This window comes from Rattus norvegicus, chromosome 13 (assembly GCF_021556685.1).
Source record: "Rattus norvegicus strain SHRSP/BbbUtx chromosome 13, alternate assembly SHRSP_T2T, whole genome shotgun sequence".
NCBI classification, from domain to species: Eukaryota; Metazoa; Chordata; class Mammalia; order Rodentia; family Muridae; genus Rattus; species Rattus norvegicus.
Window position 1 is genome coordinate 86686690 of NC_141546.1, and position 143721 is coordinate 86830410.

General features: G+C 43.8%; 3 protein-coding genes, 2 long non-coding RNA genes and 1 pseudogene across 15 annotated transcripts in view; 3 read left to right on the plus strand and 3 right to left on the minus strand.

The window, feature by feature from the left end:
* Ly9 (lymphocyte antigen 9) overlaps nt 1–6238 on the minus strand; it is a 22499-nt gene extending 16261 nt beyond the window's left edge. For 5 of the 6 annotated variants that reach the window (XR_015635131.1, XR_015635130.1, XR_015635132.1 and 2 more), the window contains exons 1-3: nt 5997–6238; nt 3913–4245; nt 292–567 (exon numbers count right to left, since the gene is read on the minus strand). Coding sequence is in view for 3 of the 6 variants with exons in the window: in XM_087580282.1 (XP_087436408.1) it covers nt 292–567; nt 3913–4245; nt 5997–6120 (733 nt within the window). In the remaining 3 variants the exon portion in view is untranslated. The remainder of the gene's footprint in view (nt 1–291; nt 568–3912; nt 4246–5996) is intronic. The other variant, NM_001191673.2, reaches the window with a different exon arrangement.
* Nucleotides 6239–17725: 11487 nt separating this feature from the next.
* Nucleotides 17726–25371, plus strand: LOC148001813 (T-lymphocyte surface antigen Ly-9-like; annotated as a pseudogene).
* A 135-nt stretch (nt 25372–25506) lies between these two features.
* On the plus strand, nt 25507–34389 carry LOC102549964 (uncharacterized). Of its 2 annotated transcripts, none has more exons than XR_015636151.1 (3): nt 25507–25672; nt 32249–32431; nt 34128–34389. It is a non-coding gene; the product is annotated as an uncharacterized LOC102549964 (long non-coding RNA). The 2 variants fall into 2 exon arrangements; XR_015636152.1 differs by having other exon boundaries at nt 25536–25672; nt 32216–32431.
* Nucleotides 34390–41018: 6629 nt separating this feature from the next.
* On the minus strand, nt 41019–59306 carry Slamf7 (SLAM family member 7). Of its 2 annotated transcripts, NM_001412827.1 has the most exons (7): nt 59197–59306; nt 51386–51700; nt 49438–49710; nt 49107–49229; nt 47748–47848; nt 46874–46936; nt 41019–45591 (listed from the first exon to the last, which is right to left on the minus strand). In NM_001412827.1, the coding sequence occupies exons 1-7, from the start codon at nt 59249–59251 to the stop codon at nt 45520–45522; spliced, it is 1002 nt and encodes a 333-aa protein (NP_001399756.1). In that variant the 5' UTR covers nt 59252–59306; the 3' UTR covers nt 41019–45519. The 2 variants fall into 2 exon arrangements, with proteins under 2 accessions (NP_001399756.1, XP_087437464.1); XM_087581338.1 differs by lacking the exon at nt 47748–47848 and having other exon boundaries at nt 43043–45591.
* Nucleotides 59307–75772: 16466 nt separating this feature from the next.
* LOC103692286 (uncharacterized) lies at nt 75773–90839 on the minus strand. Of its 2 annotated transcripts, none has more exons than XR_015636154.1 (3): nt 90095–90839; nt 88345–88444; nt 75773–76442 (listed from the first exon to the last, which is right to left on the minus strand). It is a non-coding gene; the product is annotated as an uncharacterized LOC103692286 (long non-coding RNA). The 2 variants fall into 2 exon arrangements; XR_015636153.1 differs by having other exon boundaries at nt 88207–88444.
* Cd48 (Cd48 molecule) lies at nt 90242–114515 on the plus strand. 3 transcript variants are annotated; one of them, XR_015635079.1, is made up of 5 exons: nt 90974–91074; nt 105302–105604; nt 108375–108641; nt 111927–112089; nt 113770–114515. XR_015635079.1 is itself a non-coding variant. In XM_087579979.1 (4 exons), the coding sequence occupies exons 2-4, from the start codon at nt 105550–105552 to the stop codon at nt 113847–113849; spliced, it is 402 nt and encodes a 133-aa protein (XP_087436105.1). In that variant the 5' UTR covers nt 90242–90415; nt 105302–105549; the 3' UTR covers nt 113850–114515. The 3 variants fall into 3 exon arrangements, 2 of the variants coding, with proteins under 2 accessions (XP_087436105.1, NP_620803.1); XM_087579979.1 differs by lacking the exons at nt 90974–91074; nt 111927–112089 and adding an exon at nt 90242–90415; NM_139103.1 differs by lacking the exon at nt 111927–112089 and having other exon boundaries at nt 90968–91074; nt 113770–114514.
* Nucleotides 114516–143721: the final 29206 nt, after the last annotated feature.

Genomic DNA, 143721 nt, shown 5'->3' on the forward strand with positions numbered 1-143721 from the left:
TGGTTGTTTTCATTCCTCTTTTGGCCTGTCTAGTCGTCCCCATTTTTGAGGTGATCCTGGAAGACACTACCACTCAAGTTAAGCTCAATTCGGATCTTTGCCTCAGGACTTTCTTTTCCTCCTTGGGGTGCCACAGTGCCCAGGGTTTTGAAGTCTGGCCAGTCTCTCTTAGGCCCCTGAGAAGCTTGTTCTCTTTCTTTTCTCTGCCATCTATGTCCCACCGAAACCTCAACTTTAAACCCCATGGGATGTTTCTAGAGTCCCCAAGAAGATCCGAGTGGAGCCACTTGCCTGTACAGAACTGCCGGACGCGGACAGGTTGGGAGCTGTTTTGGCTGACTGGATTGCGAGCTGTGCAGGTATACGGTAGGTCCGGGTCACAGGCACTTGGGGAAACCCTGAGGATGTGACTTTCATGGGATGTCTTATTATGGGTGTCCTTTTGGATCCAGCTGTACTGGACACCATCCTTTGACCCATTTACAGTGCAGATTAGGGTGACAGTGCAGGAATCATTCTCAGATGAGGTCATAGATTTCACGGTGACTTGAGGCTCCTGTAGCTGCTCTGAGGGGGATAACAATATTGAGAAGTCTCTCAGTTTTCTTCCTAATCAGGAGAAGGCCGCCTGAAGAAGGAGGCAATGGTAGAGAAGCTAGGCATGGAGGAAGGCCAGCATTCCCTGTTCTAAGGAAGTTGTGTCTCAAGCTTGAGCGAGCCCTCTCCACTGTGTTTCTAAGACATTCTTCATAGGTCTTATTACCACAATGGCTCAAAGTTAATCATTACTATGCCAAACACCTACTTCTTTTCCCTCATTAATTTTCTGGAGTCAGTTACTACTAAGTGTTTTCTTTTTTTTCTTTTTTTTCAGAGCTGGGGACTGAACCCAGGGCCTTGCGCTTGCTAGGCAAGCGCTCTACCACTGAGCTAAATCCCCAACCCCTACTAAGTGTTTTCTATTAGAGTAATATTTTCACTGATTACCTGAGAATTTTGTAGTGTTTATTTTGGTCATATTCACCCTAAGTGGCACAATAATGCTTACACTAAGAGTTTCATACTGATTCTTCTAGATATACATATGTGATAGCATACTATTCCTACTGCCTAGAACTTTTTAAACACCAGTAATACATATGAAGAATTGCTACATGTTAATAATCTAAGTTTAATAGCTGCAAAAAAATTTCCTCAATATATACAGGACACCCTACAAATCAACAGAGATGTCAGAAAGGTGACATTATGAAATGACTAATATTTCTCAAAACTTCATATATTCAACCCCAATCTCCAACTTCTCAGAGTGTGACTTTGGAGTCAGGTTTGTGTTTGGAGATAGGGGTGACTGTGTTAGCGTAGGCCCAAATTCTATCTATTATTTTTATAAGAAGAAGAGAAATGGGAAACCAACTATGTAGACTCCCATCTGAGGACCTAGAGAGAAGATGGCCATTTTCAATCCAAAGACTTCAGAAGAAACTAAACCTACAGGTATCTTGACCAGACTGTAAAGTTGTAAGAAACACAGTTCTATTGTTTAATATACTCAGCCAATAATATATTTCTAAAAATCTATGTGTATGGGTGTTTTGCCTGCACACATTTCTGTGTGCTACATGCATACAGTGTACATAGAGGCCAGAAGAGGCTATCAGATCTCTTTGGAACTGGGGTTACTGACACCTGTTAATGGCCATGTGGTTGCTGGGAGTTGAACCTGGATCCTCTGGATATGCAGACAGTGCTCTTAACCACTGATCCATCTTTCCAACCCCATCAACTAATAATTTTTTGTTATGGCAACCTTCACAAACCAATAGAGCTTTCGATACCAAAAGTGAGGTGTTGGAACAAATGTCTAAAAATCTGGAAGGTGTCTTTGGAAATAAGTAGTGAATACACGTTGGAAAAAGTTGTTGATACAGAGTTTCACTGTGTAGCCCTGGCTGTCCTGGAACTCACAGAAACCTACCTGCCTCACAAGTGCTGGCATTAAAGGTCTAAGTCACCATCGCCCAGACTGAGGTTGGAAGAATTTTGAGTCACATGTTAGTAAAAGTCCCATATTGCCATCAAGATGCTTTTGGTAGAAATATGATGTTAAAGGCAGTTTCTGAAGACTCAGAAAGAAAATAGGGCACTGTAGGAAATCTAATATATATATTATGTATATTCATATACATATGTATATATATATTCTATAGAAATAAAGCTGACAGCCTTTTGGAATCCTATTATATATGAATATTCATATATAAATAGTGATAGAAATGAAAACATTTAAGGCCTTTTGGGTAATGTTTCAGAAATTAGGGACATACCATTAGAAAGTGAAGAGAAGTGAATGCTTCTCTTCAAGCATTCAAGTGGGATAGAACTTGGCTGAATTGTATTCTACTGTTCTGTAGAAAGTAGAATGTTTAAGAAACAAAGTGTAGGGTTGGGGATTTAGCTCAGTGGTAGAGCGCTTGCCTAGGAAGCGCAAGGCCCTGGGTTCGGTCCCCAGCTCCGAAAAAAAGAACTAAAAAAAAAAAAAGTTAAAAAAAAAAGAAACAGGGGCTGGAGAGATGGCTCAGTGGTTAAGAGAACTGACTGCTCTTCCAGAGGTCCTGAGTTCAAATCCCAGCAACCATATGGTGGCTCACAACCATCTGTAATGGGACCCGATGCCCTCTTCTGGTGTGTCTGAAGACCGCTACAGTGTACTCATACACAAAATAAATAAATAAATCTTTAGAGCTTCCTAAAAAAAAAAAAAAAGAAACAAAGTGTATTTCTAAGCAAAATATTAAAGGTAAGGTGCTGGAGGGATTCGTGCTAAGAGCACTTTCTGCTCTTGCAGAAGACCACAGTTTGATTCCCAGTACTCAACACTGGGTGGTTCACATTCACCTGTGACTCAAGCTCCAGGGGATTTGACACCTTCCTCTGTCCTCTATGGGCACCCATATGCACATGCACATTCACACACACACACACACACACACACACACACACACACATCTACTCATACATAAATATTTATATTGCAAAACATAAGCAAGCACATATTCCCTCCCTTGTTTCCCTTACCTCCCTCCTCCCTCTTTGATCCTCCTGTCTCAGTCTACTCCCGCTGCTCCATCCATTTGTAACTAGGGAGAACATGTGTATGGACAAGGTTTGCTGAGGAGCGAGTGCGTGTGATTTATGGACTCTATTGATTAAATTCTACAAGCTTAAACTGAAGGGACAAAAATAGGGTAGAATGGAAGTGGTCAGCCTTTTGGGTGTCTATAAGTGAAATGAGCTTCAGGGCTGTAAGTACATGCTATCAATCGAGAAGGAGAAGACATAATGTCAGGGCTGTCCCTGTCACCGTGAGTCCAGATTAGACAAGTATGTGGTAGGATTGGATGTTTTCTTTTGGGGGGTTTGGAGACAGAGTGATGCCTAAAGTCAAGGGATAGAGTGGAAGGTGTTGCTGCCACTATTATGGGCCCAGAAGATACAGTACCGAGCCTTAAAATATATACAAATAGTCACTCTGGGTTTTAGGTTTGCCTGGCATCTGTGACTCCTTTATACTTTTTCTCTTTCAGAACGGCAATGTCAACCTTATGCCCAAACCCACCACTGTGTTCTGGAAGCCGATACCTTTCCTTGTTTCATAGGTTCACAACTGGAGGATGGCTTTAAAATGAATTATACCTCAAGTCTCGTTCATGCCTGAGTTAGATAGTACTTTAGAATTGAAGTTGACGTTAGAGTGGGTTAAGACTTTGGGTGCTAATGGAATAGGGTAAATATATTTTTCATGTGAGGAAGACATGGGTTTGGGAAGACCAGTGACAAAGTTATTAGGGATCGGTAGGAGTTTGGTGGTGGTGTAGGGGTGGAAAACGCCCCAAGCTCCCTGGAACTCACCATAGATGTGCAGTATGAACTCGTTCCTCACGGTGTGGTCAACATTCTTTTGGATTATTTGAGCCTGGTAGGATCCTGAATCACTCTTGGTTAGGTTACTCATGCACAAGGAGTAGCCATCTTGGCTGATGTTGAGTCGGCCACTGTATTCTTTGAGCAGAATCGTTATACCAGATCTGCTGGTGATGGCTAAAACAAGAGTCTTTGAGAGGTAAGTCCAGGTGATGAGCTCAATTTCTGCATTTATTGAGATATTTAGGGGGAAAGTCACAGAACCCCCTAGGATCCCTGATATCACTCTTGGGGGTGTTTCCTTCCCAGAGGCTCCTAGCCCTGTGGAAACAGAAGAGGGACTTGAAAGAACAGTTGAAGTCCTCAAACCACCTTTCATTCATTCACCCCATAAACCTGTATTTATCACAAATTCCATATGCTGAGAAATGAATGATACTACACGTTCTCCTTCTAAGCCCATTGGCTAGCAATGCCATTCATTCATTCATTCATTCATTCATTCATTCATTCATGCATGCATGCATGCATGCATTCACCAAACTCCCTTCCATGAAAGCAGCTATAGTAATCTGTAGAACATTCCTTCTAAATTTCTGTTCTAATCGGGAAATGATTCGGGCTATGACTGGGTGAATTTCTGAAGTTTTCTGAGAGTCGGCTTATTGATCTGTAAGACCGATAAACTCATCATAGTTTCGTCATGTTCATGGGATAGTCTGATAAAACTTCTACGAAAGTAGGTTGTTGCAAACTGTGAAGAACTAGAAAAGCAAAGCAAATGACATCATCTCTTTAAAGATACGTGGATAGGAAGGTGCGTGCAGGGGCAGAGAGATGGCTGGGTGAGTGATGGGATAGATAAAGTCACTCCTTGGTAGAACCTCAGCATGGGGAGAAGCTGTCGCTAAGAGTCTAGAGAAGTGACAATTCTTTCCGAGAGACTGTCCCATGTTACTGCACGAAGCACGACTCTCACTGTTTTCAAGTCTGAACATGTCTTGGTCAGCCTACCTTCCACCTCATCATCTAGGGGATCTCACACTGTTTTTGGCTTAGCTGCATCAGGCTTGGGGTTAGGAAGAGATGGTACCATTAGCTCACTCCTGTTTTTTTGTCTTTTGTCTTTTTTTTTTTTTTTTTTTTTGGTGTTAAGCAAGATCCATATCTCTGATAATCATTGTTATTAAAGCTCTTAAGAGCTCAGCTGTTTGGTCAACACAACTCATTTTCCTGTGAAGACTGTGGTATCTGCTGGATAACCCCAGCCTGGATCCCCCGTTCCAGGGCTCCTGAAGCTTTGTAGAGCACACTGGGAGTTCAGATTAAATCAGACAAGATCTGAAGCCTAGCTACTCCAAGAATTCTGGGTGGAAAAATTATGAAAGAAAAATAAGACATAGAAGTGAAGCTGTAGCCTAAAGGGAAAAGAGGAGGAGGAGGAGGAGGAGGAGGAGGAGGAGGAGGAGGAGGAGGAGGAGGAGGAGGAGGAGGAGGAGGACGACGACGACGACGACGACGACGACGAGGATTTGTTACATTGTTTATGGCCACCTGAGCATATGAAGCTCAGGGGATGTGAGATTTAAGACAGGAAGTAGAAAATCTTTCAAGGTGGCTTGTCATCAGAAGGATTTGCTTTGTCCGATCCCTCTGTGAATTTATATACATTACACAGGAAACAAACTGGAGACCGTATTTCTTAGCAGGAAAATGCAAGTGTGAAGGGAAAATGGTTTGATTCCAGAGTTATTTGAGATTAGGGCTAGACTATCACTTTCTCATGGTGAATTAATGTGCATGTTCTCTCTCTCTCTCTCTCTCTCTCTCTCTCTCTCATGTGTGCGCGCGCGTGTGCCCGCGCGCGCGCGCGCGCACACACACACACACACACACACACACACACACTACATATATACTCACATGTATACAGTTCTCAAAATAGAGTTGCAGAGTATTTACCACAAAGAAGGTAATTTCCTGATTTTACCACAAGAATCTATCTTCCGTGAAAAAGACCAAACTCAGAGAACATCAAGTAGCAAGTGGTTATGGCTATAAGAGGAACTTACCCATGAGTAGGAAGAGGAGAGGGATCCAAAGAATGGGAGAAAATATCTGCTGCTGACTCTTTCTTGTTTTTTCAGAGAATGCATCTAGAGCCCGTTCACACCAATATCTTTTTAGATCCGCCATGACGGTGTACTTTCAGCTCTCAGATTAAAGGTAGATGCACTAACCACAGCTTCCTGAAGCTTGTGAGTGCACACGCATGCGTGGTGTGTGGCCTGCGTGTACACACACACGTGTGTGTGTCCCGGAAGGAACTGTTTATATAGAGCACTACAGACCCCTGCATTTCTGCTCAGACTGAGGTAGAGGTCCCAAGCACATCTAGATCCTACAAGGAAATTGTAAATGAGTGCTAAGGTTCACTTGTTTTAGCATCAGAGAGAGTCTCTAAACATGAATTCTAAAGATGTCCGCTAAGTATCCTCACCTTCAGACATTCATGTCCTTTCTATTCTCCTCTTCTTGGATTAAGAATGGGCTTAGTGGCTTCTTATAGTGGACACATGTGACAGAGTTAGTGATGTCACTTCTAAATACAGGACTAGAGAAAGGCTGGGGCTCCCATCTCTTTCTTTCCCATTTCCAATTCCTTCCCTCTCTTCTCATATCTATCTATCTATCTATCTATCTATCTATCTATCTATCTATCTATCTATGTATTATCTTCTATCTATCTTATGATATATATCTTATGATATATATACACCTACATGATATATATATCATGATATATATATATAGATATCTATCATGTAGGTTCTGCATATGAAAGAAATTATGAACTTCATATCTTTCTGAACCTGGATTATTTTCCTCAATGTAATGATCACCAGAACATTTTCCTGAACATTTCATTTTCTTTATAACTGAACAAAATGGTGGCTTGTTTGCATACTTCATTTTTCTTCTTTTGATGGACAGCCTGGCTGAGTCCCTAAGTTGGTTATTATAAATAGTGCCTCAAGAAATGTGGCTGACGGGGTTGGGGATTTAGCGCAGTGGTAGAGCACTTGCCTAGGAAGCGCAAGGCCCTGGGTTCGGTCCCCAGCTCCGGGGAAAAAAAAAAAAAAAAAAAAGAAATGTGGCTACGCATATGTAGCAGAGGATGGCCTTGTCAGGCATCAGTGGGAGGGGAGGCCCTTAGTCTTGTCAAGGCGGGAAATGTCAGGGCTGGGAGGTAGGAGGGAGTGGGTGGATGGGTGGGGGAGCACCCTCATAGAAGCAGGGGGAGAGAGCGGGTTTCTGGAGTGGATACTGGGAAAGGGGACAACATTTGAAATGTAAATAAAAAATGTCCAATAAAAACAATAGAAGAGAAGGGGGGTGGCTGAATCCGTATCTCTATAGGATGGGTGTGGGATTTTGATTTATGTTGCAGAAAAGAATTTCAGGACAAGCAAAGTTAGTTTATGGGGAAAAGAAAGTACACTCAAAGAGAGAAGGAGTCCAGGGTAGCCACTCAGAGGGATGCACGGCAGCGCCTTGGCAGTAACTGTGCACAGCTGATGTTGTGGCTTCTGAAGTCGCATTGTCTGAAGCATACAGGCTATGTGAGGGTTCGAAGATCAAGTAAAAATTTTCTGGTATGCATGTTTTATCTAAAATGTTTTTGTTTTGTGGATGAGATTATAAGGTGGTGTGCTGGTTCATTGTATTGGTTTCCAGGTAAGAAAGGAATATTGAAAAGTTAAGAACATAGACCATAAGAATTAAGGGAATTCCTTCTCTGTGTGGGTAGCACAGAGGTCAAGGTTGTATTTTGACTGTAAGAATCTTGATTGTGGTATTTTCTCAGAAAGGGGAACATAAATCCTCTGTAGGTCATCTTTTTTTTTTTCAGTTTTTTTTTTTTTTATTAACTTGAGTATTTCTTATTTACATTTCGAATGTTATTCCCTTTCCCGGTTTCCGGGCAAACATCCCCCTAATCCCTCCCCTCCCCTTCTTTATGGGTGTTCCCCTCACCACCCTCCCCCCATTGCCGCCCTCCCCCCAACAATCACGTTCACTGGGGGTTCAGTCTTAGCAGGACCAAGGGCTTTCACTTACACTGATGCTCTTACTAGGATATTCATTGCTACCTATGGGGTCAGAGTCCAGGGTCAGTCCATGTATAGTCTTTAGGTAGTGGCTTAGTCCCTGGAAGCTCTGGTTGCTTGGCATTGTTGTTCATAAGGGGTCTCGAGCCCCTTCAAGCTCTTCCAGTTCTTTCTCTGATTCCTTCAACGGGGGTCCTGTTCTCAGTTCAGTGGTTTGCTGCTGGCATTCGCCTATGTATTTGCTGTATTCTGGCTGTGTCTCTCAGGAGCGATCTACATACGGCTCCTGTCGGTCTGCACTTCTTTGCTTCATCCATCTTGTCTAATTGGGTGGCTGTATATGTATGGGCCACATGTGGGGCAGGCTCTGAATGGGTGTTCCTTCTGTGTCTGGTTTTTTTTTTTTTTTTTTTTTTTTTGAGGATTGGCATTCTCATTTATTTTGAATAATCTGTAGTTGTGATAAATCTCTATGAAAAAAAGTACTTGGATTTGATACAAAATACATGTTTCTCTTTGAAAATGCATAGTTTATCATTTTATACATTCATTTATTATTAAAGACTTTGTAAGGAAGTACTTACCCCTGAAACGATGGAAAGATTGTACCTCAAAAGACCTCTGTGTACTGGAGAGTGCTGCTGCCAAACCTTCAGTCATCGCCCACCCCTGCCTGCACCCACCCTAACGCCAGTGTCGCCCAGAGGATGCTTCCTGGCCTCAGTTCGGCTTTTGTTGTTTTTATCACACACACTATAAGCAGAGCTACAGACAGCATTTCCACGAACAACCTCACTTTAAATATCTGGTAACTTTCTTTTTCATACTTTAAGATTTGGTGTTGAAAATTTCAAAGGATGGCTTACCTTTAAGGGCAGAATATGCTGATTCCCACTGCTAAGGGCAGCTGAGAATCATCAGCCAATAGTCCCCTCCCAGCCCCCTCGTTTTCGAGCAATGGCCACAGGTCACCTGGCATTTGTTTTTGATGATAGTCTTGAACCCTTTGGGACCTAGCATGTACTTTCTTCCCCTGAGTGCTTCCACGTATATAGGACTATATGATATGATATATTTGGAAACTATACTAGGGTATACTAGTTAATTCATAAGAGTGTTTACTCGACCGACCACAGTCTTATTGTTACAAAAATAGGAATTTTAGGTGTACTGTAGGAAAACACGGAGCAAGGGCAATGTTTACACCACCCTGACTGTTTTTACACCCGGGGTATTTGTTTGGAAGTCATGGAGATAGTATGTTTTGGGAGCACCATGTGCTTTCTGAAGCATCTAGATTTCATCTGAAGCTTTCTCCCCGTGATCAGTTTCCCCTGTTGAGACACCAGAAGTTGAAGCCATGCTGTCATACAGGGGTTGATCACGCCTTCTGTGTCTGTTTTAATCTTTGCCTCTCTATTCCCTGCCAAGGATATTCTTGTTCCCCCTTTTAAAGAAGGAGTGAAGCATTCACATTTTGATCATCCGTCTTGAGTTTCATGTGTTCTATGTATCTAGGGTAATTCAAGCATTTGGGCTAATAGCCACTTATCAATGAGTGCATACCATGTATGTCTTTCTGTGATTGGGTTACCTCACTCAGGATGATATTTTCCAGTTCCAACCATTTGCCTATGAATTTCATAAAGTCATTGTTTTTGATAGCTGAGTAATATTCCATTGTGTAGATGTACCACATTTTCTGTATCCATTCCTCTGTTGAAGGGCATCTGGGTTCTTTCCAGCTTCTGGCTATTATAAATAAGGCTGCTATGAACATAGTGGAGCACATGTCTTTTTTATATGTTGGGGCACCTTGTGGGTATATGCCCAAGAGAGGTATAGCTGGATCCTCAGGTAGTTCAATGTCCAATTTTCTGAGGAACCTCCAGACTGATTTCCAGAATGGTTGTACCAGTCTGCAATCCCACCAACAATGGAGGAGTGTTCCTCTTTCTCCACATCCTCGCCAGCATCTGCTGTCACCTGAGTTTTTGATCTTAGCCATTCTCACTGGTGTGAGGTGAAATCTCAGGGTTGTTTTGATTTGCATTTCCCTTATGACTAAAGATGTTGAACATTTCTTTAGGTGTTTCTCAGCCATTCGGCATTCCTCAGCTGTGAATTCTTTGTTTAGTTCTGAACCCCATTTTTTAATAGGGTTATTTGACTCCCTGTGGTCTAACTTCTTGAGTTCTTTGTATATTTTGGATATAAGGCCTCTATCTGTTGTAGGATTGGTAAAGATCTTTTCCCAATCTGTTGGTTGCCGTTTTGTCCTAGCCACAGTGTCCTTTGCCTTCTCTGTAGGTCATCTTACAAGTGGTTTAATGAGCTGTGTTTAGATTTTTGACTCTTAGCTTATGTGAGATTGCTCACGCCTGGTGAAGTCATCGTTTCTTGACTTTTCCATGTCTTTCTAGCATGCCTCAGGAATTTGTATCCAATCAAAGGACAGAGATCTCTTAAGTCATTGGATCAATGTCCAATGGAGAAGTCAGCCTAGTGAGCCCACACCAGTACATTTGGCTTGATCCTGTTTTAACTTTCTTCCACCAGTACTCCACACCAGCCATTCCTGTTCCTATAGATGTTCCTTGAATCAGTGAGAAGCCTCCAGGAAGTTCTTTTGGGGACTAGTGTTCCTTCTCATGGCTCACCCTGGGTACCTTCCTTTGGTTAGGTACAAGACAGGCATGAGCAGGGAAGCTGGGAGAAAGGCTTCCTAAAACACAGTTCAAACCTTAATCTTGTTTGTACAACTTGTCAAGCTGTAAACACTTGGCCCTAACTCTCACGATAAAGTCTCAATTTATGAAATAACAAGACGCCTTAACTCTGTGGCAGCAGAGCGTCTTAACTGATGGACAGCAGTGGGATCAACCAAGACACCTTGAGAAGCCTCAAAGAGGAGTTAGATTATGTGGTACTCAAGAAAGCCACAGCTGTGTCTTAATATCCTGCTGGTCCTTTGTGGTTGAACTTTCTTAGACTGAAGATAGATTGTTCCTGATACATCAAAAGCTAAGACTCCAGGACATTTCCCCACACAAGTGCACAGAGAAACTTCCTTCCGCTGCTGTACACTGTGATTTGAGATGCTCCCTCCTACCCACCACATACTTTGGATTTTTTGTGAAGGATATAGAAAGAAATACCCACAAAATGAGTTTTGATCCACCGTAGTTTGAAAAGAGTAAAGGGTCATATTAATCCACAAATTCATCGCCATTCCCCTCATAAATCCTCATAAGAAACTTCCTTAGGATTCACAAAACAGAAACCAACATATGGTTACCACCCTCATTGAGACAGCTCACTCCAACTTCTCTTTGGAACACTTTGTCATATAAACTTCTCCAGCAGTGTCTGTGACTCTGGACTGAATTCTTTCTTCACGAAGATGGGAAGAACCCCATCTCACCCACAACATCTTTCAGAAAATGCCGAGGCTTGTTCTGGCTATAGATGGAGCAACCTAGGCGGGGTCTGTTCTGAGGAGAATCAGCTGTATGGCAATTGGAGCTATTATTGTTTCCTCAGATGATGCACTGCAAACGCCTTCAGACAAAGGTAGAAAGGTGGAGATCCATGGATGTGTAGAGGTTCCTGGACCACTGCAGTTGGTGAAGCTGCTTCCACTGTGAGTGGTTGGGGGAGGTGTGTGTGCCGCTGGAGTGCAGCGAATCCACTTTTCCAGATAACAATGGTATTTTGATGCTTGAGGATACTCACTTTCCACTGGTAAAAATGAGTCATCAGAATTTAGGGGCTTGATATCCCCAGCTCGATCTGTTTATTCTCACATTTCCCCATCCCCTATGAGATCCCATTTTCCTCAACTCTAGCCTGCTATTATGATACATTTATTTTTATTGGCTTATTTTGTTTATTTATTTTTTATTTTACGTATGTCGGTGTTCTGTCTGCATGTGTGTATGTATGTATGTGGTGGTATCACATCTCCTGGAATTGGAACTACAGACAGTTGTGAGCTGCCATGTGGAAATTGGGATTTGAACCTGGGTCCTTTGGAAGAGCAGCTAGTGCTCTTTTTTTTTTTTTTTTTTTTGGAGCTTGGGACCGAACCCAGGGCCTTAGCGCTCTACCGCTGAGCTAAATTCCCAACCCCGCAGTCAGTGCTCTTAACCACTGAACCAACTTTCCAGCCCAGAGACAGTCCCTGCCCCTGTTCCCCTAACTGGGTTTCTCTTTGTAGCTTTGTCTGTCCTGGAACTCACTGTGTAGACCAGGCTGGCCTCAGACTCTCTAGCCTGCAATTAAAGTGGCATCCATTATGTCTCAGATTGAATTTGCCCTGTAGTTTAGTCAATTGCTGGAAAAAGTTCTGGGCTGAATTTTCAGCAATTTTATCCTTGTGTGTGCCGAGAGGAGGGAGCTAGTGCCATCCTTCGAGGCCCAGGTGGAGGCTCTTCCATTACTATTTTCTTTTATTGAAAATAGATTTTTTTCATACAATATATTCTGATTATAGTTTCTCCACCCTCTACTTCTTCCATTTCCTCCCCACCCTCCTATCCAGGACTGCACCTCCTGTTTCTCAGTTAAAAACAAATAGAAATCTAAAGAATAATAATATAAGACGATGACAAAACAAAATAAAAAACAAACCAAAACCAAACCAGAATAGCACAAAACAAACAAACAGCAGAAAAGGAACCAAAGAAAAAGCCCAAGAAACACATTTAGACACAGGGACACATATTTAGGTACACACGATAATTCTATAAAAACACAGAACGGGAAAGCATAATGCATGAAAGATGTATGAAAGATCTAGAAGGTTAAAAAAAAAAGCCCTACACAAACATTATGAGGCAAAGACCCTCCAAAGACATTGTTGAGCTCATTTTCTAGTGGCCATTGCTGGGCATGGGGCCTACTCTAAAGAGTGGTTTGTTTCCCCAGTGATACTCCCTTAGAGAAAACTAGGTTCAACTGCAAGTGGTTATCAACTGGAGCTAGCTGGTGGATTAGGATGGGGGTTGTGTCTACTTCTCTCAGCTCTAGGACCCCATCTGGTGCAGCCCCTGTACTCTCTACAGTCTCTCTGAGTTCATAGGTGCTTCAGTCCTGCTGTGTTTAGAGGCCCTTGTTTCCTTGGTGTCCTCTGTCCCCTCTGGTTCTTACATTCTTTTTGCCTCCTCTCCTGCAGAATCCTGAGGAGAGGGAATGGGTGAAGACATCCCACTTATGTCTGAGTGTTCTCTGCTGTCTTGCTCTCTACCCATTGTCTGGCTGTGGGTCTCTGTATTGGTTCTCATCTTCTGCAGGAGGAAGCTTCTCTGATGAAGGCCGAATAAAGCTCTGATGTATAACCACAACGGAACACCGTTAGGGGTCATTTTATCGCTATGTTCCTTTAGCAGAATAGTCGTATTTGGTTTCCCTGTAGGAGCCTGGCTAATTTGGTCTCAGGTTTTTGGCCATCTAAACAGTGTTGGGTATGGGTTCCAGCTTATGAGATGGGCCTTGGTTGGTGACTCCCAAAAGCTGTGTGCCACCACGGCACCTGTGTATCTTTTGGGCAGATCACAAGTGTTCATCCAAGGGTTTGTAGCTGGATTGATGTTTACCTTTCTGCTTTGGTAGCGCACAGAGTCAGTCCCCTCCAGTTCCATTAGTCCATAGGGGCGAAGGCTCTAGGTAGGCACTGGCTCTACTTCTTCATGCTCAGTGAACTGTGTAGGTGTTGTCTTCCTCTAGTGTCTTACTGTTCGTTTGTAGAGAGCAACCCATAGCCTTAGCAGCACCTCAGTTGTTTGGAGTTTCTCATGGGACTCCTTTAGCGATCAACTAGGTTAGAGGTGACCCATTCCAGGTACTGGAAGCTTCATTTGCTGATGGGAGGTGACTCTCCCATTATTTGGCAATTTCATTTAGATCAGGCTCATATATGTTTATATTTTAACAAGCCCTCAAATGTCCTTTAGTTTTATCTGTCCCTCCACATATTCCCTCCCTGGTTCCCCTTGCCTCCCTCCCTCACCTCCCTCCTCCCTCTTTGATCCTCTGGTCTCAGTCTACTCCTGCCCCTCCATCCATCTGTAACTATCGATTCTATATCCCTTCCTTAAGGTGAGCCATCCGTCCTCCCCTTACTCTGTTTCTAACCCCTGTGGGTATACGGATTGTAGCTTGTTTAATCAATGACTTGACAGCTAACGTCCCCAAAGAAATGAATGCATACTGTCTTTGACCTCCTGGATCTGGGTTACCTTACTTGGAATGATTTAGTTTTTTCTAGTTCTACCTATTTACCAGCAATTCCATGATGTCTTTTTTTCTTTTTTCTTTTTTCTTTTTCTTTTTTAGTGGCTAGGTAATAGTCCATCGTGTAAATGCACCATGTCACGTTTCCTTTCTTTGTTCACTCACTGACATCCATTTAAGTCATTTGCAACTTCTGGCTATTATGGATAGAGCAGCGGTGAACACGGCGGGCGGGCTAAGTGTCTCTGTAGTAGGATGAAGTATCCTTTAGGTATATGCCTAAGAATAGTATAGCTAGATATTGACGTAGATCAATTCTCGGTTTCCTGAGGAGCCACCAGCCTGATTTCCTTAGTGGCTGTACACGACTGCACTCCCACCAGCAATGGAGGAGTGCTCTCCCTACTTCACATCCTCACGAGCATGGGCTGTCATTTGTTTTAGTGGTCTGGGCCATTCTGGCAGCTGTAAGGTGAAATCTCAAAGTCGTTTTGCATTGCATTTCCCCGATGGCTGAGGATTTTGAATACTTCATGTGCTCCTCCACCACTGTGCTTCCTCTTTTGAGGATTCTTTGTTTAGATTTGTACCCAATTTTAAAATTTGAGTATTTAGGGTTTTAATGTCTAGTTTCTTGAGTTCTTTATATATTTTAGATATCAGCCCTCTATTGGGTATACAGTTGGTTAAAATCTTTTCCCATTCTGTTGGTTGCTATTTTGAATGACAGTGTCCTTTGCCTTACAGAAGCTTTTCGGTTTCAGGAGCTCCCACTTGTTGTTCTTAGTGCCCGTGCTATTAGTGTTCTGTTTGGAAAAGCTCTTCCCGTGACGATGAATTCAAGACTATCCCCTCTTTCTCTTCTATCAGATCTAGAGTTTCTGCTCTTATGTTGAAGTGTTTGATCCATTTGGAGTTGCATTTTTTGGTTGTTTTTTTTTGTTTTTTGTTTTTTTGTTTTTTTTTTTTTGGTAGGGAATAAATATGGACATATTTGAATCCTTCTATACAAATATGTAAATATCCAGTTTGTCCAGCACCATTTGTTGAAGATGCTGTTTTTTTTTCCAGTGTGTGGAAAATTTTTAAAATTTAAGTGTCCATAAGTATATGGACTTATTTCTGGGTATTAAATTATTTCCCATTGATCAAAATGTCTTTTTGTGCCAGGGCCTTGCTGTGCTTATTACCATAGCTCTGTAGTACAAATCGAAGGTCAGGGACAGTGAGACCTCCAACGGTTCTACCCTTAGATTATTTATGGGAACCTCTGGCTGCGAATTTGAGTTTCAAAACTCTTTCCTTTCTTTCACCACATTGTATTGTGATATTAGGAGATATTAGGATATTAATTTGGATTCGTGTGACTTAAATTTACCCAAAGAATTGAGGATGAGTCAAAGCCTTCTGTGAATTTTAGAACCTCCAGCCTGGGACTGAGAAACAAGTAACTAGAATTTGGGGTAGTGTGGTTTAGAAGGTAATTGGAATAGATCTTTAGATTTCCTAGTTTGCAGAAATTTGTAACAAAGGCAAATTTGTTATCTTTAATAAATACACAAATAGATTAGAATGAGCCATTGGAGATGGGGGAATTGTTTTTACAGGTGCATGTGTGGGTGTGTGCACACTTGTGATGTTCAGAGTTCAATGTGTGCTACCAACCCTGTTTATTTCTCCTTGAGGCAAGGTCTCCATGAGGCCTAGCTGGCCTCTTAACTCTTGGTCCTGCCTCTCTTGTTTCCCAAGTTTTGACACCATAGACTTGTCAGCAAGATCTGGAAAATGCTTGTCTTGATTTTGTGTTTGTTCATACTGTGTAATAAAAAGCAATTGGTTGATATATTCCTAAAAAAATAGTTTGCATGCACATATGAGGAAGAGGTTATAGAAATGAGCTTATGCAATTCTATAATTATCCATACAAGTATCATGTTGATAGATCCCAACATAATGTAGAATCCATGACACGTCTAGAAGATGTTCTGGCAGGTATAAGAAAGGTAGCCTTGGGGGTTGGGGATTTAGCTCAGTGGTAGAGCGCTTGCCTAGCAAGTGCAAGGTCCTGGGTTCAGTCCCCAGCTCCGAAAAAAAGAAAAGAAAAGAAAAGAAAGAAAGAAAGAAAGAAAGAAAGAAAGAAAGAAAGAAAGAAAGGTAGCCTTATGTGCACCTGGAGGCTAAGCCAGTAAGCAGGAATCCACCATCATTTCTGATGCCGCGCCTGCCTCCTGCTGCCCACCCTGCTAGAGTTCCTGCCGAGGCTTCCTTCACAATGAACCATAAAGTGAAACAAACCATTTCTTCTTAACGCTGTGCTTGGTCATGGAGTTTGTTACAGCATAGAAAGCAAACTAAGACACCAGTAGAACCGCTGAGTCTAAGGGCCTGATAACCATAGAAGTTAATGTATTGATCCTACTCCGAATCTAAAGGCCTGTGAATCAGGAGGGGCGGTGGTGATAACGGCGGCGGCGGCGTTTTAAGTCCCCTCCTTCACAGCTAACGGCCTCCAAACCAGGAGTACCCAAGTCTGAGGGGTAGAACATGGATGCCTTGGTATCAGTCTAGCATGAGGTGTCTGGGGAATTTTTTCTAGGTTTTCAAGTTGGTGATGTTTTGATATAGGCAATGAGAGGATATTAGGAAAAGACAGATATCTGGGGTAGGGAAATCCAGTAGGCAAAACTATACTAATCAGTAGAATTGAACTTGAAAGGGTGAGAAATTATAAGATGACTGCTTTTGAGGGTTTGGTTTCAGTTTTTTAAGACTTCCTTTGTTGGGGTTGGGGATTTAGCTCAGTGGTAGAGCGCTTGCCTAGCAAGTGCAAGGCCCTGGTTTCGGTCCCCAGCTCCGGAAAAAAGAAAAAAAAAAGAAAGAAAAAAAGAAAAGGGGGAAAAAAAGAAAAAAAAAGACTTCCTTTGTTAATGCAATTAATTTGAATCTTTTTGCCTCAGTCCCAGGCAGACTCTTCAGACAAGGGCAAACAAAACAAAACAAAACAACAACAAAACAAAACAAAACAAAACAACAAAAAACCAAAACAAAACCCAGCTGCATTCTTCACCAGAATATCACAAGAAAGGTCTCTAGGCAGAATACTAAAACTCTTATCCTTTTATTTTTCCGGAGCTGGGGACCAAACCCAGGGCCTTGCGCTTGCTAGGCAAGCGCTCTACCACTGAGCTAAATCCCCAACCCAATTCTTATCCTTTGAAATCTCTTTAAAACCCGGCTTCAGCAGCAGGGTGCTTGGAATTTTGACTAGGCCTTTGAAGAGCTGTTTTGCCCAGGAAACTCTGGGATGCCGCAGGACCAGAGCCCCTACAAATGCTTTCTGGCTTTAGTCCATCATCTGTCAGTGGGAGTGACTCGGAGGCAGCAAGTAACTAAGACATCTTTCAAGAGCTGTTTCTTTCTGCGTCTCTGTTGGAGAGTGCACTCTGCTGGCAAGGATGGGAATCACACCCTTACAGGAATCACCATCTAGCTGTGTGGTCGGTAAACCATCTACATTCTTTGGATCTCTGTTTCTTCACCTCATAAATAGAGCTCAGAAGCCCCTGGTTTGCTCTCAGACGTGCTGAGATCTTCTGCTTACTCAGGATACCCTGAAACATATTCCCAGGCTCAGGGTCTTCCAGAGAGGACCCAGAATCCCTGGTGGTAACTGGGATCCTAGGGACTCTCCCCCTGCAGCCGCTGTCTGGACAGCACCTCCTGGACATTCCCTTAAGAACCAAGGACTTTTGCCTCTATCATCACGGTAGAAACTGGAGAGCAAGACACTTTTTACCAGACAAAACCTTCATCCTGAGGTCAGGTGAGTATTGTGGGTCCTGACTTCTCTCTGCAGATTAGCAGCCCAAGCCTGAAGGATGCATGGTCTTACAGAGACCACATTAACCTTAGGGACTCTCTTATCACTCACACCCGGAAGTGTCACCTGCAAGTCTTGGTTGAGTGTCTGGGAAGGCAGGTGGGGGACTGTCAGTCTGTGGTTATTGTCACAGTGTTTAGTCACATTTACAATGTTTTCTTCTTCTACTTGCAAGATCAGCACATGCTTGGTGTAAAAGATTTATAAAGAAGAGTGGCTGAAAGACATGAAGGCCCAGAATCTGCTTTGAACCAACCTTAGCAGAACCCCTATGTAGGCTGCAGTCACCAGATGATTTCAGGACCTGAGAACTGGGATTTGCCACACTCTGTTCCTGTGGTTCTGTGCTTCCTCACTGCTAAAACAGAAGCAATACCTTTCTCTGAGGATAAACAGGCTAAGCCAGTGAAGGGAACCTCTTACTTTCCTCAAAGAAAAATTAACCTTTAGCAGAGGAGTTACCAAGGAAACTGTAGGTGTGATATAAAGTACGAACCACCTTGGATAGTCTAGAACCTGACTCGCCAGGCTGGTAAGAAGGTCATCAACCACCTTTGGGATCAATTAGTTCATGACTTATATAGAACAGAAGGGAGCCAAAGATTCGGGACCACAAGGGCCTTGCTCCCCACACCAACAAAGGTGGTACTGAAATAAACAGGCTCAGGTGATGGATCTGAAAATGGAGAAACATGTGCCAGTGGGGATTCTGGTCTAGGCTGTAGCCGGGGTGAAGGGTAAGATGTAGGAGCTTGGGATGGAGTGATCAGGGGTCAGGGATGGGCTATGCTCTGTGGGGCTCAGGAGCCTCAAGCCAGGAGGAACTGTCTGGGACAGCATCCAAGGGAGGGAGAGGCAAGGGAAATGGACACTAAGTGGTGTCTCATTGTCCTCCCTGTCTGACCTCTCCCAGCCTGGGCCTTGGCGGCGGCCATGACTCATACTGTCTGTGGCTCCAGCTTTTCCTGAGGGTGATGGGAAACTTCCCAAGAGGCCGTGGCAGAACTCTTCTGGAGTAGGTGGGTTATAGATGAGGGAAAACCAATATTGGCAGCCTTCTTATTTCCTTTGGGTTGTATGACAGGAAATGCTCCCTAGATAGAGGCACTGATGAGGTAACTTCCGGGAGTTTATGACAGTGGAAAGTAATTTGTTTGGGAAGTTGGCTTAGGCTAATAACTGTTGGGTCCCTGAAAAGCTAGGGTTGAGGCTGCCAGAACCTGGATAGGTTTGTTCATCTAGCGTAAGGTCGCAGCTGAAGAGGAGGCCTCTTGCCATGCTGATGGGTGTCCCAGCAGGATGAGCTCAAGTATAATGACATTAGTAGACAAAGCTTGCTGTGCAGTCAGGGTCTGTCTTCCTCAACGGTCCACACTCTGGGATACCCTGCATCTTCCTCAAAGCCCTGCACTGCACTTGGGGATGCCTTGCTTTTCTGGGTTGCTGACAGGCCACCTACACCAGTGAAGACAGCGAGAAGGGGGATGGTAGAAGTAGACTGAGAAAGTGTTTTCCAGAACTCACCTTACAGAAGATCCCCCTGGGAAGAAGCAGTGGAGTCTCCCAGCAGTAGAAGTCCAGCCAGGGTACACTTTGACCGGCTGCTCCTGCCGGGGACTAAGCCACAGGGTAGGCAGCAGGGCAACCTTCTGTAGGCTCTGGCTTTGTCCAGCCTAGTTTGTTCATTTTTGTAGCTGCCCTTGCTGCCTTTCAAAACGTTCCTGGTTCTAATAAATAATGAAAAACTGGAAACTGGAAGAAGAGGGTGGGGTGCTTGGGGAAAGAAGAGAGGGCACATAGGTTGAAGGGAGGGAAAGGATGGGGAGAAAACTAAAAAACCTGTCACTCACTATACAGAAGCCCAGGGTATGCCACAGAGCCCTCTGCTGGCAGGAAGGCATATAACAACATAGTTCCATGTTTTTATTATATATTCTGGGTAGGGGTTAAGAACCCAGGAATATCTGGGTTGTTTCCAGCTTCTGGAAATTATAATAAAGCTGCTATGAACATAGTGGAGCATGTGTCCTTGTTATATGTTGGAGCATCTTTTGGGTGTATGCCCAGGAGTGGTATAGTTGGGTCTTCAGGTAGAACTATTTCCAGTTTTCTGAGGAACCACCAGACTGATTCCCAGAGAGATTGTACCATCATGAAATCCCACTAACAATGGAGGAGTGTCCCTCTTTCTCCACATCCTCGCCAACATCTGCTGTCACCTGTGTTTTTGATCTTAGCCATTCTGACTGATGTGAGGTGGAATCTCAGGGTTGTTTTGATTTGCATTTCCCTGATGACTAAGGATGTTGAACATTTCTTTTTTTTTTAATTTAGAGAATACTTTATTAGTTTTTGTAATCAAACCCACGTATATAAGACCTTACATATTTAATACAGTGTGTTACCCCTGTACAAATGGAAAAAACTTAAGTTCAACATTTCTAGACCAATATGGCTGTTAATTTCTGTACAGTGCCAACTCAACACAGTAAATGGGGATACTTTTTTCGAAAGTTGACAGCACAGGTAAAGTTTCAAAAAATTCAAATTATATATCTGTATATATATATTTATATTTATATAAAAAGACCAATAATAGCAGTGTGTTATGCATCAACAGCAGCAACGGCTTTTCCAGGTTCTGCAGTCGTCTGAACAAAACTGTAGAGACATCCAGCACACTCCATTAAAAAAAAAAAGTAAAAAAACAAAACCCGAGAAAACAGCACAGTTCTGTTACTCTTGTGGTACCTGGCACCATTTTTTTTTAAAATTAGCTTCTCAATCGTCATCTGGAAAGAAAACATTCTGAGCAACATCATTAAAAACAGCTCTGATAAAGCACGGTCACTACTACGTATCATAAAGCAGGTACAAGCTATTTTACATCCACAGAGGTATGATACAGTACTGTCCTACATCTATAATACTAGAGGATACAATTTAAAAGGCATTATTTGAGACTTGATTCTACTTTTCCAGCAGAGGGCCCAAAGGATGGTGTGACACAGCTTTGTAAAGAAACATACTCTAGACAGGATTTCCTTTCACTAGTGGCACACTTCTAAGGATTCATTCTCTCCATGAATGTCAGCTAAAACCGTTATTAAAAAAATGAAATATCCCTAGAACAAAACTGTATAACCACCGGATTCACATGAAGATGACCTAGTGGAGACAAGCTGGACCTCACCTTACCAACAAGCTATCAAATCTGTTATGTTTAAACAGTGAGACCTCCAAGGAAGGAGATGCCAAGTAGTGCTTCAAAGCTTCGGACCACAATCAAACACAGCATCCTTTTCAACAGAAGCAGAAGCTCATCTGAATATGCTCATGGATGCTGACATCAACATTTAATCATCTCCTCACTCATCCAGGAAGAGGGGGAGATCAGTTACTACTGTACTTTATTGTGTTCAGGATGTTGAACATTTCTTTAAGTGCTTCTCAGCCATTTGAGACTCCTTGGTTGAGAATTCTTTGTTTAGCTCTGTACACCATTTTTAATAGGGTTATTTGGCTCTCTGGAGTCTACCTTCTTGAGTTCTTTGTATATTTTGGACATTAACCCTCTATTGGATGTAGGACTGGTAAAGATCTTTTCCCAATCTGTTGCTATTTTGTCCTAATGACAGTGTCCTTTGCCTTACAGAAGTTTTGCAGTTTTATGAGGTCCCATTGTCAATTCTTGATGTTAGAGCATAAACCATTGGTGTTCTGTTCAGGAAGGTTTTCCCTGTGCCAAAGTATTTGATGCTCTTTCCCACTTTCTCTTCTATTAGATTTAGTGTATCTGGTTTTATGTGGAGGTCCTTGATTCACTTGGACTTGAGCTTTGTACAAAGAGATAAGAATGGATCAATTTTCATTCTTCTACATGCTGACCACCAGTTGAACCAGCACCATTGGTTGAAAATGCTGTCTTTTTCCCATGGATGGTTTTGGCTTCTTTGTCAAAGATCAAGTGACCATAGTGTGTGGGTTCATTTCTGGGTCTTCAATTCTATTCCATTGATCTACCTGCCTGTCCTTGTACCAATACCATGGTGGTTTTTATCATGATTACTCTGTAGTATAGCTTGAAGTCAGGGATGGTGATTCCCCCGGAAGTTCTTTTATTGTTGAAAAAATTTTTTGCTATCCTGGGTTTTTGTTATTTGAAATGAATTCAAGAATTGCTGTTTCTATTTCTGTGAAGAATTGAGTTGGAATTTTGATGGGGATTGCATTGAATCTGTAGATTGCCAGATATCTCTCAACAGAAAAATGGATCTAGAAAATGTGGTACATTTACACAATGGAGTACTACTCAGCTATTAAAAACAATGACTTCATGAAATTCACAGACAAATATTCACAGAAAATATCATCCTGAGTGACATCCTGAGTGACCCAGACACAAAAGAAAAGACCTGGTATGAATTCACTGATAAGTGGATATTAATTAGCACAAACGCTCAGAATATCCATGATACAACCCACAAACCATATGGAGCTCAAAAAGAGGGATGACCAAAGTGTGGATGCTTCAATTCTACATAGAAGGGGGAACAAAATAATCACAGGAGACAGAGGGAGGACCTGTGAGGGAGAGGAGGGGGAGGGGAAAAGGTGGGGCAGGATCAGGTATTGGAAGGGATAGGAGAGAAGAACAGAAGGTCAGGAAATTGCACAGAGATGTGTAGCAGTAGGGGATGAGGAACTGGGGGCAGTCACTAGAAAGTCCTAGATGCAAGGGACGAGAGAGGTTCCCAGGACCCAGCAAGAGGGATGACTTTAGCCAAAATATGCAACAAAGGGGAGGTAAAACCTGTAGAGACCACCTCTAGTTGAGGGATGGGGCCACCCATACATCTCAAAAATTTAAATCCAGAAATGTTCCTGCCCAAAGGAAAGACAGGGACAAAAAATGGAGCAGAGACTGAAGGAAGGGCCATCCAGGGACCACACCACCTAGAGACCCATCCCATCTGCAGACACCAAACCCTGCCACTATTGCTGCTGCCAAAAAACACTTGCTGACAGGAGCCTGGTATGGCTGTTCACTGAGAGGCTCTACCAGCCCCTAACCAATACAGATTCAGATACTGACAGCCAAACATTGGACTGAGCCCTGGGACTACAATGGAAGAGCTAGGGGAAGGACTGAAGGAGCTGAAGGGGATTGAAACTCCACAGGAACAACAATATCAACTAAAGGACACCCCCACCCCCACCCCAGAGCTCCCAGAGACTAAACCACCAGCCACAGAGTACACAGGAAGTTATCCATGGCTCCAGCTGCATATGTAGCAGATGGCCTTATCTGTATCGGTGGGAGGGGAGGCCCCTTGGTCCTGTGGAGGCTTGATATCACAGCATAGGGGGATGCTAGAGCAGTGAGGTGGGAATGGGTGAATAGGTGGAGGAGCACCCTCACAGAGGCAACGAGGAGGGGGGAGAGATGGGATGGGATGGGGGGTTGTGGAGGGGTAACTGGGAAGGGGGATATTATTTGAAATGTAAATGGATAAAATGATTATTAAAAAATAATAAAAACAAACATCCTCCCACAGAACAAATAGAAACAAAACAAACAAACAAAACAAACAAACAAACAGAGCCCAGGAATAGGAACAGATCCATGACATTTGAGGCTGGGATTCACCATTTAGACAGATGGGACTTTGGGCAAGTTCCTGGAGCGGTCTGAGCCTCAGAAATGGAAATGCGGAATACAAATGAGACACTACGTGTTACATTCTTGTAAAGGATCGAATGGGCCAAGGTCCAGAAAAGATGTGGGCAAACCCCTACCCGCACCCTAACCCCCATCTTCCTTGTGTATGCTCAGGGTGATGCAGGCTGGGCTGACACTTCTTGTGCGGGTTTTTCCAGTATGTGGCGACCTAAAAGCATTTCCTAGTCCCTGCCTTGTTCCCGTTTGCACACAAAGAGAAGTTGGCCCAGCCTCATGTGACCCTGAGATAAGGGACTTTGCATTCCTTATCCCTGACCTGTGACGGGAAGCAGAGGAGGCAGCTGGACGCTGCTGAGTGCCAGGACTGTATTGTCCCTCAGAGGGTCTGTTCTCAGTCTCTGGGAGTCCCCAGGACGGCGCTGCAGTTTTGCCTGTACTGTCAAGAATCTAGTCAGTAACAGCTTCACCCCCGTTATTGTGCCAAACTCCTGCACAGGCGTCCTGGCTGCCCAGACATCTGAGCGTGCTTCTTTCACAGCAGCTTTGGAATGGACAGAGAAGTTAGAGAAGGACTCCGGCCCCGCCCCTGCCCCACATCCCACCCCCAAGGAAGCCTGAGACAGAGGGTTAACACCTTTGCAAGAGCAAGGTGCTGTTGGAACAGATGGGTCTGATCATAGGTAGGCAGGAAGAGCAGGGCCTGAGGCTGCCCCATGGGAGTAGGAGAAATGGATGCAAAAACACTGCTTTTCTCCCTCTGGCTGCAGGGTCAAGAGCAAGCCAGTGATTCACACCCTGGGGGAATTGGCCTGTCTATGCTCCAGAGTAGGAGGTGGGAAGTGCAACTTGGAGCTCCAAAGAGCTGGTTATTGTTCTGCAGCTAGGAGGGTGTTGGGGGGGAACGGGAGGGGGAGATGGGAGGGGGACGGGACGGGACGGGACGACAACGACGGGACCGGACCTTGTGACATCCCTAAGCACTACAGGGGCTGATTAGACATTACCCACCATGGTGACTATTCTCTTCAGATCAACGCTTTAGGGAGTCAGGAAAAGGGCCTGGAAAACTCACTGCAGCCCCTGAAGAGCATCAGCTAGTTTATGGTGAGGAGAGTGGAGAGACACACATTTGGTCCTTTGCTTTACTTGGCACTGCTTGGCCAATCTGAAACTTCTCTGTACAGAGAGGCTAGAGAAGCCCAGTGTCACTGCCAACTCGCAGACCATGAGGGACGGGACCTTCATGCTTGCTCCTGGTCAGCTCTTTGAAACAGGCTGGAGAGGATGTTCAGTACCACTGGGACCTCCATGGCCAGGGGGCAGTTGTCTCCTGTGGGGGAACCACTCTCAAAGTTTCACGGACATCTGGTGACAGTGAGCACTGCACTGCTGAGAATCCTGTCAGCCAGAGCTCCAGCTGTGTTTCCATCAGCCTCTCCCGCTTAGGTAATGTCTTCTTACTGTGTTTCTCTTATTTCTGGGCATCCTTGGTCCATCTATCCCTGGCCTGCCTTCCTCTTGGATCCAAAAGCAGCTGAAGTAAAGTGGGGACATTGGGGACAAGGGTTTGTAGCAAGGAGTATTTCCAAGGTAGCAAGAGATGCAGTCTCTAGAGCTACCATCCCTGGGCCCCAGCCCTGCCCTTCTATTAGCCTCAGATTGGCCAAGCCTCCAGACTAAGCTGGGCTCCTGCTGGTTCCTGGGACTCTGTGAGAGAGGGCCCTTCCCCATGCTCACTCCGTCTTGCAGAACTCCCCGACACCCAGCTTCTGACAGGAACCTGATGTGGAAAGTTCTGGTAGCGCCATGTGATGCAGACTCATATGGTGTTTTGCTGAGGTAAGAGTTGTGGGAGGCAACACTTTGTTGATTCCATGTCTTGGCTGCGAAGGACAGACTACTCTTGCTTTTCCTTTCGATTTGGCATGGTCGGAAACACCAGGAAACCGTCTACAGTCCCCACCTCTACCTGCTTCTGCTTACTTTCTCTCTATTACTATTTCAGGCCACCATTGTGGCCTCTCAACTACTCTCATTTGTCTGTGTCCAGCTTGAATTGTCAGAGGTGCACTTTTTTTCTTTTTTTTTAATTGGATTTTTTTTATTTACATTTCAAATGTTCTTCCCTTTCCCAGTTTCCCATCCATAACCCCCAACCCCTCTCTCTCCCCTTTCTTCTATAAGGTTGTTCCTCCACTCCAACCATCCCTCTTTCCCGCCCTGACTTTCCCCTACACTGAGGGGTCCAGCCTTGGCGAGACCAAGGGCTTCTCCTCCCATTGGTGCCCAACCAGGCCATCCTCTGCTACTTATGCAGCTGGAGCCATGGGTCAGTCGATGTGTAGTCTTTGGGTAGTGGTTTAGACCCTGGGAGCTCTGGTTGGTTGGTATTGTTGTTTTTACGGGGTTGCAAGCCCCTTCAGCTCCTTCAAACCTTTCTCTAACTCCTCCAATGGGGACCCTATTCTCAGTTCACTGGTTTGCTGGTAGCATTCACCTCTGTATTTGTTGTGCTCTGGCTAAGCCTCTCAGGAGACAGCTATATCAGGCTCCTGTCAGCATGCACTTCTTGATTTCATCAATATTGTCTAGGTTTAGTGGCTATATATATATAGGCCAGATCCCCATGTGGGGCAGGCTCTGAGTGGCCATTCCTTCAGTCTCTGCTCCAAACTTTGTCTCCATATCTCCTCCTATAAATATTTTTATTCCCTCTCTTAAGTAGGACTGAAGCATCTGCACTTTGGTTGTCCTTATTCTCGAGCTTCATGCGGTCTGTGGATTGTATCTTGGGTAATTCGAGCTTTTGGGCTCATATCCACTTATCAAAGAGTGCATACCATGTGTGTTCTTTTATGATTAGGTTACCTCACTCAGGATGATATTTTCTAGTTTTCTTGCTAAGCACTCACTTGCTGACATACCTTACACTGTTCTACTGTCTGTCTGGCTAAAAACCTAAGGCCTATTACATATACCTTAACCACTTGGATAAGCTTCTTATCCCCTAAATGAGTCCATTTGTGTATTTGGCAAAGTGAGTCTTTTGTTTGTCCTTTGGGGAGTATAGCTTTCCCCTCAAGTGTACCATTTTCCTTCCTCTTCTAAGCAATTTGGGCCTTTTCTTCTGTTGTACATTCTAAGTGAGGCCATCCCTTAGTCGGATCCCAGTTCCCAGTGGCTGTCTCTCGCAGGCCTGCAACCCCTACACTCTAGGGACAGGCTTCTGCATAGCCATTTCTCAAGCCACTTGATCTGCTTTGTTATTGCCCCGTGCCACTGAATCTCTTCCCTCCTGATGTCCTGGGCAATGAACAATACTCACAGTTGCTGGCTTCATCAGGGAACCCAAGAAATGGCAAAGGCATCTGTGTTGATGAGCTGGGGGTAGAGGTTCAGCCATCCCAGATGACATTTGTGTCATCCACCACGGCAGCACCCACTCATCTCTGACCTTCATGAAGAGAACTGTTCCCGTCTGTGGACAAGGTAGTCTCGGCAGGGGTCATTCGGTCAGTCGGAGAGGTCTTCCCTCCACCCATGGGCTTCTGCCAGTACCTGGTGGCTACAGGTCAGGATTGGGCAGCAAGGTGACCAGATTGCCCCCAACCGGTGGAGAATCTAGTTCATGTCAGCTGACCAGTGGTCCCATCCTCTGGGTCTTTCCATTCAAAAACAAAGCATTTTTGACTTTGGGGAACCTAGCTCAGGCAGAAGAAAGCACCTTTCAAAACTAAAATGGTGTACCAAATTCTGGAAGGTGGTGAAGAACTCAGAGTGCGGGGGTTAGGCACAGTAGTACAGAAGTCAGCCACTCTACCACAGTTTATCTTTCCAAAGTCCTAGACTGGGTGATAATTGTTAGTGCCCAACTGGCAGGAGCGGTATGTTCCAGGCACAAAGGCAATAGGACCACCCCAAGCTGGAGGAGCTGGGAGATGTATGGCTCAATTCTTTCTCATGCCTCCCCCAACATCAGGTACTGGTGCACTGAGACAGGGTCAGCCTGGGTCTTAAGCTCCACATACACAGCCTGCAGATATGCACACACATGGCCTCACCCAGCCATTTCAACCCACACAAGCCATTTTGGAGAGCAAATCTCTCCTGAGCAAGTAATAGGGGCAGTCAGGGATGACAATGAACAAGTGGGATACCCAGCCCACGCTCAGGTCTACAATTCTTAGGGTAGTTCATGAATTTTTTTTTTCCTGGAGACTGGCCTATCAGCTTGGAGGACTGAGTGTTGGGCCCCAGTATTCACCAAGACTTTGGTGGGTTTCCCTTCTACTTTCAGAGTTGCTCTGGGTTTGGAGAGGGGGTCCGAACCCCGTTCTGTCTTCCCCCAGGGCTAGCACCTTTGCGGTTTTTGGGAGCGCTTTTCCCAAGACCTGGGATTTCCTGCCCCCCTTGCAATAGGCACAATGGTCCTTTTTGATGGGTTCTGTCTCTCTTCTTTGTCTTCCCTAACTACTGTAGCAAATTCCTTTCCTGTCACCTTTCTTCTTGTATCTCCCTTTCATCTTCCTTTTTCTTTCTCTGTCCCTTCTCCTCCTCTGTCCCCCTGTTACGGTAGCCTTGCTCATCAGCTTGTACTAAATCTCTCAATGACTTATCCTGTAGTCCCTCTGGCCTCTGAAGCTTTTTCCTGCTATCTCCACTACCCTGGTCTATAAAAGCCATAGTCACAGTAGCTTTGTGCTTCTTGCTGCTGGGATCATAGTGTGTATATCGGCAGAATGCCTCCATGAGCCACTCTAGAAAGGCTGAGGGTGACTCGTCTGGTCCCTGCTTAACCTCACATACCTTGGTCAAATTGGTGGGTCATCCTGCAACCCCCTTGAGACCTACCAATGGAGTCTGGTGCTAGACCGTCAATGCTCCTTACCTCCTGCCGTATTAGTAGTCCCAGTCAGGTCTAATCAGGGAAAATCCGCTGTCGATGACAGTCTGGTCAATTGGTGGTGCCCCCATGTCTGAGGGGACGTTCTTTCCTGATTGTCATCCTCATCTGGGTCCCCATGGCCCGTCCCAGCTCTGACGGTTCCTCCCTACGCTTCCCCCTTGCTGGGGTCTGAGAAGGGGTCGTGGGAACTGGGGCCATGGTAAGGGGGTGGAAGATCCATCAGCAGTAGATCCACAGTGGAACACTCCTGAAGGATGTTCTTTACATCATTGGTCTCTATAGGGTTCTTCTTCATGGCCAGGACCTGCAAGAGTCTTGGAGACAAAAGCTTGTATACAAGAAGCGGGGGTGGAGTTCTCCACTTCGTCCTTCAAAGTTCTGGTTTGAATATTTGCTACTACCACCAAGATCTGCACCTGTGACAGCTCTCTGGGTCCAGGCCCTAGGCTTGAGGGTGGGGCCCGATGCCGCAAAGGGGGTGGGGAGCCCCGGGGGGAGGGGGTGGCCCGAAGCCACTGTGCCGATCCCCAGGGGTTCCTGCACCCAAGGCTGCTCCCATCCCGTTCCGACTGCCAGCAACGGCCAGGTATGGGCCAGACACTCCAGGGCCATCCATTTTCAGGGCTAGTTGTTCTCCACTAGATCCTTTCTAGTGGTTAACTAAGATGCTTAACAGGGTAGATTCAGTCTATCCCATGTCCAAAAACAGCGTCAGTCACAGTCCAAGTCCAAGAACACAGAGAAAGACAATCCACACACAGTTTCACCCCTGCCACAGGTGCAGAACAGGACTGAAGTCCAAAAACAAAGAGAAAGACAATCAACACACAAGAGAAGCTTACTCTTCTCACAGGGAACAGAATCCAAGTTCAGGTGACCCCACCAGTTTACGCTGGAATCGAGTCCAACAGGCCAAACCAGACCAGAGGCTCTCTAAGCTTTACAGACACTTTCCAGCAAACCAAAAGCAAACCAGACAGCACAGACATCTGTCCGAGTCCACACACACAAACAGCAAGACCAGTGCGCCCCTCCCACGAGCGCTACAGAATTCAGGTTACCTGCCAACTTACGCTGGAATGGAGTCCACAGCCAACAAGTTCCAAAAACGAAACAGAAACCAAACACACACACACACACACACACACACACACACACACACACACACACACACACACACACACACGCGCGCGCGCGCGCGCGCGCGCGCGCACACGCATGCACAAACCAACCACCCGGCGATCTGCACAGAAGAAAAACAGATTCAGATGGCCGGGGGGGTGGGAGCCCCCTGTGCCCAGATGGAGACGAACCCTATCAGATTCCTTCTCCCAGCGGGAGACTAGAGCGTCCTCTGAGTACCCCCATTGCTGTAGCATTCCGGCACATCTGCTCGCTGCTTTGGCAACCTCAGATCAAACCGAAACTACAGATCGTGGCCGCTAGAACAAAAGAAAAAACGCACACAAGACATACAGGCAGACAGAGATGACAGATGGATCCCACGTTACCTTGCTCGAGCAGTCCTCCAATCCACGGTGTCTGGGTCCTGAAGAGGGCTTCCGGGCCAACGTACCAGATGTAAGAGTCCGTCGGAAGACCCCCATTCAATAAGGCCACAGAGACTGGAATCGCTGCAATCGGCAAGAGGTTTATTGTTCCAACATACGTTGGGGTTCCCCAGCACGCAGGCAAGAGGAGACCCTGAGGTCACAAAGCACACACTTTTTGTAAACATTTTGGCCGAGAATTCCGCTTTTGGCTATTATAAATAAGACTGCTATGAACACAGTGGAGCATGTGTCCTTGTTATATGTTGGAGCATCTTTTGGGTATATGCCCAGGAGTGGTATAGCTGGGTCCATAGATAGTGCAATGTCCAATTTTCTGAGGAATCACCAGACTGATTTCCACAGTGGTTGTACCAGTTTTGCAATCCTACCAACAATGGAGGAGTGTTCAGAGGTGTACTTTTAAATGAAGATATGCATGTGCCAATTTCATGCTTAATACCCTCTGACGATGCAGGGAAAAGAGAGAAGCGGATCAAATGCTGTAAAACTTCAGGTAGAAGAGGCTATGGGTTTTGAGACCTATTAGCAGTGCGACCATGGTCAATAGCAATGTGGTATTGGGGTGTGCCTTGGTTGGCTAGCATGTGTGAGACCACATAGAAAATATATTTCAGAACAACAGAATAATCCACAGATGTCTGGCTATGAAAATTAAAGCAATCAGGGCAAGGGATGCATTAATTTGAATTAATCATGTACTACTGATTACACATGCACACTGAAGCACTACATTTTAACCCTTAAATGTATACAGTTATGTGTCAATCAAAATAAGGCTAAAAATAAAAGGAAGCAGAAAATAAAAGAAACTAAAAAATACGATCGAGGCTGGGATAACATTTATGCCAGCTAGCTCAGTGGTAGACGGCCAGGTTGCCAAGGCGTGGAATTTCTTCACTGGAGATAAAATTTAAAAACTAGAAACCCCTTGTGGAATCTGCCTCACTACCTGCGATGTAACTATTTTAGCATCTTTTGTCCATTTTAGCAAAAGGGCACACTAAGAATATCCTAGTCTTCTATATGTTTTAGTGCCGATACTGTGCAGAAGTGGTGTGGATGAGTTCCTGTTCCTCCAGGAACTCAGTTACAAGCATTACAACCTGCTCCTAACAAGCTTCTTGGTCATTTTGGCTTTCAGTGCGAGCCAGTAAATGGCCTTAGTGTTAGGGTTTTGAATCTCGGCCCATGCCCGGACAGAACACACCCAGACAACATGGTTCCACATGGAGAGGTTTAATGAGAGAAGAGTAGAAGAGCAGAAAGGCAGCGGGCCACGGGCATGTGGAGGGTGGAGGGTGGGGGGTGGGGGGAAGAACAGAGAAGAACAAAGAGTAAGAGGGGGTAAGAGGGGAGTAAGAGGAAGTAAGAGGAGGAGGAGGGGGCAAGCAGCCCCTTACATAGTCAGGCACAGCTGACTGTTGCTAGGCGACTGTGGAGCGGAGCATACCTGGCTGCTGCCAGGTAGCTGTGGGGGTGGAGCTTAGACAGAATACAAACATTCAGGAGGATGTTGTGTTGTTCCGGTTATGGCAGTGATTGTGCTGTGTTGCGGGCTCAAGTGTGTTGGGCTTTCTTGTGAACAAAGCCTGTCTCCCTTTCTCTGCAGCTCCAATACATAATATATGATACCTACGCTAACAAATGTTAGCCCGACAAGGGAGTGTTGATGGAATGCCTGTGCTGGGTATTATGGGATGTGAGGAGACATGGTAATTGACTTCAGGCATTCACATTCTTTTTTCCTCTCTGTGGAGCCTTCATATTCCCGTTCCTGAGTATCTACGGTTTCCAGATTTCTCTTTCTAAGAGGACCTGCCACTCACTCATACCTCTGGCTTTTCTGTCTTCAATATCTTTCCCTCTTTCTCCATCTTCTCATTTTTTCCCTATTCCTTTTAGCCTAATTCCCAATCTATGGCACTGTTCATCCAGGCTCCTTCCTACTCTGCACCATGAGGCGGAAGGGATTCTTTTCCTTTTCATCCTGGGAATTTTGGAGATTGAATTGATCTGAGCGTGTCTTTAGAGGACCAGAAGAATACAAACTGGCACCCTGGAGACTCAGAAGTGAAGGATTCTGCAAGAGGAGCCCTGTGGCTGCTACCCTCTCCTGGCGTGAGTGACAGAGGGACATTGACTCTGATTGGGGCATAGAACCCATTTCATTTGCAAACTGAGCTCAAAATTCCCAAGAAATGTTTACAGTACTTATGTTGAAAAATAATCTGCTTATTTTTTTAAAGTGCTCAGAGGAGGAATCTTACTCATTTAAGGAAAGTGAAATAGTTTGAAACATAAAAATTAATAAATCATTAAGTATAATACATCTACGTCATTAATTTGTGTTACTGCATAAATGATTGAATTCAAATGGCCCAGATTCACTTTAAATGCTATTTTTGGGGGGCGGAGCTTTAATTATCACATTTAAATAGATATTTGCTTTTATTCACAATAATTGTACTCGTAGGTGGTTGTCTTTATGTAGGTGAGAGTTGGCACAGGATGGGCGCAGGGCCTGTGATTGGACAGTGAGAAAATGGGGCGGGGACAAAGTTTTTGTAAGGTGAGAGAGAAGAAAAAATAGAGAAGAACCAAGATGGCGGCAGAGAAGGACCACCAAGGTCCGCGCAGCCTTAAATGACCACAGGTAGCTATGAATATTTCTTATGGGATGGATTTTTATAGGTCAAATTTTCTATCGTTCTCAATTGGTTGAGAGTTTATTGCGTGGACATTTTGTGGAATGTAGAACTACTGAGATAAATTATTGAGATATATCTGATTGTTAAATTACGAGCATCTGGAGTTTTGATTTTAACGGGTTGCTGGGAGTTGATAGCATAACCATTAGGGGGCGGATGTTGGGAATGTAAACGGAGCAGCGACAGAGAGCTAGGAGAGGGTCTCTGCTTCTGGGATCTCTAGAGTCCTGATTTTACCACGTTGCTGGGACCAGAGAATTCCCAGCTGGCAGAGAGACAGCCAGGAGAGGGTGGCTAGCGATAGGGGTGGAGAGACCTCCAGGGCCACAGAGTAGTTGGGGGTAGCACGACGTGGTGCCACACCTGAACCGCTACCACTGAAATGGATATACTCCCCGCTAATGCCATATGGCTCGACGATGCTGGCTAGTGAGGATTTGTGTTTTTTTTTGTTTTTGTTTTTGTTTTTGTTTTTAATAATTACTGCAACAGTAGTTTTTAAAAAATTAGTTAGGAGACCATTTAGATTGAAATGGCTGAATGGTTTTTACCTAAGCAAACAGAGTCTAACTCCTAAGATTTTAACTAATAAAAAAAAATCACCTACTAATAAAAACGCTCTACCTAGGGACCCTCCGTTTGACCAATCAGCTGTTTTGTCTAGCTTCTATTGGCAGTATATAAATATTTTCCCCCCTTTATCTTCTGGGAAGCCTGTGATCACTGAGGACTGGCATTGCCCAATTCATAAATCACTATTGATTCAAATACATGCTTTAAGATGTCAACTGGTCAAGGTTTATCTTTTACAGTTGCCAGCTTATGTCTGTCTAAGCCCCAATTCACAATTGGACTAGACACTGGTTGTTATGACTACTGTCTGTCTCCTTTATTAGCTCCAAGAAGACAAGAACTGCTACTTTGTTGCTTTCTGTTGGTTTGTTTTATACAAATGTCAAACCTTCCGAGATGTCCCTGTCAATAGTGCGAGACTGAGTGACTGGGTGGATCACAGTTGAGATCTATGCTTCCTAAAGTTTGAAGACCTCTGGAGTTTTATGAAGATCTAAGACCTAACTATTGTATGTTTTCTCTGCTTTTGATAGGAAAGAATGGAACTGAACCTGTTTCCTAAAGTTTCCTTGAATACTTGAGTAACTGGCTACAATAAAAAGGTGGTCATTTGTGCTTTGTTCTCCCAGCCCACTGCTCAAGGCGGTTCTAGAACTGGAGCCATGTGAGAACAATTGAACCCAAAGCAAATCCAGCCGCAGAGAAACTTCTCTCATTTCCTCTCTCTCTGCTCATTGCTTCTTTCCTACTTCACTTGCAATAAAGACTAGCTCTACCACCGCACAGGAAACTTTCAATCAGCAGTCAGTGGTTTATTCTGAGATGTAAAGGGACAACCAGAGCAGTGGGTATTTGAGGACAGGCTCCAATGTGAATGAGAATCCCCAAACTAACTGAATTGTGACAGCAAGAAAGATCTAGGAAAACAAGAGAAGGAGTTATGGTTTCAATATGTAAGCCTCCCTCATGCCCACTGGCCCATGGTTTGAACACTGTTTCCTTAGCTCAGAGGCTGTGGAACCTTTACGAGGTGGGCATAGCTGTTGAAAGCCAAACTCAATGGACTGGCCTTACAGCTTATAGCTTGGCTCCTGGTTCTAACTCCATCCAATCTGCTTCTGGTCAGTCATGCTATGAAAAGCTCTCCTCCATCACGTGATGTTATCATCAGAGCCCAAGCTCTCCTCTACTTCCCCTGTAGTAGACTGAAGTTTCTGAAATCATGGAGATCAGTAGATCTTTCTCTCTAAGTTGTTTCTGTCAGTCATTTTGGTCACAGTGTAGCATTTCTCTGTTTAGTTTTCTCTGACACATTTATGTCAGATGATAGGCATCTCCTTCAGGTTAGAAAAAGTTTCTTCTGTGATTTTGTTGAAAGCATTGGATTTTTAATTGATAGGTGATGATCATACATGTGGGATAATTGTGGAAGGAGCTTGAGTTAGATGTAAAGATACGGTGGCGCCAACTGAGATCCTGCATTGAGCATCTCTGAGTTAAAACCAAAGGTCTCCAACAGTTTGATTTGTTGAGTGGAACATGAACTAAATGACATTTTCTGAGTTGACAAGCCAGCTCTGTGGTGGCAGTTGAAAGGGGCAGCATTACGGTCTTGCTGGAAGATACAATTTAGATATGAATGTGCTTTTCCTAGACACAATAATCCCACACAAGCCTTTGGACCTACAGAATGCCTCTTTCACTGTTATGGCTGCCCACACAGTGCTACCAGTGAGTATTACTTTACTGCGCAATGGGACCAAGCCCTCTCACTTATGTCCCATGCCATCCTGAAGCAGGTGACTTGACTGAACAGTGGGATAGTTTTGAGGACTTGACCATACACAATCTATTTCTGCTAGTGTGATGCTCTAAATATGCTTGGCCGAGGCACTATTGGGAGGCCACTATTGGTGTGACCTTGTTGGAGGAAGTGTGTCACTGTGTAGGTGGGCTTTGGCTCAGCAAAACCTAAATATTTTAGCTGGTATAGCAAGGCGTACATGTAAACTCAGCTATCCAGCAAGAGGGCCACTGAGTCCAAGAGTTCAAGACCAGCCTGAGAAACACAAGACCCTACCTCATGAGAAGAGGAGGAGAATGAAGAGGAGGAAAGGATTGTTTTGACAGTGAGTTGAGAGCTGTTCCTAGTGCTTAAGCTCTGCCCAGTATGGAGAAGTACAGAGAAGCCAGTCTCCTTTCGACTGCTTCAGATCAAACTGTAGAACTCTTGACTCCTCCAGCATCATGTCCGCCTGCACCCTGCCATGCTTTCTCCCGTGATGATAATGGACTGAACCTCTGAAACCGTAAGCTAAACCCAGTTAAATGATGTCTCTTATAAATGTTGCCTTGGTTGTGGTGTTTCTTCACAGCAATAAAACCCAAACTAAGACAGCTAGTATACCCAAAATAATTATTGCTCATAGCTTGGTAAGAGGACCTCTAAGAAAGATGTTGGAAAGTGTGTATACTAGAGCGAGAGAGGCCCACATAGACACTACCCTTCAAATAACATACAGAAGTAATGACGGCTAAGAATGAGAGACATACAATGCTGTAGTCACTGACAACAAGGTTCTCTCCTAGGGCAAGGGAGTAGTCAGAGGACTTCCCATCCAATAAAGATTGATCTGGCCCACCACAACATCTACCCCATCTGTGAACTGCTGGAGCAGGTGAAGGGGCCGGTACTGCATCAGTCTGATGAGGGATCTGTCTTTCGTAGATGGAGCATGGCTGCTATATTGTCACATGGTGAAAAGGGACAAACTGGCACCCTCAACCCCTTTGAGAAGAGCACACACTTCACTCATGAGAACACGTATGACCTATTTACTTCTCAAAGACCTCCCCTAACACCATCATGTTGGAAGCTGGGATTTGAACATGTGAGTTTTAAGAGACACAGACTATAGCAAATAATTTTCGAGGCTAAGGAGAGGCCCTCCAGAACGTTGTATATGATCTGAACCCATATGAAATGTAGATTACTGTCTCTCCATAGCTAAGATTCAGGGTGGAAATGGAGTGACTCAACTCATCCCTCAACTCACTGTCAAAACAATCCTTTCCTCCTCTTCATTCTCCTCCTCTTCTCATGAGGTAGGGTCTTGTTGTGTTTCTCAGGCTGGTCTTGAACTCTTGGACTCAGTGGCCCTCTTGCTGGATAGCTGAGTTTACATGTACGCCTTGCTATACCAGCTAAAATATTTAGGTTTTGCTGAGCCAAAGAACTTCTCTGTAGTTTTGATGTGGTTTGCTTTTCATAGACTCATGTTCTAGAGGCTTGTTTGATAGTGTAAGTGAATTACCAAGTGGTAGAGCCTGTAATGAGGGGGCCGTCGTGGAAAGTGAGTCAGCCATTGTGGGCACTACTCTTGGAAGACATTCATCTTTACCTTTGTGGATGACACAGAGCTCCCAAGACTACACTGGTTACTTTCAGGGTGAGCCGTTAGAAAGCAAGGTTGGTTTTCTCATGTTACTCGAGTTTCCTCCCTAGTCCCGCCTCCTGCATACATGCATGGGGTCCTTGTGCTCACAGATAAGCACTAGAGAATCCAGAACGTTATACACACAGGCTTTTCTCTTCGACAGAAGGGATTCACGCCTGTGTCCCCCACACAAGGCTTGAGTGGATATTGTTTATAGCCTGACACTCTCTTTGCAATTTTGTAGGGCCAGGCTTCACCCAAATCCCTCAGTGTCCTCAACCTTGTTTCTCAGTCGATAGAACCTATTCTTGGGGAAGAAGTCATAGGTATTTAAAGGAGTGTCAGTGTAGTCGTGCCTTAAGCTTTATTGTGATAATTATCATGAGGAAACTTAAAAAACAAAACTTTTTATTGGTTCTTTGTGAATTTCACATCAGGCACCCCAATCTCACTCACCTCCCTGTTCTTCTGTATCTACTCTCTGCCCTTGCAGCCTTCCCACCAAAGAAAACAATAAATATAAATAAATAAATAAATAAATAAATAAATAAATAAATAAATAAATGTCAAAAACCACATTTCTCAGTGGAAGCTGTGGTATGTCATGGTATGTCACACAGTACACCCTTTTGTCCAAACAACTTTATTTGCAAATGTTCATTCCAACAAGTCACTCACTGGTCTGGTTCGGGGACTTTGGTTTCTGCTACGCTGTCAATACTGGATCCTCACTGGGACTCTTGGATAGCCTGTTGTTGCCCTGTGTCTTGGAGATCCTGTAACTTTGGTTTGCTGGCCCGACCCCTTCTGCTCCAGTTCACAGATAGGGTAGATGTTGTGGCAGGCCAGATCGATCTTTATTGAATAGGAGAACCTCTGACTACTCCCTTGCCCTGGGAGAGCTCCCTTCGTAGGTGACTACAGCACCGTGTGCCTCTCATTCTTAGGCGTTATGACTGCAGCATGTCATTTGCAGGGTAGTGTCTACATTGGCCTCTCTCACTCTAGGATAAGCTCCCTGAAGGCACGGACCTCTGTTCTGTGCTCTGTGTTTTGAACAGTGCCTGGCATTAGCTGTACTCAGTCGTCCTGTTGGACAGAGGAAAAGTACATGTGTGTGACTGCATGAGCAAGTGCCTTCCTGCAATGGTGCATACAATGTCGCTCCCCCTCCTTTCTCTTAACTAGGCTTTTACCTTTGAGAATCCACTGCTCACATTTCACAAGTCCTACACCACATAGGCTGGAGGGCTGTATGTGGTGGGCCTGTGAGGTGGTGTGACTTTTCGCACTGACAGGTTGGTGGTTTCCTTTGCCTACAGGTTGAGCTCAAGAGGAAGGAACCTCTTTTTTTGCAGCTAATATTGTGAAGTATTGAGTTCATAGATTCCAGGCCCCATTTAATTAAAGGGGGTGGTGGTGGTGGAGATGAGAGGGTGGATGATAATCCTAATTATTTGCCACAGGAGTTAGTTCCCAGAAAAGAGGAGATGGGAAGTGTTGGAGGTGAAGCCCAGGCCCTCTGTGTCTGCCCATTAGCTACCACAGATTCAAGCCACAGGCTCTGACAGAAATTAATCTTTTCCTGTGATCACTGTGGGAGGGTCTTCCTCTATTCTCCCATGGGGGGGCCACTTTCCATCTTCCGAAACCACACTTTTAGTAGGTGGGTTTCAGATTTCCCCTTCACTTCACACCAGCTCTTTTGTTCTCACCAAAAATCTATTTAAAACGTCTTCCATTCTGCTCTACCATGAGCAATTTCTTAAATTGAAAAGGTTTTGGAAAATGGACACACACAGGAAAAACAAACTGGTAACAAGGCAAAATTCCACTCACCCTAGTCTTAATAGTTTTGATATATTTTCTTTCATTTTTTTTATACACATAGATTTATTTTAAATATACTTCATATTAACCGAAGGGCTGAAAGGAGAAGTGGCTTCTCTCCTACCTCCTCTCCTACCTCCTCTCCTACCTCCTCTCCTTCCTCCTCTCTTCCTCTTCTTCTTCCTCCTCTCCTTCCTTCCTATTTATTTATTTACTTACTTAGGAACAGAGCCTCATTTACCTCAGGCTCACCTTGAGCTTGTTAACGCAGTTTTCTGAGTTTCTGACCATCTTGCCAACGCCTCTGGAGTGCAGCCATTACAACCACACACCAAGACACTCAGTTCATACTGTGCTTGGACTGGAAGCCAAGGTTGCACGCGAGACGTGTCTTTCAGTGACTCATAGAGCACACTCAGTTACCTTTCCCACTTGTGATGCCATAGCATTTCTAGCTTTATAAAAAAATGCGTGACCTGTTTTTTTGTTTTTGAGATAAGGTCTCATATAGTCTAGATGGACCTCAAATGCATAGTCCTTCTGTTTCAGTCTCCTGGGTGCTAAGATTATAAGCAAGTTCCTCCACAAATTAAATATTTTAATTTTCACAAAAGTAAATGCATAATAACAATAAATGTTGATGATGGTGGTGGTGATGATGATGGTGGTGGTCGTGGTGGTAGTGGTGATACTGACAGGGTCTTCCTACATAGCCTATGCTGGCCTCAAATTTGTGGTTAGCCTTTCAAATGCTGGGATTATAGGCATAGATTCCTCCACACCTGACTATAGAACCTGCAGTTTTAAAAGCTAACTTGATTACATTATTTTATGTATATAGATGTTCTATCGGCATTATATCTATGTACATGCCTGGTGCCATGGAAACCAGAGGAAGTTACCAGATGCCCTGGGACTGGAGTTACAGATGGTTGGGAGCCACCTAAGTCCTTTGGAAAAACCCATCAGTACTTTTAAGAGCTGAGCCGCCTCTCTGGCACTCTGCCTTGCGTTCTTAAAGCCTGTGCCCACGTAACCCTCATTTTTCACCTTACTCTTAGGCAGTTTCCAGAATGTGTCTATTGCAAGTAGCAAAGTAATGCATATTTTCTGTAGGCGAATTCCGCAATGCCTTTAAAACGATCAAAATAGGGGACACTGAAATAAAAATACAGAATTATTACCTGGATGAATTTGAAGCCTAGGCTTCTTCCGGCCACGTTGTAAATAGTTCTCTCCAGGTGCCTCCCTCTCACCTTTGAGAGATGTTTCAGGGAAGCCTCCCTTAATACGTACTGATTTTATTTAAATAATATTTTATTTCTTCATAAAATGAAAGTAATAAACACAGTACTTAATATACAGCATTTAGTAGCATTTTATCTGTGCCTTGGACAGGTGCCTATGCAGCTCTGGGCAGAGCCTAGCTTAGCCCTCTGTGGCTGTGACAGAGTTGCCACATATTGAGGGATACATCCTATTTTTACCTTTCATTTCTCCTCCAGTCAGCTCAAAACACCGTCTTGGTTTCTTCTCTTTTTAACATGGATTTGTCTACTTGATTTCATATCCCTCAACCCTGGAACCGTAGTTCCCTTTCAGCATTCTCATGAAGACATCTAAGTCCTTGTTCTGGGAGCACATTGTACTGGCTGGTTTTGTGTGTCAACTTGACACACGCTGGAGTTATCACAGAGAAAGGAGCCTTCCTTGAGGAAATGCCTCCATGAGATCCAGCTGTAAGGCATTTTCTCAACTAGTGGTCAAGGGGGGGGCAGCCCATTGTGGGTGGTGCCATCCCTGGGCTGGTGGTCCTGGGTTCTATAAGAGAGCAAGCTGAGCAAGCCATGGACAGTAAGCCAGTAAGTAACATCCCTCCAGGGCCTCTGCATCAGCTCCTGCTTCCTGACCTGCTTGAGTTCTAGTCTTGACTTCCTGTGGTGATGAACAGCAATGTTGAAATGTAAGCTGAATAAACCCTTTCCTCCCCAACCTGCTTCTTGGTCATGATGTTTAGTGCAGGAATAGAAACCTTGACTAAGATACACATCGAATGCATACACACACACACACACACACACACACACACACACACACACACACCCTATTCAACATGCTCCCATGTCTCTTCCATGACACTAAAAGAAGAAAATAAGCTTTATGGGAGAGGGTATATGTCTGTTTTACCTAGAAGACTAACTTAGCAGAAGTTCTCAATAAAGACTCATTGGAAAAACAACAACATCAACAACAACAACAACAAAACCAACTGTAAAAGTCTTCAAGCCATCAAACCCCAGACTCTATCTCTGATGCTAGGTCTTAGACTAGATCCAAAGTTTGTATGCAGGCTATTTCTCTAGTGATAAGGTGGACTCCTCTATAGGTCCAGGGCTTACACGCTTCCCTTGGAGCATGCAGGTATAAACGAAGTCGAGATGAGTGGTCCCTGTCTTTCATCATATGCTTGAAATGACCTCAGATTACCAGCCAAACATAGGTGTTTAATTGGATTTTCTGTCCTTGCCCATTTTGACCACTGGTACTTACATACCCTTCTGGGACTCCACAGTCAATATTTCTGTGGCACCCTATAAAGTGGCTTATGCGATATCAAGCAAGAGTGAAGGTGTTGGAATAATTCGTGCAAATGCAACACAGTACCTGGCTCATAGCTGGTGGTTCCATTAATAAATTAATACCTTTATTTTGGGGGGTCAAACCTGCTTGTGCTGGACCCATTTGTACACCCCAGCAAGCAGTCTCCCGGTAGTCCTGATCTCAAGATCTGCACTAGAATAGGACCTAAGATTCTGTCCTGAGGCCTTGATTAATATATACTTATGTGTTGAGGCATCTCCCAGTCTTTTCCTCTGGGCTAACTGACAGAGTCAGTCACATTGGCAGAAAGAAACACAGATTCTGGGTTTGACAATGAACCTCAAAGTCCAAAGACCCTAAGAATAGCTTATTCTGGAAGGAAATGGTATTAGTTACCGCTGTGTCAAAATCCTGGCAGAAGCAACTTACAGGGGAAGGGGCTGATTTTGATTTTGTGTTCTAGAGGTTATAACCCATTGCCACCAGAGGCGTGGCGGCTTCAGGGGCATGGTCTGTGTTGGAAGGAGTTTGCAATATCTGCTTCTCCACAGCATGGTGGACAGGACTCGGCATGAGCTGGAAGCAGAAGGTTTGCCCATCGTCTCCAGGCAGGCTTTATCTTCTCTAGGTTCTACAGAGGCCTTGAATAACACCAGCTGGTCAAACACAACAGCCTGTGCGTGGAGCGTCTTTTAAGACTCAACCCACAATGTTCACATCTTGGCGCAATAGATTTATAGCCATCACACAAAGCAAAATGCAGTCCATCTGACTTCAAGGGTCCCGAGCGATAACAGTTCGATAGCCAATGTCTTTTATTGAGACGAAAGGCAAAGTCTTAGCTGTGAGCTCCTACAAAATAGAAAACTCACATACTTTCAATGTACAATGGCAGAGGAAACATTCACAGTCCAAAAGGGAGGGAGGGGGCGTGGCAAAGAAAGAGCCAAAGACAGGTCAGAACCTGGCAGAGAGACGTAAGCCTTGAAGCTCCGTATCTGGCATCCTGCTATGTGGTATCATCATGTAAGCTCCAAAGGATTTGGACCCTGCATCCTAAACCACACACGGCCTCTTTCTTGGGTGTTTTCAGTGGCTGAAGTTTTTCTTAGTAAATGCTTCATGTTCCTGGCAGTTCCAGCTCCCTGGAGTCTAAGCTGCAAGTTAGGCTTTGCCTTCATGGTTTCATGCACGCTCACAGGGCAGGTCCACTCAGAAAGCCCAACCTCGATACACATCACCTGGTTTTCCTCTCCTGGAACCACAGTGGCTCCCCACATTTTACATTCTGAACGTGTGGAAAGCCTGGATGTCGCTGAGTTCTGCTGCCTCTCCAGGAGAGAGCCATACCGGCTTGAATCATTGGGTCAGGGCTCCAGAAACTTCTGAGAACTGTGAGAATCCAGAGAAACACTTCCCCAGTCTTATGTGACGATCCAGGATGCTCCTGTGTTCAGGCGTTCTGTTTAAATGAAAGCTTTTTGAATAGTTTTCAGTTTATACCGTGAAGTTTTTCATAGACAGGGTCTTGCTCTCCATGCCCCCTTTCTATTGCCCTAGGGCACAGTCTGGGGTTACTCTTTTTTTTTCAATGTTCAGTTTCCTTTAATGATCCCCATCTCCCTTGAAGGGTAGGTGCAGGCAGCTAGGCGACTGGCAAGACACGTTCACTTGAAGATCTTGCCTTGATTGACGGTTTTGCCCACGTGCTGGAAGGCCCCCTCCCAGGAAAAGTACTCTCGAACGAGGGTCTGGGTCTCCTCACTACCAGGATCCAGTTTCCGCCATGTATATGACTCATAGTCCACCTGCCAATCTGGACTCAGCGGAAAGGCAAGATCTTGGCCTCGGAAGACCCAAACCCCAGAAATGGAGCTGCTGTTGTTGGTTCCAAACAGGATAACACTAGCAAAGGCATTCTTTCTTAGTTTGTCCAATCGCTGAAACATTCCAGTGATGAGGTTACAACTCATGAAGGTCTGGGTGAGCTCTTCAGGGAAGCGGTACTCAGCATACCACAGGGACCAGCCATCCTTATCAAAGTGCTCCCAAAAATATGGCAGCGCCACAGAGAGGGTGTCCTCATTGGTGTACTTTCGCTTAAACTCATCCAACACAAAGGTACTCTTGGGCAGGTGAGCGAAAGGGTCCTTGGCCTTGGGCTCAGCAGCCAATGCTTGCTCACAACCATCCATCTCTTCCTCAGGAGCTGGGGCAGCTGCCTTTTTTTTCCGCTTTCCGCTCAGTCTGGGGCTTCTGCTTCTCTTTTCGTGAGCCCTTTTCTTTCTTCGGGGTATCCTTTTTTGGCTGGCTCTCTGCGAACTTCTTAGCATCAAACCGAGCCATCTTTTCACACAGCTTCACCTCCCCCAAGATGGCCCTGAACTGGGGCTGGTTAATGCAGGTAAGGAACCTGGTATTGGGGAAGGCCTGGCGAAAAGAAGGCTCTAAGACCTGTTTATAGAGCCACAATAGGGTACAGACAACCGTGATGTCAGCCAGTGTCACTCTCTCACCAACCAGAAAAGTCCGTGTCTTCAGATGAGTGTCCAGCAGCCCCATGATCCGCTTCACCTCCTCTTTGGCATTTTCAGTGGCCTGCTTGTTGTGGTGCATAATGCCTAAGGTGGGGAGCACCCAGGTGCTGGCTGGAGGGACGATGTCACTGTCAGCAAAGCTCACCCACTGCACCACCTGCGCTGCTGCCTCTGGCATACTTCCCCGCAGCTCCTCATTGCTTACGTAATAGGCGATGGCATTGCTCTCAAATACGCAGAATCCGTCATCGCCCTCAAAGGCTGGAACCTTGTCCACAGGAAATTTTCTGAGAAATTCGGGGGTGTGGTTGGTTTGGCCGAAGTGGAAGTGGGGTGGTGCGGAGAGCACGCGGACCTAGCCCCGCTGTACTGAGCAGCGATGAGGGCCTTGAAGGCCCTCCAGTTTTCAGGGTATGTGGACAGGGTCCCAGCTGCCATGGTGATTCCACAGAGAGAGGGGGTGGGGCTGTCGGCGCTGTGGCAAAGTAAGCCGCAAGGGAGCTGGGGTTACTCTTTAAAGGAACTCATCTCTTTAACCATTACAGTCTAAACTGAAAAACTCATTTGAAAGCCTTTCATGTTCCCTATCAAACTGCATGCTTTCCCCATCTTCCTGTTCCCTTTATTTTGAGTTCTGTTGAGGTTTGGTCTGCTGCTATATATTGTAATACTTATTAATGGTCCCCAAGGTCTGGTTGCCCTCAGTGACTAGAGAATTCTCACCTATACAAAGCATGTATCCTTGCTCCTTAATTCAAAACTATTGTTTGAATAAAGATGCCGGCAGCCTATAGCTGGGCAGAAGAGAGGTAGGCGAGGTTTTTGTTCCCAGGCTTGGGATCTGAGGCGGAAGGATCATGAGGAGGGAAGAAAGAGAAGGTGGAGAGAGAAGATGCCATTGGGTAGGCTAATTATGAAAATGTGGCCATGAGGGCTGGCCAATTGGAGTAAGAGCTGCCCAGATGAAACATAGAAAATTATACCTCCGGGTTATTGATAGAGAAGTAGACATAATAACATAGAGGGTAGATATCTGCCCAGTCATGGTACTTAAAGGCTTATTATAAATATAAAAGGTTGTATGGGAACTGAATGATTGAGATTAAATATTTACACACAACAGAGTTACTATAAATGTGAATAAAAACGGTGAGTATGACTGTGCCACAGCCTAGATGCTGTGCTGTCTTGAAATTTTCTTCATCAAACAAATTAGTCCAATGCCTATGAATACAGCCTCATTCATAATTACTGGAGACAGGATGGGTATAGCCAGATTCTTTGTCAGAATATCTGAATGGGCTATATCCCAATCCCCAAGAGTCATTGTTCTCTGAAACCCCTTGGGCCTGCCTGACCTTCACCATCTGTATGCAAATACATGGGTCGTTGGGGGAGACATTTACATCCAGTCTTTGGCGGGAGTTTCTCATTCTGCTCGGAATGGTGAGATTTTTGTAGTTTCTTCCTTCCTTTCTTTCTTTCTTTTTTTCTTGAGTAAGAGGACGGAGTGCTGCTGTCTAGATAACATTTTCAAAGCTTAATGACCTTGGCGGGTGTGGCATTGCAGGTGGGGAGCTGGGACTCTTCACCTGTAGGCAGACATGAAGAAGAACACTGAACATGGGCAGAGTGCTGGATCTCTCACAGAGGACCATGTTGGGAAAACCCACCCCACACATATGGTATCAACTGGCTATGAAGATGTGCCCCTGTTTCCTCAACTGTTGATTGCTCTGCACAATGGTACCAAGTTGGCAGGATGTGTGGGGAGGAGTCTCTCCCATTATGCTAATAGCTTTTTTGCATGAGATACACGCATTTGAGGAATAAAGAGCTGGAGGTTGGAACTGGGGCAGAAGGAGAGGTAGAGAGAGGCAGAGAGGGAAGGAAGATGGGAACAGGTCAGGGAGGTAGAGAAAAGCGAGAGCCACATGGAGAGGCATGGTAGCAGGGAAGTTGGGTTGAGTCTGATGCCCCAGCAAACAGACTAACAGCCTTATACTATACAGGTGCATTTATTATTAAATCCCAAGCGGGAACCCAAAAGCCCACCCTGCCACCTGCGATAGCTGTTCATCCCAGACACTCTTTCTAAAAGGTACCCAAGCCATAGCTCATCCATGCAAGGTCCTACTGTTTACTTTTAGCTTAGAGAGATTACTCTCTAAGTGAAGTATAGTTATCTTTCTCCACCCTTAACAAGCCATTCGGTCTTGGGGTTGATTCACAAGTGCTTCCACCACTAAGGAAATCGTCTCCAGCTTCGTTATCTTATTGATCGTTTTGTAGAGGAAAGGAAAACAGAGGAGAAGGCACCATTGTTTCTGCAAAGCACAAGCCGCGGAGGGATAAGCCATGCATCTTACCACATCTGGTAAGAAGGAGGCTGCAAAGCAGGTGTTATACAGCCAGAGCAAGCAGATCTCCCTCCTCAGGTTACCATCTGCTCAGGAACAACAGGAGTCACCATAACGGTCACTGCGCATGACCCCTTTCCTCCCGTGCACAGCACAAACCACAGTTCTTCTCATCCAATTGCTTTAGACAGAACCCTTCCAATTTTCTTTATAATTCTAATCTGGAACCCCTTCCTACTCTGTTTTCATCTATTTCCTATATTTTTTGGGTTGCCTCAAACAAAGCCATGAAAAACTATCCAGAAGACACGCTCAAAGCTAAATGGCCTCCACATGTCTGGCATCACAGGCAGGGAGGGAGGGAGAGCTCTCCAGGTGAAGGCAGACATGAGGAGCCAGCCCGGGATCTGTTTTAGTCCCCTGAGAATCCCTTAGTCTAAGAAATACGGGTCTGAGCATGAGACAGGGAAAGGGGTTGGCAAGTAAGACGAGGCTCAGCCGTAGAGCTTCTTACCACTTTGGGGATCTGCACAGTGGAATAAAGTGTGTTTGGCGCATCTTCTTCTGGTCTCGTTTTCTGTTAATAAACACAGAACAACAAACAAACACAATCATCACCTAGCTCCTGAGTCATGTAGACAAGACCAGGGAGACAGCCAAGAGAAAGCAAAATATAGGAAAGAGAGGGTGGAGGGAAGAAAAGGAAGGTTCTAGAATGGGTGTGGGCAGTAGTAGTTCTCTTGTTTAACTCCTGCTATAACGATGTAGATTAATCATGTTGGAAGAGAGTCATTGCTTTTTATTCATATTGTTGTTCAGTCTTCTTTACTGTACTATTTTCTGTATCATGTTTCAATGAATTTCAAAATATGTTGTGCTTTGTCTCATGAACTGTGAGTGTCCTAAGGTGGCTGAAGACTGCTATGAAATTATAGTGTTGCAAACTGACTATCCTATAGCTGAAGGGCTCCTGGAGAAACAGTAAGGCTACCCAATGAATTGAACAGGAAGCATCGGTAAGGACAAAAACTTATGATCAGAGATAAACACCTTAAGTTAGTTTAAGTCTGTTCCTGACTGTACACCTCCTACCTCCTATGAGGAATTGAAGACCGACATCATAAACCGAGAAAAGGAAAAGATGACTCATGAGTGTTACATGAGTGTTACAGGCTTGGGTCAGAGACAGGTGTTCTAAAGGTCACCAACTTCTGCACAGACAAGAATGACGGTGTGTTTGGGGAGGCAGGTTGACTGAAGGTTTGGGACTATACATCCTAATCCTCTTCCTCTTTCCATGTTATCCAAGGGAGAAGCCTCAAGTGGAACAGGGAAAGACGTAGAGAGGTGGAACTGGTCACAGAAAAAGTAAATGGAAAAGGACTCACTTCTGTGTAAGGGATTGTGTCATAGTCTGTGTTCTCCAAGTGAGGGCAAGAGTTGGACATTTCCTGGTGGCCGTCCACTCTCTTCTTGTCTTCCTCAAAGCCTGAAACCAGGTTGAGAGAATCAAAGCCCATCTCTCATATCACTCACCATCTCCCCGGCCCTGGATGGTCCCGCTCAGGGTGCCCAGCCACCCCACTCTGAACTGGCAATGCTTTTGAGGACAGAGAGCTTTCAGTGGTAAAATGGAGAAAACTCTCAACAAATGAGGATGAGTTAGTCATTGTGTCATGTCATTTCCCAATCTCCAAATCTAGGTAGCCAAAGTGGAAGCAGAAGAGGTCAGGAATGTCCCCAGAATGTCTCTGACAGAGAAAGACAATCTATCTCAAAGTCTGCATTCATAACTTGATTGGTGCCACAACTTTCCTCTATAGTCCACACTTGACTTCACCAGGGATAGTACCAGTGGGGAGAGAAGAAACAAATGAGGAATTGGGAACACAGTGTGACACACATTGTAGAGAGTCAGAAAAAGGTATATCCAAGAGGAAAATGTCTAAGCAATATGTGAAAAGAAAGAGGAGTCTTGACGCTGATTGAGTAGAGAAGACAGGCTGGTTGGGGCACTGACAGGGATGAGGATAGGAAGAGTTGGGAGATCATTGTCTGCCAGGCAAGAGCAGAATGAGAGTCAGCAATGAGGGTAGGATCTGTGTCATCAGAAAGGCCACCTCTATATGTCCTTCTGAGGAAAGGACAGAAGTGGGCACTAGGGTAGGACCCTGTCCTCAGGAGAGAAGGCAAGGAGTGCTCTCTCTAGGTCGGAGCTAAGGCATAGAGCTGACTGCTTTCTTCTCTTTGTGTATGTGTGGGTTCACACTCATGTGTGAATAAGTGCAGGTATGTGTGTGCACACATGACTGCATGTGCATTGTGGGAAGGCCAGAGGTCAACCTTGGGTATTGTTCCTCAGGCATGGTCTGCCTTGTTTTATAAGACAAGTTCTCTTACTAGCTTGAACTAATGACTGGGTGAGGAGAGCTGGCAAGTAAGCGCCAGGGATGCACCTGTCTCCACCTCCCCAGTGCTGGGGTGACAAGTGCATGCTGCCACATATGGATTATTTTTTTAAAACGTCAGTTCTGGGGTTCGAACTCAGGTCTTTCCACTTGTATGGCAAGCACTTTACTGAATGAGTCATCTCTCCAGCCATTAACTCTACTTCTTAAGAGAAGAGACCATGCCCTCTTATGCCTGTATCTTTAACACTAAATTGGCACTAAATCTTGTACACAATATATTGCTTGAAGGATAAAAGGGAGAAGATATAAGAAAAACAAAAAAAATTCATAGTTTACCTTTTCCTTTCGGTATCCACCTAAAAAGAATAGTCACCAGCAGGATACAGAACAGGACGAGCACTAGTGTGACGCACAGAATGTATTTGAGGACCCTGGGTGAATTTAGGTCCTTGGCAGCATCTTTAAAGAGAAAATGAGCAGAGGCATGAGGAGGGTGAATGTGTGCGTGGTGGAGTTAACTAGGGAACAGGATCTAACTTCCACTTTCCTCCCACCCTGGTGGCTTCCCAGAGGCCTTTAGTTGATACAGCCTGTTTCCATAGGAACTGGGAGCTAAAGAAGATAGCGTTTCTCCAACCAGAATCTCCTGGGAAAAGGAGACTGTCACCTTTACAGAGCTTCTGGGCGAGGAGTGGGGTTGAGGAACTGCTGCTGACTGGATTCCTGGCTGTGCAGATTATGGTCTTGTCTTTCTCTCCCAGTCTCCAGGAGATGGAGAGGTTGGCACTGTCATGAAACTCATCGACTGTCTGTCCCACAGCTTTCCAGCTGTATGTCACATTCTCTCCTCCCCGTTCCACGGAACATGTCAGATTTAAGATGCAGGTGCCGTCCTTGCTGCTTTGCGAATCTGTGTTGACCTTGGGCCTTGACAGGTGCTCTGTAAAAGAGAAGGAACAACAAAAGATAGAAGTTTGTTAGCCCTACAGTCTTGCGTTCTTGGAGTTAACCTTCCATATCTAGGACCTCAATCTCCCTGGAATTCAAGAGAGGTAAGGAAGCAAGAAATCAGAGTAGAATGACTTATTATTTTGTTTGTTTTTGTCTTGTTGGTTTTCAATCTCTCTCTCTCTCTCTCTCTCTCTCTCTCTCTCTCTCTCTCTCTCTGTGTGTGTGTGTGTGTGTGTGTGTGTGTGTGTGTAGTCCTGGCTGTCCTGGAAGTGTTATTTTGTAGATAAGGCTGGACTTGAACTCACAGAGATCTACCTGTCTTTGCTTCCCAGAGTGCTAGGATTAAAGGCATGCTCTCCCCCTACCCTTGCAGAATATTTTATTATTATGTGGGAAAATCTGCTTGGCTCTTTTCTACACAGCAAGAATAAGAGCAGCAATTACAGAAGAAATAACCATTCAATCAAAAAGAACTGACATCCCCTGAGGCTAGCCTCAGGGCAAGCACTGCACTTACTTGCATTTTAGATGTTCTCTGTCTTTACCAGAGGCCTCTTAGCACTTGCCCCCAGACTTTCTTAAGTACACTTTCCTTTCTCCTCTCCAGGATAGAAAAGCGTTTGAGTGACACTTTTCCCTGTCATCTTGCTCCCAGCCCTTTAGGCTTGGAGGATCAGCAAATGGTTTATTGGTATTCATTTTCTACCCTAGAGCTTGGTCCCTTAAATATTTTTGCTTAAATACCTTCTTCTTCTTCTCCCTCTTCCCCCATAGACTGTCTGCAGATTATCTGCAGATTTCCAGTCGTTTCTACAGTGTCTGTATGGAACATAAGCCTGGATTAAGGTGTGTTGCCTTCCTCCTGAAGGCAACTTTTAGGTTCCACCTCCTCATTTCTCTGATACTGTAGTTCAGTGCACAAGACACCTAACTCTGGAAGATTGCTGAGTGACTGATTTATAAGCGTAAGTTCCCTGAGTGGTCTGTCCTCCTTCCCTCCCTCTTCACCTTTCTCTTTCTGTTGCCCAGGCTAGCTTCTACATGCTGAGTCTATGCAATTCTCCTGCCCCAACCCCTAGAGGATGTACAACTACGGGATGAGCCCAAGTACCTGGATCTTACTTTCTTTCTGATTTTTGTGTCTATTTCTCAATTGCTTAGAGGTTATAGGGGAAAGAATGTAATCATTTGTATCTAATAATCTCCTTAAGATAGACGCCATTATCCTCTTCTGTATATGGAAACTAAGACTTAATGAAAGCAACTTGGCTAAGGCTGTACCTAGTAAGTAGGCAACCCTTGGCTTCTGTCTCTGCGATAGCCACTTTGTTGCTGTTGTTTTTGAGACAAGGGTTCTCAGTGTGGCTCTAGCCATCCTGGGATTTAGAGATCTGCCTGCCTCTGCCTCCTGAGTGCTTAAAGGGGCATGCCACCACTGCCTGGCTGACAGTCTCACTTCTTAGGTTGCCCATTGTCTACACTGCATAGCCTCTTATGGAATCTCAGAGTATGCAGAGACCTTCTGGGCCAGTTACACATCATCCATTTGGGAGTCCTCTGCCCTGTGATCCTTGCTGTGTGATCTTGACTTGAATCTCCCAGGTATCAGGATGCTCACGACATCCATATGCTAGCCATCTACTATTAGAGCTGAGCCTGCTTACCATGGACATGCAGCACGTACTCCTGCATGAAGGGAGATGAAAGTGAATTTGACGCAATGTGAATCTCTGCACGGTAGTCTCCAGAGTCATTCTTCTTCAGCTGGCTGAGCTTCATGGAGTGTCTATCTAAAAAGACTATCCTTTCTTCATAACTTTGTGATTTGATGGTACCATTTTTATTTATTATGGCAAGAAAGAGTGTCTTGAAGGTCCATACAACACTGTCAACTTTTACTTCAGTAGTATTCAGAGTGAATGTCACAGATCCATCAAGGGCACCGGCCACCTCCTTTGGCGTTCCAGAAGCTGCTGTGACTGCAAGCACAGAAACCAGACTGTCAGCTCTTGCCACAAATTACTATGTCCTTCGGGACCTTGGAAAATCCTGAGAAATATCTAAGTTCAATACAAGCAGAACCCTGCTCTCACAAAAGCACTGAGATTAGAACCTGCAAGGTCACTGACTGCCATCACAACACATTCTCAGAGACCCCTACCCCTCAGCTCTTTGGTAAAATCGAAAGCCCAGCTCCATCCTCAGCAGGTTCCTGTGTGGGGGAACAACTAGGAGAGTTTGTCTGAGTCTCGTAGGACTACTGCATTGCTCCAGAGACAGTTTTGCCTGAGGTTGGTGAGCTAGGCTGCCCAACCTGGGAGCAGTGGTTCACAAGCATGAATCAGGGTATTGGGAAGAAAACAAAACGTTTGTGGTAACAATAGCTGACATGTTTAAGGGTGAATTCTCTTCCTAGTTTATGACATATTAGTGGATTCAGGGTCATCCCCATAAAAGGTTTTCATCCACCTGAATCCTAGCATACTCCTGTAGGAAGAAGAAAAAGGGTGAGTCTGACTGTCGGGGAGCACTTCTGTGGTGCTCACCCCACATGCTAGGGGAGTGTGGTTCTGTGTTCCTAGTGGGGTGTGGGAACTCTGCTGGTCAGACAAACATGGAAGGCTAGATTGCATTTACCCTGTGCTATCATTGGGTTGCTGGTCTTACAGGAAACACTGAGGCTCAGGGGTGAGAGGATATAGCCTACGATGTGGAACTCAGCAAGGATGAGAAACAAGGCAGGCTAAAGCTGGAGCTGGGGTTCACAAGCTCCCTGGAATCCAGTCGCCGCTGGGAACTGCATGGAGTGGGGAAGGAAGGGAGCCTGCAGGCTGAGGACAAGCCCAGGGCAGGGGGTGGGGACGGGGGTCCCGGCTTAGCTCATTGGCAATTGCCCTGAGTTTAGCAGTGATTGTCCTTAGCTTAGCAGTGATTGTCCGGGAGCACTGAGGGGCCTTCTGCAGGAGACTTAGATAGTGGGGTTCTTTAGACCAAGGCGCCGTCCATGCTCCCCATGGTGGTTCTTGATGAGATAGTCTATGCTGATCTATACCATTTATTGACTGGTCATCGTGGAAAATGGGTACATACCACCTCCTCAGGGTGGACCAGAGATTAAATACCTTTTGCAAGAAGGAATGTCTGGGAAGGGAAACTGATTGGCTAAACCCTCAGGGCCCATTTAGATACCTCATTAGCAAGGAGAACTCTGTTCTGATCTATGTGACCATTGGTCACAATCCTACGTAGGGTGTCAGGAGCCATAATGGGACAAGCTAATAATTAGCAGGTGATCTTCCTGAGAGGGCCTGCTTCGGATTATTATATAATCTGTGACTGGTTTGCCCTTATTAAGCAAGGCTATAAGGGATTCATTTTAGGAAAGATTCCTGCTATTAGAATGCTTTTCTTGTTAAACATATATAACAATCATTAAGTAACAGCACACCCCTTTGGAGCAGATCTCTGCCGATCTACAAAGATCTACTGTCTTGTGTGATGCTATATAGACAAATAGATGACTTCTTAAGTCTTACTGATAATCTTATAAGAATTCCTAAAATCACTGATTGTTAAACTCTTTTATAGTGGAACTGCTATTAGGTCCTCTTCTGATAGTCAAAACTGCAGAGGGAGTGTGGTCAGGTGTCCAGGCCAGGAATTTTAGTAGGGAGCAGGGAAATGCCTATGGTCCTCTGATCCCACTCAACCTTACCAAGTTGCCTGGCGCAATCCACTGACTCACAGGGGAGCCCTGCTTGTGGTGCTCACTCCACATGTTAGAGATTACAGTTACGGTTTTCATTTCACAAGAAAGTTTTGTTTTTGTCTCCCCACAGATAGCCGCTAGAGCATGACTCTGAAGCAATTTACACTGATCATATGATTCCACATGAAAGAATGAACTCTTGGTGTAACTTCCAGAAGAAGCTAAGTCTTTCCAGTGATGGTGACTGGGTGGTTATCTGTAAAAGTTTAAGAAACAAAATCTGGGGCCAGGGGGTGTCTAACAAAAGTCCCTTCAATTGGGGCCAACAATTGAAACCATGTACTAAGACTTTCTTTAGCTGTTAACATTGTTAGAAGAAGAATTTTTATAGCTGCATCTTAAACTCAAGACCTACTTTCTCTCTTAATTACAGGTGTGGGAGATCTACACATGTTTTGCTAAGATAATATTCAAAAATACTTGCTTCTCTCCCTGGAACAAATTTCTGTTTTTCAAACATTTCCCCTTACAATTTATCAGTCAGTGCACACATACCTTGGATTCCTCCAATATTTTCAAATGATCTAGCTAAATAATCTGAGTTTTCAAGAGGCTTCCTACTTCTATAATAGGAAGGCCAGGATGTTTTAAACTGCCTTTACTTTAGTTAACTCAAAATAGTAAACATAGTACCAGTAAAAGTTACAGATAAAAATCCAATTTATTCTGATTTCTTAAAAAAAATTGATTGAGCTCATTTTTTTTTCATTGCAACAACAGAGATAGAAAGGGTAAATATTTTGAAGTCGGGTAATGATTGGGTATCACTTGTGTCCCATGTGGGCCTAATTCCTGGGCCTTCAAGTAATTTAATTTTCACACTAGTATTGGCAGAATATATCTATGGTATATACTAGTCCTTTTCCAAAGTGATAAAAAATATGCAAGGCTGAATAGTTTATAAGGAAAGGAGGTTTACTTAATTTACAGATTGGGAGGTTGAAACTGAGTATGTACAACACTATGCGTGAAGCCTTTGATGACGACTTTCTTGTTGGGTCATAAGATGGCAGAGAAACAGAAAGAGAACAAACCGCATGCAGAGCAAGAACAGAATGGCTTCCTTATAACAAATCTGCTCTCAGGACACTTAACTTACTGCAAGGAGGCAGTGGTAGTTCTTTCCTGGCATGGTATCCTTGTCACCTAACACCCTCGGTGAGGCCTCATCTGTAGAAGGTTTTATCACCTCTCTCACCACAGTGGGAACCTTGATTCTAGTATCCAACTAAGGGGTGGGACAAACCACATCCAAGCCACAGCAACATGATAAGGTGGCAGAGCTGTGACAATATGGCTTCAGTGTGTTAGCATGAGTGCATGCATGTAAGCCGGGAAGAAGGCCTCTCTTCACTCTCTCACTGTAGGTCTCTATTTTCTCAGGGTAAATGTCACCAGATTTGAATAGCGTGAAGTAAGTGGGAAGAAACGTCTGCTATTCGCTGTTTCTTGTTAGAATGCAAGTGAAAGGACACTGGGCAGCATGCTCCATGACACAACCACCACACTTCTCCTTCTCTCTTCTCTCTCCTTTCCCTTTATTTTAAGAAAAAAAAAAAACCCAAAAAACCAAGGTCTTCTGTGGTTGGTACAAACTGGCTTCAAACTTGCTATATAATTAAGTCACCAGTGATGGCCTTGAACTCGTTTTTTTTTTAATTAAAAAATTTAGTTTTTAGATATTTTAAAGTTGACTTTATGTATATGAGCATTTTGCCTGAGTGTGTGTGTGTATGTATGTATGTATGTATGTATGTATGTATGTATGTATGTATGTCATGTGTGTGCCTGGTGCCTGCCAAAGTCAGAAGAGGGCGTTAGTTCCTCTGGAACCGGAGTTACAGATGTTTGTGAGCCACCATGTGGATCCTGGGAATGAAACCCAAGTCAACCAATCATTGAGCCATCTCTCCAGTGCCATGGCCTTAAACTCTTGATCTTCCTGCCTCCAAGATTATTTTTTCTATCTTAAATGTATCTTCAGGATGGAAAAGGAAGTCCACTGAAGAAAAGTTCCCTGCAAGGCTTGCAAATTCTAACCAGTTTTATTTTATTTTATTTTATTTTATTTTATTTTATTTTAGTTGACTGGGAAAAGGGATCTAGAAACCACAGACATTTAAAAATAGTGTTCTAAGCTGAACTGAAATTGGGTTTTTGTGTTGCCTTTACCATATCGAAGTTCGACTACAGTTTGCCCTTGTCTAAGTAGATCATGTTTGCTATGTCGGGCATTCTTTCTGATTATTTTATTTACTGACATGTCACATGTTGTCCCCCTTCCCAGTCCATCGGTGTTTTGACTGCATGTATATCTATGTGAAGGTGTCAAAGCCTCTGAAACTGGAGTTACAGACAGATGTGAGCTGGCACATGGGTGCTGGGGACTGAACCTGGGTCCTCTGGGAGAGCAGCCAGTGCTCTTAACCCCTGGACCATCTCTCCAGTCCTTGGTTTACTTTTTAAAAATTTCATGCTATTTTTGTGCTTCAGCTTCTCTGTGTATTGGAAATAAATCTCACTCAAAACCTTGTTTAAAGCCAGTATGAAAAAGGTCTCTCTGTCTTCAGTGGGAATCAAGGGACCCAGAAACAACTCTGGGTCCTCCACCGTCACAGTTCCAGAAATGAACATCTGATGTCTGCAAACAAGTCTGATGGGCTTATCTTTGTCTATCTTCAGAACAAGCTCAGGAGATAAGAGTTAACACATTCCATTTTATAAGCTAGAATACTAGGGCTGAGTGACTTTTCCAAGGCCACCAAAATGGCAGGGGTGTAGCTCAGTGGTAGAATTCCTGGCGGATGCCCATGAAGCCCTAGGTTTGACTCTCGGTTTGAGAGATGTGAGCGCTAAGATCCTCTATCTCAGAGGCCTGTGGTTTTTTTGTTTTTGTTTTTTACCATCTTGAATTTCAGTTCTCTACACCTTATAGGAGGAAAAACACCTTCATGTCCTAGGAATTTGGGGAAGTTGAAGAGTGAATGTGGATCTGAAAATGTTGACAAAATCTAGAGCAGCCTGACAGCAAGGTGGGGGTCAGGAGCCAAGGGTCGAGAGTGCTTTGTGAAGCCTTTCCCGTTTTTGCACTCTCATATCTGCAATGTGTAAGAGAGTAGTTCCCAAAACAGGTGGATGTGTTCTTAGTCAGCCAGAGCCTCAGACACCACAGAAGTCCACCTGTAGAGGCAGATGGCGCTGGGCCAGGAGACCATCTGCCTTTGTCTCCAGTGTGAAGAACGTCATTATGTCTGAGATATACTCCAGAGTGGAATGAGACTGTATCTCCTCCCTCTTGTCAGCTCCCTTTCATCTTGTCAATTCTCCCTCTTGCTACATTCTCCCAGAAAGATCAAAAGTAACAGCAGCTACAAACCCAGAGGAAGAGGAAGGCACAGGGAGAGGACTCAGGGTCCAGAGCTCAGCTGCTTGACAGCCCAGAGAATTCTACAGAGCACCAGCACACTGACACGCTAGTCCCTCCTCAAGGAGATCAAGAACAGAACATCTCAGAATGGGGAGGAATCTTCAGGTGGTAATAATTAGTCCAATTCCAGTCTACTTCCCTGACAGGGAGCCTGGCATCTAGAGACTTAGGGTGATGTAGGAGGCCAGGACAAGATTTCTCCTGTACCTCTCCCTACAGTTGGAGTTTCAAAATCTCAGTCTTTCTGGGGAGCTCAGGGAGAGGTGTAAGGCTGGCTTTGGGGGCTTTCTCAATTACAGAGAGGTTTCAACCACACATAGATTCACTTATGCATTTGTTTTTGTTCAAAATTGAAAAGTATTTCCCCCATGGGAAAAACAAGTGGTTTGAAATGTATTGTCCTTCAGCTAACTTCTCACATCCCCTTGAAAACTGCATTGTGATGGGGTACACACACAGCAGAACTTGCACACTTCCCGATTCATCACACCCCTTGCCCGACACAGCCAGCCTGCTGCATTCTCGTTGAAGGCTGTTACCACTGTGCCTCTTGTGTCCTCCACTCCCTTCTCTGCCTGCTTCTGGTTCTGTGCAGTGGTTCCACACTCAAAGGAGCAGACTGTTCGGCCCCTTCCTTATCCTAACGAGATCATCAAGGCTGCAAGAGCTACCTGCCTTGTGGCGCCTGTCAAATTGTCTAGAGTGACATCCTGTTGGTGCAGCCATGTCCTCAAAATAGTGCTTCCTGTTTGTGGAGGGGTTTTACCCTCCCTACCTTGGGCTCATGTACCTGGAGAAAGAAGAAATCCCATCTGGTTCTTGCTGTGGAAGACATAGTTCAAGTGTACTTTAACAGAACACCTTCCTGATGTCAGGTGTCAGGGTGGTTCAAATGTTTGGTGGCCTGGAGGGAGCATCAACTTGGGAAACTCGGTTTCTCCTTTACCTTGTGATAGCTGTGTACTCTTGTTTATAAAGTGTGACCTCTCTCAGCCTAACATTTCTTTATCTTTAAACCCACATATTATAGACTTGTAAGGAGATAGTACAAAAAGTATCTTTGGGTATCAAGGGCTTAAGAGGCAGTTATTATCGAATTAATTTGCCTTTGATATCTTACTTTAAAATGTCAAGTAATTCTGAAAGTTAGTTTTAATTATCTGATAGGAACAGAAAAGCAAAGTTCAAAGTTGCTTGTTCACAGCAATGTGTTACGAAGTTAAACTAAGAAACTCTCATCCAAGGTCTGTACTGCTCCCTCTGCTCTTCCCGTTGGAAGTTCTAGGACAGTCTCTGACTCTTTTAAGCCACAGCAGGCATAATGCCAGACTGCCCACAGTTTACCAGAGCAGGGCAGCAGAGGACTCAGGTTATAGCCCCGTGGTTCTACATACACGTCAGGTAAACACCTGGGCCCTTCCCTACCTCCCTCTTAAGTTCTTATTCTGATCACCATTTCCGTTCATGGAGGATTTTTAGAAACATGACTGGTTTTGGACAAGCCAGGTGCTTCCTAAAAATGCAAGCTTCGATGAATTCAAGGAGTCCGTAGATTTGAATCAGTATGGTCTGCCATGGAGAGGACAGAATTGAAAATGCTATGTGGTTTAGGAGCAAGTTATTTCAGGTAGGTTTAGTGTATACAGATATAACAGGTGTCCGGGGGGAGGGAGGGAGGGAGAGAGAGAGAGAGAGAGAGAGAGAGAGAGAGAGAGAGAGAGAGAGAGAGAACATTCATGGCCGTTAACCCCTGTGTGAGAGAATACTGAGTAAAGTCTTTCATGGTTATCATGCCTATAACAGGGTCATTCATATAGTCCCTCAGTCCTTCACAGGAGTAAACACAGAGCACCTATAATAAATTAGTTCTCTAAACAGAGGCAGATTGAGTTGCTTGGGTTAAGAAAATAGATTCAAGTATTTCCTTCCATTGACCTCATCCGTATGCATAATCATCACATCTATTTAGAGACATTTAATAAAAATATTAATTAAATTATGAACAACTTTCCTCCTAAATTTGTCTTCAAAAGGAGGGAAAGCTAAAAGACAGGGAGACTCTGAAGTCCAGGGAAGCGTTCACAGTCTCCACTTAACTCCCAACAGATCAGGATCAGAAAACAGGTCTCCTAAAACCCAGCCCACCTCCTCTCTGAGCCCAGTCTCCTTCCCTGAGTGGTCAGAAAAGACCTAGTTCCAAGTCTTTGTCTCTGTCCAGGTATCAGTGATTAGTCAAAAGGATGAGGAAGTCAGGATGGGTAGGATAGGGTTAGACTCACCTGTTAGCTGGCAGAGGACAGAGGTAAAGATGATGTGTGTCGAGAAACGAGCCATAGTGCTTTCAGGTTGTCAGTCAGTAAACATGAACAGAGCTCACTCTGGTAATCCTGCTTCTCTAGTGCTCAGCTGGGATTTAAACTAGGTAGGAGGAGTCATGTCACAATGAGTCATCTCACGTTTTTTATGTCATGGTAATAAGATTTCCAAAAGGAAGGAAAGAATGATTGATAAGACTCTTACTTTCTGTTACAGATGAGGAATCACACACTTTGTAGGACTTTTTTTTTTTTTTTTAATAGAAGCGGCTCGCCTGCTTTATTTTTTTACCCATTGCTTCTAAGAGACTCAGAAACAGGAAATAGGTTAGATGGGGGCAGGGAGGGCAGAAGGGAGAAAATAATATTTAATATGCTTTTCTAAATGCCAGGTGTTCTGTGAAGACTGTGTACATACATTGCTTTATTTATTCTTCGCATGAACTGTACGGATGAAATTCTACTGTACATCCTATTTTACAGTTGAGAACAGAGCTTAGCCCCTGTGACAACAATGTCAAAGGCTCCTTTTGGTGCTGGAGAGATGGCTGAGTAGTTAACAACACTTGTTAATCTTCCAGAGGAACTGAGTTCTGATCCCACTACTGACATAGGGGGATTCAGGGGATCTGCCACCTTCCTCTGCTCTCAGGAGGCACTTGAGAATGTGACATACTCACATGTAGAGATATGCACGCATACAGAAATAATAATAAAAATAAATCTGAAGAGAGATCTTTTAACTAAAAGAAACTATTGTTGGAATAAAGGGAGAAGTCACAGAGTGGGAGAAGGTATTTGTGATGTTTACATCCCGTGAGGGATATGTACAAATTTCTAAAGAACTCCTCATATCAATAAAGATTAGGAAGATAAATCAGGAGCAGTGGTCCGTGAAATTAACTTCAGTGCTTAGGAGGCAGAGACAGGGGAATCTTTGTGAGTTGGAGGCCAGCCTGATCTACATGGTGAGTTTCAGGCCAACCAGGGCTGAAAGGTGAGTCAGCAGTCAAGAGACTCATACACTTCATTAAGAGTGTGGTCAAAGGGACGATGGGGAGAAAACCCAAAAGAAAGAATATGCATGCCTAAAAAGTTCAACAGTGGCATTACTAAAAGTAAATTTATTTTAAAAATATCTAATATTGTTTAAATAGAAGGAAAAATGTTAAAAAACAAAAAGAATAATCAGACCTAAACCCAACTACACTAATGCTTACAGGGAAGAGTGTTAAAAAGATTAAAAAAACAAAACAAAAAACAAACAACAACAGCAACAAAAAACCAAGACCGAAGTATCTAGTTTACAAGCTATACCTTCAAGATGGGGCGGCGTACAGGAAAGCGAGAGGCTGGAGAGATGGCGGGATGGGAGGCAGCTGCACAGTAAGTGTTCTTAGAAGATGGGACCGCGGTGATGCCCGCTGTGGACTCTGGATGGATAAAGTCCGGCGCACTGGGTTTCATGAGAGAATCCTGGGAGTGGAGCTGGGAAGGGAAGAGCAAGGGGGCAGGGTCTGAAATGGCAAATCTGAGCACACATCCAGGTGCTCCCTAGAATGTGAACTTGGCTCACTTCTGCCCTTTGCCTCGTGGCTTCTGAGTGGCTCTGGGACACGCGGCCAGGCGCTAGAGATCCGCTTCTGTGGACATTTGCGTCTTCCACAGCATTCAGCAGCCTCTATATCCCACTCCCCGCTTGCCGTCCTCTGAGCACTGAGCTATAGTGTCTTTGTTTTTTCATATGTTGGCAGGTTTTTGTTGTTGTTGTTGTTTTGTTTGTTTTTGTTTTGTTTTGTTTTAATTGGGGCTGGATCATCTAAGTTAGGTTACTGGCTAAATTTTTTTTTTAAAAAGAGGAATATTCAAAATGTTCAAAAGTGACAGGGTTGTAATAAGGTTGGTTTTTGTTGCTGTTGTTGCTGTTGTTGTTGTTGTTGTTGTTGTTGTTGGTGGTGGTGGTGGTGGTGGTGGTGGTGGTGGTGGTGATGGTGGTGATGTTCCCCCCTCCCCCTGCTTGGCTGGTGTTTGGAACATCATCAGGCTAGGCCCTGTACTCCCCTGAAGAAGACAGTACCTGGAAAAAATGTCTGCTATCAAAGGGAAGACCCACTAAGAACATAGAGTAATAGACACGTAGCAAACGATCACCCCTAGTCTTCGCTCATTGAGAGGAGTAAAGAAACATGAATAGATCAATATCAATATCAATTGCTCGTGGGGTTGAATAGGAGGAACAAGGGCAGAGTGACTTGTGAGGGAACAGTATGGACAGAGGTGAGGATGGGGAATGAGGCAGTTTTGACTAAGAGTACAAGGAAAGAGAGGTCAAGAAATACATTAAGTCCCAGGTCTCGGAAGCCTGAGCCGTGGAGACCCTGCAAACTGGGCTAGCCTATGTTCTTTGGGAAGCCTATGGAAAGGAAATTAAGAATTAAAGAATAGAGAAAAGGAGGGAGGAGGAGAGCAAAACTAACAGTGAGCACAAGAGAGAGCTCACAGTAGGACAGCGCTGGCTGGCTGGTGTCCTGCATTGATACTGGGAATTCAGGGAAGGAGAGACCCAGGTGAAGGGGGCGTGGCTTGAGTGTGGATGAAGTCTGGCCCTTCTAGTCTTGGCTTCCTTCCTGGGGTCCCAAATGCCTGTTACACCCCTGAATGGTTCTTTGTGAGGCTGGATCACAGATGCTGGCCTCATCCATGAGACATGTCCTGGACAGTCCTTTCCAGTGTTTACTGGGTCACTTGGAACCTGGATCTTTGTCCCCCATTCCCATCTCCCTGCTCCTGCACGGGGTTCTGTCCAAGATTCCCTCCCTACAGTCTAAGGCATTCTGCCGACCAGGTTTTTGCATACAGTTAGGTGGGCGCTTGCTTCTGTGTCTGGAAAATGAACTTCATGGCCGGTCTGGGCTCTCAAGCTGCCGGCTGGACTCAGTTGGAGTTTTTTTGAAGTGGTGTCTCACCACAGTTCTGGCCAAGAATTTTCCCAGTATCTCTCCTGTCTGTGTCACTATAGAGCATGACTTTCCCCTCCCTCTTGTTTCTCTTTTTAATATCTCGATTGCAAATGTGATCTGAAAGAAGAACCTGGGAGGCTGGGCTGGAGCGGTCTAAACGGGTGTGGTGGTGGTGGTGGTGATGGAAGGGAAGGGTAGATGGGGGGAAAAACTAGCTTGGAAACTTATTATTTCATACATTTATTTAAAATTTTAGAACAAAATTTAAACAAGGTTACCATGTGCGGGTGGGCAGGATTAAATGAAAATACCAACATCTTACCAGTTGTTCGTCAGGGAGGTTCAGGGAAGCCCAGAGGCTCCCAAAACATGACAGGCTGACACCACTGCTCTCGGTTGCCCACCAGAATTTGATGGTAAGACCCCGTTGCTGCACACTTCAGATTCAGAACACAGAGACATCCGGAACTGAACTGGAAGCCTCCTCCTCCTGGCTGGCTACCTTTCACAGTTTTAGAAGGTGTTATGCAGGCTACTGGGGGAGAAGAGCCACTCATAGTCTTACCTTTGAACCCTGCAAGCTGTAATACTGACCTATCTGACAAGATGTACCCACTGGTGCCACAGTAGCATGATTGTGATCGGAATAGTAAGTTACTTTCTGATTGGATTCCAGGCCTTTCAGCCTTGCTCAGAAATGCCTCTTGTAGCTGTGGGCAGTGGTTAGTGCAGAGACTCCTAACTGGTCAAAGTTCCAAGAACTTTGATGGTGGAATTCTTAGCTTGAAAGAAGACATCTGTATCACAGCTCAGGAAACGCTGTGGAAGAAGGGGTAGAAAGAACGTAGGAGCTAGAAGACAAGGAGGCGTGCTGTGAAATGATATCTTCCGATCGAGACACAGCCCTTGTGCTCATGAGTTTGCTGCACCCGTGGTTTGCTACACAAGCTTGGCCAGGCTTGGGCCTTGAGCATTTCAGCATGGAGAGGAGTGAGGCTAGGGACTATTGTCAGTTAACAGTTGCCAGGCAAGGGACTATTGTCAGTTAACAGTTGCTGGGGGGAGGAGTGTCCGCGATGTCTTTGATGTTGTTATCACCAAGCAATAGCTGATGCTCTAATAACTGCCCACCAGTGCTCGCGCAGGTAACTGTGATTAGATTGTGCGGATCTTACACGACAAGCGACGTGAAGCTAGGTGTGACTGTTAGGGAGAAGAGTCCAACCGGAGGAGGGTGGATGGGAGAGGAACAGGTGTGAAAGTGACTAAGGCTCACCGTATTTGCGGGGAAACTGTCAACGAACAACCTCTAAAAAATAGAAGAATGAAAAACAAAGATGCTCGTCACTGAGAGTGTGGGTGCAGGCTCTCCCCCTCCCTCTCCCCCTCCCCCTCCCCCCTTTCCTTCTCCCTCTCCCTCTCTTCCTCCCTCCCCTCTCAGGCTAGAGCTCCACAAACCCTCCAGTCCATCTGGGACAGACAGGGACTTCCTCTGTTCCACTTTTATCACCTTCCGTTTTACCTTGCCATCAAACTGGACACTTCTTTTAAATGGTTTGAACTCACCTCTCCTGATGGCTTTAACCAACTTTACTCAACGTATTCCCCAGAGATTCTTCAGGCCATGTCTGTGTGTTATCCATCATCTTCCGAAAGCCTACCTAGACTTCTTTCCAACGTGGCTCGTAGGCGGACAGGTATTTGGTCATCTTGACCTAGTTCAATTAAGAGCCGGAGATGTAGTTTTTCTAAGTACACTCTATTAGCAAACATTTCATTAGCAAAGCCGGGACAATAACCCACACGCAGTGACGGCGACTCCTATCATCCTATATCCTGTCACAGACATTAAATGAGTGTTGCTTGTTTTTGTCACACGCTGTGCAGATGTGGGCAGTGATGGAAGCAAGAGTTATTCAAAAACCTTGCCATTTTGATTCCTGAAATTCTTGCCGAACAGAATGAAGAGATCCTATTCATATAAATTGGCCCAGAAGGGGCTTGGGTAACTCAGGTCAGAGCTTTCCTTGTTTCTGTAAATGGCCAGACTTAGATCTTTTATGTAATATGGAGAGAACTTATGAAAGGGAAAGAGGCCCAGATGAAGTCAAATTAGTCACTGAAAAGTCCTGAGGTGTTCCCTAAGAGCTACTTGGACAGAAATTGAAAAGGAAAGACTAAAATAAAGGAAAAACTGCTTTTGGGAACTAACCCCACACCAGCAGTCCCGGCCAGCACTCAGTCTCCTCCGCGAGATCCCATTCTGTCTCGTTCTCCTTCATTCTTTGTTGTGAATCTCTTATCTATGAAGAGTGAAATATTTCTAGGTTAAGTCTTAAACTTAGCAATTTCTTTATCTCTGACTTAGGCCACCTTACCTGGTCTTTTGATGGAATGTTTTTTGGTTTTACATCTATCCTTCCTGAGCTCAAAGCTTGTACATGCAGCCATCCCTTGGCATCTGCATGGAGAGGTTTAGCAGGCATCTGAAGCTCTGCATGTACCACACCAACTCTTGCTTTCTCACCCCGGGCCTCCTATTTCACCTGAAGTATCTTCATCCCAGGAAATTGCTGCTAGAGTCACTCACCTTTTTAGGCCGGCCACTTGTAATTTACCCTGAGTCTACTCTCATGTCCCATATCCAACTGTTAGCAAATTCCATGGACTCTATGCTATGCTTCTGTTTGAATATGAGTCGTCTTCCCCAAATGTCTGCATGCCCTCAGGGTGATACTATTGGGTGAATGCTTAGGGAAGACCTTCTGTTTTATGGGATCCAAATACTTCAAAGGAGACTTCAGGGCCCCAGTATCCTCACCTCCCTCTTCCTGGCCTATGATTGTGAATAGTTCGCTCCACCATGCACTCTCTGCTGTTGCCATCTGGTGCCCTTCTGAGCGGCCCCAAACAATGCGACCACCTAATCTTGGACTGGAGCCTCCAGATCCATGAACTAGATAAATCTTTTGTCACGTTGTCACTTGCGACTTATACATTCTGCTTCGGGGTGGGGGGGGCGGAGACACCTGGATTGCAGTCATATTGTATCATCTTCACCATAGTCAACATTACCTAACTAGTCTCCTGGTCTGTCTTGGCCCCTGAAATCCAAAATAGATTCTAAAGAGGGACATCTAACTTCTCAGCCTGTGTTAGTCCTCTTCTTGTTGCTTGTCTCCCATAGAAGAAAATGTAGGTCCTTTCTAGAGTCTTCAAGGCCCTAATGATGATTTGTGCATCCATCCTGAAGTCATCTCTCTTGAGGCCTGTTTTACACTTGTCTTTAGTGTGGTCAAGAACTCTTAAGTACACCCTTCGAAGTCAATCTTCGACATTAAAATAAAGTTCTCCCTTTGCTCCTCAGATGCCCATATGGCTACCACTTCTTCAAGATCTACTAAGGCTTCCCTTTCCCCCTCTACAGAGCATCATTCCTGGATTTTTAAAGATTTGATTAATTTACTTACTTTATACACTAACCTTAGTTTTCCCTCCCTCCTCCTCCCTCCTTCCCCTCCTTATCCCTCCCTTTTGCCTTATTATTTTTGCCACAGAATCTACCATACTAAAATATAAAAAGTATCAAGGAGATTGTTTGCTTTGCCTGTTTCCGTGTTCCTACAACTACTGATCCAATTGTGCGGTAAGTTGGACAAATGAGTCCTGACCCACTGAGCATGTGTCAATGATCTGGTGCTGCCTTCTACTTGGAGATGGAAGTTGGGAGCAGGAAAGGACAGGATTTCCAGGGCCCCAGGAGTCTGTCTTCTGTGAGTCCTGTGGAGGAGAAAATGCGGATGGGATTTGGGGGGGGGGCTCGAAAATTTCAGAATTCTGCAAAAAAGTGTTTTGAAGAAAGACTAGAACATTTGTCCATTTGGGGGTGGGGTTTGCGGCACTCACGTGAGGAGCCTTTGAAACCATGGCAGCAATGAAGTCTGTAAGACAGCAATTTACTAGTTGTTTGTCTTTTCAGAACCCACATAGGGTACCAGAGACAGAGTAATTTGTAAAGAATGAACACTTGTTTCTTACTGTCCTGGAGGCTGGACAGTCCAAAGTTAAAGTGCCTGCATCTGGGGAGAGAATGCCTTTCTTTCCATCTTGTGTTGACAAGTGAAAAAGAGGAGGCAGTGAAAGACACAGACACACACACACAGACACACACACACAGACACACACACACACACACGCACACGTACACATGCACACACGCACACGCACTTGTGCACTCACAGAGAGAGGGGCGAGGAAGGGAAGGGAGGGAGGGAGGGAGACCCTGCCACCTCAGTTCTGTGACTCACTGCCTTTACATCTGTATCACAACTACCTTCTTTTACCAAGATCTAACGTGTGGGATGGAAATGGTGACACAGGGTAACTCTGCAAAGCAGTTGTGTAGTTAAAAACTATACAGAGGCCCAGGATCCTAATCCAGGAAATGCTCCTGATCCCCATTAGATAGGGGATTTCTATGTCAGTTAACCTAATCTGGGTATTTCCTTCTTGGTTTGCACACACCGTAAGTGACGATAGATCCCATCAGAGTGAAATATCAATCTTCAGAGTCTCTTGCTCTTTATGTGGCATCAAGTGAGTTTAATAGTTGATATTCCATACCTCAGTTTCCTCGTCAGAGAGATACGCATGGCTGCAGTTTCTACTCATTGAAGTTGGAAATGACGAGCAAAATAACACATATATAAGCAGTAAAGTGGACTACCTTCCGGCTAACCTTTGGTAAGACGACTATCACTTAAAAACATTTAGATTTAGTCACGTTAGTTGTTTTATGGGTAGGAGTGTTTTGCTCGCGTCTGTGTGCACGCACCGCACACATGCAGTACCCGTAATAGTCCGAAGAGAGCCTCAGACTCCCTGAATCTGGGATAGTGGATGGTTATGAGCTGGCTTGTGGATGCTTGGATTCAAATTCAGGTCCTCCCCCACAGTAGCAAGTGCTCCTAAGTGTTGAGCCGTTTCTATAGCCCCAACATTAGCTGCTATTTAAGTCATTTTACCAGCTTTTGCTGACTTCTGAGCAGATCTTTGGTTAGGTTCTGTGTATTAATAGATCGAGGAAGCTCAGCCGTTGTGTTCAATGAAGGATGCTGGTGAACCATCTGCCGACACCAGCTCTCTCATTGCCCTGTGGTCTCCAGTGCTGTTCTAGCTTCTTCTCATTGCCCTAGTCTGGTCCCGATTGCTGGCCCCAGTAACTCACGCAGTAGTGTGTGTGTGTGTGTGTGTGTGTGTGTGTGTGTGTGTGTGTGTGATGTACATGTGTGGACAGTTGTAAAAATGTCTGTTATGGCTACTCCTATTGTCACAAGTTTATCAAAGAGAGAGACAAGAAGGGAGAGGATGAAACGTAACAAAATCTTAAAAATGTTTCCAGTTGACTAGTAACTGTGCAACAGGATATAAACAGGTTTATAGCATATTTCTATAAATAGCTTCTATAGATAATTTTTCTATGCCGAATGGCTGAGAAACACCTAAAGAAATATTCAACATCTTTAGTCATAAGGGAAATGCAAATCAAAACAACCCTGAGATTTCACCTCACACCAGTGAGAATGGCTAAGATCAAAAACTCAGGTGACAGCAGATGCTGGCGAGGATGCGGAGAAAGAGGAACACTCCTCCATTGTTGGTGGGATTGCAGACTGGTACAACCATTCTGGAAATCAGTCTGGAGGTTCCTCAGAAAATTGGACATTGAACTGCCTGAGGATCCAGCTATACCTCTCTTGGGCATATACCCAAAAGATGCCCCAACATATAAAAAAGACACGTGCTCCACTATGTTCATCACAGCCTTATTTATAATAGCCAGAAGCTGGAAAGAACCCAGATGTCCTTCAACAGAGGAATGGATACAGAAAATGTGGTACATCTACACAATGGAATATTACTCAGCTATCAAAAACAACGACTTTATGAAATTCATAGGCAAATGGTTGGAACTGGAAAATATCATCCTGAGTGAGGTAACCCAATCACAGAAAAACACACATGGTATGCACTCATTGATAAGTGGCTATTAGCCCAAATGCTTGAATTACCCTAGATGCCTAGAACAAATGAAACTCAAGACGGATGATCAAAATGTGAATGCTTCACTCCTTCTTTAAAAGGGGAACAAGAATACCCTTGGCAGGGAATAGAGAGGCAAAGATTAAAACAGACACAGAAGGAACACCCATTCAGAGCCTGCCCCACATGTGGCCCATACATATACAGCCATCCTATTAGACAAGATGGATGAAGCAAAGAAGTGCAGGCCGACAGGAGCCGGATGTAGATCGCTCCTGAGAGACACAGCCAGAATACAGCAAACACAGTGGCGAATGCCAGCAGCAAACCACTGAACTGAGAACAGGACCCCCGTTGAAGGAATCAGAGAAAGAACTGGAAGAGCTTGAAGGTGCTCGAGACCCCATATGTACAACAATGCCAAGCAACCAGAGCTTCCAGGGACTAAGCCACTACCTAAAAACTATACATGGACTGACCCTGGACTCTGACCTCATAGGTAGCAATGAATATCCTAGTAAGAGCACCAGTGGAAGGGGAAGCCCTGGGTCCTGCTAAGACTGAACCCCCAGTGAACTAGATTGTTGGGGGGAGGGCGGCAATGGGGGGAGGATGGGGAGGGGAACACCCATAATGAAGGGGGGGGAATGTTTGCCCGGAAACCGGGAAAGGGAATAACACTCGAAATGTATATAAGAAATACTCAAGTTAATAAAAAAAAAAAAAAAAGCACAAACCTAAAAAAAAAATAATAATTTTTCTAAACCACAAAGGGTGGTGTTGCTACAGAAGGCCATGTTACCCCATCAAGCAGTGGATAACATTGAATTGATAATAAAAATCCCAAGTATACTGCAAGCTACCCCTTTTTCACATACACACACGATTCTGTTAGGCCATGGTCAGCTCTGGCCTACCCAAGTCTGTCCCTCTTTCTTTTATCTTTCCCATTAATCAATCAATCAATCAATCAATCAATCAATCCACTCCTGTTCCTCCCAGTCCCCTCTCACATGCTCCCTACCCCTACTGTCTCCCCATCACCTCTGAGAAGGGCGAGGGTCCCTGGGTACCAACCCACCCCTACATCTCAAATCACTGTAAGACTAGGTACATTCTCTCCCAAGGAGGCCAGACAAGACAGCCCGGGTAGGGGAGCAGGATCCACAGTCAGCCCCTCTAACTAATCATGTCTAACAAGCCACATTGCCCCACCCCCACATTCCCCATCCCCAAACCTGCCAGTGAACACTGGAGGTGAACAGGCTCTGTGCCTCCAGTGTAGTAAATGTTCTCAACCACCGGTCTATGTTCCTAGGGTGCCACACACTCTTCAGAAGTGTGGTATCTAACCCCATGCACGTCCTTTGGTGGGTTTGGGTGCCGATATGGTCGTGCCTGTGACATATCAGCTTGTGTTCAGCAAGTCATATGAAGTAGCTGCTATCGTGTTAAGGCTAAGACAACACACACATGTGTTTACCCCCTAGGAATACAGCAACACAATCAAAGTTGTAAAGCAGGTTATTCAAATAATGAGTAGGCATGTCTGGCAAGTGAGCATGCTCACAAGGGGAAAACGAGGAGTAACATCTGAATAAGAGGAAGCTGGCAAAAAAGAAAATGCCCAAAGAGATGATGGGAGTAAGTGGTAAGTAGATTTGTCTAAGATCAGATTAAGTCATACTCGTGCTATGAGAGTCACTTATACCCAGCGATGTGTGAGTGGCCGTAAGCTCCCCATCTGTGGAGGATCCACGTAATAGTGCGATGACTCAGGGGCATGCGGTTTACATCTGTTGGAGGACAGAGTTTATATGTAGACTCCATAACTGCTGGTGCTTTCACAATCTGAGACTTTCCTCTAACTGTAACTCTGCATATATTTGCCCACTGATGTAACTTTGCTCTTCCTGGATGGAATCATGAATTCACTGCCAGATGTGTGAAGCCTGGACACATCTGACTAGCTAGAAGCAGGCAAGCAGAAAAATAGCAAGCAGCACCCTCTTGTGTTCCAGTTCAGTGCTGTCCTTTGGTATCAGATCTTTGGCTCCTGGCAGCAGCCAGTGTTAGAGCTTTCTGTCTTGGGTCCAGAACTCTTGGCACCGAGGACTGAAGGCTCTCTGTACTTTTCTGGTAAGTAGGGCCTGCAAATCCTTCTCCCTGGTTCCTGGGAGCCTTTTATCAGTGTCTTCTCTCTTTCCCTGCGCCTCTCCTTCTTTCTTATTGCCTACCCTGCCAGTTTTGCAGTGTTCATAATCCCCCTTTAATGAAATCAAATTCTTTTCTCATATAATGTATCCTGAACACAGTTTCCCTTCCCTCTACTCCTCTTCTCCCATTCAGATGTGCTGCCTTTCAGACTCTCATTAGAAAAGAACAAGTTTCTTGTTGAAGCTATGTCCCGTTCTTCCTCCCAGCCCCATGCTTCCAGAAATAAGACTCAGACTCAGAATATATTTCAATACCTTGGCCATATAGCTAGGCTTTTCTCTGAATATATATAACTTAAAATATCCTAATTACTCTAGCTTACATGCTACCACATGGCTGGTTAGCTGTGCCCAGATACCATTCGTCTATCTTGTCACATCCTCCCTGCGAGTTTCCCACCTGACTCCCAGAATCCTTTCTCTCTCCCAAATGTCCCACCTCTATTTCCTGCAGAGGCCATAGGCTTTTTAATCAACAGGCGAGGCATCCATACAATACACAAAATAGTCTCTCCACGGTTTCTAACAGATAACAGCAAAACACAACAAAACAAAATATAATAAGACAAAACGAAACCTATCACATAAGGCAAGGCAAACCAACAGAAGAAAGAGCCCCAAGAAAAAGCAGAAGAATCAGAGATTCACTTATTCACAAACTCAGAAGTGCCCTAAAAATGCTAAGCCAAAAGCTATAATCTACAGGCAGAGGACCTGGTGCAGACCCATGTAGGCCCTATGCTTGCTGCTTCCGTCTCTATGACTTCGTATGACTTCAGAGAAGTCATTGCTTGGTTGATTTAGAGAGACCTGTTTTCCTGGTATCCACATCCCCTCTGGCTCCCACACTCTGCTGCAGGCTTCCCTGAGCTCTGAAGGGAAGGGATTTGACAGGGACGACCCACTCAGAGATGTGCGTTCCAAGGGCTTTCTCTCTCTGCATAATGTCTGGCTGTGGGTCTCTGTATCTGTTCCCATCTGTTGCAGGAGGAAGCCTCTCTGATGTTGACTGAATAAGACACTGATGTATGAGTACAGCAGAATGTCACTAGGAGTCATTTCATTGTTATCTTCATTACTGTTGTTCTTGGTTTTGGTCAGTCACCCAAAAAGTGTTGCTGTGGATTCCATTTTTCATAGTGGGCCATAGTCAAACCAAACATTGGTTGATTAATCCCATAAGTTTTGTGCATGCCCTAACATATTTTGCAGGCAAGATAGAGTGTAAATCAAAGGTTTCATGGCTGCATTAGTGTTTATGTCTCTCTCTGGGTAGCCTGCAGAGTACCTTCCATACCAAAGACACCAGAACATGCGGATGAAGTTTCTATGTAGGCACCAGCTGCGCTCTCCATGTTCAATGAGATGTGTGGGTGTGGTCTTCAGCAGTTGGGCCTTGTTGTCAGTTGATGGAGAGCAACCTATTGCCTTGGCAATAGCCTGGGGCTTGGGGGGATTTTTTGGCTAACAACTTAAATCGGATGTAACGCAGTTCAGGTAACAAAGCTTCTTTGGTGACAAGAGATGGCCAGATGGGACTCAGTCCTCCTCATTGGAGACTTCATTTGGATCACCTTTATGTATTTTAAGTAGTTTCCACTGCACTAGATTTCTATACTACTTCTCAAATGCCCATCAAGTCTACTTGATTTGCTCTACAATCCCTTCCCCAACACTGTCTTTCCTTTCCCCCCACACCTGATTCTCCACTGTTTCCATCCCCACTGCCCCAGGTCCGTCCATAAAATCTATAGTTCCCACTCCCAAGGAGATTCATGTATCTCCCATAATCCCTTCCTCTATATCTCTCTGGGTATACAGATTGTAGGTTAGTTATCATTTATTTAATGGGCAATGTCTGACTATATACCACAGTTACCTTTCTGGATCTGGGGCACCTCATTCAGGAAGATTTTTTTTTCTAGTTCCATCCATTTGCGTGCAAATTTCATAATATTTTTTAAATGGTGAATCCATGTTATTTCTTTTTTTAAAAGATTTATCTATTATATATAAGTACACTGTAGCTGTCTTCAGACACACCAGAAGAGGGCATCAGATCTCATTACAGATGGTTGTGAGCCACCATGTGGTTGCTGGGATTTGAACTCAGGACCTCTGGAAGAGCAGTCAGTACTCTTAACCACTGAGCCATCTCTCCAGCCCCTCATAATATTTTTTTTAAAACAACTGAGTAATACTTCATTGTGACAATGTACCACATTTTTTCTTAGCTATTATTTTTTTGAGGGACATCTAGGTTATTTCCAGTATTTGGCAGTTCTATTATGAATAGAGTAGCAAGGAACATGATTGAACAAATATCCTTGTGGTAGGATGAAACACCCTTTTGGTATACGCCCAAGAATAGAATATGTGGATCTTGAGATATATTGATTCTCAATTGATTCCAAGGAGCTTCGATATTAATTTCCATAATAGAGGTCCAAATTAGCACTCTCATTAGCAATAAGTGAGTGGTCCTTTCATTTCACATCCTTGCCAGCATGAACTGTCACTTGTATTATTGATCTGTCTGAAAAGCAATTTTGTCTCATTTTATAGATAATAATAAATTACCACTAACATAGAGAAACAGAAAGTCACTCTCTAAACTCATTACTATAAATTCCTCTGATGACTGTATTTATTTTCATTCTGTAAAATCTGAAAAGGGAGAAGTCAGTGGTATCATTTTCTACATTCTACCAACCTCCAGAAATAATCTGTGAAAGCTGGTAAACTGAAAATGGTGGGACAGTCCTCTAAATTCCCTTATTTCTTACATCAACTTACACAGGGACTTCTCAAACCACAGTCAAGTTACATAATTCAGTAGAAGGACCCGCATGAGTTACAGAAAACTGATACTGTAGTTAGAGTTAATAGGGTTAATTTACAACCAGAGAATGGTTCTAAATAATGACTAAAGCGACTGAAGGGAAGAGACGCTGGAGTTGAGTCCAGGAGGATTCTCTGTCCATGGACTCACCAAGAGGTTTTTTTTTTTTCTCTTTCTGATTGACATGTGATGGTACACATTGAATATTGTCTATCAGAAAAGCACATCAAAGTCTAGAGCTAGTGTTGGGATATAATCATGTGGGCATGACTAGATGCTTATTTCAGTCCTTCAGGAGTTTGAGCTGATATGGTAGGTGATCCAAAGCCCTTACACCAAATCATTTTACTGGTTCACTGGTGCGAGTCTCTGCTAAACACACGCAGTTCTCTCAGGCATGATATTTCAAAGACTCCTACATCACCTGTCATAGTCCAAGGACAAATGTTAGACTTCTCTTTGGGTGAAGTTATAGGGTTATCTTTCTTTCTTTCTTTCTTTCTTTCTTTCTTTCTTTCTTTCTTTCTTTCTTCCTTCCTTCCTTCCTTCCTTTCTTTCTTTCTTCTTTTCTTTCTTTCTTTCTTTCTTTCTTTCTTTCTTTCTTTCTTTCTTTCTTTCTTTCTTTCTTTTTTTTTTTTTTTTTTTTCGGAGCTGGGGACCGAACCCAGAGCCTTGTGCTTGCTAGGCAAGTGCTCTACCACTGAGCTAAATCCCCAACCCCCTAGGGTTATCTTTCTTTTCTCTGTTCTCCTCCTCTCCTTCTTTACTCCTTTTCCTCCTCTTGTTCTATTTCCCCCACCTTGTCTCTCTTCCACCTTCCCTTTTCTGACTCTACCATTGAGCTACATTCCCAAGACCAAGGTAATAGTCTTTACTATATGGCCTCTTTAAAAGCATTGGTTAAATATCCTTTTCTCAATCATTTGACTTTCTAAAACAGAATGCAATGAATGGAATAGCTTATATATAATATAAATGTATTTCTCACAGTTTGGAGGGTGGGATGCTGGTAGATTCAGCATCTGGTAAGGCTAGCCTCTGTGTTCACAGATTAAGCTTCTCACTGAATCTTATATGGTGGAAAAGGTAAGAGATCTTCTAGGCCTCGTTTACAGGGCATTAAACTTATTCATGAGAACTTCACTTTCTTGATTTAATCAGTTCTTAGAGGTTCTACTTTCTGATATCATCAGCTATGGAGTTAAGATTTCTTCAGATGTATGAAGGGGGTGCAATTGTTCAGAATAGACTGTAAGGTTTGGTTTTGATTTAGAATGGACACATAGGATATTCTAACACTGGTTAACTGATAAAGAGAGTCTAGTTCCTAAATATCCTTTTCTTATTGCCATGGAAGAGACCAAAAGCAAATGGTGAAACCCCGGCCAAGCGCTGGTGACCTGGAAGGAAGCCATTCTTGGGTCACATTGCTTATGATTTAATTAGGGTTTCGGTTGTTGCAATGCAAAACCATGACCAAAGCAACTTGGGGAGGGAAGGGTTCATTTGGCTATATTCCCATATCAACCATCACCAAAGGAAGTCAGAACAGGAACTCAAACAAGGCAGTAGCTAGGAGGCCGGAGCTAATGTAGAGGTCATGGAAGGGTGTTGCTTACTGGCGTCCTCCTCACATCTTGCTCAGCCTGCTTTCTTAGAGAACTCAAGACCACTAAGCCTGGGACGGCACCACCTACAAGGGGCTGGGCCCTCCCCCATCAATCACTAATTAAGAAAATGCCTTACAGACATTTTCTCAACTGAGGTTCCCTCCTCTCAGATGACTCTAGCTTGTGTCAAGTTTTGCAGCCTTAGGTGCTACTAGAAAGGGCTCACCTTGAACTTTTATTTGCTGCCTCAGAGGTAGAATGCCAACCTTGAAGTCGTGAAGACCCCAGTTTAGAAATTTGCTCTAACAACAATCCCCTTCCTATTCCCATCCTATATCGGTGCTATTCTATCAACCCTTCTATGGATTGGAGCGTTCACATGTGTTTTTAAAAACAAATCCAATTTTGTTGAGGTTTGGTCTATTGCTATGCACTGTATTGCTAAATTCTATACGTGAAGGTCTAGGCCTACGAGTGACTTCTCATGTGTATAAGCTTTTGTTGTGCAAACCTTGTTCTTTGATATAAAACTATTCCTTAAATAAAATTGGCTTTAGCCAGTTACTGGCGGGATTAGAGGTAGGTGGGTTCGGGGTGACTTGGTGGAGGAGGAGAGTCCAGGGGAGAAGGAGGAAGAAGGGAGAGGGGAGAGAGAGAGAGAGAGAGAGAGAGAGAGAGAGAGAGAGAGAGAGAGAGAGAGAAAGCAAGCGGTCATGAGGGGAAGATGGATGATAAGCACATGGCCAGGAGAAACAGCAAGAAATCTGGAGGTACACCACTAGGGAGGTGACCAGGCCAGCAGTAGACTAGGGGTTACCACCAGTAATTGTCAGGACCAAATAAAATAAGCTAGTCAGGGATAAGCATAAATTGATTGTACTACACAATTTTATCAAGTGCATGTTGTTTAAACAATCATGGTGTCTTAAGCAAGACGGAACAGATCATCAATAGCAAGTTTGAATGACTGAAAAACACTTTCTCTATGAAAGAGCAAAACTTAAAAACAAACAAACACATACCAGTGATTTAAAAAAAAAAACCTTGTAGTTTCAAGGCCAAACTGAAACTCTAGTGATGCCTTTGCTCTAACATGAATGTTTATGCAACAGTCTGCTGCTGAGAGTGGTTTTGTATTACAAGGGACATTTTATGATTTCTGAAGTTTATTACAACTGGAACCCAGAGCGTGTCCGTGACGTGTAATGCAGAATCAAGGGATGACTCTAACATGCTGAAGAAAACCCAAAATATCACTTAGGACAATTAGAGAAGTAGCCATGAACCCCAAGTGCACATGTCATGTGACATGTCTAATTCCTCTGGGCTTCTGTTCTTCGTCCATCTGTTCAGTATCTCTCTCTTTAAAATGTTTTCTCATCATCTTTCCTTTTCTTGGGGATATATTTTCTCCTCTTTCTTAAAAGCTCTTGAGGCTTGGTTTCTGGCATTGTAGGAGAGAAGCTTTAGCAGACAAACTATAATCTTTCTTGGTTCTATATCCTTAGACTGTCCATGAGCCTTCCTCCTTGTGGAAGCCCTGGGTGAGATAGAAATGAAGGATAGGGGATGAATCCAAAAGTTGTTCTTTTCTCTTCTTCACACCATGGACTATCAAAACATACATACACACATGCATACATTCATACATACATACATACACACACAGATTCAGACTCATGCTCTACCTATTTATCTGTTAATTCAGTGTAAAATAATGTTTTATCTCATGATTTTTTTTTTTGTTAAAGATTTATTCATTTATTATATATAAGTACACTGTAGCTGTCTTCAGATACACCAGAAGAGGGCATCGGATCTCTTTACAGGTGGTTGTGAGCCACCATGTGGTTGCTGGGAATTGAACTCAGGACCTCTGGAAGAGTAATCGGGTGCTCTTAACTGCTGAGCCATCTCTCCAGCCCTTATCTCATGATTTATCTGAAATTGATAGCTTATCAAATCCAATGAGATTCAGAGAAACAGAGTTTGATTCCCAGCATCCACATGGTAGCTCAGATTTATCTGTAACTTCATTGCAGGGGAGCTTATAGGCCCTTTTTAGTCTCCATTGGTACCAGGCATGCATGTAGTGCACATACATACGTACATACATACATACATACATACATACATACATACACATACATATACACATACATAAATGGAAAATGCCCATCTACATATTTAAAAATAGAAACATGCTTATTGTGGCAAAAATCAAATAATAAAGGCTAAACATTTATTCAGGTCTTCTAGTACAATACTGAGCTAAAATATTGTGCCTAGTTTTATGCCATTCCATTTGTGTGTTTCTTTAATTTAATTTTTTTTTTCAGAGCTGGGGACCGCCATTTGTGTGTTTCAATGCATATATAACCATATTAAACACAGCTTTTTCTACACACACACATTTTAACAAAAACAAGTGCACCATATGGCTTGATTTCTCAAATTTCTCCCTGAGATCTTGTTTATACAAGAATTTGTTTATTTTGTCTCCTTTTCATTACTATTTGTAGGTAATTTTCAACGTCATTATAAACGATACCAAATGAGGCAGAAGGATCTCTGTTGAGTTCAAGGCAGTTCCAGCACAGCCAGAGCTGTATAGCTGTATAGACAGACCCTGTCTCAATAAACAAACAATAAAAACTTGAATGTTGTATGTGAGATTGTACTTCTGTAGTTCTCTCTCTCTCTCTCTCTCTCTCTCTCTCTCTCTCTCTCTCTCTCTCTCTTTCTGTGTGTGTGTGTGTGTGTGTATGTGTGTGTGTGTGTGTGTGTGTAGGTATGCATGTTGTATGTATGTGCATGTGCATACAGAGATGAGTATTGATGTTGGGTGTCTTCCTTGGTCACTCTTCTCTCCTTCCGCTGAATCCAAGCTTAGCAGCTCATCTAGGCTGGTGGGCTTGTTGGCTTGCTCAGCTCGCTGAGTTCCCAGAAGCCATCTTGGCTGCTCTCACAAAGGCTGGGCTTTAACCTGCGTTGCTACTGCAGCGTTTATGCAAGCTCTGGGGGCCTAAACTCAGGTCTTCATGCTTACACACAGGTATTTCACCATCTGAGCTATCCCTCCAGGTCTATATTGCATTTTTTATATAGCTTATTGCAAGTAGAATGCATTACCAAAGTAATGTGTAGTTAAAATTTCAGAAACATTAAATAGCCCTCTGAAATGACAACATCAATATATACTTTTATTGTGTGTGTGTGTGTGTGTGTGTGTGCTACTTTTAAAACCATTTGGAATCTATTATTTCAATTATTTTTTTTCAACTTGAAGGAAATTATAGTTTTACTTAATTTGAATGTCTTAAATTTCCTGAATGAGTTGGTGTTTTTCATGTTTCTTGGCAATTTCCTATTCTTATTTGTGTGACTTTCCCTGGGGCATATGAGGTTAACATCTGCTTCTGAAGGGACAGCACCAATAGCCCAAATACTGGTTCACATAAAAACAGCTTGATCAGCGAAAGGAGTCATCAAGGGTGAGTTAGAGAACAGAAGGCAACCAGACAGCTGCATTTTCCGAAAGCCACCAACTCCTCTAGCTACCAAACTCTCATTTTATACGATTCAAAGTAGGAGCAGAATTGATGCAAACCTCTGCTCACAGTACTACCCAGTTTTAAAGCAGCAGAGGTGATTCCAAGCTTAAATAACACATTGCACAGACTCTGGGTAAACTGTGCACATGTGTGTTCTTCATCCTTCCCTTGTCAGGGACCTTGCTGGTTTAGGGAAACATTGTGAGAAGGATGACTTGTTCAGATGACATCTGGCCCACAGAGAAACATTTGATGCAAAGTAGAGTTACTCTGAATAGAATTCAGGGCACCAGTCTCACTACATAACTTTATGAATGGAGTATTCAGATACATTCCAATGCACATGTTGCATAATCTCATCACATCACATTTCTATATTTGGCAACATCAACATCTCAGTTATTCATGTACATCTATTTGGTTTCTTCTATCTATCTATCTATCTATCTATCTATCTATCTATCTATCTATCTATCTGCCTATCTACCTACCTGTCTACCTATCTACCTACCTGTCTGTCTACCTACCTATCTATCATTTATGTATCAGCTCTCCCTCCCTCCATCTCTCCATCTCTTCCCCTATCTATCTGTCTGTCTGTCTGTCTGTCTGTCTGTCTGTCTGTCTGTCTGTCTATCCATCCACCTATCCGTCTATAGACACGGTCTTTATATGTATCCCTGATAAGCCTGAAACTCTCTGTATAAAGCAGGCTCGCCTCCAAGTACTATGGTCAAAGGCATGTACTACCATGGACAGCTGCTCTCTCTTCCGACCAGAGCTTAAGCTGCAGTTCCTATCATAACGTTGTCGTTGTCCTTGTTTCCTCATGAAGTACAACTCACCGTTGGTGTCTCTGGATCTGAGATCCAGTCACAACTAGATCCATACCTATCACTGAGGTAGTCACAGTTAGTTTGTTCAGAATGGATGGCCTGTGGGGTTTGGAGATTTAAAATGCACATCCTTCTCATTTTCTTGGACAAATGTTCAACTACAAAACCTTTCCCATGAGAATGTCCCTCCATGGAATCAGTGAGCAAATTAGAAAGAAAGGGGTAGGGGGTTTCTCTAGTGTCTGCTTGCTCTGTGGGCCACAAGTCTGCCATCCTAAGTTTTATCTTCTCACAGTGATACATGGTATAGCCATGAACACCCAGAGGCATTGTTTGTAGTCCCATGGGAATAGAAGGATTCTCCCCATTCCCTGCTGTTTTGTCGGTGCTCCATGTCAGGGCCTGCTGTTTCTTTCATAACTAGAGTTCAGTGTGCCTGAATTTCTCTTTCTCCTTATCTACTGTTTACTGGTGTCCTTTCTTGCCACCTCCCTGATGAGCTTCTCAGGTCTTCAAATCCTTTAATTTTCCACCAATTTCCTTTAAAATATTTCTTCCTACTTTGCAGATCAGTCTCAATCAACTTCATTTACATGTTTCTTTCTTTGCCATCCCTCAATTGTTGGTATTTCCGGGGGATTTCCTCTGTAACCACCCTCACTTCATATATTCTAAGTGAAACTCTTCATGTGCATGCATATAACATGACTTGACCATAATTTGTTCATATATCTGGTATGTAATTCAGATTTCTCTTCCTTCTCCTTCTCTTTCTTCCTCTCTCTCTCTCTCTCTCTCTCTCTCTCTCTCTCTCTCTCTCTCTCCCCCCCCATATATGCATATCTGTATCTTATACTTTCTAATAGTAACGTATTCAAGAACTGTATCATCTTTCAGGCCCCAATTCATCCCTTATGCCACCTACTGTTGTGATCACTCAAGCCAGAAACTGGATTCCTTTCTCCATTCTTATCCTTATACACAACCACATATTAAGCAGTGCCCGTTGTGACCTCTTCTCTTTCTGATCACCCCAGACTTCATCATTATAACTTCTTTATTATAACTAGGGCGGGCCCATCCCATAACCTTATACTATGTTCTTGTTTCTATTTTAGTCTCTCTCTTCGTCACCATAATCTTTTTTTTTTTTTTTTTGGTTCTTTTTTTCGGAGCTGGGGACTGAACCCAGGGCCTTGCGCTTCCTAGGTAAGTGCTCTACCACTGAGCTAAATCCCCAGCCCCCACCATAATCTTTTTAACTTGTGACTCAGAGCACAACACTCATCTTTTTAAAATTAGCCAATGACTTCCCCTCACAAACTTCCAGGGCCAAATCCAAACTCTTATTCATTTACACAGAAGCCTAGCTATCCAGGCCTTCTTCCCTAAGCCGATGTTTCTTTCCACCACTCTAAAATGCATCTTTTTATTTGACTTATTGAAAATTTCATGTCCAGCATTTTAATATGATTTTCTTTAGTATTTCCTTTTATTGAATTTATTGGATATACATTTTCATATTCAATATGGACTCCAGTTTTTCCATCTACTATTTGTTATATTTTCTTGAAATTCAGGAGTTCGTGTCATTTTGAATTGTTTGAAAATATTTACAATCGTTCTTTTGAATGCTTTGTCTGGGATTTCATCTAACTCACTCTCATAGCAGATATTACTGTGGGGTTGGCGATTTTTGAAGAAGACTTGATACCTTGGTTTCTTATATGTATTGTATTTTTGCATTGGGACTTGTACATCTGGGGTTACGTTATTGATTGAATTTTTTTTTTTTTGGTTCTTTTTTTCGGAGCTGGGGACCGAACCCAGGGCCTTGCGCTTCCTAGGTAAGCGCTCTACCACTGAGCTAAATCCCCAGCCCCTTGATTGAATTTTTTTAAGTCATCTTTCTTCCTTTGGTGGATGTGTTTTCTGTTGAAACAAAGGCATAAGCCTCTCCCCAAACACAACACATTTCTCGACTTCGACTCTGAAGTTAGCACAACCCTGTAATATATGGGTTGCTTTAATTCAAGAGTCCTTTCTAAAATTCAGTGCTTTCCAGCAGCTGTGCTACCTGTCTCATTGTCATTTAAAACATTTGAAAGTCAGTAAAGTATTTAATCTGTTTTCAGGAGATCCCATGTCCCCCTTCCATTTTATGAGCATTTTCTTGAAAGTATAGTTAGATCGGTTTACAACTGCTTGCTCTGTGGGGCTGTATGATCTATCTGTAACGTGTTTCACACCATAATGTCTGAAATATTGTGCTCTATTGGATACATGTGCCATAAGGCATCATCAGCTTCAATCTGCAAATGCGTCTTAAGATAAACACTGTCTCCAGCAATCTCAGAATCTTCCTTTGCAAAATGCAAGGCAGAAGCCCTTTGGAATTCTGAATGTGTATCGATTGTGTGACGTATCAAAGTGCGTACATACTTTAATTTTCCAAAATTCTACAAAATGAGACATGCGAGATATTGTTTTTCATTGCTCTAAGATGGCATCATCAGACAGAATCTGTATCCTTAACTCAGTATATTGCATCTCTATAGGTTGTCATTCTGCAATTTTATCACAAGGTGGTGCCATGGGTTTTTAGATCGAATTCCTCTGAAGCTTGTTTTGATCTTTCTTAAAGAGGATCTATGAAATTGCAGTCATTACTGAACATATAATTATGTCTATGCTGATATTTGAAACAAAATTATACAGGGTCCAAATGCCCTTTGCCATTTTTAAACATAGAATATATATACATATATACATATATATGTATATTAATATTTGTTTTTCTTTTACTATTTTCAAACTTAAGCATTTACCTCTGCACTCATGCTTATATAAACTCTTACTCTTGGGCATTTCTAGTCACTGTACAGGTCAGAGGTTCATCTGTGATCAGGACTTCCAGATCTTGGCATGCATTCAGTCCTCAGCAACAAGTGCTACACAGCTCTATCCTCTGATTCAGGGTTGGTTGTCCTGGCTTCTGCCACAGCTACCGACCTAGCGTGCCACTGCCGTCCAGCCCTGGGCTGCACTTCTGCAAGCCATAAGCACCGAGGCCTGCCTTCTGCCCTGGTTCTCACAGGCCCCATTTGGCTTGCAGGTCAACTGGAAATCAACTGCTCTGAGGTTTCTGTCACCCATTGCCCATTGGTGTTAGGTTGTTAGGAAATCACTTCCAAGGCTTCTGTGCCTGGGTTGGCCTAATGCCTAGTCTGTCTAAGTTTGGACTTCTAGCTCTACAGTGAGCCAAATACTGTTGGGCTGTCTCAATCTGCCAGCTCCCAATAATGACTATAAAATAAGCTTTGAACTTCTAAATCCTCCTACTTCCACCACATAAGCATCTACCACTACACCTAGTTTAGGGAGTTCTGGAGATCATTCTTATGTCTTCTCCATGCTGGGTCAGTGCTCAACCCACTGAGACATATTTATAACTCTGGAGCTACGTTTTCTCTTCTATAAAATGAGAGCAGGGCTCGTGGGTGTCCTCATTAGGATGTTTGGGTTGGACCAAGACTGTGTAGGTAAAAGTTCTGTCAGCTATCTGCCTCAGTGGGTACGTGTGATGGCTACTCCTGGTTATCACTTGACTATGTCTGGAATTAGCTAAAATCCAAAAATGGGGGGCATACCCATGAGGGACTTTTTTCTTCTTCTTAATTTGAAGTAGGTAGATCTTCTTCTCATCCATATCTTTGATGTGGGAAGACACTTGCTTTTGATCTGGATCTCAAGATGGGAAGATACACCTTTAATCTGGGTCACACCTTCTATTATAAGCCCATATAAGGACATTTGCTCTTTGCTTGGTTGCTTTTACCCTCACTAGCAGATCCATTCCTTCATTGGCATTAGAGCCTACTTCTTCAGAATTCCCAGCATCTAGTGAAGACCCACTGTGACATCTAGCCTTGTAAACTGAGAAACTTCTGGATTCATGGACTTTCTGTTCATAGCCAGCCATTATTGGATCAGCTGGATCACAGCCTGCAAGTTATCCTAATAAATCTCATATATATATATATATACATATATGAAATTAATATATATATTAGTACATATTCATTCTTAAGTTCTGTTACTATAGAGAACCTTGACTAATATAATACTCAAAAACTCTATCATTAGTAGTGGAGAGGGGCCACCAAGAGAAGATACTCCAGCTTCTGTTTGAATTCACACGATGAGATCAGTCTTCTCGTACATAGTCACAGAAGAGGTGTCTGCAGCCTTCCCTGTAGGCATATCTTGGCCCCAGGGAGTTAGACACCTGCTGTTCTAGATAATAATTAGCTGATTCACCCCTGTGTAAGCCACTGATCTTTTCTGTATAGCTTCTCCCAGCCTTGGTTTTACAGGGTTTTTAGACTTAAGGAGGCACCTTGAACCTTGGAATGAACATTCCAAATATGCCTGTTGCCAGGAGATGCCTTAGAAGAGGAGGAAGGTATCAATTCCACTGAACAAGAGTAAAAGACCTCTCTACCCAATTTCTTTGGTCAAATTATGCAAACTTTCTTTTCTGCCGGACAGGACTAAGTCCCTAAGGTTGAGTTTGAGAAAATAGCATCAAATATAGCTGAAGGCAAGGGTTTATATAACCCCCCAAAACTGTAAGGCTAGGGATTGAGGGGTTTCCAGCGGAAGTTTGGTTACATAGGAACGTGGCTGAACATTTCAAAGTTATTTGAAAAAGCATCTTATCAGAGTACATTCTAGGTGTGACTCAAACTCCATAGGGTGGCGAGTATGTAAACTTTCAGAAGTGGGTTAGAGCACCCAGTCAAGCTTGAAATTTGCAGCAATCAGAAATGAACTTATTCTGACTCTTTAACGAAATGGCTTCGATCCTTAAGATGGAGTCAGGGTGGTACATCAAAGGTTTCTTGGGCTCAGTCTGTGTTCTGTTCCTTTTCTTTTCTTTTTTTTTTAACATCAGATCGAACAAGTCAGCACTGGGTATATTTCTGTGAGTTTGAGGCCAGCTTTGTCTACAGAAAGAGTTCCAGGACAGCTAGGGTTACACACAGAGAAATCCTGTTTTGAAAAATCAAGCCAAACCAAATCAAGGACAAAACAAAAACAAAAAACAAGAGTCAGTTTAACCACGCCCTTTGAGAGCTCTACGGGATTCTGTTATCAATGCGGCCTGATCTACCACACCTCCCTACTGGGTAAAGGCAGACTCAGAGTATGACCTCCCTGGCAGACACAAGGACCTAAGTAACATTTTCATCCTTTCCTTATGTTAGCTGACAATTGAAACAATGGCACCCCAGTTAAATTTCCCTAGGAATCCTATCTGGGGAGGGGTATGTGGGCTTTGATGTTTCAGATACTCAAGCCAGGTCCAGAGGTTTGGTCTCATTGACTGCTGCCTTCAGATTGGGATGTAGAACTCTTAGTTCTGTCTCCAGCACTGTGTTTGCTGTTGAAAGTCATTCTTCTTTCTATGATCACAGTGGACTAAATATCTGAACTGTAAGTGAGCCCCCAGTTAAATGTTTTCCTTATTAGAGTTGCCATAGTCATGGCATATCATCACAGCAATAAAACCCTAACTGAGACAGTCACACTGAAGAACTTGCCTCTATTTGGTTCTCACCATTGTTTATATTATTAATTGAAGTATTGAGAATGGGCAGCTAAACCTGATTGTTTGGAGGTCAGAGGCCAGGTTTCCCCCCTAAATGCTCCAGCAACAAAAGCAAGGATACAATTTCCTTAAGTTGACACACCTTGTTAATACATAACTACAAATTTAAAAATGTGAAATTCCTACTAGAATTATTCCCTTCTTAGATTAAGATAGTAAAGAATATAGAATTCCTTCTCTGCATTGCACCCAGAGTCAATTCCCACTAGTCGCTGACAAATCACTAAGAAAATACAGTAGACATCTAGTAGAAAAGAAATGCTTGAAGAGCTGTGTGTCCACACCAGCAAGTATTGAACTTCTAGTCTACATCTTCTTGTTGTTGTTCTTTTTGAATTCATCCTTTTTCATCTTTGGGGGATAAGTTTTCTATAATAGTTATTGTCTTAGTTAGGGTTTCTACGGATGTGAAGCTACACCGTGACAATTACAACTCTTATAAAGGAAACAGTTAATCAGGGCTGGCTTATAGTTTCAGAGGTTTAGTCCATTACTGTCATGGGGAGAAGCAAGGCAGCACACAAGCAGGCATGGTACTGGTGAAGGAGCTGAGAGTTCTACATCTTAATCCACAGGTAGCAGAAGGAGACTGTGTACCACCCTGGGCATAGCTTGAGCATATGAGACCTTAAAGCCCGCCTCCACAGTGACACACTTCCTCCAACAAGGTCACACCCACTCCAACAAGGCCTCTCCTCCTAATAGTACCATCTAAGTCTGTGTGGGTCATTTGTATTCAAACCATCACAGTCACATAATCATTTTAATTAGAACCCTTTTTCACAATCCTTTAGTCTATCCTAGAGCTTGCACTGTTCCCTTGAGAGTTGAGATTTCTATTAAGTGATACAAATGAGACTTCAGGGAAGCCAGAAGAAAGAGACACAGGGAAGATAACTCTGAATCTCTAGAGGTTATCTAGAGGGTATCTAGTTGATGAGTAGAGAAGAGGCAAAGGAACTCCAGGCAGAGAGCATAGCAAGGAGGCAAGAGACCCAGTTAGAACTTGGTTCAGACTTCTAGTCTTGGATTCCTCATGGATGGTAGAATCTGCACATGGTCTAGGTATGTGTTGATGGGACAAATGGCCAAAATGACAACAAATGCCAAACTAGCCTATCAGTTCATTAGCATCCTACTTCATTGTCTACTTCCACTGGGATCTCTTGCGAACCATATACAGGAGAAAGGTGACGATTTCAAATCTTCATTTGCTACGTTCTTCCACTCTAGCTTAGGTTCTTAGACTAGCCCAATCCTCCAGATCTTCTCAGGTAACTTGAAAATCAACTCTAGGGCATGGGACATATCGGATTGGTTGGTTCCGGGCACAGGAAAGCTTGGAGTTAGTGGTCAGGAGAAAAGGAAATGGCGGATAGAGGAATGCCCTAAATTCAGAATTACTCCACCCTCTAGCACACTTTCCTTTGGTGTGAGGCTTCCTTCAGGTGGCTACTTCTAGACTATGTGAATGAAACTCCCAGAAGGAAAGCCATACCTATGGTAAACACTCTAACAAGGTGTTCCACTCTTGACTGAATGGAACTTGGAGTGTTGGAATGTTGCCATTTTAAAGCCAAATTATTTTTAGTCCCTTTAATGCCCATTGGTTGTTTATCTCTGTGGCTAAATATCCTTGTTACTACTATCCTTGTGTGACCCTATGGAATGTATTAAATTAATAGATCAAGAACTTTCACCAACCCCAAAGCTAAGACTGTCACCAGAGAGCATTTCAGGGATTACCCTATTTCCACCAATATATCCCTGAAGTGCCTTGATTCGTGGACTTCTTTAATATGTAACGGTAAAACTTCTATAAACCAGTTTCTACATTGCACACACTATCAAGGATTATATGAACCTGTGTTCCTGAGCTATGGTCTCTCATATTTGACTCACGAATAAACTATTTCTTATTCCCTTTGAGATGAGAACTGTATTTCTATTTCTCTTTTCTTCCCCCTTTCTTTTCTAGTCTTTTTCCTTCCTTTTTTTCTTTCTTTCTTTCCTTCTTCCTTTCTTTCCTTTCTTCTTTCTTCTTTCTTTGAGAAAGGGTTTCTCTGTGTATCCCTGGCTGTCCTGGAACTTGTTCTGTAGCTTAGGCTGGGCACAAACTCAGAGACCCATCTGCCTCTCTACCTTTCTGCCTCTGTCTCAAGTGCTGGGATGAAAAGGGTGCACCACCACGCTCAGGTTGAGAACTGTACTTTTTTTACTGATTTTTTTTTTTTCTGGAGCTGAGGACTAAACCCAGGGCCTTGCGCTTTCTAGGCAAGTGCTCTACCACTGAACTAAATCCCCAATCAGAGAACTGTACCTTTTTTTTTTTTAAAGTTTTATGTTTATTTATTTTTGTGTGTATGACTGTTTTGTCTGCATGTACATATGTAAGCCACGTGCATGCCTACTCGGCAGAGGTAAGGAAAGTGTGTAAGATCCTCTGGGCTACAGTTACACATGGCTCTGAGCTACCAAATGGATACTGGGAACTAAGCCTGGGTGATCTGCAAGAACAAGTGTTCTTAACTACTGAGACACCTCTGCAGACTGAGAACTGTGTTGTGTATTCAGAAGTGCTGCAGCCGCAGCGGGTATCAGCCAGTATCAGCCGGTATCAGTCTCAACACAGGGTCACTGCTTATTCTTTGCAACTCCACCCTCTTCCGCTTCTAGGCTCTACTAAAACCGGTGGGGAGGTGGCTTTGAGAGACTCCGGGGCAGGACCAAGCTTATTTCCTGATTCTTCTGGTTCTTCTCCCATTTCAGTCCACGCTCTCCTCTCAGTTCCCTTTCAGTGAGTAATCTAAAACAGTCTGCGCCAAAATCCTGCTTAAAGCCTTGCTCGTTTGTTCCTGCCCTATCTTCTCTTCTAGTTCAAAGCTTTGCTGTCTGCCATGCTGGGCAGAGAAAACAGCAGGCACAGTGCAGAGAGACATAAGAAAAGGGTGGGATGGGGTTGGGGATTTAGCTCAGTGGCAGAGCGCTTGCTTGGCCCTGGGTTTGGTCCCCAGCTCTGGAAAAAAAAAAAAGAAAGAAAGAAAGAAAAAAGAAAAAAAAAAAAAAAAAGAAAAGGGTGGGAGGCTGGCCAGACCTGATTTCTAGAGGATTCTGGTCCAGACTCACAATCTTGACATCTTTCTGCATGTGGAGAATACATAGGGAGTTCACCATAGCTGACACATGATTTAGGCAAAGCCTGACTCTGAGTTTCAATAAGGTGCAACTATTGATACCTACCCCGTAGCCACCTCGCAGGCCTCCTGGCATGGGACTTCATGCCCAGTGCCAGGTAGTGAGTTGGAGTCTCCTCCTGTGGGCCCCGTGAGATGATGGTTGCAAGAGGGCACAGGACGGAGAAGCCATCTTATTGCTCACCTCCATTCTGATCATCAGAAATATATTCAATCCGGGAATGATTACAGATATTCTGTCTCGGGGACTACGACGACTCACCTCATGAGTCTCCCATAGTGTCCTAGGTGAAAAAAATAGTTCACTTAGACTCAATGAATTAGAGTGAAGAACGGGCTCAAAATGCCTGAGACCACAAGGGTGAACAATCCTTTCTTTTCTTCCTTTCTTCCTTTCTCCCTTTCTTTCTCTCTCTCTCTCTTTCTTTCTTTCTTTCTTTCTTTCTACCTTCCAATAGCTTATTAGAAAGAATGTAGACATTTAAAAAAATCCTTCCTGTCATGAACATAAATTGAGGTTTTCCAGCCAGGGCATAAGCTGAAATAAAAACAGGAAATAAACCAATCCAATAGTGTATTACCATTTTCCTCTCATCTGCCATACTTCAGTGCAAATACAAATCTGGTCTAAAATGTACATATTCTCCAGCACCAATGCAGGCTTTCTCCCTCCTCCATGCTAAGCGATGTAAAAGCTTAAGACCGAACAATACCAAGTGTATAGACTTCAAAAACCATCTAAGTCAGGGCATCCACTCGTTTTAGCTAAAATATACCTGAACACTGACCAGTGATCACATCCAATGATGTAAAGTACACTGTCTGTGAAAGATAAGCTTTAGTGGAAGAATTCTGAAAGGGATCCTTGAAGAATGGCAGGGCATCAGTTTAAGATATTAGCCAACAGGACTGACCCTAGACTCTGACCTCATAGGTAGCAATGAATATCCTAGTAAGAGCACCAGTGGAAGGGGAAGCCCTTGGTCCTGCTAAGACTGAACCCCCAGTGAACTAGATTGTTGGGGGGAGGGCGGCAATGGGGGAAGGGTGGGGAGGGGAACACCCATAAAGAAGGGGAGGGGGAGGGACTAGGGGGATGTTTGCCCGGAAACCGGGAAAGGGAATAACACTCGAAATGTAAATAAGAAATACTCAAGTTAATAAAAAAAAAAGTGAAAAAAAATATATTAGCCAATTTGTTTCTGCTTCCTTCAAGTCCATGGTCTAGGATCTAACACCTTTATCTTTCCCTAAGCTGGGAGCTTTCCTAAGGTGAAAGAAGACTTAGGGGAAACTCGGTTATTCAGCAGCGCCTAGAATCTCAACTGCCTCATGGAATCCTGGGAAATGTTCATGCATAAGGATATTGCCTTAGCTGACTCAGGTTGCCCCATATTATGGTACATAATCAACCCTCGGTGAAGCCTTTAAAAAAAAATCAGGTTGAAGAGTGGATTAAAGGAGGCGAGTACAGCACATCTGCCTTTTGAGCTATCAACTCAGGGATTTTCTCAATTGTGAAATCTTGCAGAAGTTATTTTTTCTTTCTCAAGACCCAGGCAATGACAGCACTGCTTACTCCAGATCTGGCCTTTCCTTCACCACCACTGTCTTGTGAATGATCATCTGCTCCGTCTACATCTGGTAAGTCCTTATCACCACCCATGTGTTCCATTATCCCAGAGAAGCGGTCAACATTGGACACGTCTTCATCTCAGCCATCCTCCCAGTCTTTCAATTACTGAAGTCCACACTAAGCCAGCCAATCAAACTTTGCCCTTTCCTGTGGTAACCTAGGCCACAACTGGCCAGATTCTCCTTTTCGCAAACAACATAAAATTGATCTGTGTCTTAGTGAGGGTTTTCATTCCTGCACAAACATCATGACCAAGAAGCAAGTTGGGGAGAAAAGGGTTTATTCAGCTTACACTTACGCATTGCTGTTTGTCAGTTGCTGTTCATCGCCAAAGGAAGTCAGGACTGGAATGTAGCAGGTCAGGAAGCTGGAGCTGATGCAGAGGCCATGGAAGGATGTTACTTACTGGCTTGCTTCCCCTGGCTTGCTCAGCTTGCTCTCTTACAGAACCCAGGACTACCAGCCCAGGGACAGCACCACTCACAATGGGCAGGACCCTTCTTCCTTGATCACCAGCTGAGAAAATGCCTTACAGCTGGATCTCACGGATGAATTTCCTCAAGGGAGGCTCCTTTCTCTGTGATAACTCCAGCTTGTGTCAGGTTGACACACAGAACCAGTGAGTACATCTGCCCGTTCTTTTATGCTTGCAATCATTTGGGCCAATACAGTGAAAAAGAGCAATTTTATTTAAATGCTGAAAATTACTGCTTCCTTCAGGACAGTTAAAAGTAAGTTTGGATTTTTCAAAGTTCACATTAACATCTTTACATAGTCCCTTTGATCGTACCACTTTGCAGAAGCAGGCTGCATGGGGAATGGATGGGCCGGCTTTGCATGGGGAGCAGCTGGGTGGGTGGGCCTTGCTAGGAGCGGCTAGAGAGAGTCTCCAGCGAGTTCTCCGGCGAGTTCTCCGGTTCAGCCCAGATTTATCGCCCAAAATGCAACTTTTTTTTTTTTCCGGAGCTGAGGACCGAACCCAGAAAAAGTCGTTATTTAGCTAAATCACCAACCCCGGATTTGAATTTTATTCCGTTTGGTGTGAACGTAGTGGTTCTTCTTTCTATTTCTATGATAATTCATGAAAAAAAAAAAAAAACACGAAACGGAAAAACTTCATACAACTTCCTGCCTTGGGGTTTTGATGCTGGTTGAAGGCGCGGTTCCAGTTGTCTCCAGTGTCACAGGCAGCTTCTCAAAGTATTATGTACTTCAAAAAACGGAGATGGTTTCTGATCCTGGAATCGCTTTTGCTGTCTTTGGTAACTGGATTTCAAGGTAGTTTTCACTAAGTGGTCGTGCACTGAAGGCACTGCCAGTTGGGAAAGGGGAGGTGGGGCTTAGCTCAACCTTGGAAATGAGTGCGCTCTTGGGCTGGGTGCTCTCAGCGGGGCTCTGGGAAGGCAGGAAGCATTCCTTAGCTCTGGAAAACCAGGCCCGTTTCTTTTCACAAGGGGACAAGAGAAACGGAACCTAGGGGAGATAGAGAAGTGGGACTCATGGCTGGAGTTCTGTGAACAAATTTTCAGTAAGAGGAAGGAAGCTCTCTGCTTGCTAAAAGGGGCTCCTTTTTTGTTTTTTGTTTTTTGTTTTTTAACTTGCCATGTTTTATGTTCAGAAGCAATGTGTTCCCTTTGGTGTTGGAAACTTGCTTTATGTAAGTCTTGCCCTGAGAGAATATAAAAAGTAGTTGACTGTATCAGAGACAGATCCAAATTGTGGGAATGTTACAATGGCCTGCTCTGTCGGGAGTCTCCGAATGAGGGTCTGAGTCTAAAAGTGGAGTTATATAAAATAACCGATTTACGTTGCGATAAGGTCCACTGCTCAGGGCCTGAGTCCATTTTTCTACTCCAATTGCCTGTGGTCCCAGGCCAGCTGAGAAGGAGTTAGGCCCTTGCCTCTCAGGCTAGTTCTCTGGGTAAACACTTTTCACTGTAAGGGGCTTTACTTTCGGCAATGGGGGTGAGAGTGAGTAACACCAATGAAGGGAATGCCAGGAGGCTCCCAGCCTGGAGAGGGTAATGGCGGAAGCAGAGTAGAACTCTGGTGGTTACTTTGAAGTCTGAGTGTCTCAGGAAGTTCTAGCCCTCTAACTGTACTGAAATGCTGGTGATAACTTCTTTTCTGAGGGTAAAAGGCTGCCGGACATAGGCGATTGACACCTGGGAATGTGGCCTTTTTTCCTCTCTGGGGTGGGGTGGGGTGGTGGTGGTGTATGAGAACTGCACGGCTCTAACTTTCAGCCAGCAAGTGGGGAAGTCACAGAAAGAAAAAGGGACACTTAGAAAAGTGATTATAGTGTTTTTTACTAAGTTGTAAAAAAAGTTTCCTATGAAAGCTACCTAAGGGGGAAGCTGAAAGATCCTAAGCCCGGAAAGAGAAAATTCTTCTCTAAGCAGGGAAAGGGAAGAAATATCTCTAAGGGAGAAAAATTCTTCTCTCTTCTCTTTGCCCTCAGCACTGACAATCTTTACTGAAAGATTTACGTTGCGATAAGGTCCACTGCTCAGGGCCTGAGTCCATTTTTCTACTCCAATTGCCTGTGGTCCCAGGCCAGCTGAGAAGGAGTTAGGCCCTTGCCTCTCGGGCTAGTTCTCTGGGTAAACACTTTTCACTGTAAGGGGCATGATTACACGCTACAAAGTTCATCACAACTTCACACAAAAAATCAAATCATAAATTGAAATAGAAGTTTACAACAGGATGTTTAGTTCTTGTCCATTAGGAGTAATTATCTGGCTAAACATCCATCACCTGTAACGGCCCCACAGGTTCCCTGAAGGTTTAAAACCATAACTAAGTTATTAGTGAAGTTTTGTATAAATAAACCTACTTAATATTTTATCTTCTGTCCTAGCACCTATAATAAATCATTAGTTCCCTTTTTATGAGCTTTGGTTAATTGCTTTACAATCTATTGGAATATGCTCTGAGTAGGAGAAAGTCTGGTTACCATCTAAGAGCAATTAGCTGGGAGACTGGCAGAGTTCTCACTGCAATTTTGACTATCAGAAGAGGACCTAATAGTAGTCCCACTATAAAAGAGCTTAACAATCACTGATACAATTTTAGGAATTCTTACAGGATCATCATTAAGACTTAAGAAGTCATCTGTTTATATAGTATCACCACAAGACAATAGGTCTTTGTGGATCTGCTGAGATCTGCTCCAAAGGGGTGGGCTTTTACTTAATGATTGCTATATATGTTTAACAATGACAGGAAAATCATACTAATACCAGGAATCTTCCCCAAAATGGATTCCCTTAGGCCTTGCCTAATAAGGGCGAGCCTGCCACTGATTATATAATAATCTGAAGCAGGCAACCTCAGGAAGATCATCTGCTAGTTATTAGCTTGTCCCATTATGGCCCCTGACAAAGGACTTTGAAGAATGAAGAACATTGTAAGACTGTAGTGGTGTGCAAGTCTTAGGGAGACAAACTGGCCCTGTGTGGAGGAGAGCTGGCTGGATCCCTCATGCCAGGCTACTCTCCCTGGTGATCCTGGGGCGGTCTGGCTGCAAGTCCAGGGAGACACTGCCAGCAGGGCCCTTTGTAACTGTACTGAGCACCGTGGACTGATTCAGCTCCTAGGACAATATTAGAGCTGTTGACTTTGGAGCCAATAGGAAGTATTGGTTAGCTGTTAAGACCAAACTGGCAGATCTGAATTTTGTTGTTTGCCTAAAAAGAAGTGTCCATCTTAACCCTGGGCCTCTCTGTCTAGAGTTCTATGTACCCTCAACTCATCCTGCCTTGCAACAGCCATTTTGTTTTCATGCCTCTTCTTCTTGGAAGCCCTGGGGCTCAGATCGCAGCTCATGACTTGTGGGTTTCTATCTTGTTGGGACAGTATCCTGTTTCTCAACGGTGCTCGGAGCCCAGCACACACTCAGCATTTAACCTCAATGAAAACTTCAAAGATCTTCCCTTTGCTCTGCCTGTCCATACCTTCATGAGCATTTGACTAGCCTCTTCCCTTTGTAATGCTTGCCTTCAGGGTAAAGTTTGAGACGCACTTTTGATAATTCTTCTCTCACCATTTTTGGGGTTCCCTAAACTGTTCATTTCAAGGTGATGATTCAGCGTGCTCTCTGCTCCCTGGGCTTCTCTGTACACATGGTCTTTAATAAATTTTATTAATACTAATACAATCCTGCCAGCCCCCTAATAGTGAGAGTTCTATGGATTTACTTAATCAGTTCTAGCACAACCACAGGGGGATTACCCCTAGTTAAACTGTCTACTTCCTCAACTACACTCTCCAGACACTTGCTGTTGTGTCTTCCCAGGTTATTTCTTCTCTATCAGCCTGTCCTCAGAGTCCATTTCACGCCTGGTCCCTCATATCAAATGGACACCTCCTGTTTTCTCCTCCTCCTTCCTCCGCCTAGAAGGAGGCACTGAAAATGGCATTATACTGGGGTATGAGGAGAACTTGTTTTTGTCCTGACTCCATCCTGTAGGGTGTTTCGTTTTGTTTTGTTTGAAACGGGGTTTCTCTGTGTAGCCCTGGCTGCCTTGGATTCTCTTTGTTGGCCAGGGTGGGCCTCGAACTCCCAGAGATCAGACTGCCTCTGCCTACTGAGTGCTGCTGGGAGTAAAGAGGTATGCTGGCATGCCCAGCCGGTAGGGCATTTCAATGACTCAGTTTCCTCAAAAATGAGCATGCCGTCTTACCTTCCATGTCTCTGAGGCGCTTCTAGTCAGATTCAATGAAAATCTAAAATGTCAAGATGGACTGGAGACATTTGTAGCCTGAGGCAGATGGGAGTGGGGGGATATGCATGCATGAACTCTCAGGCCCCAAGCTTCCACCCCAGATCTGAGTTTCTGTTCTTTTTTTTCTTTCTTTCTTTCGAGTGTCTACTCTAGACTTTCCAGACACGTATTCAAACTTTGACTCAATGGGATTTTTTATTGTTCCGACTTTTTATTTCTGTTTAACGAGTGCCCACAGAACCAGTGCTGAAAATAACAGGTACAGCTCATGTCACTCAGGAGTCGGAGGTGGTCTTCACTAGATACTGTTCATCCACGGCTTCTCTACTACTTACAGAGAGATTGTGGTGAACCCCAGAGTCATCTGCAGGCATTCTGATTTGCATGGCCAGTGTCTGAACTGTAACGCACCCAATAGTCAGTTAAGACCAACCCACCAATACTGCCTGTGGTTTCTAGCTTTGCAAGTCGCATCTCAGCATTCTGTTCATTGAGGCAGCCATGAAGGCTCATCCAGTTTCTAGAGGAGGAGACATTATTGTTATTGTTCTTTTGAGACAGGGTCTTTTGTAACCTAGGCTGACCTCACATTTGCTGTGTAGCCGAGAATAACCTTGAACTCCTGGTCCTACTGCCTCTGCTTCCCAACTGCTGGGATTGCTGACTTTTCCTCAAGGGAAAGGGAGCAGGAACCCCAGTACATAATACTGACGGGAGGTGTAAACCATTCCCACAGCCAAGCATGGTGGTATATGCCATTAATCCCTCCCACTCGGGTAGATCTCTGTGAGTTCAAGGTCAGGTTGGTCCATATGACAAGTTCCACCACAGCCAGATAATAGGAAGACCCTGTCTTAAACAAAAGAACAGGACAAAAACAAAAAGCCCATGTTCCATCATTTTTCTCCTCCCTAACTTTTCTGTCCTTTCATTGTTGTCTGCCCTAACTAATAGCACATCAATTTGCTTAGTTTCTCAAGCCAGAGTTCTAGTAGTTCTCTCCAGTTCCTTTTCCTTGTCTCGCACGTTCAGATGTGTGCAAGTCTATCCACACCCATTGTCTCCAATCCTGGACCAAATGGCCCCTTTCCAGTAGAAATCTGCAGCAGTAGCAGCATTCATCCACCCTAGCTGCTCTTTTTGGACCATTCTCTGTACCCAGCTGATTTTGAATACTGCCATTGGGTTAAAGTTTCTACAATAGTTACATTTATTTCACTTTTTTCTTTTAAAAATGTGAAACTTTTCAATAGTTGCTATGGCAAATGAGAGGGCTGACATTTTGAGTACAAAGGTCACCAGTCATCTTGCAGTCCCCTCCTGCCCTTACCCAGTCTGTGCTCATTGCATTGAAATGAATCTTGCCTCTGTTGTCTTTGAATGGTGGATGTATTATTAGATAATTAGATCTAATTGGAGTTAAGAAGGACTACCCTAAATTTGGCCCCACTTTCTCGTGGCAACCTCTATAAAGGTCAAGGAAGGAGGAGGCTTTTGCTCTTTCCTTGCTAGCCCTCACTCTTGTTGACAGGTCCATTCCTTCCCTGGATTCCAGCTTACTTTTCAGGATTTTGGTGTCTACTGAAAACCAGCTGAGACATTCACCCTCATACTGGATTCTTGGACTCTTTATTAGGAGATGGCCATTGTTGGATTAGTTGGGCCACAGCTTGTGAGCCACTCTAACATATCTATTTAATAAATCATTCTATCAGTTCTGTTCTTCTAGAGAATCTTGACTTATACAATAATTTAAGTCATTTCAGTCCCTAAGTCAAGCAGACAAAACGGAACCTTCTCTCTTCACCTTCTCTGTCCTTTTGCTTTGGATCCTTCCCATCTGCACCGTAACACCTGGAGAGGAGATCTGATCTCTGTTTCTCCTGTTCTACATTCCTCAGAGTCCGTGTCAAGTGGCCTATTAACTTCATTATGTGCCTTGTCTCAGAAAAGATCATCTTGCGTGTTGTGACCAAGACTTAAATCCAGGATCTTAATATCTATTCACTAAGTGGGTTTATATAGGCTTGTTACATATATGGTCTTCTCAGAGAACTCCAGGTGATACCACACCAATGTCTTCAAGACTCAGCTCCAGTTTATTCTTAAGGAATTTTACAAAAAAAAATACAAGATTTGTGGTTTTAGTAATCTGAATTTCTTCTTCAGACACTTTTCTCTCTCCTGAGCAATTCCTTCGTATGAAATTATGACATCTCTCTCTCTCTCTCTCTCTCTCTCTCTCTCTCTCTCTCTCTCTCTCTTTCTCTCTCTGTGTGTGTTTTAAGGGGCTCACTGTGTAGCACTGGCTGACCTTGAACTCATAATTCTATTGAGTCTAACTTTCAAGTGCTGGGATACAATTATATGCTATCACAACAGATATAATTATGCTTTTCTAACACACAACTAGCATGGATACACAGAGGCAGGATCACTTCTATCACTTCTATTCCTATTATAAGCTATGGGCAAGTACTGTTACTTTGTCTTGAGTATCTAGACACACCGCTTTGATGAATTACATGAAAACCAAGGGTCATTCGCTTTAGTCCTGTCTCATCTACCTTCTTAGAAATAACAGAAATATCCATACCGATCCATGCTTATCACCCTGTACAAAGCTTAAGTCCAAGTGGATCAAGGACTTCCACATCAAACCAGATACTCTCAAACTAATAGAAGAAAAACTAGGGAAGCATCTGGAACACATGGGCACTGGAAAAAATTTCCTGAACAAAACACCAATGGCTTATGCTCTAAGATCAAGAATCGACAAATGGGATCTCATAAAACTGCAAAGCTTCTGTAAGGCAAAGGACACTGTGGTTAGGACAAAACGGCAACCAACAGATTGGGAAAAGATCTTTACCAATCCTACAACAGATAGAGGCCTTATATCCAAAATATACAAAGAACTCAAGAAGTTAGACCGCAGGGAAACAAATAACCCTATTAAAAAATGGGCTTCAGAGCTAAACAAAGAATTCACAGCTGAGGAATGCCGAATGGCTGAGAAACACCTAAAGAAATGTTCAACATCTTTAGTCATAAGGGAAATGCAAATCAAAACAACCCTGAGATTTCACCTTAGACCAAAGAGAAAGGCTAAGATCAAAAACTCAGGTGACAGCAAATGCTGGCGAGGATGCGGAGAAAGAGGAACACTTCTCCATTGTTGGTGGGATTGCAGACTGGTACAACCATTCTGGAAATCAGTCTGGAGGTTCCTCAGAAAATTGGACATTGAACTGCCTGAGGATCCAGCTATACCTCTCTTGGGCATATACCCAAAAGATGCCCCAACATATAAAAAAAGACACGTGCTCCACTATGTTCATAGCAGCCTTATTTATAATAGCCAGAAGCTGGAAAGAACCCAGATGCCCTTCAACAGAGGAATGGATACAGAAAATGTGGTACATCTACACAATGGAATATTACTCAGCTATCAAAAACAATGACTTTATGAAATTCGTAGGCAAATGGTTGGAACTGGAAAATATCATCCTGAGTGAGGTAACCCAATCACAGAAAAACACACATGGTATGCACTCATTGATAAGTGGCTATTAGCCCAAATGCTTGAATTACCCTAGATGCCTAGAACAAATGAAACTCAAGACGGATGATCAAAATGTGAATGCTTCATTCCTTCTTTAAAAGGGGAACAAGAATACCCTTGGCAGGGAATAGAGAGGCAAAGATTAAAACAGACACAGAAGGAACACCCATTCAGAGCCTGCCCCACATGTGGCCCATACATATACAGCCATCCTATTAGACAAGATGGATGAAGCAAAGAAGTGCAGGCCGACAGGAGCCGGATGTAGATCGCTCCTGAGAGACACAGCCAGAATACAGCAAATACAGAGGCGAATGCCAGCAGCAAACCACTGAACTGAGAATAGGACCCCCGTTGAAGGAATCAGAGAAAGAACTGGAAGAGCTTGAAGGGGCTCGAGACCCCATATGTACAACAATGCCAAGCAACCAGAGCTTCCAGGGACTAAGCCACTACCTAAAGACTATACATGGACTGACTGTGGACTCTGACCTCATAGGTAGCAATGAATATCCTAGTAAGAGCACCAGTGGAAGGGGAAGCCCTGGGTCCTGCTAAGACTGAACCCCCAGTGAACGTGATTGTTGGGGGGAGGGCGGCAAGGGGGGGAGGATGGGGAGGGGAAAACCCATAAGGAAGGGGAGGGGGAGGGATTAGGGGGATGTTTGCCCGGAAACCGGGAAAGGGAATAACACTCGAAATATAAATAAGAAATACTCAAGTTAATTAAAAAAAAAAAAAAAGAACGGATGCATCAAGACATTAGCCACGAACAAACCACTTCCGTATTTTGTAAGCAGGCATACCCAGTGATTAGGTCATTGTTTTAGAAATGTTATATGCAGATGGTTGAGGAGGAAGGCACAACATCCTGTCCACAACTGTTTCTCTGCACTCTCCCACGTGGGAAGTGTCTATGGCTTATTCTCCTCTCCTCAAATCATGAGCATTTCCATCTTCAAGTGTCCATGTGAGGCTTGTCAGAGAGGCTGTCTGGGATAACCCAAGTGAGTTTTTTATGGTTGGGTGGGGAACTTTGGTCCCAATGCCTGAGATACTTTTGGTTATCTCCAATGAGGAAACGCTACTGGAGTCTGGTGGGCAGAGTCTGGAGTTACTTAGAACTTTAGATTCTTAGAATCACAGAACAGATCTCTCTTCTACCAAGAAAAAGAAAAAGGTAATATTTGGCTCCAAATACCAAAATGACAATAAAATTCACTGACTTGGGCCACATATTAAATTCACATGGAAATAAGAATGGGAATAAATGTGGGATGTATATCCAGAGACTTAAATCTGGACATGATGGCACACGGGTATTATTCCAGCATTTGGGAAGCTAAGGCAAGAGAATTTTTCACTTAAGGTCATCTTTGACTACATACTGAGTTTGAGGTCATCCTAGGATACATGTCCTTGCATCTGAAGACATAAAATAAAGATCCCAGTGAGAATGTTCTCTTGGGCTGTGTATTTTAAAAGGCCAGGGCACTTGCTTGTATTGCTTCCAAAACCCAGAGATATGAAGGCTTGTGGTTGTACAGTATCTGTTGTTTAGACTGAAACGATTCTGTGTGAAGGAAGGTCAGATATGGCCTGGACCAATCAGAAGCGACTGGAAACAAGTGTCTGGTCTGTCCGAATCAGTCAAAAAACAAAAAAACAAAACAAAAAACAAAAAAACAAAGCAGCCAGTGTAAGCAAGACAGTGAAGCACCACGCTAGACTGCTCTATGGGAATGAAAAGTTTATTGTGGAACAAAACTTGTTCCAGAGAGCAGAGAGCAATGGCTTGGCAGGAAAGCAAGCAGTTTTTATACGACAGGGTAGGAGTCTCTGGGGCACACTGGCCGTTTGAGCTCATTGGGAAGTAAGTACACTTTGCCTGCATTAGGCTCAGAGAAGGGCAATTGTGGCTTTCCTGAGAAATAAGGACCCAAAGCACAGGGTGTCTGAGGCCTGGCTGACTTTAGGTTTCTTACCTGGTAAGAGTTCTGTTCATCTGAGTTGGGCCGGAGGCCATCATCCTAGGATACCATCAGTAAACACTCCCTGTTGGGGTAACCTGCTTTGTGACATAACATGTAAGTTCAGAACAAATGGTGGAGTGGATAGATGAACTGGAAGGATGAAGCAACTCTGAAATGAAGGCTTGAATGAATTTTGAAAGTTCTGGAGTCATGGATCCTTTTATCTTTGGGATCCATCTTCTGATATCTTCTTCAATTTCTTCAATGACTTGAATTTTTTTTATCATCCAAGTATTTCTCTTGCTTGATTAGAGTTAACACAAGATATCTTATATTATTTGAGGCTTTTGTGAAGGTGGTCGTTTCCCTTACCTATTTCTCAGTCTGTTTGTCATTCGTACATAGGAAGGTTGCCGATTTCTATGAGTTAATTTTGTATCCAGCTACTTTGCCTGAAAGTGTTTATCAGCTACTGGAGTTCCCAGGTGGAATTTTTAGGGTCACTCGTATATACTGCCTTACTATTTGCAAATAAAGATACTTTGACTTCTTCCTTTCTAATGTGTAGCCCCTTGATCTCCTTCAGTTGTTGCTCTAGCTAAGACAAGTACTGTACTGATAGGTATGGAGAGAGTAGACAACTTTGTCTTATTTCTAGTTTTAGTGGAAATGCTTTGAATTTATCTACATATAATTTGATGTTGGCTAAGGGCTTGCTATAAACTTCCTTTTACTTATGTTTAGGTACATCTCTTGTAGCTCTAATCTCTCTAGGACTTTTATCAGGAAGGACTTTGGATTTTGTCAAAGGACTTTTTGCATCTAATGAGATGATCATGTGGGTTTTTTCCTTTCAGTTTATTTATATGGTGGGATATACACACACAGACACACACACACACACACACACACACACACACACACACACACACATACACACACATCCTCCATGCATCTCTGGGCTGAAGCCTACTTTATCGTGTGGATGATATCTTTTGATGTGTCCTGGATTCAGTTTGTAAGTATTTTACTGATTATAAGGGAAATTGGTCTATGATTCTCTTTGTTGAATCTTTCTATGGTTTGAGTATCAGGATATTTGTGGCCTCACAAAAATGAATTGGACAATATTCCTTCTGTTTCTGTTTTTTTTTTTAATAATTTGAGTATTACCATTAACTCTTCTTGGAAAATATGGTAAAATTCTGGGCTAAAACCATATGACATGAACATTTTTTGGTTGGGAGTTTTTTTTTTTTTTAATCCCCAAGACTGCTTCTATTTCACTAGGTTTGTTTAAATTGCTTATCTTATCTTGATTTAATTTTGTTAAAGGTAATATATAAAGAAATTATCCATTTCTTTTAGATTTTCCAATTTGGTGGAGTATAGGTTTTTAAAGTATGTTCATGTGATTCATCTCCCTTTTTGTTTCTGATGTTGTTAATTTGGACCTTCACCCTCTGCTTTTTAGTTAATTTGGATAAAAATATGTCAATTTTCTCAAAGAATCAACTCTTTGTTTCATTGATTCTTTGTGTTGTTCTTTTTGTTTCTATTTCATTGCTTTCAGCCCTGAGTTTCTTTCTTGTCTTCTACTCTCCTTGGGTGTGCTTATTTCTTTTTTGTTCTAAAGCTTTCAGGTGTGCTGTTAAGTTACTAGTATGAGATCGCTCCACGTTTCTCTTCTAGACATTTAGTGCTATAAACTTTCCTCTTAGCACCACTTTAACCATTTTCCAGAAGTCTGGGTATGCTGTGTACTCGTTTTCACTGAATTCTAGAAAGGCTTTAATTTATTTTTTAATTCCGTCTTGATCTCAGTTTCCTTGAGTTTGTAGGCTTTCTGTTGTTGTTGATATCCAGCTTTAATCCATGGTGGTCAGATAGGATGCAGGGAATCATTTCAATTTTCTTGTATCTTTTGAGACTTGCTTTGTGTCTGAATATGTGGTCAATTTGGAGAAAGTCCCATGAGGTTCAGAGAAAAAGGTGCATTCTTTTTGTGTTTGGTTGAAATGTTTTGTAAACATCTGTTAAGTCCATTTAGTTTATAATGTCTCTTAACTCCAGAATTTTTTTTTGGGGGGGTTAAGTTTTTGTCTGGATGACCTGTCCATTGTTAGAGTGGGGTATTGAAGTCTCTCACTCTCAGTGTGTGAGGGTTAAGCTGTAGTAGTGTTTCTTTTACAAATGTGGGTATACTTGTGTTTGTACAAGATATCAAAATGGCTACATGAACTTGCTTCTTAGGTCCATTTGCTTGGAATATATTTTCCCATCTTTTACTCTGAGATGATGTCTATCCCTGATGTTGAGGTGTATTTCTTAGATGCAACAGAAGGATGGATCCTGTTTTGCCCCCATTCTGTTAGTCTGTGACTTTTATTGGGGAATTGAGACCATTGATATTGAAAGATTTTAATGAATAGTATTTGTTGATACCTGTTATTTCATTATTGCTGCTGTTGGTGGTGCTGTGGTTCTCTCTCTCTCTCTCTCCCTCTCTCTCTCTCTCTCTCCTTTTTTTGATTTTGTGTATCTAGAATTATTTATTCCCTGTATTTTCTTGGATGTAGTTATCTCCTTTAGATTGTCGCTTTCCTTCTAGCATTTTGTGGAAGGCTGGAGTTTTAGACAGATATTGATTAACTTTGTTTTTTTTTTTCTTTTATCATGGAATATCTTATTTTCTCCATGTATGGTAATTGAAAGTTTCTGGGTATACTAGTTAGGGTGGCATTTGTGCTCTTGCAGCACATCTGTCCAGATACTTTTGGCTTTTAGAGTCTCCACGTTTGTTTAATTCTAATATGTCTGCTTTTATAAGTTATTTATTCTTTAATTTCTTGAAGCTTTTAACATTCCTTGTTCTGAACATTTAGTGTTTTGATTATTATATGCCAAGGAGGCCTTTCTGTTCTGCTCCAGGCTATTTGGAGTTCTGTAAGCTTTTTATACTTTGATAGGCATCTTCTTCTTTAGGTTAGGGAAATTTTCCTCTATGATTTTACTGAAAATATTTCCTATGCCTTTGACCTACATTTCTTCTACTTCTATTTCTATTATTCATAGATACTCTCTTTTCAAAGTATTCCAGGTTTCCTGGATGTTTTGTGCCAGGAGTTTCTTAGTTTTAACATTTCCTTTGAATGGCACATCCACGTAATCTATTGTGTCTCTGAGAGTTTCTTAGTTCTAACATTTTCTTTGAATGGCATATCCACGTAATCTATTGTGTCTCTGATACCCAGGATTCTCTTTTCCATCCCATATTCTGCTTGGTAAAGCCTGCCACTATGCTTCCTGTTCGAGTTTATTTCCTAGTCGAAATAAAATTTTCATTTCCTGATTTCCTACAGATTGGCTTGATTCTTTTTCACTTTTAGGTCTTGAAGGTTTGATTCATTTCTTCCCACTGTTTGTTGGTATTTACATAGACTTCTTTAAGAGACATATTCCTTTCCTTTTTAAGGAACTCTATTACATCCATAAATGCTCTTTTGATCTTTTCTTTGTGCCTTAGATAGGTTGCAATATTCAGGACCTGCTGTCATAGGGTTGCTGGGCTCTAATGGAGTCATATTGTCTTGGCTACTAATGGTTATGTTTTTACAGTGGCATCTAGGCATCTGAGATTTGGAAGATTATAGCTCTAGGTGCTGATATCTGTTCTTGTCTTTGTTGGGTAAGTGTTTTGTTCCTTGGTTTCTTTTTCATCTTCGTATTTTAAGAGAGGATAGTGGCTGTGTGTTGTCTGGTAGGAAATTCTTCTGGTGCCCTCATAGGTGTGGCCACTGAAGATTCCAAGTAAAATGTTTTTATGGGCATTGAGAGCTGACACTTAGGATAGGGTATGGGATGTCAGGACTGAGGGGGGTCCACAGAATGAGGAAAGCAAGGTGTTCCACAAGGATTTGCTTAGTCCTCTAGAAATGGGTACAGAGTATGAGGAAAAGCATAGAAGGTCTGCTACAGAGCTGGGGATGAGACTAGAAGGTTGGACTTAGAGGAGGAATGGAGGGAGTGTGAAGTTCTGTTAGTCCACTTGCTTCCCTGCTTAGAGTGGCCTGTGGGTTCTCAGGGAGTGCCTGCTGGGGTTGGAGACTGGGACAAAGCAATGGGTTGTGGTAAGGAAATTTGGATGTGAATATCTTTGTGATCCATTGGGGATGGGGAGGAGGGGGTCTGCAACAAGTGTTCTGCTACAGATCTGGAGATGAACCTGGGGGATTCAAACTGTAGGAGTAGACATGAAGGTCTTTGGTTAGCCTACTGGCAGGAACGTTCACTTCTTATGTGATAGCTCAAGGGCCTCTTAGGATTAACACACTGACGTATTCCCACCTCCTCATATAGTACCTGACACATGATTTTCAAGGAGTATTAGGTTTTAAACATCGTCTTACTCACATTAGTGGGCAAAGCATCAAAGAGATTTCCCCAGCTTTCCCCCATTCCCTATTCTATATTCCAAATAGTGGCTTAGTCCCACACTACCCTGTCCTTGTCCTTATTATAGTAACAAGATATTATACTGTCAATGCTTTTTTGAGGCAGGGTTTCATGTAGCCCAGGCTTGCCTCAAGCTTACTATGTTGACAAAGAAGTTGTGATATTTGAGATATTCGTGAACTTGAGATACTGCCTGTAACTCCTGAAGGCTAGGATTATAGGCAAGCCCGCTACCAACTAAGCAACACACCACCCCCAGTCCAGGTTTATTTGTTTTTATGTTCAGCTCCCACTTGTGTATTAAATATATTAGATTATAATTATATAATAATGATGTCTGTGAGTAATGTGCTCATTGAATACAACTGGACAAACAGGAAACAGGCCCATAGAAGAAGACTTAGGACCAATTTACTTCAAATTTTGTGTGTGTGTGTGTGTGTGTGTGTGTGTGTGTGTGTGTGTGTGTGAGAGAGAGAGAGAGAGACAGAGACAGAGACAGAGACAGAGACAGAGAGACAGAGATAGAGACAGACAGAGAGACAGAGAAACAGAGAGACGGGGGAGGCTGAGAGGCTATGAATGAAATATCAGGAGCAGCGTAGCATCCTTTGTCTTTTTGTATAACGGCAGAAATTTGGGATTAAGTTCTGCTCCACCCAGTCCTGCCTCACCCTGTTTCTTAGGCTCTAACTTCTTCCTCTTCTATCACCTCAAGCTAAAGTTGGGCCATTGGATAGCAATGCTTTCTCCAAGATAAGTCTCACTCTGACTTTCCTTGGCAGATCAATCAGTACCAAATGTAAATGCCATAACCGGCAGCAACGTAACCCTGACAATCCTGAAGCACCCACTTGCATCGTATCAACGTCTCACCTGGCTTCATACTACCAACCAGAAGATTTTAGAGTACTTCCCTAATGGTAAAAAAACTGTCTTCGAGTCTGTATTTAAAGACAGGGTCGATCTTGACAAAACAAATGGTGCACTTCGTATCTATAATGTCTCGAAAGAGGACAGAGGTGACTACTACATGAGAATGTTGCACGAAACTGAGGACCAGTGGAAGATAACCATGGAAGTATACGGTGAGTCTGGGAGTCAAGGGACAAATGCCCATTCAGGGACCCTGCTGTCTACTGGGAGCCAGGGGGAGCTGACTGAGAGAGGGAGAAGAGAACACTAGGACACATTTAATTAATTTCTCCAGGACATACATCTAGTTGTGAGTGAGCCTGACCCACCTGCTGCCCATTTAAAATACCTTCTGAAGTGAGTCTAAGATTTAAAGTGTTAGGTTTTCATTACTATGACAAAATACCTGAGGGAAAGAATTCAAACAAGGTAAGGTTAATAGCTTCAGAGGGTCTAGGCTGAGGGCAATTGGCTTCAATGCTAAATGACTGCAGGAGGTACAGCATCATGGCAGAGTCGGGCAATGGACCAGAGCCGGTTACCTCAGGCTGGGAAGGAGATATCAGGATGAAGGGTCAAGGACAAGACATGCCTTTCAAAGGCATGCTCCTAGTAACACTTTCCCAATTAGGACCCTCCTTCCAGTTTCTACCATTTCCCAATAGTCCATTCAATTATAATCCATCAATGAATCAATCAATTGATGAGATCAAAGCTTTTTATGTCAATCAACTTTCCACAAGTGCTGCCTACGAATAACCAAGCCTTCAACATGAGGCCCTCCTGAGGAGCCACAAACAGGAAGAAACAACGCCAGACTGGAAACAACAAGGACTATTTCTTCTCTAGTTCCTTATTCCACCCTGTGAGCAACCTAAATTAGTTTTGAATGTACCTCAAATGTACTCTGTCTGAACTTGGACTTCATCAGACTTGTCGAAGAGAAAGGTATTAAGAAGATAAGTTGAGATGGTTCTCAAGGACAGTTCTATCAGGTTGAGCATGACAAATATTTCCATTTACAGCTCCAGCCTAGCCAGTTCCTATGGAAAGAAGATTAGAGTCCTTGGAGTCAGAGGAACCTAAGTTTAAAGCTCTGATTCAATGAAATAAGAATGTGCAGAGTGGCAAACACTCCTGTGTTCTCTCTCACCCATGTGCGGGAGGTTGGTTTCATAGTCCTTAGAGAGCCGTTGGATAAAGAATGCCAACATAGAGTTAAATAGAAGGGGTTTGCTGGGGTTCCATAGACCAGTATTTCAAAATAGCTGGAAAAGAATACCTAAAAGATTCCCAGCCCTTAAGAGGGTTAAATATTTGAGGAGGCAAATCTTAACTTTCTTGATGTATACCAAAATATCATGAAATCCCCCCACAAATATGTGTTGTTATTACATGTCCCTTTAATACCTTAAAATCCCTCTGGTCAGTTACTCAGTGGTTGTGGAGTAAGATTAAAAATATCTCTTCACCCATATTTGGTAAGGATTTTTGGAGGGAAATTCCAGAAACCAACTCTTTGTTACTTTACAAAAAAAAGGGGGGGGGGATGTTAGATGTTGTTCTACGAAACTCCCTAGAGCAATTCAAGGGAGTGCAGAAGACTAAGCAGGGCTGAAAAGAGAAAGACAGGGGCCAGTTCAGAGTTCTGAGTCTCAGGAACTTACAGATCCCACCATTAACAAGACGTAATTTATGCCCAATCAGAAACTCATAAAAAAAATCACTTATTTACAGTTTGTTTAAATTGTGTAATGTGTGTTTCTATGCGACCTGTCTAAATGTTTAATAAACTCACTAACTTTGCTTCATTCTGGTTCACCACAGAATTCTTTTCTGTAGGATCATCTAGGATCCAGGCTTTACCCAAACTCATGTCCCCAAAGGGACAGAAAACTCCGTAGGCCACTGGTGGCTATATCGTAGTGTGTGTTCTTGCTACATGGATAGAGATAAGAAGAAAGAAATCTATGAGGCCACGAATAATTGGAAACCTTACATCTTCTTTTCTCTTTCAAAATGGGTGGACTTAATACTACATTCTCCTTGGCCCAGAATTAAATAAAAATGGTTTCAGAAACAACTCAGGGTCCAGCTTCCATGTTCCTCAGGAAAAGACCGATCAGCCTGTTTTGCAGTTAAATTAATGTGTTCTGGCCTTCGCCTCATGGCTTCCTACAGTTTGTAAGATGGCCACAGGTACAGTGTGTGTTTAGGGGTGGAGGATAAAACTAAACAGCCACCAGTGACTAAAGAGTTCACTGTCTTCCTCCTTGCAGCTCTCTGTTCAAATAAAGCTGGACCCTTGACTACCCCATGGAAAAAGATTCATGATTCAGAATGAAGCAAACAGTACATTTATTAAATACTTAGAAAGTCACAGAAAAAGACAAACTAAGCAAATCCACATTTCTTTATGAGGTTTTGATTCACAACGGAGACAAAGATGGCCTGTTTATAGATTTAAGCATTCCGTACTGATAGTGTGAAGAACTTCAGGCTTCTCTGTTACAGGTTGAGGCCCTTCAGGATTCTCTTTGAATCTGAACTCCAGAATTCTTGAGGGACAGAATAGCGCACTGGTGCTTGAAGTGGGTTATTTTTGGAGAACAGGCCCTGAGTATCTCCAATAGGAAACACAGAAGCCAGCTGGTCTCCCCAGGGGCACTTGACTCATAGATGAGCTCACTTTGTTCCTAATGGCAAATAGTGGCCTCGAGCTCCCCCTCCTGGATCTTCCTTAGTATCACCACCAAACAGCAGCCTCTTGAAGACGAAATTGCTCCCTGTCTCCATCTGTAGGAGTCTCTTGTCCACGGCCATCTTAAATGGCAAGTATGGCCCCTCTCTGTCTCCCTTTGTAGTTTGTTGGCTAAACTTTTGCATCATAAATACAGCACAAATGCATACACCCACTCTGTCTCATAGTAAACTTTTTTTCAGATCTTGTGTCCAAGCCTGCCATCAAAATCGAGAAGACTAAAAATTTGACTGACTCCTGTCACCTGAGGCTATCATGTAAGGTAGAGGACCAAGGTGTTGACTATACTTGGTATGAGGACTCGGGGCCCTTTCCCCAAAGGAATCCAGGATATGTACTCGAAATCACCATCACTCCACACAACAAGTCTACATTTTACACCTGCCAAGTCAGCAATCCTGTAAGCAGCGAGAACGACACACTGTACTTTATTCCACCTTGTACGCTGGGTAAGAATTATCTCCCAGGGAGCTGAGGTGGGCACAAGATGACTGGTTTCTTTTGAAGGAAGAAGGGTGTGGGGTTCTTCCTCTACCTCCTGACAAAGACATAGTGGAGAGTCTCAAAGGCATCATTGATGTTTGAGAGGCTTGGCTTCCGTCTGGCTCTGCAGCTACCTATCAGCCAGCTCACGTCATCTCTCCGAGAAGTTGAGCCCTGAGTAATTATAGGACAGTCTGAGATATCAGGACCATTAGGGAGAGTAGAAAAGTGAAAGAGTAGTCTAGGCAAGAAAGTAAGGGGAAGTGGATGAGTGAGAGAGAAGTTAGTGAATAGGAGAGAGAGTCTTGTCAGCAGATAGACAATGTACCAGTGTTATGCACCTTGGTAAAGGTGGGAAGGGAAATGCTAGGCTTCATGCTTCAGATTTCTCTGTGTTGCCTAGGAACATCTGTTCACATAGTGTCCCTCCCCTTTAATTCAGACCTACGCAGGTACCATTGAAGCCCTAGATTTTAAGAGTCAGTCACTTCTGGGACCACTCCTGATCTAGTCATGGTATTAGTTATTTTTATTGTACCATACTGTAGCATAATAATGTGCTTTTGTTTTAACCCCAGGTGTGGGGATGTGGGGCTGCTTCGGACTCTCCGCATCAGCTGACTGTGATTTGCCTCATGCTTTAGCAGAGGCATGGTTTGGCCAGCTACAGATAGTTTCTGCAACTGTGTAATGTTTGGAATTTGGGAACTTTTCATGTAAATGTGAGATCCTGGAGAGTCAGAGTGGTTGGTGGTAGTTTAGGAAGGTTGTTTTCAGTTTGTTAGCAGTTGTGCTCAAAGAAGAAACAAAAGGGAAAAAATTAGATTCAGGGATCAATCTCTCTGTATCTCTGTCTATTTCTCTGTATCTCTCTGTCTCTCTCTGTCTCTGTTTCTCTGTCTGTCTCTCTGTCTCTTTCTGTCTCTGCCTCTCTCTCTCTCTCTCTCTCTCTCTCCCCCCTCCCTCCCTCCCTCCCTTCCTCCCTCCTCTGTCCTTCTCTCTCTCTCTCTCTCCTCTATCCTTCTTTCTCTCTTCTGTCTAGTTTTAGGGGGTAAAATTGGCCAGAAGGGATAAAGGGTGACAAAAACAAGAACCCACATAATAGCTAAGATCAGCTCCACCGTACAAAAACAGCATAAGATAGGACGGGTAAGAATACAGTCTGTCTCGACAGCGAAGGCGTGGCAATGGAGAGGTCAGATGGCTTTACACATCATGTCCACAGTCAGGAAGCAGAGGGCTGAATGTTGGTGCTCAAAAGGCTTCCTTCTTTTCATGCTTCATTAAGTTGGAGGCCTCAGGTTATGGAATGGTGTTGCCCATATTTAACATACACCTTCCCTCCTCGTTTAAATCGCTCTGGAAATATCCTTAACAGAAACGCTCAGATGTGTGTCTCTTAGGTGATTCCATAGCCCACCAAACTGACAACTGAGTTTAGCTGTCATATCAGTTTCTCCAAGCTCTGTTTCTCTTAAATGTAAGACAAAATACCTGCTCTTATAAAGCTGTAAGGAATAAACGAATGATACGTGTGGATCATGTAACACTAATCCTGGCAAATTAATCACAAATGATAAATAGTAACGGTAAATTAATAGCACCTAAGTTATATTTGGTTCCTCTAACTCTGGAAACAACCAGACTTGGGGGACCCTTTAATGAAATTGTTTACAACCTCCAGAACTCTAGCTACCCCATGCTCCATATTTAAAAGTGCTATCCTTTAGCCCCGATGTACACAGTTTCCTAGAGTAGCTCATACCTGTAGTAGCAATGTTTTTCTGTGACCCATGTTATGTCGGATAACTCTCCTGACAGGCAGAAAGATATTCATTTTTTAAAAAAAATTTATTTATTTATTTATTACATATAAGTACACGGTAGCTGTCTTTAGACACATCAGAAGAGGGCATCAGATCTCATTACAGACGGTTGTGAGCCGCCATGTGGTTGCTGGGATTTGAACTCAGGACCTCTGGAAGAGCCGTCAGTGCTCTTAACCGCTGAGCCATCTCTCCAGCCCCAGAAAGATATTCTGAAGAGACAAATGTACTCTCCATTTGGGAACAGGTAATTTCAATATTAGCTGTTGAAAGTGGGACGTGTTGGCTCATCTAATCCCAGCACTTTGGAGATTGAGGCAGGAGAATAAAATATTTTGGAACCAATGTAGTCTTCATAGTGAGACCCTGTCTCAAAGCCAACAACTAAAATGGGAATAACTCCTACCAAAAGTAACTAAAGTTGAGGGATTATGGAAAAATTATTCTTATGCCTAATTACCTGGCACTCGCTGTCTTCTGACTGTAGTTCCTATTGATATTATGTTTGTGATATTTGTTTCAGATGCAAACATATTTTACCTCAAGACTGAGGTCTCAGGGAGCTGTGCAAAAGAGGAGGCAGAAAGATTGTAAGAGCCAGTGGGATAGAAGGCACCAAGGAAACAATGCCTTCCAGACATAACAGGATTGATGATCATATGAACTCATAGAGACCATGAATCTTAGTTAGGGTTGTACTGCTGTGAGCAGACACCATGATCAAGGCAGGTCTTATCAAGGACAACATTTAACTAAGGCTGGCTTACAGGTTCAGAGGGTCAGTCCATTTTCATCAAGGCAGGAGCTTGACGGCTCCAGGCAGGCATGGTGCAGGAGGAGCTAAGAGGTCTACATCGTGTTCTGAAGGCAAACAGAATACTAGCTAACAGAAAGCTAGGATGAGGATCTTAAAGCCCACGCCTGTAGTAACACACCTCCTAATAGTGCCATCCTTGGGCCAAGCATATTCAAACCACTACACCACAGCAGCATATACAGGGCTGGCACAGGTCCAAGCCATACGGGGTCCCAACAGGGAAGTGGACGTGAGCCTCCATCCCTAACCCAGAAGCTATTTCCAAGTGTCAACCATTTGCAAAGGAAAGTTTAGTTTTCTCCAATGAAGCCTTACTGTATACAAACCATACTAAAGGGCTGGCCCATGCCCAACAGTAGGTGGCCAACACAAAATGAACTCAGTGGTACTCTGGAAGGAGTGTGTCTGTGTGTGTGAGGGGGGGGGCGGGGTGATTTGTTTGTTTGTTTGTTTGTTTTTTAACTTTTCTGGTCTTTTGTTAATATATTATGGTTTCTGATTTTATATATCTGTATGTGTGTCTTTCTCATGCTCTTTCTTTGTCTTTTTGGATTTTCGTTTTTGTTTGTTTGTTTCATTCTGGCCGGTTTGTTTGTCTGTTTTCTAAGGAGACAGAGAATGAAGATGTGGGGTTGGCTGCGTGGGGAGGTGGAGGAAGATCTGGGAGAAGATGAAAGAGGGAAAACCAGGAACAGAATATATTATCGTTGAAACCACAACAACAAAACAGACTGAGGAGTAGAAACAAAGTGGGGAAACGTAGCACTCGAGGTACCGTGACCTTCATTTTGGATCTCAGACCACTGAAACAGTGGACACTGTGGTGGTTGGAATAGGGATGGCCCCACAGGCTTGTGTATCTGGATGCTTGGCTATTAGGGAATGCTACTTCTTGACAGGGATTAGGAGGAACAGCCTTGTTGGAGGAAGTGTGGCACAGGGGGCAGAGAAGCTTTGGGGATTCAAATGCTCAAGCCAGGTCCAGTCTCTCTCTCTTCCTGATGCCTGCCAGTCCTTCCACCGTTTCTGCCTGCATGCTGACATGCTTCCTGCTATGCTGATGGTGGACTAAATCTCTGAAACTGTGAGCCCCAAATAAACACTTTCCTTTATAAGAGTTGCCTCGAACAAGATGTCACTTCACAGTGATAGGACACTAAGACAGACCCCAAGAAATTGGATTTTCTCCAGAAATCCCATGTTGGAAGAGTCAAAGACTATAAAGGCTGGCACCTGCTAGAGGAAGGGCTTGTCTCCAGGGAAGAGATTTCACAGTTATCACAGCATGCCAGAACACCTTGCAGGAGAGATTAAAACCACGTGGGACCACACTCTGACTAAGACTGCTTACTTACGTGTACCTCTTGCCTTCTGTGTAAACCTCAACTACATATTCGGACCTGAATGTGGATTATAGTGGGGATGTTCCTGGACCTTGTTTCCCTCTTCCCAATGTAGTTTTCTTTAACAAATCCCCCCAAAACTTTACTTGGTCTTTTTAATTGGCTTATTAAAGGTGAGTACCTAAGCAGGGTTCTTAGAGCTACCAGGACCCAGACTCTGATCACAGAAACACTCATAATATCTTATCTCCAGAGAACCTGAGTCCTGGAGACATTGCTGTCTGTGTTTCTCAGGGCTTACTCTCCTGGGTCAGACTCTTCTTTGTCTCGGCTTCTGCACATGGGCTGCGGATCTCTATTTTCTTGTTCCCTTCTCAGCCGACTGGTCACAGCTTTCATCTTCCCCTAATATGCTCTCTCACTACAGATCCAATGTGACAGACATTGGGTTATGAGACCACAATTAGGCGAGCCAATTTCCTGTCAATACAACATTCTGAGACCTGGAAAAGGGTGATACTGTTCCTTTAAAAGTGGGAGAGACTGCAGAGAAAATAAAACCACCCCTCCCTGCTATTTGAGGAAGGCTAAACTTATCTTGACATTTTTTTTTTGCCTAAAATTTCCTAGAAAGCCCATCAGTTCTCCTCATTTAATCACTCATCCCTTCTGATATCTCAGATCTCTCCTCTCCGCCTTCCTTCATTGTTATCCATTTTCCTTCAGTCACCTTTCCCCCTGCCCCCATTTGTTTTAGTTAGTACAAATGACTAGTGTGTTAGAAAAACAAGGAGAAGTGGTCCCTTTGTCCCTGACATCAGACATTTTAAAGTTACATGGCCGTATCTCATTGTTCTCCAGTGTATGGGATTGGTTCTTTCCTGGTCCTATGGATAAGCTGGGATAAGTATCCATCACTAGAGTCAGCCATGCCAATGACATTTAAAGAATTTCCCAACTCTTTACAACCTCTGAAGAGGTTGAGCTTTTGGAAGGAGGAGGAGGATTTCCCCAGGGAGGAACCCTTTTCTCCACTGCATCCCCATGCTCAGTCCTTCTCCTCAACCCAGCAAGCAGAGTCTAAGTGATTGGGATTTTCTTCTTGCAGCCAGATCTTCTGGAGTCCATTGGATTGCAGCTTGGCTAGTGGTCACGTTATCCATCATTCCCAGCATCCTGCTAGCCTGACAAGATCTCTCCTCAGTCAAGAAGGAAACATCAAAGCCGTATCTTGCCTTCATCCCCTGCACTGCTCCTAACCATTGACGCTGCTCTGGCTCCGTGGAGCAAAGGAAAGTGTGTTATTGTTATCTGTGCTGGTTTGAATGCATGCTCTATGGAGTAAGCACAGGACCTAGTACAGTGCTACATCACTGATCTTTACAAAGATTCTAAGCTAATTTTTTAAAAACTGGGGGTAGCATCTAATTTTATATACCCTAGTTGTTTCCTAACATTCATTGAAGATAAATGCATTCCTTTTACCAAAATATGTGGCTATCTTATACTAATGTTGTTTATATCACTCTTTTTTTATAAAGATAAATGCATTCCTTTACCAAAATATGTGACTATATCATGCTAATGTTGTTTATATCACTCCTTTTTGTGAAGATAAATGCATTCCTTTTACCAAAATATGTGACTATGTCATGCTAATGTTGTTTATATCACTCTTTTTTATAAAGATAAATGCATTCCTTTTACCAAAAACATGTGGCTATATTATACTAATGTTGTTTATATCACTCTTTTTTATAAAGATAAATGCATTCCTTCTACCAAAATATGTGACTATATCATGCTAATGTTGTTTATATCACCTTTTTAAAAATAAAATCTTTTCACATACTACGATGGCCTGTATATGCTTGGCCCAGGAAGTGGCACTATTGGGAGGTATAGCTTTGTTGGAGTAGGCGTGTCACTGTGGGTGTGTGCTTAAGATCCTCATCCCAACTGCCTGGAAGTCAGTATTCTGCTAGCAGCCTTCAGATGAAGATATAGAACTCTCAGCTCCTCCTGCACCATGCCTGCCTAGATGCTGCCATGCTCCCACCTTGATGATAATGGACCAAACCTCTGAACCTGTAAGCCAACCCCAGTTAAATGTTGTCCTTTATAAGAGTTGCCTTGGTTGTGGTACCTCTGTCCATATCAGTAAAACCCCAACTAAGACACAAGATGGTACCAGGGACTGGGGTATTGCTGTGATAGGCCTGACCATGGTTTTGTTTATAAGATTTAGGGACTTTGGATTTGGAAAGCAGTGGAATACTGTAAGTGGGGTTTAATAAGAATATGAAAGGCTTTGTTATTGAGAGTGATTTGAATTGTAGAGACCTGTCCCAAGAGGTTTTAGTGGAGAATTTCAATATGTGGCCTAAAGACTGTTTTTGTGGTATTTTGGTGAAGAATGAGGCTATTTCTTGCCCTTCCCTGAAGAGTTTGCCTGAGGCTAAGGTGAAGAGACTCAGATTAATTGCGTTGACAAAGGAAGTTGCAGAAACACCCATCATAGACTTTGTTCTCTGGTTAAGCCTCATGAAGAGCATTTTAAACAAGCATAGCAAGCTGAGAAAGGAAAAATATAAAGTACATGGTTCGAGTATGAAAGGGGCAACAGGAAGTGAAATGGAGCTGAATTCCATATTCAAGGATATTAAATTGAATTTAGAGTAGTGACCTTGGGGCAAGATCCTACCCAACTAAGTTTAGGATAAGACATGGTATTATAATCCTTTGATCACAGGAGGCAAAGACAAGCAGATATCTGAATTCAAGGCCAGCCTAGAACAGAGCAAGTTCTAGGTGAAGAAAAACATAAATCCAGGCTTGGTGGATCACACTTTTAATCCCAGTGCTTGGGAGACAGGCATGCAGATCTCTGAGTACAAGGCCAGTCTACAGAGCAAAATCCAGAACAGCCAAGCTGAGTCAGTGAAGAAGTTGGAAAACGGTAAGCTAGTGACAATGTAATAGAACAAGGGGCTCCACTCTCTCCCTACTTATTCAATATAGTTCTTGAAGTTCTAGCCAGAGCAATCAGACAACAAAAGGGGGTCAAGGGGATACAGATCGGAAAAGAAGAAGTCAAAATATCACTATTTGCAGATGATATGATAGTATATTTAAGTGATCCCAAAAGATCCACCACAGAATTACTAAAGCTGATAAACAACTTCAGCAAAGTGGCTGGGTATAAAATTAACTCAAATAAATCAGTAGCCTTCCTCTACAAAAGAGAAACAAGCCAAGAAAGAAATTAGGGAAACGACACCCTTCATAATAGATCCAAATAATATAAAGTACCTCGGTGTGAATTTAATCAAGCAAGTAAAATATCTGTACAATAAGAACTTCAAGACTCTGAAGAAAGAAATTGAAGAAGACCTCAGAAGATGGAAAGATCTCCATTGCTCATGGATTGGCAGGATTAATATAGTAAAAATGGCCATTTTACCAAAAGCGATCTACAGATTCAATGCAATCCCCATCAAAATACCAATCCAATTCATCAAAGAGTTAGACAGAACAATTTGCAAATTCATCTGGAATAACAAAAAACCCAAGATAGCTAAAACTATCCTCAACAATAAAAGGACTTCAGGGGGAATCACTATCCCTGAACTCAGGCAGTATTACAGAGCAATAGTGATAAAAACTGCATGGTATTGGTACAGAGACAGACAGTTAGACCAATGGAACAGAATTGAAGACCCAGAAATGAACCCACACACCTATGGGCACTTGATTTTTGACAAGGAACCAAAACCATCAAATGGAAAAAGGATAGCATTTTCAGCAAATGGTGCTGGTTCAAATGGAGGTCAACATGTAGGAGAATGCAGATCGATCCATGCTTATCACCCTGTACAAAGCTTAAGTCCAAGTGGATCAAGGACCTCCACATCAAACCAGACACACTCAAACTAATAGAAGAAAAAGTGGGGAAGCATCTCGAACACAAGGGCACTGGAAAAAATTTCCTGAACAAAACACAATGGCTTATGCTCTAAGATCAAGATTCGACAAATGGGATCTCATAAAACTGCAAAGCTTCTGTAAGGCTAAGGACACTGTGGTTAGGACAAAACGGCAACCAACAGATTGGGAAAAGATCTTTACCAATCCTACAACTGATAGAAGGCTTATATCCAAAATATACGAAGAACTCAAGAAGTTAGACTGCAGGGAGCCGAATAACCCTATTGAAAATGGGGTTCAGAGCTAAACAAAGAATTCAAGCAGAGGAATGCCGAATGGCTGAGAAGCACCTAAAGAGATGTTCAAAATCTTTAGTCATAAGGGAAATGCAAATCAAAACAACCCTGAGATTACACCTCACACCAGTGAGAATGGCTAAGATAAAAAAATTCAGGTGACAGCAGATGCCGGAAAGGATGTGGAGAAAGAGGAACACTCCTCCATTGTTGGTGGGATTGCAGACTGGTACAGCCATTCTGGAAATCAGTCTGAAGGTTCCTCAGAAAATTGGTCATTGAACTACCTGAGGACCCAGCTTTACCTCTCTTGGGCATATACCCAAAAGATGCCCAAACATATAATGAAGACACATGCTCCACTATGTTCATAGCAGCCTCATTTATAATAGCCAGAAGCTGGAAAGAACCCCGATGCCCTTCAACAGAGGAATGGATACAGAAAATGTGGTACATCTATCTACATAATGGAATATTACTCAGCTATCAAAAACAATGACTTTATGAAATTCGTAGGCAAATGGTTGGAACTGGAAAATATCATCCTGAATGAGGTAACCCAATCACAGAAAAACACACATGGTATGCACTCATTGATAAGTGGCTATTAGCCCAAATGCTTGATTTACCCTAGATGCCTAGAACAAATGAAACTCAAGACGGATGATCAAAATGTGAATGCTTCACTCCTTCTTTAAAAGGGGAACAAGAATACCCTTGGCAGGGAATAGAAAGGCAAAGATTAAAACAGACACAGAAGCAACACCCATTCAGAGCCTGCCCCACATGTGGCCCATACATATACAACCATCCAATTAGACAAGATGGATGAAGCAAAGAAGTGCAGGCCGACAGGAGCCGGATGTAGATCGCTCCTGAGAGACACAGCCAGAATACAGCAAATACAGAGGCGAATGCCAGCAGCAAACCACTGAACTGAGAACGGGACCCCCGTTGAAGGAATCAGAGAAAGAACTGGAAGAGCTTGAAGGAGCTCGAGACCCCATATGTACAACAATGCCAAGCAACCAGAGCTTCCAGGGACTAAGCCACTACCTAAAGACTATACATGGACTGACCCTGGACTCTGACCTCATAGGTAGCAATGAATATCCTAGTAAGAGCACCAGTGGAAGGGGAAGCCCTGGATCCTGCTAAGACTGAACCCCCAGTGAACTAGACTGTTGGGGGGAGGGCAGAAATGGGGGGAGGATGGGGAGGGGAACACCCATAAAGAAGGGGAGGGGGAGGGATTAGGGGGATGTTTGCCCGGAAACCGGGAAAGGCAATAACACTTGAAATGTATATAAAAAATACTCAATTTAATTAAAAAAAAAAAAAAGAACAAGGGGCTCATGTTCCAGCTCCTGCAAGCAGCAAAACTCAGCAGCTTTGGCCATGTGGCTCTGGTTTTAGAGTGAAAAATAAAAGGGACTACAGGGATAATTGATGCTGGTCAGCTGGAGCTAAGAAATTAGTGGTGATGAAGAAGAGACCAGCATCACTGAGGTGAAATCTGGGAAGTGTTTTTTGAGAGCCCAAAGAGGCTGTGCTCCAGAGAAAGCCAAGGTTGTATTTCATACTGCAACTGTGCTCAGTAATGTGTAAGAGTCACCCAGGTGGTACTGGTTTTGAAGGTACGAAAGGGTCATGTAGAGCAGCTGAGGCTGGGCACTGTGAGAGGCCAGGGAAGGCCATTGGTGAAGGTGCAGCCTCAGTTGTAGTTGATGGCCCAGGACTGAAGGGGTCATGCAAAGGAGTTGAGGCTTAGCACCATGAAGAGGGCCTATGACAGGCTATTGGTGAAGTCTAGTTATAGCAGAAGACCCCAATGTATTGGAGATGCCGATACCGTGGGATGATCACCAAGAACAGCAGCGGCAGTGGAGTGGATCAGTCTGAGTTTAGAGTGCTACAGAGGACAGGACTGGAGAGGAAACGCCAACCCTTTGGAGAAGCCCAGAAGATGATGCGTGATCCCAGACACCGAAACAAGCTGTAACATTTGGAGCAAAAACCATCCAATGGAAAAAAGATAGCATTTTCAGCAAATGGTGCTGGTTTAACTGGAGGTCAGCATGTAGAAGAGTGCAGATCGATCCATGCTTATCGTCCTGTACAAAGCTTAAGTCCAATTGGATCAAGGACCTCCACATCAAACCAGATACACTCAAACTAATAGAAGAAAAAGTGGGGAAGCATCTCAAACACATGGGCACTGGAGAAAATTTCCTGAACAAAACACCAATGGCTTATGCTCTAAGATCAAGAATCGACAAATGGGATCTCATAAAACTGCAAAGCTTCTGTAAGGCTAAGGACACTGTGGTTAGGACAAAACGGCAACCAACAGATTGGGAAAAGATCTTTACCAATCCTACAACTGATAGAAGGCTTATATCCAAAATATACGAAGAACTCAAGAAGTTAGACTGCAGGGAGACGAATAACCCTATTAAAAATGGGGTTCAGAGCTAAACAAAGAATTCACAGCTGGGGAATGCCGAATGGCTGAGAAGCGCCTAAAGAGATGTTCAAAATCTTTAGTCATAAGGGAAATGCAAATCAAAACAACCCTGAGATTTCACCTCACACCAGTGAGAATGGCTAAGATAAAAAAACTCAGGTGACAGCAGATGCCGGCAAGGTTGTGGAGAAAGAGGAACACTCCTCCATTGTTGGTGGGATCGCAGACTGGTACAACCATTCTGGAAATCAGTCTGGAGGTTCCTCAGAAAATTGGTCATTGAACTACCTGAGGACCCAGCTATACCACTCTTGGGCATATACTCAAAAGATGCCCCAACATATAATGAAGACACATGCTCCACTATGTTCATAGCAGCCTCATTTATAATAGCCAGAAGCTGGAAAGAACCCCGATGCCCTATACAGAGGAATGGATACAGAAAATGTGGTACATCTATCTACATAATGGAATATTACTCAGCTATCAAAAACAATGACTTTATGAAATTCGTAGGCAAATGGTTGGAACTGGAAAATATCATCCTGAATGAGGTAACCCAATCACAGAAAAACACACATGGTATGCACTCATTGATAAGTGGCTATTAGCCCAAATGCTTGAATTACCCTAGATGCCTAGAACAAATGAAACTCAAGACAGATGATCAAAATGTGAATGCTTCACTCCTTCTTTAAAAGGGGAACAAGAATACCCTTGGCAGGGAATAGAAAGGCAAAGATTAAAACAGACACAGAAGCAACACCCATTCAGAGCCTGCCCCTCATGTGGCCCATACATATACAACCATCCAATTAGACAAGATGGATGAAGCAAAGAAGTGCAGGCCGACAGGAGCCGGATGTAGATCGCTCCTGAGAGACACAGCCAGAATACAGCAAATACAGAGGCGAATGCCAGCAGCAAACCACTGAACTGAGAACGGGACCCCCGTTGAAGGAATCAGAGAAAGAACTGGAAGAGCTTGAAGGAGCTCGAGACCCCATATGTACAACAATGCCAAGCAACCAGAGCTTCCAGGGACTAAGCCACTACCTAAAGACTATACATGGACTGACCCTGGACTCTGACCTCATAGGTAGCAATGAATATCCTAGTAAGAGCACCAGTGGAAGGGGAAGCCCTGGGTCCTGCTAAGACTGAACCCCCAGTGAACTAGATTGTTGGGGGGAGGGCGGCAATGGGGGGAGGATGGGGAGGGGAACACCCATAAAGAAGGGGAGGAGGAGGGATTAGGGGGATGTTTGCCCGGAAGCCGGGAAAGGCAATAACACTTGAAATGTATATAAAAAATACTCAATTTAATTAAAAAAAAAAAAAAAGAACAAGGGGCTCATGTTCCAGCTCCTGCAAGCAGCAAAACTCAGCAGCTTTGGCCATGTGGCTCTGGTTTTAGAGTGAAAAATAAAAGGGACTACAGGGATAATTGATGCTGGTCAGCTGGAGCTAAGAAATTAGTGGTGATGAAGAAGAGACCAGCATCACTGAGGTGAAATCTGGGAAGTGTTTTTTGAGAGCCCAAAGAGGCTGTGCTCCAGAGAAAGCCAAGGTTGTATTTCATACTGCAACTGTGCTCAGTAATGTGTAAGAGTCACCCAGGTGGTACTGGTTTTGAAGGTACGAAAGGGTCATGTAGAGCAGCTGAGGCTGGGCACTGTGAGAGGCCAGGGAAGGCCATTGGTGAAGGTGCAGCCTCAGTTGTAGTTGATGGCCCAGGACTGAAGGGGTCATGCAAAGGAGTTGAGGCTTAGCACCATGAAGAGGGCCTATGACAGGCTATTGGTGAAGTCTAGTTATAGCAGAAGACCCCAATGTATTGGAGATGCCGATACCGTGGGATGATCACCAAGAACAGCAGCGGCAGTGGAGTGGATCAGTCTGAGTTTAGAGTGCTACAGAGGACAGGACTGGAGAGGAAACGCCAACCCTTTGGAGAAGCCCAGAAGATGATGCGTGATCCCAGACACCGAAACAAGCTGTAACATTTGGAGCAAAAACCATCCAATGGAAAAAAGATAGCATTTTCAGCAAATGGTGCTGGTTTAACTGGAGGTCAGCATGTAGAAGAGTGCAGATCGATCCATGCTTATCGCCCTGTACAAAGCTTAAGTCCAATTGGATCAAGGACCTCCACATCAAACCAGATACACTCAAACCAATAGAAGAAAAAGTGGGGAAGCATCTCAAACACATGGGCACTGGAGAAAATTTCCTGAACAAAACACCAATGGCTTATGCTCTAAGATCAAGAATCGACAAATGGGATCTCATAAAACTGCAAAGCTTCTGTAAGGCTAAGGACACTGTGGTTAGGACAAAACGGCAACCAACAGATTGGGAAAAGATCTTTACCAATCCTACAACTGATAGAAGGCTTATATCCAAAATATACGAAGAACTCAAGAAGTTAGACTGCAGGGAGACGAATAACCCTATTAAAAATGGGGTTCAGAGCTAAACAAAGAATTCACAGCTGGGGAATGCCGAATGGCTGAGAAGCGCCTAAAGAGATGTTCAAAATCTTTAGTCATAAGGGAAATGCAAATCAAAACAACCCTGAGATTTCACCTCACACCAGTGAGAATGGCTAAGATAAAAAAACTCAGGTGACAGCAGATGCCGGCGAGGATGTGGAGAAAGAGGAACACTCCTCCATTGTTGGTGGGATCGCAGACTGGTACAACCATTCTGGAAATCAGTCTGGAGGTTCCTCAGAAAATTGGTCATTGAACTACCTGAGGACCCAGCTATACCTCTCTTGGGCATATACTCAAAAGATGCCCCAACATATAATGAAGACACATGCTCCGCTATGTTCATAGCAGCCTCATTTATAATAGCCAGAAGCTGGAAAGAACCCCGATGCCCATCAACAGAGGAATGGATACAGAAAATGTGGTACATCTATCTACACAATGGAATGTTACTCAGCTATCAAAAACAATGACTTTATGAAATTCGTAGGCAAATGGTTGGAACTGGAAAATATCATCCTGAATGAGGTAACCCAATCACAGAAAAACACACATGGTATGCACTCATTGATAAGTGGCTATTAGCCCAAATGCTTGAATTACCCTAGATGCCTAGAACAAATGAAACTCAAGACAGATGATCAAAATGTGAATGCTTCACTCCTTCTTTAAAAGGGGAACCAGAATACCCTTGGCAGGTAATAGAAAGGCAAAGATTAAAACAGACACAGAAGCAACACCCATTCAGAGCCTGCCCCACATGTGGCCCATACATATACAACCATCCAATTAGACAAGATGGATGAAGCAAAGAAGTGCAGGCCGACAGGAGCCGGATGTAGATCGCTCCTGAGAGACACAGCCAGAATACAGCAAATACAGAGGCGAATGCCAGCAGCAAACCACTGAACTGAGAACGGGACCCCCGTTGAAGGAATCAGAGAAAGAACTGGAAGAGCTTGAAGGAGCTCGAGACCCCATATGTACAACAATGCCAAGCAACCAGAGCTTCCAGGGACTAAGCCACTACCTAAAGACTATACATGGACTGACCCTGGACTCTGACCTCATAGGTAGCAATGAATATCCTAGTAAGAGCACCAGTGGAAGGGGAAGCCCTGGGTCCTGCTAAGACTGAACCCCCAGTGAACTAGATTGTTGGGGGGAGGGCAGAAATGGGGGGAGGATGGGGAGGGGAACACCCATAAAGAAGGGGAGGGGGAGGGATTAGGGGGATGTTTGCCCGGAAACCGGGAAAGGCAATAACACTTGAAATGTATATAAAAAATACTCAATTTAATTAAAAAAAAAAAAAAGAACAAGGGGCTCATGTTCCAGCTCCTGCAAGCAGCAAAACTCAGCAGCTTTGGCCATGTGGCTCTGGTTTTAGAGTGAAAAATAAAAGGGACTACAGGGATAATTGATGCTGGTCATCTGGAGCTAAGAAATTAGTGGTGATGAAGAAGAGACCAGCATCACTGAGGTGAAATCTGGGAAGTGTTTTTTGAGAGCCCAAAGAGGCTGTGCTCCAGAGAAAGCCAAGGTTGTATTTCATACTGCAACTGTGCTCAGTAATGTGTAAGAGTCACCCAGGTGGTACTGGTTTTGAAGGTACGAAAGGGTCATGTAGAGCAGCTGAGGCTGGGCACTGTGAGAGGCCAGGGAAGGCCATTGGTGAAGGTGCAGCCTCAGTTGTAGTTGATGGCCCAGGACTGAAGGGGTCATGCAAAGGAGTTGAGGCTTAGCACCATGAAGAGGGCCTATGACAGGCTATTGGTGAAGTCTAGTTATAGCAGAAGACCCCAATGTATTGGAGATGCCGATACCGTGGGATGATCACCAAGAACAGCAGCGGCAGTGGAGTGGATCAGTCTGAGTTTAGAGTGCTACAGAGGACAGGACTGGAGAGGAAACGCCAACCCTTTGGAGAAGCCCAGAAGATGATGCGTGATCCCAGACACCGAAACAAGCTGTAACATTTGGAGCAAAAACCATCCAATGGAAAAAAGATAGCATTTTCAGCAAATGGTGCTGGTTTAACTGGAGGTCAGCATGTAGAAGAGTGCAGATCCATGCTTATCGCCCTGTACAAAGCTTAAGTCCAATTGGATCAAGGACCTCCACATCAAACCAGATACACTCAAACCAATAGAAGAAAAAGTGGGGAAGCATCTCAAACACATGGGCACTGGAGAAAATTTCCTGAACAAAACACCAATGGCTTATGCTCTAAGATCAAGAATCGACAAATGGGATCTCATAAAACTGCAAAGCTTCTGTAAGGCTAAGGACACTGTGGTTAGGACAAAACGGCAACCAACAGATTGGGAAAAGATCTTTACCAATCCTACAACTGATAGAAGGCTTATATCCAAAATATACGAAGAACTCAAGAAGTTAGACTGCAGGGAGACGAATAACCCTATTAAAAATGGGGTTCAGAGCTAAACAAAGAATTCACAGCTGGGGAATGCCGAATGGCTGAGAAGCGCCTAAAGAGATGTTCAAAATCTTTAGTCATAAGGGAAATGCAAATCAAAACAACCCTGAGATTTCACCTCACACCAGTGAGAATGGCTAAGATAAAAAAACTCAGGTGACAGCAGATGCCGGCGAGGATGTGGAGAAAGAGGAACACTCCTCCATTGTTGGTGGGATCGCAGACTGGTACAACCATTCTGGAAATCAGTCTGGAGGTTCCTCAGAAAATTGGTCATTGAACTACCTGAGGACCCAGCTATACCTCTCTTGGGCATATACTCAAAAGATGCCCCAACATATAATGAAGACACATGCTCCGCTATGTTCATAGCAGCCTCATTTATAATAGCCAGAAGCTGGAAAGAACCCCGATGCCCTTCAACAGAGGAATGGATACAGAAAATGTGGTACATCTATCTACACAATGGAATATTACTCAGCTATCAAAAACAATGACTTTATGAAATTCATAGGCAAATGGTTGGAACTGGAAAATATCATCCTGAATGAGGTAACCCAATCACAGAAAAACACACATGGTATGCACTCATTGATAAGTGGCTATTAGCCCAAATGCTTGAATTACCCTAGATGCCTAGAACAAATGAAACTCAAGACAGATGATCAAAATGTGAATGCTTCACTCCTTCTTTAAAAGGGGAACAAGAAAACCCTTGGCAGGGAATAGAAAGGCAAAGATTAAAACAGACACAGAAGCAACACCCATTCAGAGCCTGCCCCTCATGTGGCCCATACATATACAACCATCCAATTAGACAAGATGGATGAAGCAAAGAAGTGCAGGCCGACAGGAGCCGGATGTAGATCGCTCCTGAGAGACACAGCCAGAATACAGCAAATACAGAGGCGAATGCCAGCAGCAAACCACTGAACTGAGAACGGGACCCCCGTTGAAGGAATCAGAGAAAGAACTGGAAGAGCTTGAAGGAGCTCGAGACCCCATATGTACAACAATGCCAAGCAACCAGAGCTTCCAGGGACTAAGCCACTACCTAAAGACTATACATGGACTGACCCTGGACTCTGACCTCATAGGTAGCAATGAATATCCTAGTAAGAGCACCAGTGGAAGGGGAAGCCCTGGGTCCTGCTAAGACTGAACCCCCAGTGAACTAGATTGTTGGGGGGAGGGCGGCAATGGGGGGAGGATGGGGAGGGGAACACCCATAAAGAAGGGGAGGAGGAGGGATTAGGGGGATGTTTGCCCGGAAACCGGGAAAGGCAATAACACTTGAAATGTATATAAAAAATACTCAATTTAATTAAAAAAAAAAAAAAAAAGAACAAGGGGCTCATGTTCCAGCTCCTGCAAGCAGCAAAACTCAGCAGCTTTGGCCATGTGGCTCTGGTTTTAGAGTGAAAAATAAAAGGGACTACAGGGATAATTGATGCTGGTCATCTGGAGCTAAGAAATTAGTGGTGATGAAGAAGAGACCAGCATCACTGAGGTGAAATCTGGGAAGTGTTTTTTGAGAGCCCAAAGAGGCTGTGCTCCAGAGAAAGCCAAGGTTGTATTTCATACTGCAACTGTGCTCAGTAATGTGTAAGAGTCACCCAGGTGGTACTGGTTTTGAAGGTACGAAAGGGTCATGTAGAGCAGCTGAGGCTGGGCACTGTGAGAGGCCAGGGAAGGCCATTGGTGAAGGTGCAGCCTCAGTTGTAGTTGATGGCCCAGGACTGAAGGGGTCATGCAAAGGAGTTGAGGCTTAGCACCATGAAGAGGGCCTATGACAGGCTATTGGTGAAGTCTAGTTATAGCAGAAGACCCCAATGTATTGGAGATGCCCATACCGTGGGAGGATCACCAAGAACAGCAGCGGCAGTGGAGTGGATCAGTCTGAGTTTAGAGTGCTACAGAGGACAGGACTGGAGAGGAAACGCCAACCCTTTGGAGAAGCCCAGAAGATGATGCGTGATCCCAGACACCGAAACAAGCTGTAACATTTGGAGCAAAAACCATCCAATGGAAAAAAGATAGCATTTTCAGCAAATGGTGCTGGTTTAACTGGAGGTCAGCATGTAGAAGAGTGCAGATCGATCCATGCTTATCGCCCTGTACAAAGCTTAAGTCCAATTGGATCAAGGACCTCCACATCAAACCAGATACACTCAAACCAATAGAAGAAAAAGTGGGGAAGCATCTCAAACACATGGGCACTGGAGAAAATTTCCTGAACAAAACACCAATGGCTTATGCTCTAAGATCAAGAATCGACAAATGGGATCTCATAAAACTGCAAAGCTTCTGTAAGGCTAAGGACACTGTGGTTAGGACAAAACGGCAACCAACAGATTGGGAAAAGATCTTTACCAATCCTACAACTGATAGAAGGCTTATATCCAAAATATACGAAGAACTCAAGAAGTTAGACTGCAGGGAGACGAATAACCCTATTAAAAATGGGGTTCAGAGCTAAACAAAGAATTCACAGCTGGGGAATGCCGAATGGTTGAGAAGCGCCTAAAGAGATGTTCAAAATCTTTAGTCATAAGGGAAATGCAAATCAAAACAACCCTGAGATTTCACCTCACACCAGTGAGAATGGCTAAGATAAAAAAACTCAGGTGACAGCAGATGCCGGCGAGGATGTGGAGAAAGAGGAACACTCCTCCATTGTTGGTGGGATCGCAGACTGGTACAACCATTCTGGAAATCAGTCTGGAGGTTCCTCAGAAAATTGGTCATTGAACTACCTGAGGACCCAGCTATACCTCTCTTGGGCATATACTCAAAAGATGCCCCAACATATAATGAAGACACATGCTCCGCTATGTTCATAGCAGCCTCATTTATAATAGCCAGAAGCTGGAAAGAACCCCGATGCCCATCAACAGAGGAATGGATACAGAAAATGTGGTACATCTATCTACACAATGGAATGTTACTCAGCTATCAAAAACAATGACTTTATGAAATTCGTAGGCAAATGGTTGGAACTGGAAAATATCATCCTGAATGAGGTAACCCAATCACAGAAAAACACACATGGTATGCACTCATTGATAAGTGGCTATTAGCCCAAATGCTTGAATTACCCTAGATGCCTAGAACAAATGAAACTCAAGACAGATGATCAAAATGTGAATGCTTCACTCCTTCTTTAAAAGGGGAACCAGAATACCCTTGGCAGGTAATAGAAAGGCAAAGATTAAAACAGACACAGAAGCAACACCCATTCAGAGCCTGCCCCTCATGTGGCCCATACATATACAACCATCCAATTAGACAAGATGGATGAAGCAAAGAAGTGCAGGCCGACAGGAGCCGGATGTAGATCGCTCCTGAGAGACACAGCCAGAATACAGCAAATACAGAGGCGAATGCCAGCAGCAAACCACTGAACTGAGAACGGGACCCCCGTTGAAGGAATCAGAGAAAGAACTGGAAGAGCTTGAAGGAGCTCGAGACCCCATATGTACAACAATGCCAAGCAACCAGAGCTTCCAGGGACTAAGCCACTACCTAAAGACTATACATGGACTGACCCTGGACTCTGACCTCATAGGTAGCAATGAATATCCTAGTAAGAGCACCAGTGGAAGGGGAAGCCCTGGGTCCTGCTAAGACTGAACCCCCAGTGAACTAGATTGTTGGGGGGAGGGCGGCAATGGGGGGAGGATGGGGAGGGGAACACCCATAAAGAAGGGGAGGAGGAGGGATTAGGGGGATGTTTGCCCGGAAACCGGGAAAGGCAATAACACTTGAAATGTATATAAAAAATACTCAATTTAATTAAAAAAAAAAAAAAAGAACAAGGGGCTCATGTTCCAGCTCCTGCAAGCAGCAAAACTCAGCAGCTTTGGCCATGTGGCTCTGGTTTTAGAGTGAAAAATAAAAGGGACTACAGGGATAATTGATGCTGGTCAGCTGGAGCTATGAAATTAGTGGTGATGAAGAAGAGACCAGCATCACTGAGGTGAAATCTGGGAAGTGTTTTTTGAGAGCCCAAAGAGGCTGTGCTCCAGAGAAAGCCAAGGTTGTATTTCATACTGCAACTGTGCTCAGTAATGTGTAAGAGTCACCCAGGTGGTACTGGTTTTGAAGGTACGAAAGGGTCATGTAGAGCAGCTGAGGCTGGGCACTGTGAGAGGCCAGGGAAGGCCATTGGTGAAGGTGCAGCCTCAGTTGTAGTTGATGGCCCAGGACTGAAGGGGTCATGCAAAGGAGTTGAGGCTTAGCACCATGAAGAGGGCCTATGACAGGCTATTGGTGAAGTCTAGTTATAGCAGAAGACCCCAATGTATTGGAGATGCCCATACCGTGGGAGGATCACCAAGAACAGCAGCGGCAGTGGAGTGGATCAGTCTGAGTTTAGAGTGCTACAGAGGACAGGACTGGAGAGGAAACGCCAACCCTTTGGAGAAGCCCAGAAGATGATGCGTGATCCCAGACACCGAAACAAGCTGTAACATTTGGAGCAAAAACCATCCAATGGAAAAAAGATAGCATTTTCAGCAAATGGTGCTGGTTTAACTGGAGGTCAGCATGTAGAAGAGTGCAGATCGATCCATGCTTATCGCCCTGTACAAAGCTTAAGTCCAATTGGATCAAGGACCTCCACATCAAACCAGATACACTCAAACCAATAGAAGAAAAAGTGGGGAAGCATCTCAAACACATGGGCACTGGAGAAAATTTCCTGAACAAAACACCAATGGCTTATGCTCTAAGATCAAGAATCGACAAATGGGATCTCATAAAACTGCAAAGCTTCTGTAAGGCTAAGGACACTGTGGTTAGGACAAAACGGCAACCAACAGATTGGGAAAAGATCTTTACCAATCCTACAACTGATAGAAGGCTTATATCCAAAATATACGAAGAACTCAAGAAGTTAGACTGCAGGGAGACGAATAACCCTATTAAAAATGGGGTTCAGAGCTAAACAAAGAATTCACAGCTGGGGAATGCCGAATGGTTGAGAAGCGCCTAAAGAGATGTTCAAAATCTTTAGTCATAAGGGAAATGCAAATCAAAACAACCCTGAGATTTCACCTCACACCAGTGAGAATGGCTAAGATAAAAAAACTCAGGTGACAGCAGATGCCGGCGAGGATGTGGAGAAAGAGGAACACTCCTCCATTGTTGGTGGGATCGCAGACTGGTACAACCATTCTGGAAATCAGTCTGGAGGTTCCTCAGAAAATTGGTCATTGAACTACCTGAGGACCCAGCTATACCTCTCTTGGGCATATACTCAAAAGATGCCCCAACATATAATGAAGACACATGCTCCGCTATGTTCATAGCAGCCTCATTTATAATAGCCAGAAGCTGGAAAGAACCCCGATGCCCATCAACAGAGGAATGGATACAGAAAATGTGGTACATCTATCTACACAATGGAATGTTACTCAGCTATCAAAAACAATGACTTTATGAAATTCGTAGGCAAATGGTTGGAACTGGAAAATATCATCCTGAATGAGGTAACCCAATCACAGAAAAACACACATGGTATGCACTCATTGATAAGTGGCTATTAGCCCAAATGCTTGAATTACCCTAGATGCCTAGAACAAATGAAACTCAAGACAGATGATCAAAATGTGAATGCTTCACTCCTTCTTTAAAAGGGGAACCAGAATACCCTTGGCAGGTAATAGAAAGGCAAAGATTAAAACAGACACAGAAGCAACACCCATTCAGAGCCTGCCCCTCATGTGGCCCATACATATACAACCATCCAATTAGACAAGATGGATGAAGCAAAGAAGTGCAGGCCGACAGGAGCCGGATGTAGATCGCTCCTGAGAGACACAGCCAGAATACAGCAAATACAGAGGCGAATGCCAGCAGCAAACCACTGAACTGAGAACGGGACCCCCGTTGAAGGAATCAGAGAAAGAACTGGAAGAGCTTGAAGGAGCTCGAGACCCCATATGTACAACAATGCCAAGCAACCAGAGCTTCCAGGGACTAAGCCACTACCTAAAGACTATACATGGACTGACCCTGGACTCTGACCTCATAGGTAGCAATGAATATCCTAGTAAGAGCACCAGTGGAAGGGGAAGCCCTGGGTCCTGCTAAGACTGAACCCCCAGTGAACTAGATTGTTGGGGGGAGGGCGGCAATGGGGGGAGGATGGGGAGGGGAACACCCATAAAGAAGGGGAGGAGGAGGGATTAGGGGGATGTTTGCCCGGAAACCGGGAAAGGCAATAACACTTGAAATGTATATAAAAAATACTCAATTTAATTAAAAAAAAAAAAAAAGAACAAGGGGCTCATGTTCCAGCTCCTGCAAGCAGCAAAACTCAGCAGCTTTGGCCATGTGGCTCTGGTTTTAGAGTGAAAAATAAAAGGGACTACAGGGATAATTGATGCTGGTCAGCTGGAGCTATGAAATTAGTGGTGATGAAGAAGAGACCAGCATCACTGAGGTGAAATCTGGGAAGTGTTTTTTGAGAGCCCAAAGAGGCTGTGCTCCAGAGAAAGCCAAGGTTGTATTTCATACTGCAACTGTGCTCAGTAATGTGTAAGAGTCACCCAGGTGGTACTGGTTTTGAAGGTACGAAAGGGTCATGTAGAGCAGCTGAGGCTGGGCACTGTGAGAGGCCAGGGAAGGCCATTGGTGAAGGTGCAGCCTCAGTTGTAGTTGATGGCCCAGGACTGAAGGGGTCATGCAAAGGAGTTGAGGCTTAGCACCATGAAGAGGGCCTATGACAGGCTATTGGTGAAGTCTAGTTATAGCAGAAGACCCCAATGTATTGGAGATGCCCATACCGTGGGAGGATCACCAAGAACAGCAGCGGCAGTGGAGTGGATCAGTCTGAGTTTAGAGTGCTACAGAGGACAGGACTGGAGAGGAAACGCCAACCCTTTGGAGAAGCCCAGAAGATGATGCGTGATCCCAGACACCGAAACAAGCTGTAACATTTGGAGCAAAAACCATCCAATGGAAAAAAGATAGCATTTTCAGCAAATGGTGCTGGTTTAACTGGAGGTCAGCATGTAGAAGAGTGCAGATCGATCCATGCTTATCGCCCTGTACAAAGCTTAAGTCCAATTGGATCAAGGACCTCCACATCAAACCAGATACACTCAAACCAATAGAAGAAAAAGTGGGGAAGCATCTCAAACACATGGGCACTGGAGAAAATTTCCTGAACAAAACACCAATGGCTTATGCTCTAAGATCAAGAATCGACAAATGGGATCTCATAAAACTGCAAAGCTTCTGTAAGGCTAAGGACACTGTGGTTAGGACAAAACGGCAACCAACAGATTGGGAAAAGATCTTTACCAATCCTACAACTGATAGAAGGCTTATATCCAAAATATACGAAGAACTCAAGAAGTTAGACTGCAGGGAGACGAATAACCCTATTAAAAATGGGGTTCAGAGCTAAACAAAGAATTCACAGCTGGGGAATGCCGAATGGTTGAGAAGCGCCTAAAGAGATGTTCAAAATCTTTAGTCATAAGGGAAATGCAAATCAAAACAACCCTGAGATTTCACCTCACACCAGTGAGAATGGCTAAGATAAAAAAACTCAGGTGACAGCAGATGCCGGCGAGGATGTGGAGAAAGAGGAACACTCCTCCATTGTTGGTGGGATCGCAGACTGGTACAACCATTCTGGAAATCAGTCTGGAGGTTCCTCAGAAAATTGGTCATTGAACTACCTGAGGACCCAGCTATACCTCTCTTGGGCATATACTCAAAAGATGCCCCAACATATAATGAAGACACATGCTCCGCTATGTTCATAGCAGCCTCATTTATAATAGCCAGAAGCTGGAAAGAACCCCGATGCCCATCAACAGAGGAATGGATACAGAAAATGTGGTACATCTATCTACACAATGGAATGTTACTCAGCTATCAAAAACAATGACTTTATGAAATTCGTAGGCAAATGGTTGGAACTGGAAAATATCATCCTGAATGAGGTAACCCAATCACAGAAAAACACACATGGTATGCACTCATTGATAAGTGGCTATTAGCCCAAATGCTTGAATTACCCTAGATGCCTAGAACAAATGAAACTCAAGACAGATGATCAAAATGTGAATGCTTCACTCCTTCTTTAAAAGGGGAACCAGAATACCCTTGGCAGGTAATAGAAAGGCAAAGATTAAAACAGACACAGAAGCAACACCCATTCAGAGCCTGCCCCTCATGTGGCCCATACATATACAACCATCCAATTAGACAAGATGGATGAAGCAAAGAAGTGCAGGCCGACAGGAGCCGGATGTAGATCGCTCCTGAGAGACACAGCCAGAATACAGCAAATACAGAGGCGAATGCCAGCAGCAAACCACTGAACTGAGAACGGGACCCCCGTTGAAGGAATCAGAGAAAGAACTGGAAGAGCTTGAAGGAGCTCGAGACCCCATATGTACAACAATGCCAAGCAACCAGAGCTTCCAGGGACTAAGCCACTACCTAAAGACTATACATGGACTGACCCTGGACTCTGACCTCATAGGTAGCAATGAATATCCTAGTAAGAGCACCAGTGGAAGGGGAAGCCCTGGGTCCTGCTAAGACTGAACCCCCAGTGAACTAGATTGTTGGGGGGAGGGCAGAAATGGGGGGAGGATGGGGAGGGGAACACCCATAAAGAAGGGGAGGGGGAGGGATTAGGGGGATGTTTGCCCGGAAACCGGGAAAGGCAATAACACTTGAAATGTATATAAAAAATACTCAATTTAATTAAAAAAAAAAAAAAGAACAAGGGGCTCATGTTCCAGCTCCTGCAAGCAGCAAAACTCAGCAGCTTTGGCCATGTGGCTCTGGTTTTAGAGTGAAAAATAAAAGGGACTACAGGGATAATTGATGCTGGTCAGCTGGAGCTAAGAAATTAGTGGTGATGAAGAAGAGACCAGCATCACTGAGGTGAAATCTGGGAAGTGTTTTTTGAGAGCCCAAAGAGGCTGTGCTCCAGAGAAAGCCAAGGTTGTATTTCATACTGCAACTGTGCTCAGTAATGTGTAAGAGTCACCCAGGTGGTACTGGTTTTGAAGGTACGAAAGGGTCATGTAGAGCAGCTGAGGCTGGGCACTGTGAGAGGCCAGGGAAGGCCATTGGTGAAGGTGCAGCCTCAGTTGTAGTTGATGGCCCAGGACTGAAGGGGTCATGCAAAGGAGTTGAGGCTTAGCACCATGAAGAGGGCCTATGACAGGCTATTGGTGAAGTCTAGTTATAGCAGAAGACCCCAATGTATTGGAGATGCCGATACCGTGGGATGATCACCAAGAACAGCAGCGGCAGTGGAGTGGATCAGTCTGAGTTTAGAGTGCTACAGAGGACAGGACTGGAGAGGAAACGCCAACCCTTTGGAGAAGCCCAGAAGATGATGCGTGATCCCAGACACCGAAACAAGCTGTAACATTTGGAGCAAAAACCATCCAATGGAAAAAAGATAGCATTTTCAGCAAATGGTGCTGGTTTAACTGGAGGTCAGCATGTAGAAGAGTGCAGATCGATCCATGCTTATCGCCCTGTACAAAGCTTAAGTCCAATTGGATCAAGGACCTCCACATCAAACCAGATACACTCAAACCAATAGAAGAAAAAGTGGGGAAGCATCTCAAACACATGGGCACTGGAGAAAATTTCCTGAACAAAACACCAATGGCTTATGCTCTAAGATCAAGAATCGACAAATGGGATCTCATAAAACTGCAAAGCTTCTGTAAGGCTAAGGACACTGTGGTTAGGACAAAACGGCAACCAACAGATTGGGAAAAGATCTTTACCAATCCTACAACTGATAGAAGGCTTATATCCAAAATATACGAAGAACTCAAGAAGTTAGACTGCAGGGAGACGAATAACCCTATTAAAAATGGGGTTCAGAGCTAAACAAAGAATTCACAGCTGGGGAATGCCGAATGGCTGAGAAGCGCCTAAAGAGATGTTCAAAATCTTTAGTCATAAGGGAAATGCAAATCAAAACAACCCTGAGATTTCACCTCACACCAGTGAGAATGGCTAAGATAAAAAAACTCAGGTGACAGCAGATGCCGGCGAGGATGTGGAGAAAGAGGAACACTCCTCCATTGTTGGTGGGATCGCAGACTGGTACAACCATTCTGGAAATCAGTCTGGAGGTTCCTCAGAAAATTGGTCATTGAACTATCTGAGGACCCAGCTATACCTCTCTTGGGCATATACTCAAAAGATGCCCCAACATATAATGAAGACACATGCTCCACTATGTTCATAGCAGCCTCATTTATAATAGCCAGAAGCTGGAAAGAACCCCTATGCCCTTCAACAGAGGAATGGATACAGAAAATGTGGTACATCTATCTACACAATGGAATATTACTCAGCTATCAAAAACAATGACTTTATGAAATTTGTAGGCAAATGGTTGGAACTGGAAAATATCATCCTGAATGAGGTAACCCAATCACAGAAAAACACACATGGTATGCACTCATTGATAAGTGGCTATTAGCCCAAATGCTTGAATTACCCTAGATGCCTAGAACAAATGAAACTCAAGACGGATGATCAAAATGTGAATGCTTCACTCCTTCTTTAAAAGGGGAACAAGAATACCCTTGGCAGGGAATAGAAAGGCAAAGATTAAAACAGACACAGAAGGAACACCCATTCAGAGCCTGCCCCACATGTGGCCCATACATATACAACCATCCAATTAGACAAGATGGATGAAGCAAAGAAGTGCAGGCCGACAGGAGCCGGATGTAGATCGCTCCTGAGAGACACAGCCAGAATACAGCAAATACAGAGGCGAATGCCAGCAGCAAACCACTGAACTGAGAACGGGACCCCCGTTGAAGGAATCAGAGAAAGAACTGGAAGAGCTTGAAGGAGCTCGAGACCCCATATGTACAACAATGCCAAGCAACCAGAGCTTCCAGGGACTAAGTCACTACCTAAAGACTATACATGGACTGACCCTGGACTCTGACCTCATAGGTAGCAATGAATATCCTAGTAAGAGCACCAGTGGAAGGGGAAGCCCTGGGTCCTGCTAAGACTGAACCCCCAATGAACTAGATTGTTGGGGGGAGGGCGGCAATGGGGGGAGGATGGGGAGGGGAACACCCATAAAGAAGGGGAGGGGGAGGGATTAGGGGGATGTTTGCCCGGAAACCGGGAAAGACAATAACACTTGAAATGTATATAAAAAATACTCAAGTTAATAAAAAAAAACAAAAACAAAAACAAGGGGCTCATGTTCCAGCTCCTGCAAGCAGCAAAACTCAGCAGCTTTGGCCATTTGGCTCTGGTTTTAGAGTGAAAAATAAAAGGGACTACAGGGATAATTGATGCTGGTCAGCTGGAGCTAAGAAATTAGTGGTGATGAAGAAGAGACCAGCATCACTGAGGTGAAATCTGGGAAGTGTTTTTTGAGAGCCCAAAGAGGCTGTGCTCCAGAGAAAGCCAAGGTTGTATTTCATACTGCAACTGTGCTCAGTAATGTGTAAGAGTCACCCAGGTGGTACTGGTTTTGAAGGTATGAAAGGGTCATGTAGAGCAGCTGAGGCTGGGCACTGTGAGAGGCCAGGGAAGGCCATTGGTGAAGGTGCAGCCTCAGTTGTAGTTGATGGCCCAGGACTGAAGGGGTCATGCAAAGGAGTTGAGGCTTAGCACCATGAAGAGGGCCTATGACAGGCTATTGGTGAAGTCTAGTTATAGCAGAAGACCCCAATGTATTGGAGATGCCGATACCGTGGGATGATCACCAAGAACAGCAGCGGCAGTGGAGTGGATCAGTCTGAGTTTAGAGTGCTACAGAGGACAGGGCTGGAGAGGAAACGCCAACCCTTTGGAGAAGCCCAGAAGATGATGCGTGATCCCAGACACCGAAACAAGCTGTAACATTTGGAGCAAAAACCATCCAATGGAAAAAAGATAGCATTTTCAGCAAATGGTGCTGGTTTAACTGGAGGTCAGCATGTAGAAGAATGCAGATCGATCCATGCTTATCACCCTGTACAAAGCTTAAGTCCAATTGGATCAAGGACCTCCACATCAAACCCGATACACTGAAACTAATAGAAGAAAAAGTGGGGAAGCATCTCGAACACATGGGCACTGGAGAAAATTTCCTGAACAAAACACCAATGGCTTATGCTCTAAGATCAGGAATCGACAAATGGGATCTCATAAAACTGCAAAGCTTCTGTAAGGCTAAGGACACTGTGGTTAGGACAAAACGGCAACCAACAGATTGGGAAAAGATCTTTACCAATCCTACAACTGATAGAAGGCTTATATCCAAAATATACAAAGAACTCAAGAAGTTAGTCCGCAGGGAGACAAATTACCCTATTAAAAATGGGGTTTAGAGGTAAACAAAGAATTCACAGCTGAGGAATGCCGAATGGCTGAGAAACACCTAAAGAGATATTCAAAATCTTTAGTCATAAGGGAAATGCAAATCAAAACAACCCTGAAATTTCACCTCACACCAGTGAGAATGGCTAAGATCAAAAACTCAGGTGACAGCAGATGCTGGCGAGGATGCGGAGAAAGAGGAACACTCCTCCATTGTTGGTGGGATCGCAGACTGGTAAAACCATTCTGGAAATCAGTCTGGAGGTTCCTCAGAAAATTGGACATTGAACTGCCTGAGGATCCAGCTATACCTCTCTTGGGCATATACCCACAAGGTGCCCCAATATATAAAAAAGACACATGCTCCTCTATGTTCATAGCAGCCTTATTTATAATAGTCAAGGTGGAAAGAACCCAGATGCCCTTCAACAGAAGAATGGATACAGAAAATGTGGTACATCTACACAATGGAATATTACTCAGCTATCAAAAACAATGACTTTATGAAATTCGTAGGCAAATGTTTGGGACTGGAAAATATCATCCTGAGTGAGGTAACCCAATCACAGAAAAACACACATGGCATGCACTCATTGATAAGTGGCTATTAGCCCAAATGCTTGAATTACCCTAGATGCCTAGAACAAATGAAACTCAAGACGGATGATCAAAATGTGAATGCTTCACTCCTTCTTTAAAAGGGGAACAAGAATACCCTTGGCAAGGAATAGAGAGGCAAAGATTAAAACAGACACAGAGGGAACACCCATTCAGAGCCTGCCCCACATGTGGCCCATACATATACAACCATCCAATTAGACAAGATGGATGAAGCAAAGAAGTGCAGACCGACAGGAGCCGGATGTAGATCGCTCCTGAGAGACACAGCCAGAATACAGCAAATACAGAGGCGAATGCCAGCAGCAAACCACTGAACTGAGAATAGGACCCCCGTTGAAGGAATCAGAGAAAGAACTGGAAGAGCTTGACGGGGCTCGAGACCCCATATGTACAACAATGCCAAGCAACCAGAGCTTCCAGGGACTAAGCCATTACCTAAAGACTATACATGGACTGACCCTGGACTCTGACCCCATAGGTAGCAATGAATATCCTAGTAAGAGCACCAGTGGAACGGGAAGCCCTTGGTCCTGCCAAGACTGAACCCCCAGTGAATGTGATTGTTGGGGGGAGGACGGTAATGGGGGGAGGGTGGGGAGGGGAACACCCATCAGGAAGGGGTGGGGGGAGGGGAATGTTTGCCCGGATACCGGGAAAGGGAATAACACTCGAAATGTATATAAGAAATACTCAAGTTAATAAAAAAAAAAGGGGGGAGAACAAGAATACCCTTGGGAGGAAATAGGGAGGCAAAGTTTAGAACAGAGGCAGAAGGAACACCCATCAGAGCCTGCCCTACATGTGGCCTATACATATATAGTCACCAAACTAGATAAGATGGATGAAGCAAAGAAGTGCAGGCTGACAGGAACTGGATGTAGATCTCTCCTGAGAGACACAGCCAGAATACAGCAAATACAGAGGCGAATGCCAGCAGCAAACCACTAAACTGAGAATGGGACTCCCATTGAAGGAATCAGATAATGAACTGGACGAGCTTGACGGGGCTCGAGACCCCATATGTACAACAATGCCAACCAACCAGAGCTTCCAGGGACTAAGCCACTACCGAAAGACTATACATGGACTGACCCTGGACTCTGACCTCATAGGTAGCAATGAATATCCTAGTAAGAGCACCAGTGGAAGGGGAAGTCCTGGGTCCTGCCAAGACTGAACCCCCAGTGAATGTGACTGTTGGTGGGAGGGTGGTAATGGGAGGAGGATGGGGAGGGGAACCCCCATAGAGAAGGGGAGGGGGGTTAGGGGGATGTTGGCCTGGAAACCGGGAAAGGTAATAACAATTGAAATGTAAATAAGAAATACCCAAATTAGGGGTGAGGATTTAGCTCAGTGGTAGAGTGCTTGCCTAGGAAGCACAAGGCCCTGGGTTTGGTCCCCAGCTCCGAAAAAAAAGAACCAAAAAAGAAAAAAAAGAAATACCTAAGTTAATAAAGATGAAAGAAAAAAAAAAGAAGCTGTAACATTGAAATTGCCTTGGAGACCCCAAGATTTTCAAGATGCTAGAGCCATAGGATATCTGCTGAGGAAAGCTGCTAACAGGAGTGGAAACAGCCCAGGAAAAGAAGTTTGTTGCCGTCAAAAAAGATAAAAAAGGACTTGGAGATCTGAAGACTGCTTTGTCATCAGACATGGAGATGCAGAGTTTGGAGTTTGCCCAACAGCTTTCCTGTCTAGACTTAGGGATTTCAGTTAAGTGATTGACTGAATCTCAGAAGAGACCTTGAACTTTTGACTTTTAACATTGTTGAGACTGCTATTGGCTATGTGAACTTTGTAAGGTTAGACTAAATGTACTTTTTTTTTTATTATGCGATGTCTAGATATGGGCCTCATATGTTTGAAGAAGCCTATGGGGGCCAGAGAGTGGAATGTGACGGTTTGTATATGCTTGGCCCAGGGAGTGGCACTATTAGGAGATAGCCTTGTTGGAGTAGTTGTGTCACTGTGGGTGTGGGCTGAAGACCCTCATCCTAGCTGCCTAGAAGTTAGTATTCTGCTGGCTGCCTTCAGATGAAGATGTTGAACTCTCTGCCTACCCTCTTCCTGCACTCTGCCTGCACCATGCCTGCCTAGATGCTGCCATGCCCCTGCCTTGATGATAATGCACTGAACCTCTGAACCTGTAATCCAGCCTCAATTAAATGTTGTCCGTTATAAGACTTGCCTCAGTTGTGGTATCTTTTCACAGCCATAAAACCCTAACTAAGACACACACAATGTCTTAATTACAGTGTCGCCTTCCTCTATTTCTCCCAGTTTGTTACCACTTTCCCCTCCCATTCAGGTCCTCTTTTTTTCAGTCTTTCATTAGAAAAAAAAAAAACAGCTTCTAAGAGGTAACAACAAAACATAACGAAATACAATAAGGTGAAACAAAAATCATTGCACCAAGATTGGACAAGGCAAAGCAGCAGAATAAAAAGAGCCCCAAGAGAAAGAACAGGAATCAGAAACCCACTTGTTCACACATTCAGGGGTTCCATTAATATGCTAAACTAAAGCCATAGTATATGTGCAGGGGACCTGGTGCAGACCTGTGTAGACCCTGTGCTTGCTGCTTCAGTCTCTGAAAGTTCCTGAGACTTTTGCTCAGCTGATTACAAGAGACTTGGTCTCCCACGTCCTCTGTCCTCTTTGGCTCTTACACTCTTTCCACCCCCACTTTCACCGATTTCCACAAGCCTCGAGGGGAGGGATTTGATGGAGACATTCTACTTAAGATCTGTATGTTCCAAGCTCTCTCTCTCTCTCTCTCTCTCTCTCTCTCTCTCTCTCTCTCTCTCTCTCTCTCTCTGTGTGTGTGTGTGTGTGTGTGTGTGTGTGTGTGTGTGTGTGTGTAATCTGTGGCTCTGGGTCTCTGTATCCTCATATATACATATCCACATACAATATTCTGCTACAAGAGGAAGCTTCTCTGGCTGAATACCACTAGGCGTCATTTTATTGGTTTGTTTTTTGCTTTCCGTGTTGTTTTGTTTTTGTTTTTTTTGTGTTTTAGATCAGAAGTATTTGCTTTAACCATAGGTCTCCAGGCTATCTAGGATCCAACTCTTGCTCACCCGTGGCTACTCCACAAGATTTGTGTCACCATTCATTCCCCTAGTCTATTCTTCAGGTGGGACAGATTGTAGACCAAAGGTTTTGTGGCTGAGTTGCTTTTTGTCTTTCTCTTTTGATAGCCTGTAGAGTACCCATAGAGTACCCATAGAGTACCCGTAGAGTACCCATAGAGTACCCATAGAGTACTCTAGAACAGTGGTTCTTCAGCTGTGGGCCATGATCTAGTTGGGAGTTGACCAACCATTTGACATGGGTCACTTAAGACCACCAGGAAACGTATTTACATAACTATTCATAACAGTAGCAACTTAACAGCTATAAAGGAGCACCAAAAGTAATTTTATAGCTGGGAGTCACCAAACGTAGGGAACTGTATTAAAGGATCACAATTTTAGGAAGGTTGAGGACCACTGCTCTAGAATGTAGGGATGAAGGTTCTAGATGTGCTCAACATCTAAACCGTGAACTCTCAATGGAGGAAACATAAATAACTAAGAATCATGTGGAGAAATGTTCAACACTCTTACCTGTCAGGGAAATGCCTGGAGATTCTACCTTACGCCTCTCACAAATGGCAAAGGTTAATAGTTCAGATGTCAGTGCATGCTGGCAAGGATGTGGAATGGGGAGCACACATTCATTGCTGGTGGGAGTTCGATCTTGTACAGCTACTATGGAAGTCAATAGGGCAGTTTCTCAGAATGTTGGGAATTGATCTACATCAAGATCAAGCAGTGCCGCTCTTGGCCATACACCCAAGGGAAGCTCTATCCTACCACAGGAATGCTTGCTCAGTCACACTCATTGCTGCTCTGTTTGTTATGCCCAGAGCCTGGAGGCAGCCTAGATGTCCCTCAGCAGAAGAATGACAGGGAAAATGTGAATTTGCACAGTGGAATGTTAGCCACGTGTTCTAGAAAGTGACATGAAGTTTGCAGGCAAATGGGTGGAACTGGAGAAGGATGAGGTAACTCAGAAAGATAAATATGGTGTGGGTTTATTTATTTATTTATTTATTTATTTATTTATTTATTTATTTATTTATTTATTTTTGTGGCCACCGTGCAGGTGATAGCCAAGCTGCACTCTGCAGACCTAGAGTGACTGCGTGTTGAGGAGGGGTCTAGGCGGGTCGTATGGATCTCTTTAGGGTGGGAAATGGAATGGATTTTGTGGGTGGACTAGGGGCAGTCGAGATAGAAATGAGGTGATGTCTTGTGGGACAGGATATAAGGTTGAGGGAGAGAGTTGGCTGGAATTAATGGGTATTTGAGGGATAGTGTGGAAGCCTGGTGCAGTAGGAGCCTCCAAGTATATGGGGTGATACCGGTGGGGTCTTTTCTGGTGGGAAATGCAAAAATCTCAACTGGCTAACTCTTCTCACCAAACAGGATTGATTGGTGGGCCTGGGTTGATTTCAACTGAGCGGTTGGCGAAGGTGTTCCAATGGAAGTTCTCCGGGCAACTCAGGCTGTTGCTAAGGCAACAGGTTTCTCTCCACAGTCTGACTGTGGGGCCCATTGTGGAGGACAACACTCACACAGCTCATTGAACATGGAGAACTTGAGCTGGCATCTACATGGACTCTTCACCCCTGCGTTCTGGTGTTTAAGGTGCAGGAGGGTACTCTGTAGTCTACCGAGAAAAGAAACGTAAAACACCAACCCAGTCACAGCACTTTTGACCTACGATCTGTCCTGCCTGCAAGGTAGGCTGAGGCAACGGTGGCACAAAACTTGGAATATTCAACCAATGTCTGATCTGACTTAAGGCACACACAATGAGACAGAACCCACGACTGATCCTGCTTGTGTGACCAAGGGCCAGAGACCGGATGGCCCAGAGACCTAAATTAAAACCAAACACTACTGGTCTTAAGCTGTGGGGGAGCAGGGGGACAGGGAAGTCCTTAACAATAAGATGACTCCTAGTGACATTCTGCTATACTCATAGATCAGTTCCTTATTTAACCAACATCAGATAAGCTTCCTCTGGCAGCAAACTGGAACAGAAACACAGACTCATAGTCAGAGGGGAAGGGGGAGGGGGAGGAGGAGGGAAGGCAGAAGGGGAGGGGGAGACTAAATGGGATGTCTCCATCAAATCTCTCCTCAGAGCTGGGGTGGGGGGAACCCCTGGAAGGCAGAAAGAACCAGAGGGGATAGAGGAAGTCAGGAGAACAAGGCCCTCTGAATCAACCAAGCAGGGCTCGTGTGAACTCACAGAGACCGAAGCAGCAAGCACAGGGCCTACCCGGGTCTGCACCAGGTCCTCTGCATATCCACTATCACTTTCAGCTTTTTGCATGGGTCTCCGATTCTTGTGTCTGCTCTTGGGAGCTCTTTTCTTTCTGATGGGTTGCCTAGTCCTGCCCTGATGTGATGGGTTTTGTTTTATCTTATATTTTATTTTCTATTCTTTTTTTAATGAAAAACAGAAAGGAAGTAGATTTAGAGAGGAGGGTGGGTGGGGAGGAACTGGGAGTAGAGGGAGGAGAAACTATAATCAAGATATTGTAAGGGGAGGGTCTGATGCCCTGTTCTCCAATTAGTCCTTGATTTGTCAATAAAGAAGGCCGGGGGCCAATTGCAGGGCACAGGTGGGACTTCCGGGCCTCAGGAGGAAAAGCAAATGCAAAGGAAGGAGAAAGGCTATTTGCCTTCCTTTGGAGGAAGGACACAGCAATCATCTAAGGCCTCAGGGGCAGCTAGGGCCTGTGACCTCCACTACGGGCAGATGACCAAGGATGTTGACAGGGGCTCGGTGATACAAGCCACTAAGTTTGGGGGTTGGCGGTGGGGGGAAATGGAGATAATAAATTGGTAAGGGCACGCATTTCCAGGCAGGAGATATCTGTGCCCAGCAACTGTGCCGAGTAGGCAAGTTAAGGTAACAAGACTGTATATCTTTTATCCCCGGATTCAAGGGTCTCGGGAGTGGGCTGGTAGCGCGACCCCTCCAGGAGTAAAAGCGGATAGGAAAGGATGCTGGGTTGGGGCTAGTGACAGCCAATCCCGGAGCTAAGCCGGTGGAACAAAAGGAAAGATGGGCGGAGCCAGAGCATGCCGCGGTCCCGGGTAAAACTACTCACAACGGAATATATTAGAAAAGAATCTATTTTTCAATAAAAGGGAAAAAATTAAAAATAAGGAAAAATTATCCATTTATTTTAGGGTTCCAAATTTGGTGGAGTATAGGTTTTAATATAAGTCCTTATGATTCTCTGGATTTCCTCAGTGTCTGGTTATGTCTCCCTTTTCATTTCTGATTCTGTTAATTTGGATATTCTCTCCCTGTCTTCTAGTTAATTTGAATAAGTGTTTGTCCAGCTTGTTGATTTTCTCAGAAAACTAATATTTTATTTCATTGATTCCCCACATTGTTCTATTTG

Excerpts from the sequence above, each read along its gene's own strand:
- Slamf7 (NM_001412827.1), bottom strand. The coding sequence starts at position 59,251 with ATGGCTCGTTTCTCGACACACATCATCTTTACCTCTGTCCTCTGCCAG. Across the intron at positions 49,711-51,385 it reads GTACGTGCTGCATGTCCATG|AGCACCTGTCAAGGCCCAAG; the intron begins GTAAGCAGGCTC and ends TCTCTTTTACAG. Across the intron at positions 45,592-46,873 it reads CTGTGCAGATCCCCAAAGTG|GTGAAGAGTCCCAGCTCCCC; the intron begins GTAAGAAGCTCT and ends GTCTGCCTACAG.
- Cd48 (NM_139103.1), top strand. The coding sequence starts at position 91,002 with ATGTACTTCAAAAAACGGAGATGGTTTCTGATCCTGGAATCGCTTTTG. Across the intron at positions 91,075-105,301 it reads TTTGGTAACTGGATTTCAAG|ATCAATCAGTACCAAATGTA; the intron begins GTAGTTTTCACT and ends TTTCCTTGGCAG. Across the intron at positions 105,605-108,374 it reads GATAACCATGGAAGTATACG|ATCTTGTGTCCAAGCCTGCC; the intron begins GTGAGTCTGGGA and ends ACTTTTTTTCAG.